This window comes from Conger conger, chromosome 12, assembly GCF_963514075.1.
Source record: "Conger conger chromosome 12, fConCon1.1, whole genome shotgun sequence".
In the NCBI taxonomy this organism is placed as follows: Eukaryota; Metazoa; Chordata; class Actinopteri; order Anguilliformes; family Congridae; genus Conger; species Conger conger.
The window spans coordinates 13,036,489-13,174,537 of NC_083771.1; the positions used below are offsets into that span (position 1 = coordinate 13,036,489).

The following is a 138,049-nucleotide window of genomic DNA, read 5'->3' on the forward strand; positions in this document are numbered from 1 at the left end:
GCTGAAGTCCAGGAGGTGGCCAGACAGTTTTATGAGGGCCTCTACAGTATTAAACCTACTAATGGGACCCTCATGGACACCTTCCTGGGCTGCCTGGACCAACATAAACCCCCAGGCCCTGATGGGATCCCGGCTGAATTCTATCAGGCTGATGTCTTTAGAGTGACATACATGGAGGGGCGGTTAGGTGGCTCACTGAGACAGAGCTCAGTAGCTCTTGTCCTAAAGAAGGGGGACCTTCAGGACCTCCGGAACTGGCGACTGATCAACCTCCTCTCAGTTGATTATAAGATAATGGCGAAGGAACTGATGAGGAGGTTCCAAGACCTGATACCATCTGTGATCGGACCGGACCAGACCTGTAGCATAAATGACAACTTGTTCCTTGTGCGAGATTTAATAGTCCACCCAGGGGAGTGCAGGCCTTCCCAGTTTAGACCAAGAGAGGGCTTTTGACAAGGTTAGCCATGTGTGCTTGAGGACTCTGCTTGAGAGGTTTAACTTCCTGGCCCCCTCCTACACTGGGTCCAAATCTGACCAACACTACGGGCAGAGTGGTTGTCAATCAGATCCGGCGTCAGGCTGAGGCTCCTTGCATCCCTCCTGTATGTCATCTACCTTGAGCAATTCCTAAAGGCCATCAGGACCTACCTGGGCATTACTGGCATGAAACTGCCAGAGGCCCGGGAAGGGCGGCTCGGGGTGATGGTGCATATGGACAACATTAGCATCGTCGCCACAGATAGTTGTTCCTTATCGTGTGCCACCAAGTTACTGAACGGCTTCTGTGCAGCCACTGGCGCCCTTGTCAACCGGGGCAAGAATGTTTCTGTCTCAATTTTGGAGTCAGCCACTAACCATTCCCATCCCTGTATGTAGCAACACCATCAAGCTCTTGGGGGTAACCTTCCAGGCTGATGGAGAGGGCACGCTAAGCTGGAAGGGAGCCCTAGGCCATGCCGAGTGTAAACTGCAGAGCTGGAGCGCATGGCCCCTCACAATGATGGGTAAAATCCTGGTCCGGGAAGTTAGTAGGGGAAGTTAGTAGGGTGTGTGTGTGTGTGTGTGCTGCCCTTAAAGCTGAATCATTGGCAGCCAGCTAAACCCTTCCCTCCATCAAGACTCTGAAGACAGGCGATCTTTAGTCCACAGGTTTATTGATGAAAAAAACAGGATGAAGCTGTGAATAAACCAGCATAATAATGCCTATGACTACATGCACATTACTGTAAATAAATCCTAGACTAATGTTACATTCTCTTTTTACTTATTTACCATTGTGTCTTATAATCACATGCTTGTATTTTAACAATAAATCATAAACCATAGCAATGTATCATGTATTCGTTACTTTACAGTTTTTAACTATCTTAATTACTATTTATACTCTCATGAAATCACTTATTTATTCATTACCGTAGAAGTCATGAATTCAGAGCCCAATAAAACACTAGCTAGTATAGAATGAGCTAGCACAAACTTGTGGCTAAACTAGCAAGATAGCTACTGTAGCTAACATCACATAAAAATTAACACAAAACGACTCAATTGTCACAAATAATGCATTCTGAATGTAGAAGACATATCACGCTACAGTTACCTACCAACAATGCAACAAAGGGGGCAAAATATTTGCAGGATGTTCGCTGGATACTGAACAGATCCAATGTTGATATTCTCCATGCCACAAAACTTACTTCCTCACTAAATGGCTATGGGAAGTCACATGACTTCACTGTTACTGCTCTCAGTGCTAACCACTAGCCAAACACATGTAATTAAAGCAGAAAGCAATACAAGTAAATGAGTGATAATGAACGTAATTGACAAAATACATTTACTAATCAGCACAGTGTGTGTGTGTGTGTGTGTGTGTGCGCGAGCGCACAAACGTGCGTGTCCCTTGGACAAAGGAAAGGTAAATTGGGCGTGTCAGTGATTGAGTTCGCTGTGAGAACAGACTACTTGTGTAGTTTTACTCTAATTACATATGCGAAAGACGGCGAATCAATTCAGGTATATATATGGCTAACAAAAATACATTAAAACGGTAAGACGGCAAAATAGAACACAATATCAGTCAAGACTAAACTAAACACTGGCTATGCCTGAATGTTTGTTCTCTTACTGAGTCCATACGCATTGGATCCAAAAGACGTGTTGTCCTTATAGGAGCCGCGATGGTGCTGTGAATGCATGTCCTGGAGAGGTGCGCAAAGCTGGGGCGTTCCCGTCTTAGCCGCGCGTTGCTGTCTGGTCCGCTCGGTTGCTGGAAGGATATTCACTGGTCCTTTTTCCGGGTGGAGAAGTTTGTTGATGTTGTTCCTTGGTGAGCTTTGCAGGGGTAAACTGATGTAGCGTTCCGCGTACACCAGTTTCCACTCGCTATAGGCCACAAAGTTACTGCGAGGTAACTAGGTGTGTCCGTAGGCCTGGTAGTGCGCTGTGCAGCATTCAGCCTCTGTCCGAGTTTCGGAGCAGATGAGCTGAAGCGAATGGCCAAAAGGGGTGTGTCGAGGAAGGGTGGAAGAAGAAAAAGAAGAAAGGATCTCGAGAACATGTCTTGCTCTCATACGGGAAAGTTTATTGCTCCCGCCATTACGGGATTGGCTGAACCAAGCTAGACGTCATGCGGGGTGGACGTCGCGAAATTGTCCTGTGGGAGTGTGGAAGTTGTAGTTCCTACACCTGTATAGCTGGGACCCCCCATATGCAAACAGAGCGCTGTGAAGGACTTTGCCTTCTGGACCGGATTGTCCAGGGCTGGACTACCCATGTGGAGCTACAAAGTATTCATGGCCTATTTAAGATCTGGCCAAACGGTAACACTCCCGCAGGGAAACCCAGCCTTGGACCCGTAAAAAAAATCTGGTCAAACGTTTGTCACTCAACACAATAAACAAAACGACTTAGCATGGATGTCCGCTCACAGGTGTCTCCCCACCAGGTCATTTATGTATAGGCGACACCTGACTGCGCACTGCCCCCACGGATGCACTGACAGAGAAGATTTAAAGCATCTGTTCTGGGAGTGCTCTGTGGCCAGGTGGGTCTGGGGCCTTGTTGTTTCTGTCTTCCAGAACAGGTTGCTGCCGAGATCCTCCCTGACTGCTGAGAGCGTCCTCAGCGGGCCATCCGAAGAAACTAACACAGCCGAGCTCTAGCATCAGTGGAGGATCGTTAACACCGTGATACAGGTCCAGTGGGACACAAGAAATATCAAGGTCTACCAACAGACATCTGTGGACCTGATCACTCAGAAGAGGACAATCCAAAGTCTACTCCAAGACAGCGCTGCAGTGGACTTTAATAAAAACAGGACACTGGCGAGAGAGAAATGGGGGTGGACCATTGGAAAGAACTCATTATATAGTCCAGCCCCATAGGAGGCGTTCATTAATGCTTAACCACTTACTTAATTGCTTTATTATTGAATTACTGTGTTTAAGGGCCTTATGTACTCAATTTGATAGGATTTGGTTAAAGGTTTTAATCGCTTATATACTTTGTTTACATAATTTGCCCCAAGTTGAATTTGACTTTGCTTTGCTGTTAGCTTTTTAATGAATTACATGTTTTAAATATAAAGAATTGCGATGTCCAATAAAAGACCATTTACAACATCAGGGTTTCTACCTTGTTTGCTTTGTTCCTGTGGCACTGAAAGCAGATGAGGGTAATACTCTGGCAAAGTCTGGCGTATCATTTTCTCTCCTTTCTGAGAACCTCGATTTAATGTCTTATCTAATGTCTTCTGTCTTGTAAATTAGAAGTAGTAAGCCCACGTTCTATAAAGAATGTAATATTTTTTAAATAATTTTTCTAACTGACTACTTATTTTCAAGATCTATAGACCTATGGCCTATCGAGTGTGTTTTGACTTGTTGGTTGATTCCACCAGCTTACTGTAGACTGACCGAATTCAGTGATTTCATTGATAATTGTCATTTCCAAAAATAATTATTTGCCTAAATCAAGTAACATATATTTTCTATTCAGGTTAAGTGAGGGGTTCTCGCAAACAATACCATTTCTGTTCAGTATTCAGAGTGCTGCACATCTCAACAATTGATTCTTGCATTGATTGTTGACACCGCTGGATTCATAGAATAAACATATTTTACTTAAAGGTACAATATGTAATTTCGGACTTCTAACGGTAAAGACAAAGAAGCGCAGCAAAAAACTCTCAAACCACAACACTGTTTATCCCACCCCTTCTCTGTGAATGTGCTGAATGCTGAAAACGGCATTGGCTGTGGCAATTAGAACCAATTTTGAACCAACAAGCTTGAATTATTGTACAGCTATGTTTTGGTACAGAGTGCCGGCTTGTCAACTCCATATTTTGAAACCTGAATTTAAGGACTACAAACACAGGCAAAGGGTGAGTCAACATGTCAGTGAGCCTTTTTATCAATGATAGGAAGGAGTTTACAATGGTCTTGTAACAATGTTTTAACACAAAAATCTTACCTATTGTACCTTTAATCCTCGCTTCCCCGACAGGACATACATCTGTTCCTGCTCCACCAGACATCCTGAACAAGGCAAAGCAAACTTGTCCTTCTACATTAAGACTGTAAAACAGGGATGGGCATGTGATTTCAATGGCTAATCATTAGTTGTCTGTATCCTGAATGTGAAGCCTACTGTTATACTGTGCTACAAATTATTATAGTGGCTGATCAAGTTTGACATTGCCTATTTCCTAAGTCTATATCTATTCCCAAATTGCTGATATGAACAAAGTACTTAAAATGGTTAAAACAACTAATGTTAGCTACATATTCTATCTGTAGGCTATATTATTTGTAGCATCTAGTTGGCAAAGCCTGGTTCAATATCTCTTCACCAAAAAAAAATCTTCACTAAAATCCTGTGGAAAACACTGACACTGACTTTTCTGAATTGAACCTCCAAAAGAATATCCATGCCTAATTCTCATGTGATATATCAATATATGTCACTGGCTTTAGAGTGGTGTGCCTGTGTCTTGAGGTTCTGTAAACTTGGAAAGTGTGACGCGGAATGAAACATTTTGGGAAACGCTGCTCTCAGCTGCAGATTTAAACTGGAAATACACTCACCAAGCATATTATTAGGTATTTATTAGATTATTTTTTAGACTTCTACTGCTGTAGCCTATCCACTTATAGTTATGATGCGTTGTGTGTTCAGAGATGCTTTTCTGCATACCACTGTCACCTTCCTGTCAGCTTTGGCCAGTCTCACCATTCTCCTCTTGTGTCTCTCATTAACAAGGCATTTCTGTTTGCAGAACTGCTGCTCACTGGATTTTTATTATTTTTTTGCACCATTCTGCAAACTGTAGAGACTAATGTGTGTGAAAATCCCAGGAGATCAGCAATTTCTGAGATACTCAAACCACCCTGTCGGCCACCAACAATCATTCCACTGTAAAAGTCACTTAGATCTCATTTTTCCCCATTCTGACGGTTGATGTGAAAATTACCTGAAGCTCCTGACCCGTATCTACATGATTGTATGCATTCCACTGCTGCCACACAATTGGCTGATTAGATAATCGCATGAATAAGTAGTTGCAATAAAGTACAAATGTTCCTAATAAAGTGCTCGGTGAGTGTACAGTACAGCCGACTCGTGTAACCGGGTCAGAAGACTGCAGTACACCGTCCTGACCCCGAGGAGGCGTCCCCGTAGTAGTGCTGCTGCTCTGGTCGATGCGCCCTTTAGATCTGGAAGGCTGGTTGATTTAGCTCCCTAATTTTGCTTCACCAGCATTGAAATGAATAAGTTACCATAGCCTTGTGAAAAGACAGGGCAAAGTCGTTCTGTCTCCTGACCACAAACTGGGCCAAAGGCTGACTACTGTCGCAGAACATCACGGTTATTCTCTGCCTCATGTAGGCTAGATGCTGTAGACAATCGCTGGGTTGTTGGACACTCATTCAAATGCTTTTGTTTTTGATAAATTTTGAAAGCTAGCTCAGTTAGCTAGGTGTGATGAGGGACCGTTTGGCTGATCTGACAGCGGTGAGTACCCTACACTTTTCTTCCGCTTTTAAATGTGTAACTACAGCTACAGCGGCTTACATTATGTTGTTAAAGCCACAATGACCACCTTTAGAATACTTTCATCATAAAGACTAGACTATTATCTTTGTGCTAGCCGAGGCGAGGTTACATTCTCTTTATGAATTCGTTTCTTTGGTAGCCTGTTATTTGTTGTAGGCTGCACTAGCTAACGAGCTAGCAATCATTGTTCTGTTAACTAGCTAGCTAGGTAATAATTCTTCTTTTTTCTAGATTGCTGTTAGCCTAACAAGTGTGCTTGTCAATTCAGTTTACACTCGTCTCAATACAATGTTTAGGTCACAGGTCGCTTTCAGCGCCTTCGTTTTACTATGGTGCCATGAGCTAGCGACATTATTATCTCAAATGAAAACTTTTGTTATGGATACTGTAGTAGAGTGTAGTCACCTGTTGGTGCGATACCCTGGTAACGTAATTAGTTCATTGTAGCTGGAATATAGCTGACTGTTAGATTTGTGTTGCATTCTTTCTTATAGGTTAACGCCGTTGAACATCGATTGAGTTTAGATTTTGAATAAGCAGCGGATAAGCTAGCAGATAAAGAACCGACTCTATTTCCCCGAACATCATAGTGAGGCTACTTTTTATTATGCACTAGGGATAGTCAGTAGATAATACAGGTTAATTAAATGCATGTTCGCTGCAAAACTATAGGTTATGGATTACCGTTTAATAAGTGACAAGTAGACATGTAGCTAGCTAGATCATTTAATCCCATGCAGGTTGCATAGATCTATGGAATACATGTTACTGCTGCTGGCGCCATAGCTAATTTTATCTTGTCTACCCATTACCAAAGGAAATGTTTTGTTCACTTCTGTTACCCTCTTGGTATGATATGACCGCTTTGTGATTTGCCGTAATTATTATTTGACAAAGTCATTAGCTGCAGAAGTGTTTCGTTACAACTTTTCAAATGATAGTCACATGGTTCATTGTAGTCACTCATGCTTTTTCATAAGGAGCCGTATCTTCCCTGACCTTCCAAGCGACTGGGAATACAGAGAATATCAGTTTGAAACAACCAATACTTAAATTCCAACGATTTCCTCGTTTCGCCTTAATTCATAGTCTACCTCTGATATCTTCCGCTACCCGGTTGCCCAAACCAAGTTGCTGCTTTTACTAATGTATGATTGTATTAGGGACAAGGCGTGTCGAAACAGGCACCAACTTGTAGTGCTGGTGAGGAGATCCATCCAGGGTCAGACCACACAATCTTAACAAATCAACAGTTAAATGGGTTGTGCCTACAGTTGTGCCTACAGATATGCTCGCTAGCTCTAACCAAATTGTTTCAGATATAGTTACTTTCCACTTTGCACGTTGAGATATATTTCCTGCAGATTTCACTTTTTTCCTTGCGTCTTTACTGTAAAACATACAGCTCTGCAAATCCTGTTGCACCCTTTCAGTAAAATAAAAAGAGTGCCAAGTGTAGCCTAACTACCACAACATCCCAAGAGTGCCACATTATACCTTTTCAACCAATCAAAATGACTGCTATACTATTGTTTTGAGCCCCAATTAAAACCCCACTCTAAACTTTCCCAACCAAAGCCACTTCATATTGGGACTGAAATGGTTAACTTTAGCCAGTCAACTCTTCTGTATAATAGTCCCTGTGTCTACACTCTGTCCTTTTCTAGTTTGTGTCAGTTGCTGTTCAGTAGGGGAATGGTGGAGGTATACGCAGGTCTGGAGTTGCAGTCCTTTGGTCATTTGCATTCTTGTTCTGGTGCCTAGTTACTAAAGGGTCTTGTGTTTCGCCTCTTTAAGCGTACCACTTTTATGTTCAATTTCTGCGCATGTAGAGAACACTTCAATGTCAGAGTAATTACAGTGACTCATTAACAGAGATAAAAACCTGTTCTACTTTTGCAGATGAGGATCTGTGCCCTGTATGACTATCACAACAAAATAGTGTTTTGCCCTGAGCGTGGAGAGTGAGGCTCGCTGGGCGTAATGATTCTGCTTCTTCCTTCCTCTCCCAGATCAGCAGAAATGAAGGCAGTGAAGCCACTTCTGTACTGGAGCACGACTTCTTCTTGGAAGGATTTTTCAGAAAGGTGCGGAATGTGTGCACACATGCTGGTATTTATTTGTATATGTACGCACTTGTGTGTTTGTCTCCTGCCATTTTCTTGTTTACTGTATTGTTTCCTCATTTTCTTTGCAGGTGGAGGAGACCCGAGGGCTGATTGGTCGGATCTCCTCTCAGGTAGAGGAGGTAAAAAACAAACACAGCTGCATTTTGTCAGCACCTGACCCTGATGAGAGTGAGTACTACTACACACACTCTCACACACACACACACACACACACGCACGCAGGCACACGCACGCACACACACACACACACGCACATACACACACATGCGCACACACAAACATGGTTGCGTTCTATCAACACCTGACCCTGAGGAGAGTGAGTACACACACAGACTTGGTGAATACAGTGTATATTTACAGGAAAGACCTTTGTTAGAGATGCGGGTTGGGCCAAGTTGATCCGAATCCCATTCTGAGAACTATAAATACACGTTTTCAGACACTGTTTTCTGAGGCAGGAAAAAATTTATATTGAAAAGAATGTGGTTTGGTATAAGGAAGCCATTGTCTTGCCTCCATAAAGCAACTAATGGTAGAACCAGTGGGGGTCTGTTCCAGTTTCCAGAGGCCTGGCTAGTGATACATAATAGTTCTTAATAACCCACTCCCTGTCGCTATGCTATAAGTGAGCACTATGCCGATCAGTGGTAACAAGTCATTCCTTACACTTACAACCTCTGTTGTCCTGGTGATAAGTAGGCCAGAGCTATCCAGGTGGCTGGTGTGGTTGATTTGCCAGCACTTGAGACTTGTGTGGATCACATCAACTTTGAGAGTTACAAGACTTTAATTAACTGAACCGATAAGCGCAGTTTTAGCGAGCAGTCGTTTCAAAAGTCACAAACATTTGAAAATGTACTGACCGCCGTTTCTTTGTTAAATGGAGTGAAGACCGGCACTTATTTCCCGTGGTAACACCTGGGGTCGGAATGCGATTGAGCTGAGAAATGACAAAGCACGCAATGAAACCGGACCCCGGTTTCCTCCAGTGGAGGAAAAGACAGGGGGGTTGGGGATTGGTGGGGCGTATGCCGGAGGCTTGTCCACAGCTTGGCTGTTGAGATGCTCACAGGAAGTGGAAGATCCCTCAGTTAAATAGAGGATGGGGGATCTTGAAATCAGAATTCTTGTTGCGTTTTTTATTTAATTCCTGTTTCTCGCCATGTGATCTTGTCTCATTAGTGAACTTGTCTGCTCCCTGCCACTGGTGCTTTAACTCAAAAGGAAAACTAAGTTTAACTGTATATGGGCGTGTTTCTAGTGCAGTGTGTAGTCTGCCACTCTGATGACACGCACATCTGGTTGCTAATTGGCCAGGATCAATCGGACCAGCTTCTTTTGTGGTGTTTGGCCTGCATTATACAGTGAGGTCTGTTAGTATTTGGACAGTGGTACAATTTCTGTTCTTTTGACCCTGTACTCCAGCGCATTGAATTAGAAATGAAGCAATTAATATGAGGTTAAAGTGCTGACTGTTACCTTTAACCTCTTCAAGTATCACCGCTTGTCCTAACACAAACTTGAAAATGACCAAAATGAAATGGTGACTACAAATGACCCAAGCACACAATGAAATGTGCCAGCCAGGCTAAGACAGGCCAGGACTTGTCTTTGTACATTTTTGGTTGATAGATCAAGCAACTCCAGAGGAGGCTCACTGCAGCAATAGGCTTCACTTCCATCTCCTCTGGAAATGCAAATTAATGAAAGCTAGCCCACTGAATTCTCACTCCCACCATAGACCGTATTCTGTCGGCTGATGTACAACTACATCACAATGTGCTCCATCAAGTGTGGAACACTGATTACCAGTGTGGTACCGTATGTATTATATGAATCTGCCCGCCCTGTGCTCTGCTGATAGAGGGGCGGGGGGGCTGTTCTGTCTGTCGTCTTCCCCAGGAACGAAGGAGAAACTGGCACAGCTCAACGATGAGATCAAGAGGAATGCCAACGCTGTACAGGACCGATTAAAGGGTGAGCTGGGACAGGGGGTACACTCCCATGGTCATCTGTGTGTTTGGTTTTGCTTCAAGGAGTTTGACCTGAAAACTGTCAGAGCGGATAAGCTACAGGAAAAAATGAAAATCTGGGTTGGGTTCCAGATTTGACATTTAAATGACATTGTTTTGATGTGCAATCTTTTCACTGAAATGAAGTTAAAATTAATTGAATTGTGGCATTCCTCAGGGCATGATTTTAGGGACCCAGACTGTCATTTGTGGATTTATTGAATTAAGTTGTTTGACTTTTCCAAATCCTTGTTTTCAAGTTTTTCTTATATTTGGAACGGTGTTCTTATACGAACAGAAAGTGCAGTGAGTGAGGAGGCACATATTTGTACTTACAGCCTCCCTCACCATCTTCCTTATTGTCCGTGGGGATAATATGCACTTGTATCCTCTTCCTGGCAAGTTTGCAAACATTCCATATGTTTTACACCTTTTTTTATTGCCCTTCCTACAGCACTAAGTGGTATGTTTAACCGTTTATGTATTTTTTATTTTTTGTGATGTCCAATTACCATCTGCGGATAGTTCTTTGGCTTTTCCCATGCTGATGGTTGACAAAGGATTTTGCATGCTTGTTACCTCATTTTTAATACTCTAGTGAAACAAGAAGTAATGGAATGACGCAATATAGTTCCTTTCGACTCTAAATCGAAGTAAAATTCTATTGCCAGTTTCAGTTGGGTTGATTTTATCTACAATAATTGTGAGGGCAATAATTTTGGCACCAGTGGTTTTAAGAAAATATACTAAATAAAAAAACATTGAAACATAAGTGTAAATGTATTTCAAAAAATATATATTGTTTTCCCATATGTTTGAACATAAAATATAGATCATTTTCTATATTGTTTATTATATTCATGCTTTTAAAAAATTCCCAATAATTTTGGAGCCAACTGCCTTTACTTCTTGAGAGAGAGTGGAAAAAAAAGATTGTAAGATCTTATCAGAAGACGTTTGTTAAGACAGCCATTTTTCGCAGCATAGCTGTGATGTCAGTTTTGAATGGGCCTCAGTCGTGCTGGGAAGGCAGGCTGATTGTAAACGAGGACTGCAGTAGATGGGGGTGAAATTAACTTTACAGATGAGTGCGCTTCTGTCCCCTTCCCAGGCATGCAACAGGGCCTGTCCCAGGACGAGAACGAGATCGGGGCATCGGTGAATATCCGAATCCAGAAATCCCAGGTCGGAATCCAGGCTGCATTTCATGAACCGGTTTGCCACACAAGCAGAGAAATGCCCGCGTGCAATGTTGGCAAAAGTCCCACACGCGGGTTTGAGAATGAATTAGCCGTGGCCTTGCCAGGAATGATCCTTTAACAATAATTGTCACTTTAACAATAACAACATGAATAATTTTGAACACAATTCTCATACCCCGTGTGCTGAAGTACTTTGTACTTGTTGCCAGTTCACGTTTGAGTTTTCCACTTTATTTTTTATTCCTGCAGCTATCGGCGCTATCCCGCAGTTTTGGGGAGGTCATGACCCTCTACAATGAGGCGCAGGTGTCCTTTAAGGAGAAGAGCAAGGCCCAAATTCAGAGGCAGTTGGAGATAAGTACGTGGGACAGGGGTTGGGGCTCTGTAATTACACAAATGACCACTTTTTGCCCCATATTTTTGTCTGAATTTATTATCAAATTTGGGATATTTTGGGCCAGTGATAATCGAGCGGCCATCCGTCTTGTGCGTTAATCACTTGGCACTGTAGCAGTTGTTGTGAAGAGTTGTAACTATAAGATATATTTCAAACTGTATCTTACATGTTACATTAATGCCATTTGGCATATGCTCTTACCCAGAGTGATGAACAACAAAGTACATACCTATAACCAGGGATAAGTGCGCCGAAAGAACAATTTCAACTGCTACCTGCACAACAAAGATAAGGACCAGGGCCTATTCGATTTTTTATTTTTATTTTTATTTTTTAACGGCAACACTCAAATGTATGAACAAACCCCTTAACTAGCCAAACACTGCTTACCTAGCCAAACTAAAACATCCTGTTGATATGTTGACATGTTGATATGATACTGTCAGCCAGTAGAAACCAATATTTCTGGAAACTTAAATTTGAAAGAATTACGTTCTTGCCATCAGCATCCCGAAAGGCTGATGAGTCTACAAGCCTGAACATGGATAGAATTCTTAATGTCCTAGTTAGCTATTATGATGATGATCTTGGTAAAGTTATAACACATCTAGCATATTCAGTGTTTCCTGCAGTAGTTTATAGTTAAGGCAGGCCGCCTTAACAAAAAACGGTCTCGCCTTAACAAAAAACGGTCTCGGCTTGAAAATCACTTAAAAAGAAAAATATGAAATTAGAAATCCGATTTCAAACAGCAGTATTTGCCGGTGTAAATTGACATTGTGCAGTTTGTCATTGAATCATTATCAAATTGGAAAGTGATTCATCGTAACTCCATAAAATAGCAGCATAACGTGTCTAATATTTAGGTAATTATTAACCTAATTGTTTTGTCATGGTATTGCGAAACCATCTGTTTGTCGTCATTTATCGACAAGTAGACTAGCAGCTATTTAGAGTATTTAAATTCAACGAATAAGCAGACCCCAGCACCCCCAACCCCCTGGTCAGCCACCAGCTCAACAGAACAATTTTAGATTATTCTGAACAATACATTTCAGGCACAGAATTTTCTCTTGCTTTAAGCCCTGTATAACTCCAGTCCAGATAATATGTATTTGTGGAAATTAGCCCTCAAACTGCTGCAAAGCTGTCACACTGAGTGCTGTTTTACAAAAACACTCATGACCAAGATGTTTTGTGGCCTTGACACAGTCATAAAAATGAAACTATTTAACCTGCATTCTGTGGATTACACACCGGCCCTGTCTGAAACGTAACGGCTCTCAGTGTAATATCAGAGCCGTACATGGAGTTCAGAAGGGCGGCTGTGTCCTTGGGCTTTATGGCCTCAGGTGTGTTTACCTGCCTGCGTCGCCGTCATTAATTAACTCCTTCGCCTTTGTCCTCCAGAAGATCCGAGCAGGAAGTATTCCCACCTGTGTCAGGCGACGCATATAGCCGTGGAAACGGGTAGCGTGAGCAGAGGGTGCCGTGGGTACCTGGTCACATGACCATGGAGGCGTGGCCCCTCCGGTCTGGCTGTAGCGCCGGTGTCTGTGTCAGCGGCCTTGGAAACTGTGATGGTGGCTGCTCTGGCCTGCTGTCGTTCCACAGCATGAGTATGACTAATGTGTCACAAGCCCTGTCAGCGTTATTATTCAGAAACCAGAAGGAAGGGGTTTGACACGTAAGGCCGTTCAGTTATCTGGAGCTGTTTATGTTTTCAATCTCCGTGTCCCGTGAATCCGTGCCGGGGATTTCCGGCAGGCTGCACACAGGTGCCTGTGCACACCGTGTTCCCGTTAGGAAATTCCCAGGATAATCCTCGGATGGTTAAATGCCGTGGTCATGTGACGCGGTCTTGCGCAGAATTCCCACTTACCATTGATTGTGCTTCAGTGTGTTTGGCTGCTCGCTCCTAATTAATCCTGTTCTTGGTTAGAGGGTGAATTGTGTGTGTGTGTGTGTGTGTGTGTGTGTGTGTGTGTGTGCGGTTATGAAAACAACATTGAGAGAATTGTCTTGAAGTATCTTTTTTTTTCTAAGTGGAGGAGGAGGTGTACCTTCACCTTGCCCTGTCTTTCTGTGACATGTTCTCTCCCTCTCCCTCTCTCTCCCTCTCTCTCCCTCTCTCTCCCTCTCTCTCTCTCTCACTCTCTCACTCTCTCCCCCTCTCCCCCTCTGTCCCCCATCCCCACCCATACAAGCCCACTTATAGTAACTCACACACAGTCACACACATACATCCACACATAGTCTCACACATGCACATACACACACACACACACACACACAGACACACGCATGCTCACATGTGCACATGCGTATTCAAACGGTCTTCGTACAGTGCTGCATTTCACCATTGTCCTTAAAATAATGGATTTTTGTATTTGTGTTTTTAGCGGAAAGAGTGACCACGAACGAGCAGCTGGAGGAGATGCTGGAGAGCGGGAATCTCGCCATTTTTGTGTCCGGCGTAAGTGAATCGGCAGAATCAATCAGGAACCACGCTCAAAGCCAATCAGGAACCATGCTCAAAGCCAATCAGGAACCACGCTCAAAGCTAATCAGGAACCTTAAAGCCAGTTCTCTTTTCTCTCTGTCAGTGTCAGAACTACTTTCAACACTAAGCCTGTTGCTGGGTGGTTGCTAGGTGGTTGCTAAGGAGTTGCATTGGTGTTGCTTGGGTGTTGCTCGGTTGCTCTCTTCAGTGCCCTCTGGTGGAAGGTTTTAGAATGCATTTCCTCTGAAATCATTCTCTTCATGTGTCAAAAATCTTAAGTTACAAAAAAAAAAAAAACTAAACAAAAATGCAATGCAGTCATATATTTGCCCAACATTAAATCAATAATATTTCCTTGATTAAGAAAAAAAGCAACTGAAATATAGCACTATACAGTCTTAAGCTTAACTGATACTTTGTTGCACGAAATTGATACTTTGTTACACAAACAATAATGAAAGAGTCGCCCAACGCTTTGCATTTATACTGCAACGAGGGTTGTATTGACTCTCTGGTAACGAGACATCAAACTCCTCGACAGCCAAACTCCTGACAGTTTTTTAAAAATGTGTCCCTGAGAATGGCTTTTGGTGTTCCGGCTGTCTGTTAAACGTTGCCCGACAAGTATGGAGTCAAGTATGGAGTGCCTCACAACACTTTTTTACAGTTTTCATTTTTGTCATCCTGGACACAAGGGTGTGCGACAAAGAATATATTAGGCTTCATCACCATTACAGTAACGATACCAAAATCCTAAAAAGGCGTACATACATTAAAGCGTGTCGTAATGGCGTGAGCATTGGGACCTTGTGACGGGCGTGGGCTGAGTGTCTCTTCTCTGTGCCGGGGCAGGGCATGACCCTGGAGGCTCTGCGAGAGATCGAGTCTCGCCACAGGGACATCGTTCAGCTGGAGTCCAGCATCCGGGAGCTGCACAGCATGTTCCTGGACATCGCCCTGCTGGTGGAGACCCAGGTACGGCCTTGACCCTGACCTCCCCATGACCCTCTGACTTCCCAATGACCCTCTGACCCCACTGTGAGACCCTCTCACCCCCCTGTGTGACCCTCTGAACCCCCTGTGTGACCCTCTGACCCCACTGTGTGACCCTTTGACCTCCCCATGACCCTCTGACCCCACTGTGTGACCCTCTGACCCTACTATATGACCTTCTGACCCCCCTGTGTGACCCTCTGACCCTACTATGTGACCCTCTGACCTCCCCATGACTCTCTGACCCCACTGTGTGACTACCTCTGATCTCCCCATGACCCTCTGACCCTACTATGTGACCCTCTGACCTCCCCATGACCCTGTCACCCCCCTGTGACCCTCTGACCCCACTGTGTGACCCTCTGACCGCCGCGTGACCCACTGACCCCACTGTGTGACCCTCTGATCTCCTCACGACCCTCTGACCCCACTGTGTGACCCTCTGACCTCCCCATGACCCCCTGACCCCACTGTGACCATCTGACCTCCCCATGACTCTCTGACCCCACTGTGATCCTCTGACCTCCCCATGACCCTCTGACCCCACTGTGTGACCCTCAGATCTCCCCATGACCCTCTGACCCCCCTGTGTGACCATCTGACCCTACTATGTGACCCTCTGACCTCCCCATGACCCTCGGGGCCCCCCCTGTATGACCCTCGGCCCCCCCTGTATGACCCTCTGACCCCCCTGTGTAACCCTCTGACCCTACTATGTGACCCTCTGACCTCCCCATGACCCTCTGACCCCACTGTGTGACCCTCTTATCTCCCCATGACCCTCTGACCTCCCCATGACCCTCTGACCCCACTGTGTGACCCTCTGACCTCCCCATGACCATCTGACCCCACTGTGTGACCCTCAGATCTCCCCATGACCCTCTGACCCCCCTGTATGACCCTCTGACCCTACTATGTGACCCTCTGACCTCCCCATGACCCTCTCACCCCCCCGTGACCCTCTGACCCCACTGTGTGACCATCTGACCTCTGCATGACCCTCTGAACCCCCTGTGTGACCCTCTTACCCCACTGTGTGACCCTCTGACCCCATTCATGCACCTTTTAGGTGCTTTTTAGCAAAATCTCGCCTTTCTGTCCTTATCAGTGGTTTGCATCTTGTAGTGTACCCTCTGTAGTCCTGCTGGTGTAGTCGTCTATGTATAGTAGACTTTAGACACATCTACACCTGCAACCAGGAGAGTGTTGTTGATCTGTTGGGCCATTGTCAAGGGGGGTTTTCTTCACCATTGAGAGTATTACCTGGTCATCCATTACAGTGGTCTTCCGGGTCTACCGGGTCTTGATATAATTTAGTTCACCAGTTGTTTTTTTTCTTGTTAATGATAAACTAAACTGTTGACTTTGGCATGCCCAGGGTTTTTGCCATGTTCTTGATTGATTGATTTTCATTTCTGAGCGTTATTGAATACTAGTACCTAGACCATGTACAAAATGTGCTGTCATTTCTAAATGGTTCATCCAATATGGATGAAAATACCCTCAAATTACAGCTGACAGACTGCACTTCACGCCATTGTCATTTTATCCTTTCAAACTCAGTGCTGGAGTACAGAACCAAAGTAACAAAAAATGAATTATGGAGCTCACTGTGTCAAAAGATTTTTCCATAAATGTAATAAACAGAATACTTGTAGCTTACAGAATTGCATATTACACCTTTTAAGCACCTGAAAAGGAATGAAATGGCATCAACAAATTGCGCATCGCAAACGGGGAATTAGAAGAATAAATAGAAATGATTGGTTGATGGCTTTCGCGTTCCTTCCCAGGGCGACATGACCAACAACATCGAGAAGAACGTGTGCGGCGCGGCCGAGTACGTGGCTCGCGCAGAGCGGGAGACCAAGAAAGCCGTCCGGTACCAGACCAAAGCCCGGCGGGTAAGGCTCCTCCCCAGTTTCCCCAGTCTGTTCAAGAGCAGCGAGCCCAGCTCCTGACGACCAATCGCATCACGCCGCACGTGCGCCGGCATTCACCCGTACCCTCATGGTCCGCTCACTTCCTGACCCCTGTAAAGGAAATACTCAATAAACACGTTGTGCAACCAGAAACCGGAGGATGTTATGTCTTCCTGACCGTGCGGTCACTGGCTTATTTCTGTGTAGCTACTGTTGTAGACGGATGATGCTTTACTGCTTTTAACGGACGTCTGTGCCCTGTTTTGCCTTGTCAGTAATCTCTGTCTCCCCTTTGCTCTGTTTTTGGCAGAAATACATAATAATTGCCATAGTTGTGGTGGTCCTGCTCGGTCTACTTGCTCTTATTATTGGTCTGTCTGTGGGAATCCCGAAACCATAGTCCCATCACACTCCCTTCTAGGTAACTACCACCATGTAACTTAACACCGATACCTACCACCATAGTACTTAACACTGCTAAACACCACCATAGTCCTTAACTCTGAGAAACACCACCATAGTCCTTAACTCTGCTAAATACCACCATAGTCCTTAACTCTGCTAAATACCACCATGTTAGTTAACACTGCTAAATATGACTGTGTTACTTAATACTGCTAAATTCCATTGTGTTACTTAACACTGATAACTTCCACCATATTACTTAACACTGATAAATACCACCATATCACTTCTCTCTTCTCGCTTATTTGTGTTGTTGGCTGTTTTTTTTTTTTACTGTTTTAGCCATCACCATTTGGTACGACAGTAATTTAGGAGCAAGTATGTCCAGCCAAAAAACAAAGAACAAGAAGGAAAGCAAAGCAGCAGAGAAAAGAAAAGACGGGCATGAGTGGAGTGGTGCCCCGTCGGACCTCCCTTGCGAACATCTGCTCCCATCCCACATTTGGCCCGTCAACGTTTCGTTTCGGAAGCTTCCAGAATCTCGTGGGGTAGGGGCTGAGGAGGCAAAACTCTGCCCTATGACCCTTCTCAGATTGAAGGGTTTTTGAAAAGGGCGTTTGAAAATCAGCACGATCTTACGCGTACACACACTCCCCTAATCTTGCACTACGACGCAAGCCACTGCCTTCTAGCAGCATCACAGATCAGCATCTAAGCTAATCAGCTGCGTTTGTGATATGGCATGCGTATCCTGATTAAACTTGAATCGTTATTAATCAGTAAATGCTGATTAATCTGTAAATCCATTTTAAATTTACAGTAGAACCTCAGAGAATCAATGTCAGGGAATGAATGTCGTTCGGAACACTGAAATTAGCCAAACTGCAACTGTCATATGAAGCGATATCAAATAACCAACAATAGGCTAAACTTGCAAAATAGACAAAGCAGAAACCAATCTGTATAGAGACGTTGGCAAAGCAACAAGTTTTCTCAACGTGATGTGATTTTTGCTGGATTTAAATCTATTCACCTGCTTCTAGCTTCAGCCAACAGCTAATTTTGTGCTGGTCTGATTTTTTTGTCGAAAGCAGTACTTTCCTTTTTAAAAAATGTTTTATTTAATAGCGTCAAACATTCACGTTTCGTGGTTTTTTTAGATCTCTGAGCTTCTACTGTACTTGGATTATTATTTTTATTTATTCCTGTGGCGTGCTGCACAAACACTCCACTGGGGGGGGCGATGCTGAGCTCTACTATAAAATCGAGCTCTGGGATCGAGGCCTGGTTGGAGCCGGCACACCTGCCTCATGTTAGGGCAGATGCTACCACTAAAGGTGCTCACTGACCCAATCCGGCACATGGTGAGGCATCGTATTCCCATGTTGTCCGTTTAGTGGGCGGTACTTTTTCTTATTCCTCCTAAACAGTCCGGTAAAAAGTTTCTGAAAAAGAGTTGCTGAATCTTGATTGATATTTTATCTGCAACACCCAGTTTGAAAGTTTGATCCTAGTTTTGAGAGCCAGGCTCGCTGTGGTGGATGCAATTGATTTACATGGGCAGATTGCTGTATGCAAATATAGAACCGTCCAACATACTAGTCACTTAGCAGACTGCGAACATCACGCACCGCAAGGCTCTCCATAGAAAATGAATGGTGCGTGCCGGATTTGGTCTGTGAGCACCTGTGAGCGTCTGGGCTTGTAGTGTGCAGACAGGACTGGAGGATTGCGTCCACATTGTATTCACATCAGTCGATCAGCACACCCCCCCCTGCCCTTGTTCCACGTCATCCTGTGATGGAAATCTTTATACTGTATACCACTTGACATATGTTCATACTATTCAATGAGATTTTGCAGCTTGTTAGTTAAAAGAGAGGTGTTCCCTGATGCAGAATCCAGCTATGACCAGCATCAAATGATCAGCTACCTGCTGTATCAAAACATAGCTTGAGCTGGTCAAACCATGTTGAGTATGGAGCTGGTCTGACTGATCAACCAGCTACCAGCTGTTTCGAAAACCTAGCTTGTGCTATTTTTTTGTATTTTTTTTAGCAGGGTTGTTGGCTGTTCCAGTTGGACAGGTGGTCATGTCTTGTTGACAGCTGTGATATTATCTCAGAAAGTGTGCGATTGGCTGGTAAACAAAGAGCTTTGTGCCCTTAAAACAGAGCAAAGCACAACGCCTTCACCGGAAATGAATCCGCTGGTTCCTCTTGCACAATGTTATAGTCCTGCAAAGAAACTCGTGTTTAAATCTCACGTCACCAGTGCAGAAGGAATGTGTTTGCTTCAGTTTAATATTAATCTATGTTAGGTGATGAATATTTTGTTTTCTGATTTCATGGATTTAAAAGCAATATTGTTTTAATTTCATAGAAGTCATTCTTGTATACTATTGTTGATGTTTGTATAAACAGTACTGTGTACAGTACTTTTTTAAATAACATACATTTAGTCTTATATTTTTTTAAATGTAAGACTAGTGTCAGTAGAAAAGAGCCATTTTTAATTTCCAAACATTAAAGTATAATAAATAAATAAATAAGTAAGTAATAAATAAATGTTACAGAGAATTATTTGTTATGAATGAAATAAAATCATTTTCACATAAACGCTTGATTGAGGTTGTCTGGGATTATCTGGACAGCCAGAAGCAAGCAAGATGGCCAAAGTCTGCTGAGCTGTGAGAAGTTCTCCAATATGTTAGCAACAGTCGATTTTCTCATAAAACCTGCAGGACAGTGTACCCAGGAGATTTGATGCCATTTTAACTGCAAAAAGTGGTCACAACGCATATAGATATGGATGGTAATTAGTTTTTAACTGATTACTGCTTCTGTAGGATTTAGAAACTTTTCATTCCATTATCTTTGAAAGCATCTCTGCTTTATGGGTTTCTTCTTCTTTTTTTTTTGCCTAAGACTTTTGCAAATTACTGTGATCACATTATTAACTGGACCTGTACACCATCTTGTTAATGAAAATATCTAATCATCCATTCATGTGGCAACATGCTCAAGAGTTTCAGCTGTTGTTTAGACCAAACGGGGTGGTTTGAGCATCTCAGGAACTGCTGACCTCCTGGGATTTTTACATTTTACTCCAGTCTCTGGAGGCATTTCTATTTGTTTTTCACTTTGTGCTGTATGCCTGAAACGCGCTATACAAATAAAGTTATTATATTATAATTACTATCAATAATTAGCCATGGAGAGCCGAGAGTATGCAGGTTTTCTTTCCAATCAGTCCACCAGCTGATTGTACTAATAATGCACTTTCAACCACAGAGGAGGGAACTAATTGGTGAAATCAGCTGGTGTCGTGATTGGTTGGAATGAAAACCTGCATACTCTCCGCCCTCCATGGCACAAAATCTTGCACCTCTCCTCTAAAAAACGTCCAGTGAGCAGCAGTTCTCTGTGTGAAAACACCTCGTTAATGCGAGAGGTCAGAGGAGAAGGGCGAGACTGGTTCAAGCTGACAGGAAGGCTACAGTAATTCAACCACGGGTTACAACAGTGGTATGTAGGAGAGCATCTCTTAATGTACAAAGGACGTGGAACCTTGAAGTGGATGAGCTACAGCAGCTGAAGACCTGTAAAAATTCTGATACTAAATTAAGTGGACCCTGAGTGTATCTTTTTGTGTAAATGTGTGTGTATGAGTCCTAATGTTGCATTGAATCAAATTGCCCTGCATCCATTTTGGGTTTGTGGAACTGATGAGCGCTGGCTGTTATGAATTGTACTTGTCTTGCACGTAATGAAGCTGAGCCCGATTGGATGTGCCTGGATAAGAGGCCTACTGTACCTCTCTCATTGGTTCAGGGAGTTTATAGGGGTTGATATGTCATTACGTACTTTCTTTCTACTCTTTTCTCTGTGATTAAAATGTTTTTTTTGTACATGTGGGGATATTGTTTGTCATTGTTATTTACAAGTGCATTAAAGTGCCTTAAACACCTGTCCCACTACCAACAGGAACCTGCACATTGGCCGTAGCTTATGGAACTATGAATATGTGATATATTGTGCCAGAGTGGTTTTAGACCATTGTGTTTTATATTAAATCTCATTAGGCACAGATCCCCTTTTAAGAATGGTGTTTACACTGTGATACAAATTACCTCACTGATACAAAATTAATAAACTAATTTATGATATTACTTGTCTTTTAAGCTCCTGTTGATTCCTTTCATGCTCCGTAAACACCCTGAAAGTCTGTTTGCACTTTTATGGTGTTCTGCGTATTTGGTTCGAGAGGACCACTTGAATGCAGAACCTGGAGGTGAGTCATCCTTTGCCTGCAGCAGAAACTGTGATGGAGCCCTGCTGTAAAATCAGCTTGGAAATGGAGCTGGTCATACACTGGTCTAGCTGGGTATGAGCTGGTCAACCAGCATGGCCAGACTGGTCATTAAGCTGGTCTAGCTGGGTATGAGCTGGTCATGAAGCTGGTCTAGCTGGGTATGAGCTGGTCAACCAGCATGTCCAAGCTGGTCATAAGCTGGTCTAGCTGGGTATGAGCTGGTCATTAAGCTGGTCTAGCTGGGTATGAGCTGGTCAACGAGCATGGCCAATCTGGTCATAAGCTGGTCTAGCTGGGTATGAGCTGGTCAACCAGCATGGCCAAACTGGTCATAAGCTGGTCTAGCTGGGTATGAGCTGGTCAACCAGCATGGCCAAACTGTTCATAAGCTGGTCTAGCTGGGTATGAGCTGGTCAACCAGCATGGCCAAACTGGCCATAAGCTGGTCTAGCTGGGTATGAGCTGGTCAACCAGCATGGCCAAACTGGTCATAAAGCTGGTCTAGCTGAGTATGAGCTGGTCATAAGCTGGTCTAGCTGAGTATGAGCTGGTCATAAGCTGGTCTAGCTGGATATGGATATATCACACTATGTTGTGGGCAGCTGGTAGCCTAGTGGTTAATGTACATGCCTGGGACCCGGAGGTTAGTGGTTCAATCCTCGGTGTAGCCACAATAAGATCCGCACTGCTGTTGGGCCCTTGAGCAAGGCCCTTAAGGGGGGGTTTGTCCCCTGCGTAGTCGAATCAACTGTAAGTCAATTTGGATAAAATAAAATCGTCAGCTAAATAACACGTAATGTAATATCGAGCTGGCAACTGGTCATCCAGCTAAACCATATTGAGCAGGGAGCTAGTCTGTGGCAAACCACACATGCCCATGTATAGCAGTTTAATTGGATGTGTTCTCTAGGATAGGTAAGTATTTTGTGACCTTGGAATTATTAGGTTCTATCTGGATTCTGCATGGTTTTGAGATATTGAGCTTCAAAGATAAGTGAAAGGGTTCCAAGCAGATACAACCTTTTTAAACCATATTTTTGTTTAATATGTCACATATACGCTCAGTAAGCACCTTATTAGGTATTTATTAAGACGTTTTTTTAGACTTATTGGTCTTCTGCTGCAGTAGCCTATCCACTTAGTTTGACACATTGTGTACTCAGAGATGCTCTTCTGCATAAAACTTGTAATGTGTGGTTATTTGCATTACTGTCAGCTTTGACCAGTCTTTGACCAGTCTGGCCCTTCTCCTCTGACCTATCTCATTAACAACACATTTTTTGCCCACAGAACTGCTGCTCACTGGATATTTATAATTCTCTGCAAACTCCATAGACTGTTGTGCTTGAAAATCACAGGAGATAAGCAGTTTCTGAGATATTCAAACCACCCTGTCTGGCACCAACAATCATTCCATGGTCAAAGTCACTTAGATCACATTTATTCCCAGTTCTGACATTTGGTCTGAACAACAACTGAACCTCTTGACCACGTCTGTATGCTTTTATGCTTATAGTTGCTGCGACATGATTGGCTGATGAAATTTGCATGAACAAGCTGGTGTACATATGTAATAAATTGCTCACTGAGTGTATATTTAGTGCCATATAAACAACATATTTATGACACTAATTTTTGTCAAACATGTCAGTTAGAACCTTATAATTCAATGGTCTTGATTTGCTACTTGTTTTAAATCTCATTTTAAGGGGGAGAGGCCTTTCCAACCTCTTGACCAATCGGGTACCCCACAGTAACGCAGTGCTGCGCGGTTTTGTTTTGCCGCTCGGCGGGTGTGGAGGTGATGTCATTTCTGTGTGCAGTGCCTCAGACCCTGGACCGTAGAGCGGGAACACTGGAGGAGCAGCAGCAGTTGCTAGGCAACAGAGCGGAGGAAATTATCACACGAGTACTGTGTTTCTTTTTTTTTTTTTCTTCTTCCTTCGTCCCCTGGCCCCCCACCGAGTGCCCTGCCCAAGCAAGCTCCTTTTAATGCCCCTCTGCACTCCAGGTCTCAATCTCTGATTGGACGCAGACGGGGGGGTATGTGTAGTCGATTGGTTCGATTTGGCAACATCCAACTGGATGGTGGATTTGGTCTTGAGTCTGTACGTGTGTGCGTGTATGTGCGTGTATGTGCGTGTGCGTGCATATATATGTGTGTGTGTGTGCCCATGTGTGTATGCGTGCATGTACGTGTGTGCGTGTGTACGCATGCGTGTGTGTGTGTGTGTGTGTGTGTGAGAGAATGAGAATGTTAAATATGTGGGAGGTGTAGGAGTAGATTAAAAATGTGTGCTTGTATATCTGCATGTGAGGATGAGAAACGGCTTGCAAATGTGCTGATGTGTGAGATTCTCCAACAGCTGTCAAAAGGCATAAAAACATAAATAAATAAGACAACTGAAACACATTTCTAGATAAAGCAGGTGTGTGTATGTGAGTGTGCATTCTTGCATGTGTGGGAAAGAGAAAATTTGTAGCTGTGCGTTTGGAGATGTAAACGTATACCACTGCATGCAGGACAGTGTAAACAAAATGTGTGTGTGAGTGTGAGAGAGAAGACGTGGGTGTGAGGGTATGTGTGTCTGTGTGACAGAGAGTGAGGAGTGTGGGTGTGTGAGTGTGAGAGAGGGAGACAGGAGTGTGAGTGTGAGAGAAGGAGAGAGGAGTGTGAGTGTGAAAGGGAGAGGAGTGTGGGTGTGAGAAAGGAGTGGGTGTGTGTGAGAGAGAAAGGAGTGGGTGTGTGTGTGAGAGAGAGAGGAGTGTGGGTGTGAGAGAGAGAGCGGGAGAGAGAGGAGTGTGGGTGTGTGAGAGGTAGAGGAGTGGGTGTGTGAGAGAAAGGGAGAGAGAGAGGAGTGTGGGTGTGTGAGAGAGAGGGAGAGAGAGGAGTGTGGGTGTGTGAGAGAGAGGGAGAGAGGAGTGTGGGTGTGAGAGAGGGAGAGAGAGGAGTGTGGGTGTGTGTGAGAGAGGGAGAGAGGAGTGTGGGTGTGTGAGAGGGAGAGGAGTGGGTGTGTGAGAGGGAGAGAGAAGAGTGTGGGTGTGAGAGAGAGAGAGGGAGAGAGCAGTGTGGGTATGTGAGAGAGGGAGAGAGAGGAGTGTGGGTGTGTGAGAGAGAGGGAGAGAGAGAAGTGTGGTTGTGAGAGAGGGAGAGAGAGAGGGAGAGAGAGGAGTGGGTGTGAGAGGGAGAGAGAGAGAGAAGAGTGTGGGTGTGAGAGAGAGAGAGGGAGAGAGAGAGAGAGGAGTGTGGGTGCGTGAGAGAGAGAGGGAGAGAGAGAGAGGAGTGTGGGTGTGTACACGCTGGAGCTTGGGTCCTCCCCTGAGCTCTGAGTGATGCGCTCTCTCTGTCTCTCAGACGCCCGGCCGAGCTGCCTCTCACTGCAGCCGCTAATCTCCTAAACGGACACTTACGCACACACACACACACACACACACACACACACACACATGCACACACACACACGCGCACACACACACACACACACATACAGCAGTAGACAGACGTGATGCTACTCCAGCCTAGCCTGCCGGCATCCTGAATCTCTGCAGCAGGAGGCTACACGCTGTGCCGGGGAACAGGAAGAGCTACACAAGGTACAGTGCAGCCTACGCTACAGGCGGTGTGTGCGTGCATGTGTGTGTGTGCACGTGTGTGTGTGTGCGCATATGCGCCGCGCGTGTGGAAGACGCTGACGGAATGCTTCCCTCCACCCCACCCCCGCTTCCCCCGAGGCTGTCCCCCGGCAGAGGAGAGCTCAGCCTGGGCTGGGGAGAGAGAGAGACGGGGGCTGGGATCGGCTCGTGGAGCCTAAGAGAGAGCGAGCGTGTGTGTGTATGTGTGTGTGTGTGTGTCAGGAGGGGAGCGTGTCAGACGCTTGCTTACAACCAGGTCCGGGCTTTGCCCGGGCATCATATTTCGCGATAGTTCTGTCATCTGACGGGAGAAGAGGGGGAGAATGAGAGAGGGAGCGTGGAAGTGAGGGGTAGGGAAGATAAGGCGAAAGAAGGGAGCCGGCAGAAGCGAGAAAAAGGGAGGGAGGGAGAGTGAGACGGAGGCGGAGGGGTACCACGGACGACGATCGTCTGGGCTCAAGGTCGTCCGTGGCGAAACGGGGGGATGCCATCGGTGGCGAGTGTCTCCATGGTGGGTGTTTGTGAGTGAGATCCCAGAAACAGGTGTGTGAGATTTTAAACCCAGGCAAACACCAGTGATACTGCGTTGCCTGTGACCAATAAGACAGCAACATTGTAACATGAGCAACTATCAGATATCCGGTTGATCGTGACATTGATCGTGTGGGCAGTCTGTTTTATTATGTGGGGAAAGTATACTATCACTATGGCAACTTGTACGGAGGGTATAGAAGCACCCCACATTGCTATCTGTGGTTGGAGGAACAGGTCAGGAAATTGGCTGTGGCAAAGGGAAGAAACCATTTCGTCCAGGTCGCGTGCAAACAGATGCGGTAGAATGAGAATTGTAGGGCCTAGAAATCTTTTTAGGTGACTGGCAAGGTGACAGGCTGTTTGACTGGCTGGTTGACCAGCTGATTGGTTGGTTGGAAGGTGAGCTGGCTGATTGGCTGTCTGCCAGGAAATTTGATTGACTGCAATTTTCCGCCACAGTCCTGAGAGCCTATTGTAGGAACACGATCAATACTATGACCAGGATGGTTTGTGCTTCGAGTGCATGAACCGGTATTCTGAGATTCATTTTTTTGTTTCTGCTCAGCATTAAGAAAATGTCTCGATAAGATAAACAATGGAATATGGGAAATATTCAAAAGGTTTTCTAGGCTTTCGACAATGACAGCGATGATGATTATTATTAGTGTGGTTCTCACACATGCTTTCCAACAAAACATAATACAAGTAAAACTACAATCCAAATACAATACGAAAGCAATACAAATATAAAATATTCTTAATAAAGGACAGTGGATTAGGTGATATTTAATGTACATAAAAGTACATTTATAGAGAAATTAAAAGCCGGCTTCCAAAGATTATGCACCCCCTTTATCAGACGTTGTGTCATTACTTCCGATTCTACTCTAGCCTACTAATTTGACGAATGCGTGACATGGACTCCAAATCCCTGAGAGGAGCCATTCTGGTAGCTATGGAAGAAGATACCGGAAGACTTAACTCACTGATCAGCCGCGTGAGTTTCGAGGCTTTGTACAAAATTCCGTATCTTGGTTGGAATTGAAATGATGGAGCAGTCATAAAGTTGAAATAACAATGATAACTTACGAAACATACTTATTTAAATAACTAGAGGCAGGTGTTGTGGCTTGGGACGCTGAGTTGCCGCGTCACCACAGTAACATTTAATGGTTTCCGTGTTTTAATGAGGACTTAAGTAGGACAGGGAGAAGCCAAATGTGTCAACATTGGAGGAATTCCTTGAAAATCGTGCATCCATTAGCTGCGAAGCCGTGGGGATTTTCTCAAACTCGGCGTGTTTGCGCTGTGATGTTTGCGTCCTTTCATGCCTCTCCGGGACACACCGCGTTCGGGAAAGGAAACTGCTGTTTAACACTCAAACCCTGAGACGAGCTCTCAGGAGGCCAATCCGTGGAAAGCCTGACCGCGTGCTCATCCAGGACTTTTTTTTTTTTTTCGAGAGGGACCTTAGCTGCGCTTTTGTCCGCAGCTATTCAATGAACATTGGCGGTCAATAGGTGGTATTTGTAAGTGACACATTGATCAACGACGACTTTTACACATAGGAAGGAGAAAGGCAAAAGCGGAACAAAGTAGAGGATAGTAAATATTCTATCAGTGTGAATTATATATTCATATTCCACCAGTGAATCTGGATGTTACGACCATTTTTACAATCCATGGTCAGAAAAATGGTTAGTCATTTTAGAGCAAGTTAGTCATGAGACATAAAACCAGAATATCTCCACGTCCGCACAGTGACCACACCCACGCTCTTCAGTCGACATGATGTTCTGAACATCTCCAATAGACGCATGTGTGTGCATGTGGGTCACCCCTTCGATCTCGGCCGGTATTGAAGAATGCTGCTCTTTTTTTTACTCAAATACAAAAAATTATCAGTCACACATTCAGTGTAGTACACTGAGAACAAGAACAATGCTGTACAACTAGAATTAATACTACTACTGCTGACAATGACATGTTATTATCCCACTACTACTACTACTACTACTACTACTACTACTACTAATAATAATAATAATAATATGCTATTGTTCATGTGTGGTATTATGTCTACTACTAAATGTAATGATACATATGATGTATTCATATATGTGTAACAGCAGGATGCAGGAACTCTCAAACAGGGTGACTCAGCAGCGATGCTGTCAGTCTGGTCTGTTGTCTCTCCCGGCCTGCCCTTCCTCCCTCCCTCCCTCCCTTGCTGCCGGTTAATTGGACGCGCGCCTTCCGATAGCGTTCTTGGCAGCCATGTCGATTCGTGCAGCCAGCCAGTGCCGTCTGGCTGTCGACTGATCTCACCCTACCTTCCGCGGAGCTCGGGACCGACCCCCCCTCCGCAATTAGCGCAAGGACGCGCGTTCCCTCCGACGCTCGGATCAATGAGTTCACAGCTACTCGCTGCTCCTCTGGAGATCAAACGCCCGTCACAAGTGGCACGGGATCGGCTCTTATTGATTTTTATAACTTTCTCGGTTGGAGGTTAGGAGGATATAGGAGTGGTTTAGGGGTCCTGGTTGGAGGGTAGGAGGATATAGGAGTGGTTTAGGGGTCCTGGTTGGAGGTTAGGCGGATATAGGAGTGGTTTAGGGGTCCTGGTTGGAGGTTAGGAGGATATGGGAGTGGTTTAGGGGTCCTGGTTGGAGGGTAGGAGGATATGGAAGTGGTTTAGGGGTCCTGGTTGGAGGGTAGGAGGATATAGGAGTGGTTTAGGGGTCCTGGTTGGAGGGTAGGAGGATATAGGAGTGGTTTAGGGGTCCTGGTTGGAGGGTAGGAGGATATAGGAGTGGTTTAGGGGTCCTGGTTGGAGGTTAGGAGGATATAGGAGTGGTTTAGGGGTCCTGGTTGGAGGTTAGGAGGATATAGGAGTGGTTTAGGGGTCCTGGTTGGAGGATATGGAAGTGGTTTAGGGGTCCTGGTTGGAGGGTAGGAGGATACAGGAGTGGTTTAGGGGTCCTGGTTGGAGGATATAGGAGTGGTTTAGGGGTCCTGGTTGGAGGGTATGGGAGTGGTTTAGGTGTCCTGGTTGGAGGGTAGGAGGATATAGGAGTGGTTTAGGGGTCCTGGTTGGGGAATAGGATGATATGGGGGTGGTTTAGGGGTCCTGGTTGGAGGATAGGAGGATACAGGAGTGGTTTAGAGGTCCTGGTTGGAGGGTAGGAGGATATAGGAGGAGAGAAAGAGAGAAAGGCCTCCTGAACCCTATAAATGGGCAGAGCCATCGCATGTTTAGGGGTCCTGGTTGGAGGATAGGAGGATGTGGGAGTGGTTTAGGGGTCCTGGTTGGAGGGTAGGAGGATATGGGAGTGGTTTAGGGGTCCTGGTTGGGGAATAGGATGATATTTGGGTGGTTTAGGGGTCCTGGTTGGAGGATAGGAGGATACAGGAGTGGTTTAGAGGTCCTGGTTAGAGGGTTGGAGGATATAGGAGTAGAGAAAGAGAGAAAGGCCTCCTGAAACCTATAAATGGGCAGAGCCATCGCATGCCATCTGTGGATTGCTGCTTTAACAGAATCTGTTCTTTGATGTGGAGTGAAGTCTTCTGATTGGTTCATATGAAGTAGTTGAAACCATTATGGGGTTCAAGGCCCACACGTATCAGTGTTCTCTTCCTGGTTTTAGTATCTAAAATGCTCACAAAATGTTTGCGAAGAGCAGTGACATATAGGGTTTTTGGAATGAACAGAGCCCAATTCCCCCTTCCTGTGGTCAGCTCTCTGTATTACCATTGAGCAGTGCCATCCAATAATTATGCAAAAACATACGTCATGTCACGTGGGAAATCATTTTACAAACAGCTCCAAAAAATAGCAGACCCTAGAATATGCATAGTTCTCCCAAAATGGAAATTATTTTACTTGAATCAGTATGGAACACAAATGGAAAGCTCCAGGATGATATGAAAAGCTAAAGATATGTAAGTTGCTTTGGCCTCACCTAAATAATGTAATGTCATGCGATGATGTTATCATACTGGAGTCGTTCACTGTACATGACTTCACTTGATGGGCGGGGCCTTCAGTGCAGCCTTGAGTAGGGAACTTCAACTCGATTTCCTCAGCAAATAACCCGCTGTATACATGGATGTCTGTACAAGAATGTAACCTGCTCTGGCTAAGAGGGTCTAACAAAACAAAACATAACATAATGAGGGAACAGGCCAGTCAGCCCAGCAATGCTTGCCTTTTCCTACCACAAAACTGCCTACTGCTTCGTTTGCCTAACAGCTCAGTTAGTATCTAGCACCTTATCAAGCCTGGTATTGAAATCCCTGAGTGTTTCTTCCTCCACTACATGTCCTGGTAAGCTGTTTCACACTGCCCACTCTCTGTGTGAAAAAAATACTGGCTAATATCTGTAAAAGGCAAAAGAAAAAGAACAACATTCAGGTCATGAAAGCTACTACACAAATACTATTCATCCTCACTACATGAGCTTAGTCTCATATAGACCTGTAGTGCTGCAGTAGTGGCCTGTTGGCCATTTCCTTCTTTTCATTTTCAATAATCTTTAATCGTTGGTCCCATTTTTGGACTGAGAGGAATTTATAACACCGGCACAAGCCAAAAGATAAAAGGACAGCAGAGAAAAAGGAAGGCAGTTGCAAAAAAGATGGTAAAAGAGGACATGGGCAGATGTGGGCAGACAAGTGGAGACTTATAACCTCACCGCTATGCCAATGTAATTGAGCTGGCCAAGCTGGTCATAAAGCTTGGTATGAGCTGGTCAACCAGCTAGTGCTGGGAGCTTGTCTGAGCTTGTCAACCAGCTACCAGCTGTTTAAAAACCTAGCGTGAGCTAGGTTCTTGCAGATGCTAAAAGTGGCCCGGTTCAACAGGTTAATGTCGATTTCCCTGCTTGTCACGTCTCCAGGAAATAAAACAAAGTGCACTTCAGCTGAAGAGAGGGGGAAAAACTGTTGAAGGACAGAGCAAGGTCAGGTTGTCAAAGCAGATGAGGTTTTTTTGTGACCATTTTTAAAAATTAATGATGCCAAAGGACAGCAAGCTTTTGCGTCCTTATGAGTCATCTCTCAGCCTGCTCACTGACTTTAATGTTGTCCGGTATGCTTTCCTTAAAAGACCCTGTGCGATGCATTGTTTTACTGCAATTGAAGTACAATACATTTTGTGGCCATGATAGCCACGATATATGGGATGTATGCTTACATTTATATATAGAATAATGAAGTTTCCATTTGAAGTAAAATATAGTATTTCCAAACTTAAGTGTTGATGGAGGTTTGTATATCTATATTGATATCTGCTTCCAAATTGTTTCACTAGACACACTGCAGATTGGTTGAAATGAAAGTTCCATCAAAATTTCGAAATTATCTTGCAAGTTTTAAAATGACCAACACTACATCCTTGTGTATGGTGGGTATATTAAATTTGTTGGTTTCAGGATTTCAAACTGTATAAGGCAATTGCAGTATATTTGGCTGGAATTTAAACCTCTGGTTTAAATCCTTCTACCACAGAAATGCATTACAACTGGAACAGCTAATCCTTATTTCACAGATTTTCACAGTCCTGTGGTGTAGAGGTTTAAGCCTGAGGTTTAAATTCCAGCTAAGCAAGCTGCAATTGACCCAGTAAAATTGGCTTAATAACATTTTGTTTGTTTTCATAGATTAGTTATATATATAACATGATTTTGATTGTACGAGGTATTTAGCCCTCTTCTTGCTCTAGTGCTAGCTGAAAGCGCTGGGTAAGACAGGAGTGGTCTCTTCTTGTGCTAGCTGAAAGGGCTGGGTAAGACAGGAGTGGTCTCTTCTTGTGCTAGCTGAAAGCGCTGGGTAAGACAGGAGTGGTCTCTTCTTGTGCCAGCTGAAAGCCCTGGGTAAGACAGGAGTGGTCTCTTCTTGTGCTAGCTGAAAGCCCTGGGTAAGGGAGTGAGTGGTCTCTTCTTGTGCCAGCTGAAAGCCCTGGGTAAGAGAGGAGTGGTCTCTTCTTGTGCTAGCTGAAAGCCCTGGGTAAGGGAGTGAGTGGTCTCTTCTTGTGCTAGCTGAAAGCGCTGGGTAAGACAGGAGTGGTCTCTTCTTGTGCCAGCTGAAAGCCCTGGGTAAGACAGGAGTGGTCTCTTCTTGTGCTAGCTGAAAGCGCTGGGTAAGACAGGAGTGGTCTCTTCTTGTGCCAGCTGAAAGCCCTGGGTAAGACAGGAGTGGTCTCTTCTTGTGCTAGCTGAAAGCCCTGGGTAAGGGAGTGAGTGGTCTCTTCTTGTGCCAGCTGAAAGCCCTGGGTAAGAGAGGAGTGGTCTCTTCTTGTGCTAGCTGAAAGCCCTGGGTAAGGGAGTGAGTGGTCTCTTCTTGTGCTAGCTGAAAGCCCTGGGTAAGGGAGTGAGTGGTCTCTTCTTGTGCTAGCTGAAAGCCCTGGGTAAGGGAGTGAATGGTCTCTTCTTGTGCCAGCTGAAAGCCCTGGGTAAGACAGGAGTGGTCTCTTCTTGTGCTAGCTGAAAGCCCTGGATATTACAAGTATTCATATCATAACCATAACCACACTTTTCTGAATAAAAGTAAAATGTGTCATTTACATGTTTAGGGGGCAGCCTGTAGCCTAGTGGCTAGTGTACAGCCTGTACAGCCTCCATCCAGAATGTTGGGCCCTTGAGCCAGCCTATTGACCCTAGCTCAAGGGACCTTTTATCCAAATAAGTTAATTGACACCCCTCTTTGTGCACCTTCTCTTTGTAGGGATAACACTCAGAGTCATCTTCTGTAGCATGCTATGGGACTGCTGAACATATTGGGGGCAACATCAACCATCCCTCCATACAGAATCGTTCAAGTGAAAACTGCACTTTTGCACGCGCAGACATATAGTCCAGTTGTGCGTGTGTGTGTGTGTGAATTAGCCTTACATGAGTCAGATAGCTGTTATGTTGCTTTCCAAGGTCCTGTATCTGTTATCTGTTGCTCATCGCCTATTTGCTATTGGCTCCTTTGAGGAGGAACAGAGAGCAGCTGCTGATTGAGCTTGGTACAGAAACGCGTTATCTGCTCCTTCTGCGTGGCCCAGAGAGAGCCATGCGCCGGCTAATCCGGCGGCTGCCGCCGATCGCAGGAGGCTTAGAAAGCCGCAGATAGATTAGCCATTCAAATCTGCAATTAGCCGCACCGGGGCTGTGCCCGGTTAGATTCTCCAATGTCGTTCAATTGTTTTTGCGAAGGGAGGCGCGGCATAGATAACGCCCAGGCTCTGCGTGTCCGCTGCCAGGAACAGGGCCACCTTGCTGAAGCCTGTGCCACCTACCTTCCCGTTTCGGCCAAGCAATGACTCACAGCCTTGATTTCTGCACCCTATGGAGCAGGGAGTGTGCATGCTTATGGAGCAGGGGAGTGTGCATGCTTATGGAGCAGGGGAGTGTGCATGCTTATGGAGCAGGGGAGTGTGCATGCTTATGGAGCAGGGGCGTGTGCATGCTTATGGAGCAGAGAGTGTGCATGTTTATGGAGCATGGCGTGTGCGTGTTTATGGAGCAGGGCGTGTGCATGCTTATGGAGCAGGGCGTGTGCATGCTTATGGTGCAGAGAGTGTGCATGCTTATGGAGCAGGGAGTGTGTGTGTTTATGGAGCAGGGGATTGTGCATGCTTATGGAGCAGGGAGTGTGCATGCTTATGGAGTAGAGAGTGTGCATGCTTATGGAGCAGGGAGTGTGTGTGTTTATGGAGCAGGGGAGTGTGCATGCTTATGGAGCAGGGAGTGTGCATGCTTATGGAGCAGGGCGTGTGCATGCTTTTGGAGCAGGGCGTGTGCATGTTTATGGAGCAAGGAGTGTGCATGCTTATGGAGCAGGGAGTGTGCATGCTTATGGAGCAGAGAGTGTGCATGCTTATGGAGTAGAGAGTATGCATGATTAGGGAGCAGAGAGTGTGCGTGTTTATGGAGCAGGGAGTGTGCCTGCTTATGGATCAGAGAGTGTGCATGCTTATGGAGTAGAGAGTGTCCATGTTTATGGAGCAAGGAGTGTGCATGCTTATGGAGCAGGGAGTGTGCATGCTTATGGAGCAGAGAGTGTGCATGCTTATGGAGTAGAGAGTGTCCATGTTTATGGAGCAGGGAGTTTGCATGTTTATGGAGCAGAGAGTGTGAATGCTTTCACGAGTCCAAGAACTGTTGGTATTTTATGTTTAAAGGATGATTAACGTCCATTGCAAATGCTTTTCTGATATTTCACTTTTGTGAACAAATTTGTTATCAATTTTAAGAGGTGTCATAAAGCACAAACAAACAAGAGAAAAATAACTAAGAGGGCAAAAAACACCAAAAATAGCTAAATGAAGGGTGGCAGTAGTATGATGTCTTGAGAACTGGGCTGGTCACTCAGAGACAGTGGGTTTGTCTGGCTGTCAGTGGGTTTGGGAGACAGTGGGTTTGTCTGGCTGTCAGTGGGTTTGTCTGGCTGTCAGTGGGTTTGGGAGACAGTGGGTTTGTCTGTCTGTCAGTGGGTTTGGGAAACAGTGGGTTTGTCTGGCTGTCAGTGGGTTTGGGAGACAGTGGGTTTGTCTGGCTGTCAGTGGGTTTGGGAGACAGTGGTATGTGGTCTGGCTGTCACAGCTGTTGCACCTTATGGTACGTAACCTGAGCAGCTTCAGTGAACGTGGAGCAGCTTAAACGGGTCGTATGTAAACATGCACGCCATGCACGTGAGTCCAGATGGCCGCGTCTGCCAGATGAAGAAAGGAAAACGAGCGACAGGTTTGATTGGTTGGCTAGGTTGGGTTTGTTCCTTCCGTGCGGTAGTGCTGGCTTCAGCGAAGGCATCGCTCCGGTTCTCCACGGTGAACTTCAGCTGTCCTTTCCAATATTTCCGCCAGGCTCGTGATTCAGCGCCGTCCACCCGAGATGCAGTGACTGTTTGAGGCCTCCATCATCGCTGTGGCAGTTATGTCGGGAGATAAATGTCGCACAAGCAGCATCACGCTCCTGCACAGCAGGTTCTGTAGATGTATGATGTATTGGTCATTTTAAATCCACTGCCCCCCCCACCTCAGCTGAATCTCTAACAAGGCTGTGGAGACTGTGCGCAACATAGAGACTTTTCTCGAAATTAGCTCCCGCAGAGGGACGTGGGTGTACCCTGTTTGCTGGTGCGGGAAGAGCACGTCTTCTACCAGAACAGTGATGGGTAGAAAACCCACTCTGCAGGGGCAGGCAGCAGGCCTATAATCCTCCGTAATCGTCCACCGAGCGCACCTGTGGCACAGGTGGACGCCCCTCGGCGGGGTCTAAAAGCCTCTCCAACATTAGGATCTGAAACGCCAGGAGGAGCCAGAGCTCTGTTGCTAAAGATTAGCCCAGAATCATCACTGGTGACTGCATTGGGATTCGCCTCATTTCCTGTTGCGTCACCTGGTGGTGGTGGTGGTGTGTGATTACTGGTACGATCGGATCAGATTGGAACACATGGGCTGCATCTGAAATCATGTGTGTGACAAAAACCATAGCAGCATAAAATAGTGTGTTAAAACTACCCGGACATCACACTTATATTCCGTGAAATATCATAGAGTGCGGACACTGGACAAGATGCTGGTACGAGTTTCCCACAGTGCATTGCGCTAGGTCACGACCCAAGCAACTAGGAGGGCGGTGTTCCAACCAAAGCTGAATACAAATGCGAGTATTACCTTTATGCTTCGCGGAGGATACTTAAAATCAATGGATCAATTTTCAGTTTTCCTTGCACAAATAGCCTATACACTTAGAGGTTTGACACAGTGTTCAGAGATGCTGTTCTGCATACCACTGTTGTAATGCCTGAGTATTTATTTTACTGTCTTTGACCATTCTGGCCATTCTCCTCTGACCTCTCATTAACAAGGCGTTTCTGGTGGCAGAACTGCTTCTCACTGGATGTATTTTGTTCTATGCTGTGCGTGAAAATCCCAGGAGATCAACAGTTTCTGAGATATACAAACCACCCTGTCTGGCACCAACAATCATTTCACGGTCAAAGTCCCTTTGATCACATTTCTTCCCCATTCTGACATTTAGTTGCAGCCACATGATTGGCTAATGAAATATTTGCATGAACAAGCTGGTGTACAGGTCTACCTAATATAGTGATCACTGACTGTAAATAGTATGTACATTACATTACATTACATTATATTATTGGCATTTGGCAGACGCTCTTATCCAGAGCGACGTACAGTTATTAGACTTAGACAATCCTCCCCTGGAGCAATGCAAGGTTAAGGGCCTTGCTCAAGGGCCCAACAGCTGTGCGGATCTTATTGTGGCTATACCGGGATTAGAACCACCGACCTTGCGTGTCCCAGTCATTTACCTTCACCACTACACTACAGGCCGCCCTGTGGTGTGTAGTGTGTAGTGTTTGATTTGGGACGCCGCCCCAGATACCTGTTCAGCCGCCGGCCCACCTACGTCACAACCCCCGGCCGCCATTCTTCACGCGGTGGCTGCGTTCAAATTGGTTTCTAAGTGAAATTTCCTCAGAGTGCGAAAAGGCTGTCGTTTTCACTCAGGCATGAAAGCACCTTCTAAGACAGAGGTTTTCAAATTGATTTGTCTGAGGAAATTGGAGCGGGGCTGTGAGGCGACTTGTCTGGTTAAGACGCCGCTCCGGTGTGCGGGGGAAGCCCGCGGTATGACGTGGGATCCGGGCCGAGGCGGCCGGACCTGCAGCACGACGCACGATTGCCCACGAGAACGCGGGACGTCCTTGTCCCAGGGCTCACCACCAGCCCTCAGTGACAGGTCTGGAGCATCTAAGGCTAATTTATGCTTCAGCGACAAAGTGTCTTGTGACAAAAGTGTCTTTGCCCAACGCCATTTTGCATTTATAGTTCAGAGACAGTGCGCTTTGCTACTATAGCAACCGGCTTTTCCTCATTTCGCTAGCTAGCTATGAAATGTCTGTATGCAGAACAGAAATGTCTTCATTTTTAAAAGCAAGTAGCCTAGTAGGAAACTAATATCCTTTCCATGGCAACCTTTTGTCTTGGTTTCAGTCAACCAACATTTCTGATGGGTGTCTGCGACCTTACAAAAACCTGCAGCCACAGGACACCTACTACTGATGCTTAAAAGTGTCAGCTTGATGTCAAAAGTGTAAAAACTTTCTTCTTCTTTTTTTACCACAGATATGTTTCAGCACGTTGACACTGAAGCATAAATTAGCCTTAAGGACTCTCCCCTGTCTTGTGTATTTCATAGCCAAAATGGCGGACCATGGTATGAGAAGCGGCGGCTGACACGAACAGTGGGTTTGGAGGCACGTCCGCTCTCAGAGGAGGGTGCACCAACAAGTCCCAACACACACTTTGGGCCTTCCGAAAAATGGTGTTTAAAAAACGTCACTGTTACCTGTGTGGCTGTCAATCAACAGTAACTCCACCCCTCTTAGTTTCACCTTTCCCACCTAGTGAATGATATCCCTTTCATGAGTTTATCAAAGTCATAACTTCAGTCTTCAGACAGAGGGTAAATGAACCCCTCTGTGGAGCCCATGTTACAGCATTCCCATACTTGGGGGGACATTTCACTTATGGGGACATTTTGTTAGATCTCATCATGGCGGAAGACAGTGGATACGTTGACCTTGTCTCGCGCTCGCCAGAACGCCGCTCTGAAATTTGATTTAGGCAGCTGCTTGAGCTGTTGCCAGCCAGCCAATTGTGGAATCGAACTTTTGGTAATTTATGTGCTTTTACGTGTCTTGTTGCTTTCAGACTCCAAGGTGACTCTTGTTTTTATGAGGACAGTTCAGTGACAGCATCCCAGTAAAGAGGGGCGGGGGCGGTTGGGGGGGGGGGGGGCGGTGTTCAGGGCTGCTGCTGTGAGGTCTTCCAGTGCCTGTAATTTGGTTGTTTACTGAACTTTGAGCCTGTGGCCCTATTCACCCAAGTGCAGCGCTAATCAAATAATACGATTATGACTAATTAAAGCCACAGAAGGGCGGCGTTAGAGCTGTTGTTGTTGTGCGAGGAGCTGGGCCGGAGCCGGTCAGAAGTGAATGTAAGGAGGAGTGATTCCCGTCCTGCGGCTGTGAGAACCAGGCCGGTTTCACACTCCAGTGGGGCCAGGGAGTTGTGGGAGGCGGTGGGGTGGTTGGGGGCCGACCTTCGGATAGACGGTTTTGGATTCAAATGCTTTTCCTCTGAAATACTCTCAGAAGTGCAAACCCTGCCTTGCGGCCCTCTTGGTTGGCTCAATTGCTCTAGGGAAGATCATTTGAGCACACAAAAGCATTTGGATCCAAAATAATGAAGTAATTGAGCCAGGTCTAGTTGAGGGCTATGGTACACGGGGTATCACCTTCCGATAAGTGCCTGTGTGTATGTGTGTGTGTGTGTGTGTGTTTGTATATGTAGGTGTACACTTCCATATATTGCTGCACTACCAGCGAGAGGAAAGCCCATCTCTCTCTCTGAAGGGCCGGTGTGTTTCATTGAGGTGACCGTGGCCAGGGGCTCTGAGGCACTCAACCTGCCCAGTTTTACGGAGCACTTGACCTGCCGCTCGCTGCAGCTGAGCGGGCTCCTCCAAAGGGATCAGGGGCCCTTGCAGCCACCTCAGTCACCGTGAGCGGGATCAGTGTTGACGGATTACGGTCAGGAGGCCGATTTCTCCGCGCTACCCGCCCCGTCGCCGTTCGTTCCGCTCGGATCTCATTCCGCCGACGGGAGGCTTTTCCCCCACGGAACACCGAGCACCCCCCGCCCGCCCCCCCCCTTCCGTGTTCGTACCTGCTGGTTGCTAGGAGACCGCACTGTTGCGAAACCGGCTCGGTCCCCCCGTCAGCGAGCGAGCGAGCGAGCTTCTGCGGAAGCTCCTTTTTCAGGGATGGGGGCTGGGGCCCCCGTGGGTGTCGCTTCCCGTGGGAACGGAGACGGACACGGCCAGCGACGATTGGCACGGTTCCGTCGATCACGCCACCGGCGCTGGAGCCGTCGCCCTGGTAACCAGCCCACGCACAAAAAAAACCAGACCGGTGGTGAATGGGAGAAGGGACAGGCTGAGGAGGCAGCCCTGCTGCACACACGTGTACCTCCTGGCCATATGTAGCGCCTCTGTGGAGACACGAGCCACAGGTGTCTTCATTTAAACAGCCGAGGCTAATGGGAAATAATATAACGGCGAATATTAATAACATATTGCGCCAAATTACAGTTACCTGACCTCCCCCCACAGTGTGTGGGTAGCAACAGAGAAGCTGAGAAACAGTTATGCAGAAATAAAATGGTGTTACAGTAGCTGTAAAGTGCTCCTTCTTATCTGAGACCTACTCGCAATGTTCTGCCTCGCAGTGCTTTGACTGGATATGTGAAGTGAGCAAATTTTCTAGTATCTGATGTTACATTACAGATATTTTTTACATCACAGTTATTTGGCTGACACTTTTATCCAAAACGACTTACAGTTGAACTAGACTAAGCAGGGGACAATCCCGCCTGGAGCAATGCAGGGTTAAAGGCCTTGCTCAAGGGCCCAACGGCTGTAAAGAGCTTATCGTGGCTACACTGGGGCTTGAACCACCAACCGTCCAGCTCTCAGGCATGTACCTTAGCCACTAGGCTACGGGCTGCCCAATGTACATTAAAAATATGTGTTTGGTGTGGAATTAGACTCTGATGAACCCCTTTTCCCCTCCCTTTGCTCTCAGTTTGGTTTGGGATGCCAGTTTCTTCTCACGCTTCCTAAATCTGCACAGCATATTTCCCATCTCTCCCCTCTCCCACAGAGAGCAGCGGGGCGGCAGCATTGAGACATGCAAATGTTTTCATCAATAATTCATCCTGCGGATGAGCGTATTAGAACGTTGGCGATGAACTGTGCAGAGACCCCCCTTTCCCAGGCATGTGAAAGGGTGAAGCTTGAGAGTGGCTTATTCCACCATGTTTGTATTAGCCATCCCACTGTGTTTGTATTGGCTATTCCACCCTGATTGTGTTGGTCATTCCACAGTGTTTGTATTGGCCGTCCCACTGTGTTTGTATTGGCCATCCCACTGTGTTTGTATTGGCTATTCCACCCTGATTGTGTTGGTCATTCCACAGTGTTTGTATTGGCCGTCCCACTGTGTTTGTATTGGCATCCCACTGTGTTTGTATTGGCTATTCCACCCTGATTGTGTTGGTCATTCCACAGTGTTTGTATTGGCCATCCCACTGTGTTTGTATTGGCCATCCCACTGTGTTTGTGTTGGCCATCCCACCGTGTTTGTGTTGGCCATCCCACCGTGTTTGAGTTGGCCAGCGGCATGAGTTCTGAGAGTAGGCTCCCTGGTGTAAACTCCAGCTATGACCACCTAGAAATGACCAGGTACCAGCTGTTTCAAAACGTAGTTCGAGCAGTATTTTTTCAGCAGGGCTGGGAACTCGGATGAAATGTCCAAAGAGACATGCACACCAGTACAACAGCGCAAGCTGCAGAATCAAAAAGAGTACCCCTAGAAACGATGCGACTTGCGCCCTTGATGTGATGCTCCAAAACCAACGTTTTTAATCTATCAGTAGTTGCGGTTGACGTTTGGGCCGAACTGAGCCTTCATCAGAACGAGCGGGGCTGCCACTCGGGCCCGTTAGCGGGCGTGGCCATGGCGTTTAATCCGCATGTCCAGCTTTTGGAAGGAAGCAGTGAGATGGGCAGTCTGATGCAGCGGCCCAGGAGGCTCTCTGAGATAGGAACCAGCCTTAATGACTGCAAGAGAGGAAATTACCGCTAAATTACTGCTAGCCCTGCAGATTCAGCGTAACGTCGCTCCTTTTCAAAGCACTCCTCTCTCCATTGGCCCTGGGATTAATTATTTATTCAGAAACATTTAGCTATCAATATAGCAATGAGGAGGTTATTGTTTTATTATATGAAATTCACCGACAGAATTAACGCTTGTCTCGATGCTTGCAGTGGACACAGCAATGCTACTGATGTCCTTGCCCCCCACCCACCCGTGTGTGCATCTCACATGCTTAAATTAGACAAGGCAGTCACCCGCTTACAGCTGTACCAGTGAAACTGTATACCCCCTCGTTTACATTGCTGCCAACGGCGTTAGACTCTCAACATACGCATGTTTACATGCCGTCCAATGAACTTCGATGCAGTTGTCCTTTCCAATGGCACTGGTTACACTCGTGTTCATATCTTGTTTGCAACCCTCCTACTGTGGATATTGAAAATGGACGCTAATTGTGCTGTTTGTACATAACCAGTGCTCACGGTGACGCTGTATTTTTAACTGCATGTTAATATGCACAGTATTGTCATACATGTTTCCGTAGCAACCCTTCCACTGTGACAAGAGAAATTCCAACAGGTCTCTCACACTGGCTATGAATAGATTGAAGAGTAGGTTTTTTAAAATATTTTTTTTCAATGTTCTAGAACTCCCTTGATTCAGTTGCTAGTAGTGATAGCTACATCAGCATTACCATATTCTGTTGACTCGAAAGGTGTAACGTGAATGGAAGCAGACTACATTGTATGGGTTTATTATGGTATGTATTAAGCATCAGCAGAATTAGAGAAATCAAATACATTGCAATATTGATTTCTTGAATATTGGTCCAGACCACACCCATATCATACTGCCATGGTTTTCAATACAGATTTTATCTCTGATTTTACTTGTGTGTTATTATAGTTATTTACATTACTTCAAATAGATATTTTGTGGATCTGTAGCGGATACATCATTCTGTGGTAATTTATGGTTATTTACAAATTTTCCAGCAGCTTTACAATCACTTAAAGAACATTCTAATCACGTTTGTGATCGTACACCGTAAAGGGTAAAATATGACAGGGATTGTAAAAAAGGCAATATGATTTCTAAAAGACACAATAATAGAGGCATGAATAAGCCACGATAATCATAGTGAATACTCCAGGCTAGGCCGGGCGGGGCAGACACACTCAGAACACACATCGGGGCAGGCCCGTGGTTCTGATGCCGGGGTGTCCATTTGTACGAGCTCGACTGCTGGGAAAGCTGTTTGTCTACAGCCCTGCTGCGGATATTTCCTTGGGGATTACCCCCAGCTGCGCTTCCAGTCGGAGCGCTGACAAATGGGATCAACGAGAACGATCCTTTCCGCTTTCGCTCAAACTCGACCTGCTGCACGGCAAACATCGTACCTTCGGCGGGATTCACATCAGAGCTTACATCTGTCGCTGAGTATTTATACAAGTGTGACAAAACACACTTTGGTTAAGACAGAATTGCAGGAGTAAAGAAGGAATGAACTTGTGAAGTGTGATATTTCCCAGGCTGACAGTGCTGTTCTGCAGAGCTTTCTGTCTGCTGCCTCCATTCTGGCTCTGAACCGTTTGTTTTCCTGCCAATCATCAATACTGACTCTTTAAGTCTCTTCTCATTACATCATTTACTTGCGTCGCTGAAGCCATCCTTCAGGTCCTGTTTTTACATACCCTGGACTCAAACCTGCAGTCTCCCCTTTAGCATACAGTCTGACTACTCACAGATACATACACATACACATACATATATGCACACACACGCACACCCAAGCATGTACTCCTCCCGCACACACACACACACATACACACAGACATGCACATGTGCTCCTCATGCACAACCACACACACACACACACACACACACACACACACATACATACATACAAACATGCACGTGTGCTCCTCACGCACACATACATGCACCTACACACAGACACATGTACACACACATGTGCTCCCTCACACACACACACACACACACACACATGCATACTGACATGCACATGTACTCCTCACTCACACACACAGACACACACAGGCACACACACACACTCCCTCTCACACACACACACACACACACACAGACACACATACACACACACAGACACACGTGCTCCCTCACACACAAACACACAAGCACACCCCTGGGGTGTAGAGTCCTTGGCCAGCCTGTGGCACCAGCTGACGCTGGCTCCAGGACCTTGGCACACCCCGGACCCTCCAGGACCCCTGGTCCAAACTGCCGCCCAGCGCCCCGTCTGGCCCCGGACCCGATTAAGCCGTCTGCTCCAGGGAGTGTTCTCTCTAGCGCATTAAACAGGATGCGCTTTAAATCATGATGCATTCTGGTCTATCTATATGCTAGTGTACTGGAACAAGTAACAACTTTAATTTCCTGTTTTCCTGTTTCACTGCCTTGTTTTGCTGTTTTCCAAGATAGATGGATAGATGGATGACCTCACCATAGTTGTGATAAAAACAGGCAGTCAAACAAAACAGGCAACAAACAACACACAACTGGCAATATACATTCAGTGAGCACTTTATTAGGTATTTATTAGACTTATTTTTTAGACTTATTGGTCTTCTGCTGCTGCGGCATATGAGCTTAGATATGCGTTGTGTGTTCAGAGTTGCTCTTCTGCATACCAGACATGGTCAAGAGGTTCAGTTGTTGTTCATATGATCTAAATGACTTTGACCATGGAATGATTGTTGGTGCCAGACAGGGTGGTTTGAGTTTCTTAGAAACGACTGATCTCCTGGATTTTTGCGCACAAAAGTTTGCAGAGAATGGTGCGAAAAACAAAAAACATCCAGTGAGCGTTGGTTCTGTGGGCAGAAACATTGTATTAATGAGAGAGGTCAGAGAAGAAGGGGCAAACTGGTCAAAGCTTACGGGAAGGTAACATTAATGCAAATAACCATGCATTACAACCGTGGTATGCAGAAGAGCATCTCTGAACACAACGCGTCATAACTCTAAGTGGATAGTCTAAAAAATAAGTAATAAATACCTAATCAAATGCTCAGTGAGTGTAGATCTAGGACAGTCTATTCCCTGTAATATGACTGGCCATGCTTACAATCCTTGCCAGTTTACTCCTGTTCATTGCGCCAAGGTTGCTATAGCAAGTTGAAATGTCACAGTTCAGAATACTTTCAATGAGACTTATGTATACCACCAAAACGACACTGCGACTTTTCCATGACAATAGGAATGTCCTAGTGTAGCAAAATGAGCCTAATGACATTTTTACTGCTTGTCTCTTCATTCGGAAGGACACTGACATCCCGCAATAGCTGATGCTTGAGCATGGGCACGGAGTCGAACGTCAGCGAAGTGCTCGCAGTAACGCCGCAGACCGCCATCTGTTCACTCGGCTCCGACGCTGCCTAAAGTTAGCGGTAGCGGCCTGGCCCTCCGCGGTCCTGGCCACCTGTCACCGGGGCGAGGGCGCGCGTACAAGTGTTTTCCCGAGCGGAGACGGAGAGAGTGCCGCTGAGAGCAACATCTCTGCCCGGCGTTCTGCGGCGTTCCGGTCGAGGTCGGGGTGCGGTTGCCATGTCTGCCGGCGAGCGCCTTTGGCCTACCTTTGCGGCGAAGAGACCGGAGACCGGAGACCGTAAAACAAGTCCAAAAAGGCGATGTTTATGTTTTGCCTTCAGCATTGTGGTTGCGGGGGTTTAGTGTTTAAGGTTCCTTCAGTTTCTCATGTTAAATAATGCCATATTTGATACCTTTTTCATGATGGGCCTTTTGTTGCAATATTGATTCAGTGTGTTTGCTTCTGGTAATTGTTGCCTTTTTTTGCTCATTTCCACAGGGGGTGTCAGGTATGACGATCCCACCAAATATTCAAATGTGATAGCGCACTCACAGAAACTTGTATGCCGAATGTAATAGTGCCAAAAAACGTGTCTGGAAGTCATTTTTCTCCAAAATACACAACTGCTAGATTATCGTCTAAGACCAAAGCACTGGCTGAGCTCCTAATAATAGTAAGAGCTTTGTTTTGAATGGGTTTTGGAGTTATTTGGAGTGTGAAAACAGACTTTAAGACCACCAGTCACCACAGATGTCAACAAAAATCTACCAAAACTGAAAAATTGAGGATGGAGACATGCGGATTCAGTGCGATGGTATCCTCATAAGCAAAAAAAAACAAAAAACAGCTCGAGCTAGGTTTTCAAACAGCTGGCAGCTGGTTGACCAGTTCAGACCAGCCCCCAGCTTGCCATTGTTTGACCACTTCAAACTACATTACATTACATTAATGGCATTTTACTGTGTTTACTATGTTTTGAAACAGAAAAGCTACCAGCACTAGCTGGTTGACCAGCTCATACCCAGTTAGACCAGCTTCATGACCAGCTTGGCCATGCTGGCTGATCAGCTCACACTCAGCTAGACCGGCTTATGACCTGCTCAATTTTCAAGCTGGCATAGCTCAATTTTACAGAAGGGCTCCTGGATTTGTGCCAATGGAGAAAACCTGTAACAATGGATTCCCATTCTCTAGTTCTCAGCCACTCTCCCTTTCCACCTCTCTCTGCACCGGTTATTAAAATTTAAACTGCCTCGCAATTCTCCGTTTCGTCTTTTCTGAATGAGTGCGGCCCGTTAATAATGCAGCTTGTTTTAACAAGGGCCTAAAACGTTCATCTAAATTTTATGATCTTGTTAGCCGTGGAACACGAGACAAATATTTCTAGTTTTTTTTTTCTTTCTGTTTTTAGGTGTCGGTTTTCAGGCTCATTGTGAATGAGGATAAAAAAGAAAAAAGGATTTGACATGATTTTGCCTTCATCACCATTAATTTCCTCTAGCAGTAAGCCCGGGACTGTGTGTGAAATATAAGCCCATCTTGGGGTGAGGTCGTTTTCAGGGATAACTTATCCCTGCTCTGGCACCACCTCTCCCTCTTCTCGCAGTTCACGCCCCAATAAATAATGCAGATCGAGTCCGTGTTTCACGATGCCAAAGATCTCAGCCAAAATTCCTGGGGCCATGACTCAGGAACCAACAAGCTTGTTTCTTTTTAGTCTTCCATTTACTGTTATCAGGGTGTGTGTAGAATGCTTCAAACATCATCTGTCTGGATCTCTTCTCTGAATTTTGGTTGTAGAATATGCAGACCATCTCTCTGTTTAGCTCTGAATTGTGGTTGTAGACTATAGCAAACCATCTCTCTGTTTAGCTCTGAATTGTGGTTGTAGACTATAGCAGACATCTCTCTGTTTAGCTCTGAATTGTGGTTGTAGACTATAGCAGACATCTCTCTGTTTAGCTCTGAATTGTGGTTGTAGAATATGCCAGGCCATCTCTGTTTAGCTAGAGAACCCATTGTTCTCTATGACCATGAAAACAGCCCAGGAGAGATGGAGAATTTAAAAAATGCAATGAGCATTTATTGATCACTTCAGACCAGTTACATTGGTTTATGACATAGCAAGAGCATAAATATTGATTCTCACCTTCGATAAATGAGGGAAATATGCAGCAGTGTTTCACACTGTGTTTGTGTCTGCACAAGCAGGTTTGCATTTGTGTGTGCCTTTGTTTAGGTCCCTACACATTTAGACCTGTAGAATAGTGTGTTCGGATCTGTGTGTGTGTGTGTGTGTGTGTGCATGCATGAACATTAGATATGCGCACACATGTAGTTCTCTGCACTATGAGTGCAGGGACACACTGGTGACACGCGTACATGCCTACACACCTTACATGCCTACACAGACAGAAGGACCGCACAGAGAGAGATCAAACAGCCCAGCTTCAAACTGAACCGCACAGAGAGAGATCAAACAGCCCAGCTTCAAACTGAACCGCACAGGGAGAGATCAAACAGCCCAGCTTCAAACTGAACCGCACAGAGAGGGATCAAACAGCCCAGCTTCAAACTGAACCGCACAGAGAGAGATCAAACAGCCCAGCTTCAAACTGAACCGCACAGAGAGAGATCAAACAGCCCAGCTTCAAACTGAACCGCACAGAGAGAGATCAAACAACACAGCTTCAAACTGAACCGCACAGAGAGAGATCAAACAGCCCAGCTTCAAACTGAACCGCACAGAGAGAGATCAAACAACACAGCTTCAAACTGAACCGCACAGGGAGAGATCAAACTGCACAGCATGACCACCGTGCCCGTTGGGTTTGAAGACGTTAATAATCCCCACTGTGATGTCATCATATTCAGCAGTCTCTTCCTCCTCCTAAGCGGCAGAGAAGATTTCTACATGACTCATTTCCACGACTCTCTTCTTATTCTTTTTTTGGGCTCTTTCCGTATTTCAGATACGGGTTTAAGAGCTTAACACGTCACAGAACCGTCTTTAGAGTTTCGACAGCTTGCACTTACTTAAAAGCAGTATTTAAACTGTCTATCCAGCAGTGCTGTGTATGGGCGTGCGTTAGATCCGGTCTGGCTGGCAGTCCCAGGGGCCCTGAAGCCTTCAGTGGACAGCATGGACCACTTTAAAGCTCAGGACCTCGAGTGAACCCCACAGAGGAAAGGGTACAGTCCGTGTAATTGGACCTTCCCAAAATATCCTTTGGAACAGCTCCGTTTCCAGTGGGACTGAACGTATCAGCTGGAGGAGTTCCGGGGGTCCTGTCTGGTGGTTGTTTGGGAATTGGGTTGCATCCTTCTTTCGGATGAGACGATAAACCAAGGTCCTGACTCGCTGTGGTCACTAATGATCTGCAAACCTGGCTCTCTCAACCTACCGCCTAGTCATCCCCTGATTTAACTGGCTAAAATATAGCTCTCTCCCTCTCCACCTCAGCTGATGTGTCGTGAGGGTTCTGGCACAAAATGGCTGCTGTTGCATCACCCAGGTGGGTGCTATACATCGGTGGTGGTTGAGGCAAGTTACCTCTTCATCACTGTAAAGCCCTTTGAGTAGCAGGCAGGTGAGAAAAACTTGGTATAAATTAAAGGAATTAAAGGAGTGGTGGCAACTGTGTCTGGATAAACTTTAAGGAACCCAGGGGGACTGGGGGGGTATGTGTCACTTTGACCTCTCCAGTCATATTTAGCCCAAGTTGGAGAGAAAATATCAATGTTACTCATCTGTTGTGCGGTGTTCATAAATTCGTCTTACCCAGTATTTATTCAGGAAATGCTGTGAAAACAGGAAGTACAGAGAGGGCAAGGGCACATGATTATCTCTCTTTCTGCAGAGAGATGGAGTGACACTGAGAAAGAGGAGTTGTGACTCACAGTTTGGAACAACTTCAGCTGAAGCTTCTTCTGGAGGTAAAAATAAGTCTTGGGTAGAAGGAAAGAAAGGAAAAAGAAAAGGCAGTAAAAAGTACAGAACAGGTATAGAAAGATGGAGGGAGTGAGACTGGGAAAGTGAGGGAGTTAAAGGGGAAGGTAGGGGATGTGGAGCGAGCCAATTGGTGGTTGGGGGTGGGTTGTGGCCGTGGATTTGTGGTTGGGGGTGGGTCGTAGCCGTGGATTTGTGGTTGGGGGTGGGTCGTAGCAGTGGATTGGTGGTTGGGGGTGGGTCATAGCCGTGGATTGGTGGTTGGGGGTGGGTCGTAGCAGTGGATTGGTGGTTGGGGGTGGGTCGTAGCAGTGGATTGGTGGTTGGGTGTGAGTTGTAGCAGTGAGGTCGCAGCTTCACTGAGGGGGTTTGGCATTAGCCTCACAGGCTGTGTTAGCCTCACAGGCTGGGTTAGCCTCACTGACTGCATTAGCCTCACTGACTGCGTTAGTCTCACAGGCTGCATTAGCCTCACTGACTGCATTAACTTCACTGGCTGCGTTAGCCTCACTGACTGCATTAGCCTCACTGACTACGTTAGCCTCACAGGCTGCGTTAGCCTCACAGGCTGCTTTAGCCTCCCAGGTGCCGTTAGCCTCATTGACTGCATTAGCCTCACTGGCTGCATTAGCCTCACTGGCTGCGTTAGCCTCACAGGCTGCATTAGCCTCACTGACTGCATTAGCCTCACAGGCTGTGTTAGCCTCACAGGCTGGGTTAGCCTCACTGACTGCATTAGCCTCACTGACTGCGTTAGCCTCACAGGCTGCATTAGCCTCACTGACTGCATTAACTTCACTGGCTGCGTTAGCCTCACTGACTGCATTAGCCTCACTGACTGCGTTAGCCTCACAGGCTGCGTTAGCCTCACAGACTGCGTTAGCCTGACAGGCTGCGTTAGCCTCCCAGGCTGCATTAGCCGCACTGACTGCATTAGCCTGACAGGCTGCGTTAGCCTCACAGACTGCGTTAGCCTCCCAAGCTGCATTAGCCTCACTGACTGCATTAGCCTGACAGGCTGTGTTAGCCTCACAGACTGCGTTAGCCTCACAGGCTGCGTTAGCCTCCCAGGTGCCGTTAGCCTCACTGACTGCATTAGCCTCACTGGCTGCATTAGCCTCACTGGCTGCGTTAGCCTCACAGGCTGCATTAGCCTCACTGACTGCATTAGCCTCACAGGCTGTGTTAGCCTCACAGGCTGGGTTAGCCTCACTGACTGCATTAGCCTCACTGACTGCGTTAGCCTCACAGGCTGCATTAGCCTCACTGACTGCATTAACTTCACTGGCTGCGTTAGCCTCACTGACTACATTAGCCTCACTGACTGCGTTAGCCTCACAGGCTGCGTTAGCCTCACAGACTGCGTTAGCCTGACAGGCTGCGTTAGCCTCCCAGGCTGCATTAGCCGCACTGACTGCATTAGCCTGACAGGCTGCGTTAGCCTCACAGACTGCGTTAGCCTCCCAAGCTGCATTAGCCTCACTGACTGCATTAGCCTGACAGGCTGTGTTAGCCTCACAGACTGCGTTAGCCTCACAGGCTGCGTTAGCCTCCCAGGTGCCGTTAGCCTCACTGACTGCATTAGCCTCACTGGCTGCATTAGCCTCACTGGCTGCGTTAGACTCACAGGCTGCGTTAGCCTCACTGACTGCGTTAGCCTCACTGGCTGCGTTAGCCTCACTGACTGTGTTAGCTTCACAGGCTGCGTTAGCCTCACTGACTGCGTTAGCCTCCCAGGTGCCGTTAGCCACTGTTTGTGCCCCCTTCCTTCCATCTTCGGCTTGTCCGCCAGGTGATATATCTGGGTCGGCCAAACAGAAGGCAGGCGCGGGACATTAATGTGATCAGAGCGATTATGCGCTGTGTCTGAGGCCTGGGATTGAGTTACAGACTTCCTGACTCCGCTGGTTAAGTGCTCCCGTTATCTGTGCCTCGGGCTCACAGCTCCTCTCTCCTCTTCAGGCCGGGCGAGGAAAACAAGAGGCGTGCGGAGGGGAGCATGTTCCAGCCTGCATTTTCATGTTTGTCTGGGTACACTGGGGTTGTCACTGGGGCAAACGTGGTTTGCCCCGTGTTATCTCACGGGTGTTCCTTAGGCATCGAACGTACATCACATAGCTGTCCCAGGGGTGCCATAACGGTATCATATCGACGCCACATGAGTGTCACACATCTGTCACATGGGCATCACGTAGGCATCACGTGGCTTTCTCTTGGGTGTCACATGCACATCACATCCCCAGCAGATGGGGGTCGAGGGTAGGTCATATTGGTGCCATGGGACAGAGGAGGCCCTTAAACTTTTACTGCTAAGTGCATGACAGCGCTGGGCTTTAGTGAACCCCCCCACCCCACACCGTCTGTTGTGTTTCTCACCAGGGAGTAATGTCACCGGGGGTGTTTGCATGTGTGTGTGGGGAGCGGGGGGGGGTAATGAGCCGTGACCCGGAATAAACGCAATAGTCCCCCAGGGACCCATGTTTGACCCTCTGCCTGATTCATGACGGACTGCCAAATAAATGTTTCCCCTGCCACATCCTGTCTTCCAGCAGACAGTGCGGAGGGTGCCGAGGACGATGTACGTGATACTGAACTGGGGCTGCCGGTTTACCTCAGTCACGTGACTCGCAGGGGTTTAAACTTGTATTTCAGTGGTATCTGTTTTCAATTTTTCGTTTCCTTCATATAAAAAATAATATATACAGAAAGGCTTGAGATACAGGCACAAAGGTTTTACATATTGCTGGGGCATTTACACCAAATCTGTTATGAAAAAGATGGCAAAGTAGGCTTTAAACCAAATTGCCCAAACCTAGGGTTCATTCTAATAGCTTAATTTATCTTTTATCTTTCCCAACCTGGAAAATCTAATTGAAGGAGCAAGCCTGACAGGTGGCATTGCATTTGCCGAATTCACGTTCACGATTTCCCGCCTTCATTATTTTCCTAGCCTCCTCCGATTGGTGGAGCTATGAGTAGAAAATAGAGAAAGAAAAAGAAAAAAGATGTAAAAAAAATAAGCGATTGGAATGAGCCGCTAGTTGCAGGAAGAAGGGAATATTACAATCAATGTATTACCTGCAAGATACACCAGGCACAGTAACCTAATAGTTCATGAAAACAGTGAATAAAGCTTATCATATAGACATTTAGTAAATTAAATTAACATATATATGTATATATAAATGAAAAAAAACGCAGATATTTTTATTTAATTTTCAGATGGAAAAAACGCTACTGCTCGCTAAGCTGAACAAAATGGTGGTCCTGAATGTGCATGACAAGAGATGGGGTTGGAATAATCATTCCTATTAGCATTGATTGCAGGAACCACGTTACATTGAACTCACAGGCCATACTATTATCAGGGTCGATAGCAACATTGAGTGCTAATTGAATTATGGGACAGTAACCAGCTAAATTAATCATGCCTATTAATTTGGCTGGATCCATTTTCTGTTCATTTATTTTTTTGCTCCATGCTCACTGCTGTGTAAGCTGTCCTGATCCATGGAGTCAAACAAGAGAAGAAAGAGAAAGACCTGCTGGAACAGTGAAGTACTACTAGCCTCAAGGGCCAGGTATGAATATGTATCAGAACAAAACAGGAGGCTGGGTCAACATTTTTCAGACAGTGGTCCAATCCCTATTTCTCAAAACCTTTCCCTTAGACCATTGCTACCCAACCCTGTTCCTGGAGATCTACCATCCTGTAGGTTTTCACTCCAAACCCAATGAAGCAAAACCTCATTCAACAGCTAGAGCAGGGCTGCCCAACCCTGCTCCTGGAGATTAACCATCCTGTTGGTTTTCACTCCAAACCCAGCAAAGCACACCTCATTCAACAGCTAGAGCAGGGCTGACCTACCATCCTGTAGGTTTTCACACATCACACATTCAACAGCAGAGCAATAGCATCAGGGGAACCGCACATACACTGGATTGACTTCATCATGAAACGCCTCGTGCTTCCAAACATTTGAAGAGGTGACTATGATACCAGGGTAATTGTTTGCCAAAAAAAACTTTAAATGCCAAAAAAACGAAAATGGCTCAAGATGTATAGAAAACGAATGATTTCAGTTCATTTTTACTCCTGGCTGCATTACTATATCATTTGGCCTGGATCATCACACAGGCTGGAGAACATTGAACTTTGACCTTTGTGGAGCATGCTGGGAGATTTGGGTCTATTTGGGAGGGGGCGGGTGAGTGAACAGAAGGTGGAAGGATGCCAGGGGCATTTACCTGCTAGGGTGACGGCTGGCGGGGGTGGGGTATGGGGCAGCAGGTGGAAGGTTGCTTGGGGCAATTATTTGCGAGTGTGCCGGCTGTTGGGGGTGGGGGGTTGGGGGGTTTAGAATGCTAGGGGCATTTACCTGTGTGACGGCTGTTTAGGGGGGAGGGGGGGGGGGGGGGGGGTCTGTTTGCGTTGGGCTCATAGCGTGCAGCTGTCCATGCTCGATGTTCTCCGCGGGAAGCTCGCCTCATGTCTGTTCACTTAGCTTTCATTCCTGGCTGTTCCTGTCTCGCCCATTTCTCAGCAACATCGCACTGGGCTGAGTATGTGAGGGAAAGGCTTGGTGGACAGTAGTTAGTCAGGGGCGACTGTTTTTACGCAGATTACGAGGAGATTAAAGGGTACCTGTGGATCTGTGTGTGCCTGTGCCTGTGCCTGCCACTGTGTGAATTTGTGTGCGTGTGCATCTGTGTGTAGCTGTATGTGTGAGCATGTGTGCATCTGCGTGTGTATGCGTATGTCTGTATCTGTGTGTATCTGTCTGTGTGTGTATGCGTATGTCTGTATCTGTGTGTGTGTGAGGGCATGTGTGTATGCGTATGGCTGTGTGTGTGTGTGAACATGTGTGTGTGTGTGTGTGTGTGTATGTCTGTGTGCATCTGTGTGTATCTGTGTGTGTGTTTGTGAGCATGTGTGTATCTGTGAGTGTGTTTGTTAGCATGTTTGTATCTGTGTGTGTGTTTGTGAGCATGTGTGTATCTGTGTGTACCTGTGTGTGTTTGTGAGCATGTGTGTATCTGTGTGTATCTGTGTGTGTTTGTGAGCATGTGTGTATCTGTGTGTATCTGTGTGTGTGTTTGTGAGCATGTGTGTATCTGTGTGTATCTGTGTGTGTTTGTGAGCATGTGTGTATCTGTGTGTATCTGTGTGTGTTTGTGAGCATGTGTGTATCTGTGTGTATCTGTGTGTGTTTGTGAGCATGTGTGTATCTGTGTGTATCTGTGTGTGTTTGTGAGCATGTGTGTATCTGTGTGTATCTGTGTGTATGACTCTGTAGATGCTCCATCAGTCAGCAGCGCATCAGGGCTCAGATGAGAACAGTGTGACTCTTCAGCTGCAGACATCCAGGGAGAGACAGAGATTAATGCTGCAGAACACGACAGCCCAGCCAGCGCAAGACCCGGTCTGAAAGCGGCAGAGAGGGCAGTGCTTTCCGCCCCCGTTGTCCCTGTTTGCACTGGGCAGAGCACTCTGTCGTAGTGCGTGTTTGTTTGGGCTGTCAGACCGAAGGACGCCCTGCTGGCTCACAGCAACGGAGCACCAGCTGACTCTGCCTGCTCGCCATCATTAGGGCTTACCGTGATGTTATTAAATCATCTCGAACAGTCCCGCGTGTCTGATTGCTTTTAATTTGTCTCCTCTGCCTTTCTCGTGGCAGTGTGTGGGTCCTACTGCATTCACTCCCTTGTGGGAATCTAGCAGGTCTTTTGAGACCTGAGAGAAAGCCAGAACTCCTCTTTTAACCCTTTTGGAATGTTTCTTCAAAAGTGTTCTCCACTGCTTTAAATTATCAGTAATGATTGTTACATCATAATTAGAATGTAGAATAGAACTTAAAGAACATTTTCATTGCATAGTTGTCTAAATGGCTAAAGGGTGGCTTCTAACATGGCTGCCAGACCAGACCTCTCTTGGGCAGGAGTGTTGCCATGGTGCCCCTGGGGAAGCGCTTCCTGTGTGACGGAGCTTCATGTCTCTGGGGATAACGAGGCGCCTGCACAGGTGCGCTCCCGGGTTCGGGGTAACTAATTCAGCAGCTTGGGTCCACCGCTTCCCATTTATATACTGGTAATTTATTTAAGGGAAACTTTAGGGAACAATTTCCTTTGGGTGAACATGGACACACAGACAGCATGGGGAAGCTTCTCCCTCTGGTGTTACATGAGTATGTGGTCCCGCTGTGCGGCAGTAACAGATCTTGTTCTCATTTAGCCTTTTTATTTTGGAATGCCCAAACATATTTACAGGCTGTGTTGTCGCCCCGTTGCCACCTCCCGCTCCTCCTTGGATGGGGAAAGGCAGACAAGTATACACCTTGTCCAAGAAGGTCGTTTTAGGCGTGAGTTTAGCTACCACTACCCAAGAGTCCCCTAAACATAATTTTTCTGAGAAAAGTACAACAGATTTACATTACATTCCATTACATTATTGGCATTTGGCAGACGCTCTTATCCAGAGCGACGTACAGTTGATTACACTAAGCAGGAGACAATCCTCCCCTGGAGTAATGCAGGGTTAAGGGCCTTGCTCAAGGGCCCAATGGCTGTGTGGATCTTATTGTGGCTACACCGAGGATCGTACCTCCAACCTTGCGTGTGCCAGTCATTTACCTTAACCACTACGCTACAGGCCGCCCTGTTTTATGTTCTGAGGAGTCAATGCTGGGAGGGTGTGAAGACACAACTGGGCTGATTTCTAAATGTTGGCGTCTGTTTGAAGAGTTTGAACGTTAGAAGCACACACACCGGCAGCATCCTGCTGACTCCGATGTTACTCAGGAAATGATGTGTTTAAAGGGAGGAAGTGCCACCTGCCCGCTCGCTCAGATTTGCTTACGCCAACGCTCCGACCGGCATCTGCGATAATTCCACTCAAAGGGCCTGATTATTTAATGAGTCGGGCTGAAGGAAGACTAAACCGCGCACACTACATATCGAATGAAACGCAATCAGCGGGCTCTGCATAGGGTGCCGTCTGGAGCTCCGCTTCAGAAAACACGCTGCGGGTTTTTCCTCGCCTGTGGAGTCTGCTCCCGCCCTGCCGGTCTTTGTGTCCGCGTACGGCAGTTATTCTCCACTGCAGTCTCTGTGCTTCAAGCCCAGGATGCAAGAACGAATGGGCGCATTTTCTATCGGACAAAGACAGCAGTGCAGTTTACCCAGCCGTGTGTTAGCGCTTGGTTAACACGCCTTGAGCAGCCTAGCCAAGTCTTCTCTCCACCACTTCTTTCTTTCCCCTGGTGTCAGGGAGCAACTTAATAAATGACCGCAGTAAATTTCTGAAAAAAGAACTTGTTTGACTAGTTTGACCAAAGAGCAAAAACATTATGACCACCTGCCTAATATGCTCTTTGGTCCTCCACATGCCGCCAAAACAGCTCTGACTCGCCGAGGCATGGACTCAATGATACCTCTGGAAGTGCCCTGAGGTATCTGGCACCATGACGTTAGCAGCAGATCCTTCAAGTCCTGTTAGTTGCGAGGTGGAACTGCTGTGGATTTTTGTTCCAGCACATCCCACAGATGCCCAATTGGATTGAGATCTGGGGAATTTTGAGGCCAGGGTAACACCTTGAACTCTTCATCATGTTCCTCAAACCATTTCAGCAGTGTGGCAGGGCATTATCCTGCTGAAGAGGCCACGGCCATTGGGGTATACCGTTGCCATGAAGGGGTGTACCTGGTCTGCAATGTTGTTTAGGTAGGTGGCACGTGTCAAATTGACATCCAAATGAATGCCCGAACCCAGGGTTTTCCAGCAGAACATTGCCCAGAGTATATCTCCCTCCACCGGCTTGTCTTCTTTACATAGTGCATCCTGGTGCCATCTCTTCCCTCAGGCCGTCCACATGATGTAAAAGAAAAAACCAGGACCCAGGTAACCTTGGTCCACGCTCGCGTGGTCATTGTAGGCGCTTATCAATGATGGATAGGGGTGGCATCAATCAACCTTGGGAGCCTAACATCCTGTGGCTGGTTTGTGGTTTCTCCCTCCTTGGACCACTGTCGGTAGGTACTCACCACTGCTGCCTGGGAGAATCACTCTTTACACTTTGCATGTCTTTATCCAGTTTCTCCCGCATCCAACACATCAACTACGAGAGCCAACTGTTCGCTTATATCTAATATATCCCAGACTTTAACGTGTGCGCTTGTTATGAGATAATCAATGTTATCTGTGTGGGCATAATGGCTTGGCTCATCGGTGTATATATTTATTTAGATATGAACTCAAATAACCACTTCAGGGAGATTCAGTTTCATTGAGACAGTGTAACTTTTTTTTACTGTCTCACATTTACAAGGCCACTGAATACATTTTTTTACAGTGTGCTGTTCGGTAACGCATGACAGTTACGTGCTGTTCAAGAAGACGGAGCGCTTATGTGCTCTTCTAGAAGACAGGACAGTCATACTGTTCAAGAACACAGGACAGTTATGCCGAGACCTTAGAATTATTAGGTTCTGACATTTTTCAGAAAAAGGAGTTAGTCTCATAAATATTACTCAGGCTTCTCCTTGTTACATTACATTACAGTCATTTGCCAGATGCTCTTATCCAGACTGACATGCAGTAAACAACTGTATGCATTCCATTTTGCCCCCAAATATGTTCATGGTGTGTATGGCCAAAATGTACATGTTCAATTGTTAAATTTTGGTCTCATCTGGCTATAGCCCTCTCTTCCAGTCATAAATCCAATGAGGTTTGATAAACCCCAACTGCTTGGTTTTGTTTATTGTGCTTAATAGGGGTTGTCTTCGAGACTTGGTGGCCACAAGACACAACCAATCTCTGCAATTCTGTGATCCTTGCGATCCGGGTTGCTTATGGCCTCCGTCACCATCTTCCTTTCCGTTCGTGGGGATAATATGCACTTGCATCCTCATCCTGGCAAGTTTGCAACTATTCCATATGTATTTTTCTGTATCAGGCTTGTCATTGTCAATTACAATTTGTTTATTGGCTTTGGCTTTCCCATGCCATGAAACAGGAAGTGATGGAATTATTTTTGACCAACTAAATTAAGTAAATTTTACAGAAATATACTGAAAATATATACAAGGGCGACCTGTAGTGTAATGGTTAAGGTATATGACTGGGACACACAAGGTCGGTGGTTCGATACCCGGTGTAGCCACAATAAGATCCGCACAGCCTTTGGGACCTTGAGCAAGGCCCTTAACCCTGCATTGCTGCAGGGGAGGATTGTCTCCTGCTTAGTCTAATCAACTGTACGTTGCCAGAGCATCAGCCAAATGCCATTAATGTAATAATTAATGAAAAGGATGAAAACATATACAACCTTTTAAATGTTGCGTCTGCTTAGAGCCCGTTGACTTTGGTATTAGAAGGTACCAAAACTCAAAACTACCGAGAATCCAGAACGCAGATAGAACCTTATAATTCCACAGTTACCATATTTAGTTATAGATCGCTGGGGCGTTATGCGCTCTTCTAGAACACGGGACAGCTGTATGCTGTTCTAGAACACAGAACCGTTATGTGTACTGATATGAGCAGCTACTCAGGCTTCCGATCCCCTGACCCCTGGATCTGTGGCCTGATTACCGTGCGTCCCTGTGCGCCCATCTTTCTCTTGCATATCTTTTACCTAGCGACCATCATACGGCTCGCTGCCGTTTAAGTTACTCAAGTGGAGGGGCTGTGATTACATCACTCTGTAGATGAGTGCTGGCACGCGATCCCAGGTTTACAGCCCTGGGTCACAGAGAGTACTCGGATGAAAAAGATGCTTTGTGGCATCAGTAAAAATATCCGTGGGTGCGTCTGAGCTCTTTCCTGTGTGGATGCTGAGGTGGTGGAGTGACAGCCGCAATATTCCTCTCTCTCCTTTTCTCCCTCTCTTTCTCTGATCTCTCTCTCCATTTCAGAATAGACTTTTCCCTTGTAGAAAGGTGACTGTAACACGGAGATCTGCTGTGCGTTTTGCTCATGCAGAAAGGTGTTTAGCAAGTGGCAGAAGAAATTAAAACAAATGGTTTTCGTCTGCTGAAGTTAGTAAAATAGCTCACAGTAGGAGTGTGTGTGGGCGCGTGCATACTTTTGCATGCATGTCGTGGCGGTACTGACTCCCAAAATTCAGCCGATCAAGGAAGAAGCTTGAAAACTAGTTCTCGACCACATAAAACACAGGGAAGCACGAAGGACTTGACGTATAATGAGCACATGTATGCTATTCGACAGCGACAGCGATAAACCATATCGTTGGAATGGCTTCCCACCGAATTTACAGGGCGTCACGTGCAAAATGGCCGACGACGTAGCCGAGAGGCGAGTTACAGAGCGTTATTGTTCAGCGGTGTGGATGCCCGCGTCGTTATGGTTACGGCTATAGTTATAGTCCTCGGTACGGATGGTCCTTTAGGCGTGCGGTTCCAGCCCATGGAAGAAGCCCGTCGCTGTACGAGGGCCTTGGGCTCGTTAGCGGGATGAGGAAGGCGTACGGTTGAGTGGCGTTAGGAGGAAGGACGCGGGCCTGATTACGGATGCGCGAGGCGTGGCAGCCTGTAGCCCAGTGTGGAATGGCTCCAGTGCAGCTCCTGGGTTCTGGCTATAGGGCCAGAAGCATTAATCAAGACACGCTTTTAATTAGGCCTCTCTATCACCGGCGCTGCATATATCGACAGGCTGGTGTAACTCCACAATCCCCCCACCGCTGCTCACCAACACACGCTGTTCTCCCAAATACACACTCACACACACACACACACACACACACACACCGTTCTCCCAAATACACACTCATACACACACACACATCATCCTCCCAAATACATTTATTCACACACACACGCACACACACACACACACCGTTCTCCCAAATACACACTCACACGCACACACACACACACACCGTTCTCCCAAATACACACTCACACACACAATCATCCTCCCAAATACACTTATTCACACTCATGCGAACACACATACACTAACACAACATCTAATTCTCTTCCAAACATATGCATACCCAAACACACACCCCGAAACACAAACATTCACACAGACAAACACATGTACCAACACACACCATCCAGTACTCTCCCAAACATACGCATAGACACACACACACACACACACACACCACCCCGACACACACACATGCACAGAGACACACACATGCAAACATGCATACACACACCACACCCACACCCTGACACACACGCATACACACACACATACACACACCACCCCGACACATACACACACGCGCGCACACACACACACATACACACACCACCCCAACACACACACACATATACACACACATACACACAGACACACACACATACACACACCACCCTGACACACACACACACATGCACACAGACACACACACCACCCCGACACACACACACACACACACACACAGGCACACATCACCCCAACACACACACACATGCACACAGACACACACACATGCACACATGCACACAGACACAGACACAGAGACACACACAGAGACACACACACACACACACCCACACACCCACAGGCACACAGCAGTAGTTGTGAGGACCCTTGGCAGACAGAGGACAGTGGCTCTGGGCTCAGCCCCAGTGCGGTTAGATTAGCGGGAAATTACTTCTGCACAACGGCCGCCGCGTATGACAGCACATCGGCCTCGGGAGGAGGGCAGCTGCTTCAGAGAGAGGAGGAAGAGCAGGAGGAGGAGGAGGCTGCCTTCGCCTGATGTTTAACGTCACTCGCTGAGAGAGGGAGAGGGAGAGTGACAGAAAGGGAGAGAGACACAGTCGTCTTCAGAGCGCACATGATGCAGAGCTCGGCAGCATAGACGGTAAATCCTGCATTTCTGCCTTTTCTCTCTCTCTCTCTCGTCGCCTTTCTCTCCGCGTCCTCTCCCTCCGCTGCATCCCTCTCCGTCTCCGGCTGCACCTGTCTTGTGTTTTCCCCTTCTCTCTCTCTCTCTCTCACACGCTCTCTCTCTCTGTTTCTGTCCGTCTCCCTCTGTGGGTGTGCGCGGTCGTTGGTCTGTGAGCGTGTCAGCGTGTTTGCGAGGCGAGAGGTGCGTAGGAGGCGGTGTTTCAGTGTGGAAGCGTGGGCAGCCTGGGAGAAGGGTGTTTCCCCGCCGCGTCTCCATGCCAACGCCGTTGGCGATAACGCTCTCGCACCCCCCCCCCCCCCCCGGGCGCCGTTTTAAATCTGGAGTCCGGTTTTGGAGCGGTTTACTGTGGTTACCGCGGCAACAGAGGTTGGGAGGGGACTGCTGATATCTGGAGAGCCTGGATTCCACCCTTGCGTTCCCCGGCTCTGGTCCGGGAGAGTCCGCTGGTCGAGCCTCGCTCCGCAGTGTGGCTTTGCAGAGCTACGGGTTTCAATCATAGCAGGGACAAAGCTTCTGTACTTTCCATGTTACATTACAGTTACAGTTGTTTAGCTGATTCTTTTATCCAAAGCGACTTACAGTTGATGAGACTAAGCAGGGGACTGTCCCCCTTGGGGCAATGTGGGGTTAAGGGCCTTGCTCAAGGGCCGAACAGCTGCACAGATCTTATGGTGGCTACAACGGCACTTGAACTACCAACCTTCCGAGTCTTAGTCACTACCCACTAGCCTACAGGCTGCCCTCCCTCAAAGGAACTGTTGACTCAAAGGGATTTTGCTGGTTTTTTTTTGCTGCTTTCTAAAACTGCTTCAATGGCATTGCATTATAGTTGCAATAGCAGTTCGATTTTTTTTAACTGCATGAACCTGGGTAGTAACAGATAGCTGCCAGTGGTCATACAAAACATTGATTTGTCTGTTAGCCAGTAATACTGGATATCCTCCCTGCCTGAAAAATGTGGAAGCACTTCATATTTTTGCAAAGAAAGCCTGGCGAGGCTTTGAGACTGTTTTCACTGTGGGCGGGTGAAAGGTCTTGTTCCCAAAACCTACCTATGGATACTGCTTGGAGCTCCAGGTCACAATCACAGCCATAGCTATGGATACTGATTGGAGCTCCAGGTCACAATCACAGCCATAGCTATGGATACTGCTTGGAGCTCCAGGTCACAGTCACAACTGTAGCTATGGATACCCCTCTGGGCTCCTGGGGCCGGTCGCACCAGCTGGACATATGCCAGGTCTTAACGTTACATCCGATTTAGAATGTGCACAAAATCAGACTTAAAAATATACCTACTACGGGGCAGGTATTAAATGCAACTGCAACAACCTCTGAATATGGCACATCTCCTTTATAGATCGCACATCCAGTATGCTTTCAGACATGAGAGAATGTCGAAAGACCCACTAATCCTCACCGCATGAAGGAAAACGTTAGTGAGCTTTTTGAACGCTTTCATTCTTGCTGAGCTCTTTCAATTAATCGACAGGTCTGACTGGGGAGTGCATCACAAAGCAGGAAAACCCAGTTAGCTGGACAATTTCACAGAGTAAAATCTGGACCAGCGGTTTCAGTTCATCTTGCCGTTTTGGAAGGGTTATGGGTTTTACTTGGTGAACTTATCGAGCTGCTCAGTTTGTCCTGCTTTGTGATATACCCCGGATGGTTGCACAGTTTTTGGCACATAGCAGCACTAAAATTGTATCTAATTGTGCTTTTTAGAATTCTTTAGAGGACACAGTTCATGTCAACAAATGAAGCAGTAGAACTATTGTAGCCAGCAACTCACACTGCTTAGCAACATTCACACAACATAATGTATCAAGTGAATGCGCATTGTCGTGGCTTGATGTAGCTGTGCCTAGTCAGATTTTTAGATGGTGCAACAGCCGTAAATATTTAACACAACGCCAGACGTAGCTATGACCAACTTTTTAATGTCCAACTGGTGCAACCGGCCCCTGGTCACAGCTACAACTATATCTGTGGATATTGCTCTGGTCTTCAGGTTCTTCACAGTTACAGCCATAGCTATAGATACCGCTCTGGGCTCCAGGTCACAGTTACAGCCGTAGGTATGGATATCGCTCTGGGCTCCAGGTCACAGTTACAGCCGTAGGTATGGATATCGCTCTGGGCTCCAGGTCACAGTTACAGCCGTAGGTATGGATACTGCTCTGGGCTCCAGGTCACAGTTACAGCCGTAGGTATGGATACTGCTCTGGGCTCCAGGTCACAGTTACAGCCGTAGGTATGGATACTGTTCTGGGCTCCAGGTCACAGTTGCAGCCGTAGCTCTGGACCGGATTCATTTAATCACAGGGCTGCTGTGCTCTCGGTGCAGCTCATAATCAAACGCTCCCGGAGGGATAAGGCCTGAGATTCCCGTCGGAATGAGTCAGAGCACTTATCCCAATCTTTTCTTTTATGGGTAAATGGAACACAGCGTGAATAGTGTCATAATCTCTGACCGTCTCCCCTGATGTCCCTCCCACCTTCCCTTATTCTCGCCCACAAATTATTATTTTATATAGTTATTGTGATGGAAATAGGAATATATTCCATAAAGGTCATTAATGTCATTAATGTCCTTTTACCAAAGGTAAAGTGTGTGAAACACATCGGAGATGGGGGTCACTAGAGCACGGAAGAGACCAACTATTTTGGCAGTGTGAATATCAGCCAGTGCAGATGAGCACGCAGTTAGTAACTGTGTTTCACTGCTGTATTAAAAATGCTGAGTTAACAGGGGACTGCACTGTAATGTTTACTCGGTTAATGGGGTGGGGGGTCGTTTTGGGCCAGTGCCCCTTGGAGAAAGAATGAGGTGAAGCAGAACAGGTTCTGTGTGTGTGTTTGCATGTGTGCGTGTGCATGTATGTTTGTGTTTGTGAGTGGGACGTGTGTGTGTGTGGGTGTGCGCACGCATGTGTGTCTGATTTGCCTGTGTTCCTCATTCAGTCAGAGCAGAAATCAATCACTACGGCAACACCTTGGCAGTGCATTATGGGAACACTCCTTACACGTTTATCCTTGAGTGAGACAGTTATCATCTGCATTTTATTAAAAAGGGTCAGTATAAAAACAGTATACAGTCACTAAGTTATTAGATATTTATTAACTAATTCTTAGACTTATTAAGTTTTCTGTTGATGTCCCTATCCACTTAGAGGTTGACGCATTGTGTGTTCAGAGAGGCTCTTCTGCATACCCCTGTAATGTGTGGTTATTTGAATTACTGTCAGCTTTGACCAGTCTTCTTCTCTGACCTGTCTCATTAGCAACACACTTCTGCCCACAGAACCGCTGCTCACTGAATTTTTTTCGCACTATTCTCAGTCAACTCTTGAGACTGTGGTATGTGAAAATCCCAGGAGATACTTAAACCACCCTGTCTGGCACCAACAATAATTTCATGGTCGAAGTCACTGAGATCACATTTTTTCCCCATTCTGATGGTTGATGTGCACATTAACTGAAGTTCCTGACCCGTATCTGCATGAATGTATGCATTGCACTGCAGCCACAAGATTGGCTGCTTAGATAATCGCATGAATAAGTAGGTGTACAGGTGTTACTAATAAAGTGCTCTTTGAGTGTATAGTCCACATACGAACACACAGGATATTAGCAGTGAGTGAGAGGTAGGCAGAAAAAGACAGGAAAATAGAAAGGGGAAGTGAGAGAGAGAGCAAGAGGAAAGAGAAAGAGTGAGAGGGAGAGAAAAGGAAATCAAAGTCTGGTGATGCATATCCAGGTAGATTCGGCACTGAAATTCAAGATGGATACAAGACCTTATAAGCAATTCACTACGGTATCTTTGAAGCTCAATATCTCAAAACCTTTCAGAACACAGATAGACCCTTATAATTCCATGGTCACAAAATGGAGGCAGACAGACATATTGGCTGAGACACAGATAGCAGTCAGGTGGCTGTTTGAGGGCAGGCGGGCATCAGGAGACTCATATTGAGCTTTATTTATTTCCTCTGCCCAGGAGGGAGGTCACTGAGAGGCAAGATCTGCGAGAAGGCAAAGGAGTATGGGAAGAATATCATATGCGTGATTCTGGTGAGTAGCTTCGCCTCATTTCCCTGTGTCACCCGAGAAGAACTTTATCCAAAATGGAGGAATAATGAAAAAGTAAGGAAAAGAGTTCTGTGAAGGACCATTAACCACAGAGACCCCATGCATATTTTTTGCTTTTAAAGAAGTAACATAAAGCATAAAGGCCCAGCTCAGATGTTCTTATAGGAGTAACATGGTGGTTGAATGTTACTCTTTCCAGTTGTCTTTAGGCAACAATAAATTATTTTTATTTATTTATTATTCAGTCATTTAAATGCATTTTAAAACATATTTTTCTAAGCCTGAATTTCCCACTATTACAATCCACCCAAACTGTCTGGGCGTGGTAATGAGAACTGTCAATTAGCTATGATCTGCCCCCACTTTCCTGTAGGCCAGCGGTGCAAACTGTGGGTCACGAGTTACTGGGGAGGGGTAAGGGGAGTGGTTATCCTTGTGTGACGCACTAATAGGAGAACATTCTCAACCGGTTGAAAATAGGACATTCATTCATCCATTATCCTAACCCGCTTATCCTGAACAGGATCGCTGGAGCCTATCCCAGCATACATTGGGTGAAAGGCAGGAATACACCCTGGACAGGTCACCAGTCCATCGCAGGGCACACACACCATTCACTCACACCTACGGGCAATTTAGACTCTCAAATCAGCCTAACCTGCATGTCTTTGGACTGTGGGAGGAAACCAGAGTACCAGGAGGAAACCCATACAAACACAGGGAGAACATGCAAACTCCGCACAGAGAGGCCCCAGGCCGATGGGGATTCGAACCCAGGACCTTCTTGCTGTGAGGCAGCAGTGCTACCCACTGCACCATCCGTGCCGCTTTAAAAATAGGACAATACATTTTAAAGGCTTACTTCTCCAAAACTAAAGAACAGACATATTTAGCACTTTCATCGTGTTTCTTCAATGCCTTCTGGTGCAAATTGCATATAAAAATCTAGAAAGTGTGACCAACCACCATGTTACTCCTTTAAAGCAGTAGATCTGTGATAACAGTGACCGGGCTAACCGGCTTGACTCCTCAGACTCCTCCGTCTCGTATTTCCCAGCTTTAAATGTAAACATAAGGTGAAGAAGCCAGTGCTGTGTTTGTCACAACCCCCGGCCCAGGGTATCCAAGGGCTCTCTGGACGAAAATGTGCATCATTCCAGGCATCCTCAGAAGATGCACCAGGCTATATCTCTTCATAAACTTTCTGATGTTTCAGAGAGGAAATGTTCTCACGCACGCATGTACACATACGTATACTAAAAACATATACACACGCGCATACATACGCACATGCACTCACAGACAGACAAACACACACATACACCCATGCACACACAAATGCACATACACACACACACAAACACACTCACATACACTCACATAAACACACACACATGCACACACTCACAGACACACACACACAAACACACAGACACACACACACAAACACACATACACACACACACATACATACGCACAGCAATACTCACACTCACACACTCATAGACACACACATACACACGCATACGCACGCATGTGTACCCACACACATGCATACTCACTCACACATACTCACACACACACACACGCATACTCACACTCACACACACTCACACACACACACTGTAACCCATCTTCCCCTAGAGGTTAAGAGCTCACATTCAGCATGCTGACAGGGGCGTCCTCCTTTCAACCCGGCGCTCTCTGGTTTAATTATTTCTTTCTTTTCTTTTCGTGCTGTTCATTCAGCAGATTGATCTTCCTGTGCTGAGCTGTGAGGTTGTGCCTGTTTACTCACCTATGCAGATGGTAGCAGAGTGTGATGGTTTTAGATCCAAACTTAAATGTAGGCTTGACTCCTGTGTCCCATCTCACAGTCACACAGCTCGAGCAAGACGCTTCCGTCAGGTGTCACAGAGAGAGCTCTGTAATTGGCCAGGAGACTCGTGGTTCGCTAGACCTCCAACCTGAGGAATCTTGGGCTCATTCCAATCGCTTATTTTTCTCCCCTTGCTCCTTTTCCTGCTCCTGGCTCCGCACATCGGGAGAGGCTAGAAAAAGAGGTGAGAAAAAGCAGTGAAGATGTGGAAATCGAGAAAACGTGAATTAGGCTAATTCTTATTCGGAATGCCATCGCTCCTTCAAACGCCAGTTCTAAGCCAGGTCATTTGCGGACGTGGCCTATGCGTGGCAGATGGGGAGAGGTGGATCCCCAGGTCTATCTTTTATATGTGTTTCCTTGCTCAAAGGCAAGATTGGGAGTTCCTAATTTATACATCTAGCTCCTAGAAGGAATATTTAACGGGTTGGAATGTCCTTAAAGATGGCGGACCTCAATCGATGTCTGGGTCAAGAGCAAGGAAAAGAGAATGAGTGATTAGAAAGAGCCCCTAAAATACAGCAGTGGAGGAGGATGGAGGTGGAAGCTTAAGGCACGGCCTTTTCAAACTCTACACCTTTTCAAACACCTTTTCATACCTTAGTCCTCCCTCCTGATTTCCCCCTGATTTCCCCCGCCCCCCTTTCTGATATCCCTATCCCCCTTGTCTAAAAAAAAAAAAAATTACACTTATGATGACTATATGTTTAGAACAGCATTTCATGTGTATTTTCCTAGTTATGGATGTGATGCTTTGACTTGTGGAAGAACTTATGCACTTGTAGGTCGCTTTGGATTAAAAGTGTCTGCCAAATGACTAAAATGGAGGTCACTCAGTCATTTTATACGGGTGTTGACCAGTAAAATGGTGGAGGTGGCATGGGGGTCGTTCCTATCCGTATTGACCTTGTTCAATTTTATTTTTATGTAGTAAGCGGCCAATCAATTGAAGGTGCCCTTTAAAGAGCCTCAGCCAAGAGAAACAGGAAGTTTATAAACAGGACGTAATTGCGCCAATTTCCCAGAAGTTATTCGTAAAGTCGGGCTTTTTTACGGCCGTCATCCCTCCGTGACATTTCAGCCCACAGTCTTAATTAGTCAGCAGTACGGCAGCCTGGCGGGAGGGTGTTAGCGACGGCGCCCACCGCTCTCTGTTTTATGTGTCATTTATGAAGCCCGTCGAACGGGCGTCTCATGTAGCGGAGCTGCCCTGTATTAGAGTGGACCTCCGCCGGGGTTATCATTAGTCTGATCTCCCGTGGGGGTGGGGAGGGGGTTTGACGTGTGGGAGGTCACACCTGGGAGAAGCGGGCTCCCGCTGGCTCACAGACGGCGGCTCGTTAGCCTTAGCGTGACCGCGGCTTTTTACGACCGGCGGGTCTGCTGCGGCGAGCCTCCCGGCCCGGGGGGGGGGTAACGGCGTGTGGGTGCGTCTGCAAGGGGGGATGTGGGGGTGCAGTAGGCCGCAGGTGACATCAGGACAATTCTGGAACATCACACAGCAGCTGCCTGTTTCTCTGTAGGGAACAGGACATAAGTTATAGATTGTCCTTATCTGCACCCCCTCCCACCCCACATACACACAGTTCCTCTCTGTGACGCAGACAGGCATTCATTCTCTTACAGAGCGATGCTACAGGGACTGACACAGAGTCCTGCTATGGACTGCTATCTATATCTCTCAGTCGTACATTCTTACCTTTGAAAGAAGCTGGCCAGTGATGCAAGCCAAATGGTGGATGTGTTTTGGTATAGCAATTAATGATGAAAGTGTCTTGGCTTTTACAGGTCAGATTTACGATCAGGTCAGGAGAACGTTAAACAAAAACTGAATTTCGTATTTGTAGTGCTGGACCTCCAGTACACCTGGTCACCTGCATTCATTAAGCCCATTAATTAATTATAAGGAGCTGAGAACTATAACATCTGTAGCACTCCAGGACCTGTGTTGCACTAGAGCCTATTGAAGACTATGTCTCTGAGCCTGAAAAAGGTATGATGTCATCGCCTGCCCTTATGACATCACCTGCCCTTTTTCCTGAGTCAGAGACAGAAAGAGTGTGACTAGAGTTCTGTGACTCCTGAGTCAGACACAGAGAGAAAGGAACATTACAGTGCAGTGACTCCTGAGTCAGATACAGAGAGAAAGGAACATTACAGTGCAGTGACTCTTTCCTGAGTCAGAGACAGAGAGAAAGGGACATTACAGTTCTGTGACTCCTGAGTCAGAGACAGGGAGAAGGTGACCGTACAGTGACTCTCTCCAGAGTCAGACAGATATAAAGTGGCAGTTCAGTTCTGCACCTGCTGCTGACGGCAGGGCTCTCCTGATTGGTTGACAGTTACTGCCTTTGATCATCTCTCCATTACACTGCTAGCCTTCAGCTGGTATCATAGCAACCCCTCAGTACAGGGAATGGGGTTTGTCAGTGAAGACAGCGAAAAATGATTCTTTGGTTAGAATAAATAGGGGTCCAAGCAGGAAGTGCTGGAACCCTGTTGTTTTTCTTCTGTTTACTAGATACGTTCACTATCCCTGTAGCTATGGCCCAATCATTTTCTTTAACCCTATCAACTTTGCCCCCTTGTGGTTGAGTCATCGACTCATAAATACGTTGTGTTCATGTTTATATACGTAATACAAAAAACTGCAACGCAATAATACCTCAAAACGGTGATGCCAAGTAGTCTGAGTTGGTCTTTGACTTAGAAATTGAGATAATCAATGCTAAACTATAAAAACACTGTTTGTAAATGCTCTGACATAAATTAGTTCAGTCTCAAATTTATGAATGCTACAAGCCTCTTCTTTAATATATAACCAGGAATGGGTAATAGCTCACACAAAAATGTGTGTAACAAAATACCTACCGATGAAATACCTATTAACTACAATTAAACTACAATGAAAACTGTGGATGCATAGATTACTTTGCATATACCTTACTATACAACAAAGATGCGAGCAACCCTTATTAAATATGAAATCCAAGCAAAGTGTGTTTCAAATATTGCCCTTTCCTGCTTATGAGCTTGAACTGGCTCATTTACTGGCAATTAGATCGTTAAACTGCAACGAGCTGATTATGTAGACTATGCCATTCTGCACATGCATCTAACATTAAACTATTCACTGGAGATAAGTTTTAAAGCGATTTTATCCAACTGCTAAATCAATGTTATGTCCTAATTCAGCATTTCAGTTGTGCAATAGAATGAAATAAACATTTAAATAGATAAATGGAAGATACTTCAAGACAGTTTCATCACGTTTCGATCAAATCAAGTGTTTTTTAATCAAATAATTCTGTCTTCATTAAAATGTGTTAAAAGTTAAGATATGTTCCTTTCCCCACTCACAATTACACCTGATGGCCAGATGGTGGCGTTGTAAAGCAGACATTTACATTTTTGCCCATTACTCCTGAATCTCGCCTCACAGCAAGGAGGTCCTGGGTTCGAATCCCCGTCGGCCGGGGCCTCTCTGTGCGGAGTTTGCATGTTCTCCCCGTGTCTGCGTGGGTTTCCTCCGGGTACTCCGGTTTCCTCCCACAGTCCAAAGACATGCACGTTAGGCTGATTGGAGAGTCTAAATTGCCCGTGGGTGTGAGTGTGTGGGTGAGTGGTGTGTGTGCCCTGCGATAGACTGGCGACCTGTCCAGGGTGTATTCGTGCCTTTCGCCCAATGTATGCTGGGATAGGCTCCAGCCCCCTGCGACCCTGATCAGGATAAGCGGGTTCGGATAATGGATGGATGGATGGACTCCTGAATCTTGTGGTCTAGAATCCTTGGCCTATTCCTTGATCTATTCCGGATTTAATTTTCACCTGCCATATCTTTCCGGCATTTATATTTTTTAAAAAACACATTATTTGCTTCGTCTTCTTCAAATTTCATTTAATCTTAATCTTAATCACTTTAAAAAAATTCGGCCAAACTGATCTTTGACAGGACTGGGAATCGAACCCCGGCCCTCAGTGTGCAACTGTAATGAATTGATACCTGCATCAAAGTCCGTTACTTTAACTGGGCGCTACCGCGGCTCAACTTACAGTTTGGATCACTTTTTGGATGCTCCAAACCATGTGTCCATTTTTTCTAAAACAGCTGTAACTTGTGACTCTGATGTCTGATCCTCACCTCGGCACACATATGTAGTCTATGATTCTGTGGAGACATGCCAACTCTCGGCCAATAGGTAGCAAATAAGCCTCTTATACCTCTTTAAATGCCCATGACTCTTCAATAATTTGACAAAGGTTGAAAATTGGTATTCCATCTCTATGCAAGGTTCCAATAGGATGTTCAAATATCACAAAATAACACAAAATCGGGCTTGAAAAAATCTGCGGAGTCTGAACCTCAATAATTGCGGTTATATTTCTCTTTGTGTTTGCTACCTCCTGGGCTTCTCATAAATTGATTTTAGTGAGTTTGATGGATTTTTATATGCTCCTGCTTTAATAAACCAGGTGGCATACAGCAGGGATTATCAAATTTGGTCCTCAAATCCAAATCCAGCGCTGGTTTTATTTTATCCCCAGTAATTAACTGAACAATTTGTGCTACCAATTGGTCAGACTGTCTTCACACCTGACTCCCAGGGCAAAGGGAGTGTGGAAAACCTGCAGTTCTCAGCCTTCTAGGACATAGAGTATATCAGGCATCCTTTGTTTCCCTTGAAGGACATCGGTTCTGGAGAATTAATTGAGCTAAAGGTAAGCCACTTCCCATTTAAAGGCAGCAGAGATGTCTGTGAACTGTAATCCAGAGCTCTGCCGCCCGTCTGATCTTCCAAAGTGCCCTCCCATTTCCTCCGCCCTCCGGTGGCCTCCTGTAACCGCTCACATCGGGCTAAAATCCCTGGGGCTAGCCTAGCGGGTGGCTAATGGGACTGCCCCTTCATAACCTCATGAGACATCAGAGGCATCAGCCAGACTGTCCTAGACACCCCTCCTAGCTCACCCCCGCATTCCCCGGTCCCTTCTGCTATCTGTTCTGGCCCTCAGGCGTGGAAATGAGCTTTGAGAGGTGGGCACGGCAGCAGAGGCCTGTCAGTACTGTACCGAGCCCTGGCTTTTAGCAGTCCTTTACATGTTGTTGTTGGTTGCTGAGCCTGTAGTAATCTCTGCTGAAAAAACAAAAAAACAGCTCAATCTAAGTTTCAGAACAGGTGGTAGCGGGATGACCAGTTCAGACCAGCTTCCAGCTTAACATGGTTTGACCAGTTCATGCTGTTTTGAAAACAGCTGGTACTGTAGTTGGCTGAGAAGCTACCAGCTCATGCCCAGCTAGACCAGCTTTATGATCAGCTTGAAAAGCTGGATTTTACAGCAAGGCTTGGTTTTTGCTTTCAGAAATGGATGAGCTATTACTCAGAGAAATCAGCCTTGTGCTCGGTGCACTTGGCTGTCTCTCTTAGGATGATGTACTTCATGTGATCGCTGACCTTTGACCCTTTGTCGCTCAGGGTCAGAGCATCCTGCCAAATCCCAGGGTTGTTATGCAATGTATACTATTCCCGATGCAATACTGAACACCTCATGCACAAAATATGTCAAAATACAGTAAAAAAAACTTTAAACTTTAAAGCCAATATTTAAAGGCACTCCTCTAATTTGCTCCTGCTATTTATTATTACCTTCGTGTCACTCAGCAGATTATACTAAGTAATAATAATAACAACAATAATTGCGAGGTAATCAGTCAAAGCAGTTGAAGACAGTAATCTCACTAATCTCACTGTCTTAGTTAGCTGATAGTTTTAAATAAAACATTCATTTTAAAAGCAGACCATGACAGATGAGGACCAGGGTTGTGTACCAAGGGTTTTAGGGGAAAATAAAGAATATTTTCCTCAGATTAAAATTATAATTATATAGTTTTTTTTCACACAGAGAGTGGTCACTGTGTGGAATAGTTTGCCAGGACATGTAGTGGAGGCAGACACTCAGGGGGTTTTCAAGACCAGGCTTGACAAGGTGTTAGATGCTTTAGCTTTTAACTAAGCAGAAAGTTCACTTTAGTGGCATAGAAAGGCGAGCACTGCTGGGCTAAATGGCCTGTTGTCGTCATTATGTTATGCTATTTGCTCAGTTTGAATTTGAAGCAGAGGGAAGGGGTGTTTAACAGAGGGAATGGGGTGTTTAGAAGAGGGAAGGGGTGTTTAACAGAGGGAAGGGGTGTTTAACAGAGGGAATGGGGTGTTTAACAGAGGGAAGGGGTGCTTATTAGAGGGAAGGGGGTGTTTTAGCAGAGGGAAGGGGTGTTTAACAGAGGGAAGAGGTGTTTAACAGAGGGAAGGGGTGCTTAGCAGAGGGAAGGGGGTGTTTTAGCAGAGGAAAGGGGGTGTTTTAGCAGATGGAAGGGGTGTTTAACAGAGGGAAGGGGTGCTTAGCAGAGGGAAGGGGGTGTTTTAGCAGAGGAAAGGGGGTATTTTAGCAGAGGGAAGGGGTGTTTAACAGAGGGAAGGGGTGTTTAACAGAGGGAAGGGGTGCTTAGCAGAGGGAAGGGGGTGTTTTAGCAGAGGGAAGGGGGTGTTTTAGCAGAGGGAAGGGGTGTTTAACAGAGGGAAGGGGTGTTTAACAGAGGGAAGGGGTGCTTAGCAGCGGGAAGCGGGTGCTTAGCAGAGGGAAGCGGGTGTTTTAGCAGAGGGAAGCGGGTGTTTTAGCAGAGGGAAGGGGTGGTTAGCAGAGGTCCGTCCTGGAATGACTCCTGTGTCTGTGCAGGGGAGGGGTGAAGGCACCCACACTCGGTTCTGTCATCGGGGGGCGGCGTGTGGTCATACAGCAGCATCAGCTCTGATCACTCTCCCAGGGTCCCGCTGCTTTCTTCCTCCTACGTCAGGATATGGTGTGCTCCAGCCCTCAACATGAATAAGCCCCATTAACGGGCCGTAATCACAATGTTCTCCTTGGTCTAAATACGGTGATTCCAAGTCGCCCATGCTGTGTTTTTATGACATGGTTTGACCAGCTCAAGCTATGTTTTGAAACAGACAAGCAACCTGGTTGACCAGCTAGACCAGCTTATGATCAACTTGACCAGCTCAATTTTCGAGCTGGTCAAGATGGCATTAGCTGGTTTTTATAACAGGGATCAGCAAAATACCGTGATTCCAGGGCATCACCCATGCTGTGTTTTAATATTTGTACGCTAACGACCCTAACGACTGTCTCCCATATTAACAGAGCAGCAATCTACATTTAAAATGCTTCTGTTTAAACTTTCTCAGATCTTTTATTGAATAGTGTTCATCCTGTGTATACTGTCATACAGACCATTATCCACACCATACTGGAACAGCCCCTGCTTTCTTTATCTTTACAGGGCAATAATGGACGTATCCTGCCGCGATATCTCCCTGCAGTTTATCTCCGTTTGTGCTATAATAAAACCTCCGTTGGGGTGTTACTCATGTTTATTTCCATCCGCTGGGCTGTTATTTGCTTTGTTACTAGGCTGTTATCCTTGCCTGCAAACACACGGTCATCTGGTTTCAACAAGGCAGCTTGAAACAGGGGAAATATGAATCTATTATTGATACACCGTAATATCAATATTTGTATCTATGGTTTTTGGAGGCCTATGTTTGAGTCATGCGGGTGAGAGACTTTGTCGCAAAAGTATAAAGAATGGAGATATAAAAATGTAATTTCACTGAAGAAAAAAGTGTGTTTTATCGCATTGGATTGTATGTGAATCACTTGGCTTGAAAAACCTCTGAATCATGTCCAATCCGCAGCATGAATAACGGAGAAATAAAACATATGGAATTTTAATGAGCCGCATGAGTGTTTGGACTATCTTTGTGAGATGTGTTGAGAGGATTTGTCAGCATTTGTTGGTTTAGCGTGCTGTAAGAGGATGAGTTTGTGCCAAGCACTCAGGTCTTCAGAGGATCTGATGCCTTTCATGTTATTAAAAATAGGAGCTGCCAGATTTTTAGCTGTTTACTGTATTTATGGCTGTGAATAGGACAGATTGTTTATTGGGTTATCAGATTTGGGCTCTGAAAAGGGGCTGTGGCATTCTGTGTCATGGGGGATCACATTTTGGGTGCATTGCATTTTGCAATCTGAATGTGGTGGTGGAGTGGGGTGGGACACTTACAGTTGATTAGACTAAGAGGGATAGACTAAGCAGGAGTAATGTGGGGTAAAGGGCCTTGCTCAAAGGCCCAACAGCTATGCATATCTTACTGTGGCTACACTGGGTATTGAACCGCCAACCTTCCAGGTGCTAGCTCAGCCACTAGGCTACATGCTGCACCCATTGGTACATTTTATGCCAGTGCCATTTGTACATTGCCCTGCAGGGCTGCCTGCCACAGTCAGTCCATTGATGCTCTAGAAGAGACTATTCATGCTCTAGAATAGCATATCCATGCTCTAGAACAGCATATCCATGCTCTAGAACAGCCTGGTTCAGCACTGTTCTGTGGTGTTTAGTGTGGTATCATGGTCCACACCACGTCTGGACTGAAGCCTTCCCAGCAGCCTTCGATCCTCCCCCTGCTTCTCTGCATTATTAAGTGCGGAGCTGCTCATGGACTACAGCACACACTCACACACACACACACACACACACACACACACACACACACACATACACACACAGCACACACTCACACATAATGCAGTGTAATCCTATTGCCAACCAATAAGTCACATCTCTACCATGACTGAAAAATCCTCAGCTTTCTATTATGAGCAAGACCTCCCACGTCTGGCACCTTTTCTCCTCCACCCCGCGCTCCCTCTTCAGAGTCGTTCCACACTCCATCCCTCTCTTCTGCGGAGCTACCCCGCCTGTGCGTCTGGTCAGCCGCTCTTTGCTTAAAGCGGGAATTCACGCCGTCCGGTGCTCCACTGAGATTTGCACAACGCCTCTCCCGCTAGCGTATTGTCTATTCTCTGGGTGTCTTTTGCCTGTGAATTATGCATGGCCGGTGCTGCGTCTCTGCCTGGGCGTGCAGAGGCCCGCGCTGGTTTAATCTGGTGTTTTATGTGCCGTTCCTCTCATCCGTCCTCACGGGGGACTGAACAGCGGGATACTCTGCGGCAGGAGAGCACTGAGCGCTGAGCACTTCAGCCACAGCAGCAGGGGGCAGTGCAGGGTGGCCAGGTGAAGTGGCATGAGTGACATCACACTAATTCTGGACTGTGACATCACTAATTCTGGAACAGAACCATCAAACGTGACGCAATGGCTACAGTGGAGCTGCTGTCATTAATTGCAATGGATTCGTTACCTCAGCGTCTGATGGCGATCACTGGCATTGATGGCTGCAGTGGAGCCGTGCCGTAAGAGAGGGCAGGGGTAAATGCCAGATATGAGTGACATCACACATTCTGGAACAGAACCAAGTATCTGTCAGCATAGCTCAGGGGTACTGGTGACATCACACATTCTGGAATAGAACCAAGACTTTGTTAGCATAGCTCAGGGGTACTGGTGACATCACACATTCTGGAATAGAACCAAGACTCTGCTAGCAAAGCTCAGGGGCACTGGTGACATCACAAATTCTGGAACAGAACCAATACTCTGTTTGCATAGCTCAGGGGTTCTGATGACATCACACATTCTGGAATAGAACCTTTGATTCATAAGGGAGGTCATCGAGTCATAGAGTTTGGATGCGTGTGTTCAGAGATGCTCTTCTGCATACCACTGTTGTAATGTGTGGTTATTTGCGTTACTGTCACCTTTACCGTTTGCAGTAACAAGCTGGTTTATAGGTCTGCCTAATGAAGTGCTCCCTGAGTGTACATACCAGTGCTTTGTCCCAAACATTATGGTGCCCTGAAATGGGGGTAATATGTATAAACACTGCTGTAATTTCTACATGGTGAAACCAAAATGTATAACAATGCCCTTTATTAAAATCTGACAATGCGCACTTTAACCACATGTGATTGTTTTATTACAAATCTCAAATTGTGGAGTGCAGAGGCAAATAAATAAATGATGGGTCTTTGTCCCAAACGTTATCGAGGGCACTGTACGTGCACCGGGCTAATAGTCGCGTAACGTACGGGTGTCAGCGACGTCATTACCTGAGCGGAACCCTGAGCTGATTTAAAGCTGTGTCCCCCCGTCGCGCCGGCCCCGTCCGGTCGGAAGCTGTGCCTTCCCGCGGGAAATGTTGCGGAAGGAACCGGGCATCTGTTGCCACGGTGAGAGTGGACAGAGACGAAAGCGCATTACTGGCGCGCGGCTGGCCCCTTTCATTCAGGTGTTGGCCCCGTGGCACGTGGAGAAGCGTTTAAACTGTCTCCGGATCCGTCCGGATGCTAACGAGTTTGCCGAGCAGCCCTTAATCTCCTGGGGTTGAAGGCTCCTCCTTTTGTTCTCCTGGTAGAGGAGCTCCTTCTCATTCACGTGGAAATCGATACCTGGAATGAATAGGAGCTGGCCTCTAGGGAAAAGAAATAACAACAACAACAACAACTTCTCAATGAACGGGCTTTGGAGCTAAAGACGTATTGTGGCACGTGCAGGTGTGATTCGATCTACTGTACAGGCTTAATCATTTATTTTATTGAATTATTCGGGAAAGACTTTTCTCATACTGCTGTCATAGTAACAAAATGGCTACCAGGAGCATTTTGCAGGAGTATCATTATCATTATTAAAACTGAAGCAGCCTGCACAAAGATTTTAATGAAAACTAAGCTCTCCTCTCATTTGGAGAAGAGTGAATAACGGTGGATAGTGAATGGTGGAGAATCCTGGGTCGGCGTCCTGCTGTAAAATCCAGCTGTGCCAGCTTGACCAGCCTATCATCCAGCGTGGTCAAGCTGGTCATAAACTGTTCTGAGTATGAGCTCATCAACCAGCTAGTGCTGGTAGCTTGTCTTGCTACCAGCTGTTTCAAACCATGGTTTGAACTGGGAACTGGGAACTGGGAACTGGGAATAAAACATATAGAGCTAGGAGCTAGTCTGAACTGGTCACCAGCTAAACCATGTTGAGCTGGGAGCTGGTCTGAACTTTAAATTGCTCTGAAATGCAAGGCTGACCTTTTGTCTTCACAGCAGTTTGATCAGTTGATCAAAATTGAATCTCTAAACTGAATTGGCTAAACCAGTGTTCATAGTATAGGGCAAAAGTTTGTGGAATCCAGGCCATAGTATCGAAAGATATCACTTCGAAACAGTGGCAATGAAAAAAAAAAAAAAACAGTTAGGAAAGATGTAAACAATGGGCCAATTAGATACCTAATCTGGCCAGTAAGGGTGGGGCCTCTGAGCCATTGTCATTCCTGGGATAATACGGCAAACCCCTGTCACCCTCTACCGGAGGAGGCCAGATCGTTCTTTGGGAGAGTAAGGAGTAATGCTCTTGTTAAGCAATGCATGTAACAAATACACTACAATACAATGCAATGCCCATGCTCTCACATTCTCTCTCTCACTCTCTTCTCACATGCACATACTCAGTCACGCACACACACACACTCCATCTGTTTCTTTATTTTACCCTCCCTCACTCCCTAAATTAAACGGAATGCAACATGTTTTATTGGCAACAACCCATTGTGTAAATATTGGCAAAGCTGTTTAAATATAGCATGTATTTTCACAGAAACCAGCAGGCCAATATGTAATTCTAATGACTATCATTGTGTTTTTTATTGAGTTGGAAACAACACTCGTGTAAGTACATATTCATAGTATGAAATATTAGCGGCAGTGTTTATTCACAGGCTCTCAAACCTCACTCACCTCCTCCCTCTTTCTGCAGTTTGCTGCGAGAGCCTGTCTGAGCATGTCTGGCTCAGAGATATCCATGCTGCAGTGAGCCAGGAGAGAGAACCCAGCTCCCAGACACCCTGGAGAACCTGCAACAGGTGCTGAAGGTGAGCATGACCTCACAGGTGGCACCGGGCAGGCCGCGCCCAGTGAAACGTCGGAGATGAAACGATGGTGCCAAGGCAGCGTTGGCAGGGGAAACCGTATCTCTTTGTCCTTTTCTGTTTTCTGAGCTGATATCTCCTGCCTGCCAGTGTGAGGGATATTTCTGTCAGACCATTACGTATGTGTTGCTGTCACCACTTAACTGTGCGTGGATATCCAGCATATGCGGGTGTATTTCTCAACTTCAACCTCTGTGCTGTCTGCATATGCAGGTGTGCTTCTGAACTTTGACCTCTCTGCTGTCTGCATATGTGGGTGTGCTTCTGAACTTCGACCTCTGAGCTGTCTGCATATGCGGATGTGCCTCTGAACTTTGACCTCTGTACATTACATTACATTATTGGCATTTGGCAGACGCTCTTATCCAGAGCGACGTACAACAAAGTGCATACCCATAACCAAGGATAAGTTCGCTGAAAGACCCTAGAGGGAAGTACAATTTCAACTGCACTGTACTGTCTGCATATGTGAGTGTGCCTCTGAACTTTGACCTCTGAGCTGTCTGCATATGCGGGTGTGCCTCTGAACTTTGACCTCTGTGCTGTCTGCATGTGTGAGTGTGCCTCTGAACTCTGACCTCTGCCCCTCAGCATATGCAGGAGGCAGCAGAGTGTAGGCCGCAGCTGGAGCATGACCAGGCCCTGGCTGTCCTTGGCACCAAGCAGCAGGACCTCCACCTACTGCAGAAGGTAAGAGGCACCCTTACCCTCTGCCCAGAGAAAAGGGTGACTGAGAGAGAAATACCCTGAGGTGGGTATACTTCAAACTGGTGTGGGGGGGGAACTATCCCAGTTCAGTCCATATTTTTTTAAACGGCTTAATTTATTAAGCTATGTGAATGCGACATTAATCCCTAGAGCACTTTTTGGTGTTTCCTTTTAAATTATGCCTTGTAGGTTGGACAGTGTTGGCACCTTATTCTATGATTCAGTGATGATGCATACAGGGTAGAAAGTGATTTTCAGTTGAAAGAATTCGTGAAATTATTGTTTTGTTTTTTTAAACCTGGGTTTAGCTGACTTGGGGCCATAGCTTTGGAGTGTTAGAAACACCATTCAAAGACAGCAATAGTAACCATCAATGGAAGACTCGGGCGCCGGATAACAAAGCGATAACTTTCAGCAGTGTGAGATATTCGCAGATACGTATAGCTGGCCCACTGGGACAGTCAGGCACACTTTGTCATTTGATTGGTTTGGTCTTTTCTGTAGCGTCTGAAGGATTCTCCAGACTGGGCAGTCGCAGTCGGCTGCAGTTGGGGTGAACGCTGAAACCATCTGGCCGACTAAAAACAGCTTTTCTGTTTACACGGAAAGGCTGTACCATGTTGTCTATTCCTAGATCTACCATGGCAGTGGATTGACAAATCGAAGAGAACTGAGACAACCTCCTCCAGAAGTAGAAGTGGAAGCAGGAATAAAAGGCTGTTTTTGTTCTTGTCTACACTCAAAACTGCTGTTGCGCTGAAAAGTGATGACTGTGTGTTCTCCCGCCTCAGGCTGAAGCTGAAAAGGAGCATGAGGGTGTGGTCCACCTGTTAGAGGTGAGCGGATTGGGTGCGGCTGGGGCCAATGCAGGGTGAGGGTGGGGAGATGGACAGTATGCCTGTATGCAGGTGGAAGCAAGCTTGAGGTTAGGTGGGATTTGTGAAGATGAGAGGCATAGCCCATGCCAGAATGCATGGTCAGTATCCCTTGCTCATTCTGCCCCCCCTTCTCTCTCTTTTTATTTCCCTCTATCTCTGACTCATCCCCCTCAGTGTCTCTCCCTCTCTCTCTCTCTGCTCTCCCTCTCTCTATTTCCCTATCTCTGACTCTCCCATCAGTGTCTCTCCCTCTCTCTTTCTCTCTCTGCTCTCCCTCTCTCTATTTCCCTCTCTCTCTGACTCCCCCCTCAGTGTCTCTCCCTCTCTTTCTCTCTCTGCCCCCCCCTCTAAATTCTTCAATGCAATATGCTTCACCGAAAAACATACAGTAAATATTGCCAAAGTATCCCAGAAAAAGTACACACAGAAATACAGCTCTTTCTCTGTCTCTGTCTCTCTCATCCTCCCTGTGGCAAGACTAAGGTTCGAGAGCTGGCACTGAAATGCTGGTCGCAGAGTGAGCCGCTCAATCTTCTGACGAAGGAACCGGAGAGACTGTGCCCGTGCGTCGCAGCGTCGGACGGTCTCTGTGCCAATCCCCTCACCGTGTACAACAGCCCCCCGGCCCTCAGAAAAGGGCCCTCACAGCCCCGAAATGGACTCACCGCCAAAACTGGGACAGGTCAGCCTGCTCTCCCCCACTGCCGTAAGGCACTCCCTAAAAAAACACAAAAATGCTCTTCCTTGGTGAAGGGGATATGCAAAGTATTCAAAATTATTGTAAATAGATAAGTATTAGTAGTACTAAATAGTGCTAAATAGTACTGATGAATTATGAAGTTTAAATCTGGAATATGCAGATGGTTCCCTCCTGGCTAGTTCGAATTCCCCCCTTGAATTTGTAATTTAACACCATGGGTAAGAGTTTTTTTCATGCATAATTGATAACCTCTGCCCAAATTGTATGGGTTTCTTTGGCACTGATTGTGTTAAGGTCCTCGTTCCCCCTGATTTTAGATGGAAGGAGAGGTCAGTCCAACGCAGAGGTCAAAGGCCAAGTACACAGGAAAAGTCCGTCTCTGCACAGCTCGATACAGGTGAGAGAGACCACGCTCTGTGCGACTGCGTGCAAATTAATAGGATCTTGACCCACTTCCTGTTTTAGAACCAATGGGATTCTGGGTAATCGAGTTTGGACCAGTGCATCATTAATTCCAGTTCATAGACAATCTTTTCTGTCGGTTCACTTGTTTACAGATGAGAGGTCTATTTAAGAGACAGTGTTGCTGGTTATTTTGGGCAATTGAGTTTGAGAGATTAGTGCAATATCACTTTTCCCACCTCAGTGAACTCTGCAAGCTTCATACGCTCCACTGCTGCCTGGCTCTAAGTCCCTTGGGACTCAAATCTCTCAAATGAGCACATAAAAATAATCCCAGTGATAAAGCTGCTGTGCCTACAGCTGCCAGTGTAGTGTGATGCTAATGGCTTACAGACCGCTGTAGCAGAACTGCATGTGCTCCAGTCCTACCGTTTACACTCTGCAACCTACTGTAAAATCTTGAAAATTGAGCTGGTCTAGCTGGGTATGAGCTGGTCAACCAGCATGGTCAAGCTGGTCTAACAGGGCATGACCTGGCCAACCAGCGTGGCCAAGCTGGTCATAAAGTTATGTTCGACGTAGCCAGACTTAAAAAATGTACCTGTTGCCTGTTGCAAACTATTCTCCTAGGTAACACTAAATGAAAAGCAACAGCAACAACTTGACAAATCCTCTAGGCATATATGGGGACAGTGAGTCAATTGGATGTTTTCCTTTCAGCTGGGCTAAGGTATTTGAATAAATCCATGAGCTTTCATCTGAATTTGAGCAGGTCTCTGGTCGGTGGGCGTAGCACAATGCAGGAAAACCTGCAGTTAGCTGTAGAAGTAAAATCCAGAACAGCCGTTTCAGTTCATCTTCCACTTTTGGGTTATGCGTTTTACTCTGTGAACTTATCCAGCAAACTCAGTTAATCCTCCTTTGTGATATATCCCAGTAACGGTGGACTGTCTTGGGCATATAGCAGCACTAAAATTTTATACTAATTGTGCTTTTCAGAATCCTTTAGGGGACATGATTAATGTAAACCAATCAAGCAGTAGAAGTATTCTAGTCAAGCAAACACACACTGCTTAGCAACATTCGCACGATATAATGGATCAGCATGAATGCGCATTGTCTGGGGTGGACGTAGCTGCCCCTAGCCGTATTTTATGATGATGCAACAGGCGTGAATATAAGCACAACGTCAGAAGTAGTTACGACCGACTTAACAGCTCAGACCAAAGTATTTACGTCCAGCTGGTGCAACCGGCCCCAGGGCCTTAGTTGGTCAAACCTTGCCTTGCCAGAATTCAGTAGCTTTGCTATGACACAGCATTTTTTTACAGTATAGTGCTTTTAATACATTGTTCCTGTCCAGTTATAACCCTTATGATGGACCAAACGAACACCCTGAAGCAGAGCTCCCCCTTGTGGCTGGAAAGTATCTATATGTCTACGGGACGATGGACGACGATGGCTTCTACGAAGGTTTGTTCACGTCACCATTTTAATCGCATCTCTAATAACCTGCCTGGTTACATTTCATCTTAAATGGGGTGACTTTGGCTCAGGAGGTAAGATCAGTCGTCTGGCAGTTGGAGGGTTGCCGGTTCGATCCCACCCTGGGGTCTGTTGAGCAAGACACCTAACCCCCAAATGGCTTCTGATGAGCCGATTGGTGCCTTGCGTGGCAGCCGATCGCTGTTGGTGTGTGAGTGTGTGCTATATGAATGCCAACCTTTTATCATTTTACCATTTACAAATGTGGTATAGATCATTTTTATTGCCAAGTATTTGAATCCCTGGTTAATACGTGTTTAAAGATGGTTAGGAGCTGAAAGCTTGGGCGGGAACATGATGGCAGGCTCAGGGGGCGATACAGAGGAAATGGCGTTCACAAACGCAGCCTGATTTAGGTCAAGCTGTTGTTCATATGTAGCCTCTGCTCTCTCTTTGTACATGACATGTACAGTCTGACGATGAATAAGTGTGATATTTCTGCAGATGCATGCTTTCACGAGCTCAGCCCTGTCTCGGGGACGTTTATTTGACCCCCGCGTGCAAATCTCATACGCAGCGTGGGCATGCAAGAAGTCACTTGAGCCTAATTAATTTTTTATCTTCGCTAATTGAGGTTGCTATTTTTGGAGGCTGACATTACATGCAGGCATTATTTAGACACGGGAGCCTTTCTGTGCCGATGGCTGATTATTAGCATTGTGCTAAAACTCTGCCTATCAGGTTGAACATCGGTTCGTTTTACGTCGTTTGAAGGTTTTTTGGAAGTAATGTTCATTTATTTTTTAACCTCTCCACCACCATGCAAGGAGTGAAGCACCACATACTACACACAAACCCCTTCTTATATTCATCTATCTCTATGCCTGGCTTGATATACTGTATGTGCTGCTTGAAAAACCTGTTGAGTAGGAATCCTGAAGTCTGAGGACAGCAGTACTCCTGGTTTGTCTTTCCGATCGATTAGTTACCTGATTAATACCACTGATTGGCCAACGATTTAACTCACCTGGTTTCCCAGTTTTAAAGGTACCATATTGTGGAAAATGACATTTCCCTGTGTGGATTATAAAGGAGTTGAAGGTGTTATAAAAACACTGTGAAAGTATCAAAATGGATTAGAAATCTATGCAATCTGTATGAAGAAAATGGGCGTTTTAAAGAGCCGTGAAGTTATGACGTCACTACTCTTATTAGCTTCAGCACGGCCCTTGCTTCAGCACCTTGTAGCCTAACCAGCAAATCAGAACAGAGGTTCACTGATATCAATGAGCCTTAAAGACACAGTCACTAAAACAGCCTGTTCTTGGAAAAGCTCATGAGAGGTGCTGGAGAATGGACATGTAAAACTGGACACAGATTGTTTTGAGACTTAAAACCACACAAACATCTTCTTATGGATATCAGGGCCTAAAATATAAAACTGGCGTACAATATGGGATGTTTAAATCCATCCTGGTCAGAGGGGGATAATGAATTAGCAATACTACTGGCCCCTAGAGCCAGATTTGAGTATGCCATAGAGTTCAACTTAAATATGATTGACAGGCTTCCTATCCAATGGGGTGCAAGAGCTTTAATTTGAACTAATGTGCTCCTAACCACAATAAATGGACACAATATGGCCATATTTGTGGCTAGTATCTATTATTTACAAACACAAGAAGGGCCCAACACATTTTTTTTCCAATGAGAACCACGTATAACCAGCATTCTCATGTATACACTGCTTTGCTTTGTTGACATGAGTCAGGTGATGGTATGCACAAATTGTTACCTATTTAGTAATATAATACTAAAGTACACATGATAAATGCTAAGAAAGAATGCTAAATACTACCATAAAATAGTTACATACATTAATCAGCCAATCATGTGGCAGCAACTAAATTCATAAAAGCATGCAGATGTGGTCAAGAGGTTCAACTGTTGTTCAAACCAAATTTAAGTGACGTTGTCTGTGGAATGATTGTTGGTGCCAGACAGGGTGGTTTGAGTATCTCAGAAACTGATCTCCTGGAATTTTCACACACAACAGTCTCTACAGTTTCCAGAGAATGGTGCGAAAAACAAAAAACATCCAGTGAGCAGCATTTCTGCAGCCATTGTCCTCTATGGACTCCAAGTCGGGAACTTGGGTATCATAGAAAAATCCCCCACTGGGAATAACGACCTTCATGTGTGCACAGCTCATAAATCTGATATTTCTGACAGCCCATGAATATAGCATATATGGCTTTCATACCTGATATTTGGCTGTTATGCATATAACAAGCAGCCACTGTCAGATGTTTGAGGTCAAAGAGCTTCAAGTCTCCCTCTGACATGATCTCATACACCCGCCACACGTATAGCATATAAATATCATAGTAATATTTTTTGAAAAGTTGTGAAATCCAATTTGTTGATTTTAATCCAGCTCACGTGCTGTACGTTTTTCCTCTTTGTTAAGTAAAGCAACAGTCAATTTCATCCGGAGTGTTCTGGAAAACAAATTCACTGTGGTGAAAAATGAGAGAACAAAGGACCGACTGCTGTTTGAAAGAAAAACTGCATAACCCCGCACCGGCTGAAAACATGCCAGGCTTCGACTGGATTGGGCTGCTTCTCTGTTATCTCAGAAGGGAGCTCTTTGGTGTGGGATCAGAAGAAAGGCTAGGGAAAAGTTACAAGCTGTGGTGTTAAGGAGATGAAAACGGACCAAGAACTGGAAGACGCAATTTGAAAAGAGCTAGTTGATTTTAACAGCCGAAGTACTACAAATGCTGAGATAGTTTAGCTAGGGGCCTCTGTGGAAAAAGTGGGTTCATTCAGATCAGATACAATTGGGAGTGCTTCATGCTTTAAATACAATTTTAATGCTGAAGGATTTTGCGCACGTACACACACAAACACAATTTTAATGTTGAGGGTTTTTTACACATGCACGAACACATATAAACTGTGTGTATGCTTGTGTGTGTGTGTGTGTGTATATATGTGTGTGAAATATGCTTTGATGGTCAGCTCTCCACACTATCACACAAAAGTCATCCGATAATTATGCAAAAACATGTCAAGTCATGCGGGAAATTGTTTTACAAACAGCTGGGGAAAATTGCAGTTGGACCCTAAAATATGTATACATATTTTGACCTGAATTGCCAATGTTTTACTTGAATGGTAAATGGTTGGCATTTATATAGTTCCTTGATCCAAAGTGCTGTAAAATTTATGCTTCTCATTCACCCATTCATACACACACAGACCAACAGCAATTGGCTGCCATGCAAGGCACCAACCAGCTCGTCAGGAGCAGGAGCGTCTTATTAAGAGACACTTCGACACACCCAGGGCGGGATTGAACCGGCAACCCTCTGACTGCCTGACGAAAGCTCTTACTGCCTGAGCCAAAGTCACCAGTATGGAACACAAATCAAAAGCTCCAGGATGATAGTAAAAGCTCAAGAACACATTTGTGTGGGCTTTAAGAAACCTGCTCTGTGTCTCTCAGGGGAGCTGCTGGATGGACAGAGAGGCCTGGTTCCCTCCAACTTCGTGGACTTCATCCAGGACAAAGAGGCGGCCTCCGCCGCCGACGGGGACAAGGACGGGGGCTACGCCAACCACGCCGACGGGGGGGGCCCGCAGGGGGACGGAGCCCTGCAGCAGGACGGCCTGGGCGAGGACCCCCTGGACCCCTGCGGCGGAGGCCCCGGGGCGGCCTCGGACGGAGCCGGGGTGGAGGAGGACGCGACGGGGGGCGAGGACGTGGTGCCGTACCCCCGGAAGATCACCCTGATCAAGCAGCTGGCCAAGAGCGTCATCGTGGCCTGGGACCCCCCGCTCGTCCCCCCGGGCTGGGGCCCGGTCACGGGCTACAACGTCCTGGTGGACACGGAGGTGCGGGCCAACGTGGCGTTCGGCGGCCGCACCAAGCTGCTGATCGAGAAGCTGAACCTGGCCGAGTGCACGTACCGCGTCTCGGTGCAGAGTGTGACGGGGCGCGGCGTCTCGGATGAGCTGCGCTGCTCCCTGCTGGTGGGCCGGAGCGTGGTGGTGGCGCCCTACTGCCTCCGCGTGGATGACATCACGCAGGTCTCCGCCCTGGTCTCCTGGATGCCCAGCAACAGTAACTACAGCCACACGGTGTTCCTGAACGGGGCCGAGCACCAGGCGGTGCGGCAAGCCTGCTACCGCTGTCGCCTGGCTGACCTCAGGCCCATGACCGTGTACAAGGTGACGGCCCAGGCCAAGCCCCACCAGATGCCCTGGCAGCTGCCGCTGGAGCAGAGGGAGAAGAAGGAGATGTCCCTGGAGTTCTGCACCCAGGCAGCAGGTCAGAGTCACCGCCCCCAGTCCCCAAGTCAGAGTCCCCAAGTGCCCCAGTCCCCCTGTCAGAGACCCGAGTCCCCCAGCTAGAGTCGCTGCGTCAAATCAGGTGGCGGTTTTGCATTGTGGCTCCCCTGAGCCTCTTTAGATGTCAGGTTTCCATTTGGATACCGGTACTGGTGCAGCTGTGTAATGGTAGCCTACCTGTCTAATCACACCTTCTTTTGGAGAAAACAACTTGTTAGTTTGGTTAATATTACACTGATTATAAAAGGGCCTCTGAACCTTCTTGGTGATGGCACATTTTTAGTAGCACTTGACACTGTGGATAGGAGCTCCTGCCAGGCGATTATGAAGTGATGTATGTGATTGATGATTGACAGCGTGTGGCTTGGTGAACCGCTTTCTCCCGGCGCAATGAAAGGCCGGTAGCGAAGCGGTCGCTACGGTCGACACATGTACATGCCGGCAACCGCCGCTCCTGAATATGAAATGAAAAGCTCCCAGCGGGCGTACTGCGCGGGCGCGGCCGGAACAGCGATCGTTATTGGACCGCCTTGAGCGCGCGCGGCGCAGACGACCGTCCTCCGACCGCGACCGGAGCGGGACCGCGGAGGCTAAGAGCAACTTCCCCGTGCCAACGCGAGGAGTTGGTGAATAAAGACTTTAAAAAGCGCTCGCTCAATCTAAATCCCGTTGGGCGAGTAGCGCTCGCTGCAGGCATTATGGAGGGAAAGGGAAGGATCCCTCCTTGCAGTCTAATTGCAGGACGCAGACTGAGGTCTATGAGGTCTTAGTGCAGACTTAGTGTTGGGGGCCAAATGGCATTGAGGCTGTGTGTTGTGTGTGCCTATATTTATCCTTCTATCATTATCTGTCTATATATCTATCTGTCTCTCTGCCTCTCTGTCTCTGTCAATCAGTCAATCTAACTGTCTGTCTGTCTCTATCTTTCAATCTGTCTATCTGTCTTTCTCTGTCTATTAATCTATCTATCTATCCATGTATCCATCTGTCTGTCTCTATCCGTGTATCCATCTGTCTGTCTATCTAGCTAGCTGAATTTCTGCCTTGCCTTGTAGTGACCTGACAACTAACCCCCCCCCCCCCACGCACACAGGACCGCCCCTCCCTCCGCAGGATGTGCAGGTGCAGTGTGGCCACACCCCGGGGGTGCTGCAGGTGTGCTGGTGCCCCCCCGCCCTCTCCGAAACGGGAACCTCGAACGGGGCCAGCGTGATCGGCTACGCCGTGTGCACTAAGGGACAGAGGGTAGGTGTGGCAGGACGCAGGGGGGGCCAAGTAACCCGCCCAAATGGTTCCTTTTTACCGCTGGGACACCTTTTAAACTCGTGTCCTATGTTGTGGAAAATGACATGTCATTTGCGATGTGGATTATTAAGGTACAATAAAAAACATTGTGAAAGTGCATTTAAACAAACCGTTTGGACTTCCGTGAAGTTCCGTGAAGGAACAAACAAAGTGCTCGGTACAAACGGCATTCAGCTTGTTGGAGCTAACCAACCAATCAGAACAGTGATATCAGGTCGAACGATATCAATCAGCCTTAAAGACACAGTCACTAAAACAACCTGGTCTTGGAGACGATCATGGAGAATGGGCGTGTGAAACTGGATAGTTTTCGGAACTTAAAAACACACAAATGTCTTCTTATAGATATCAGGACCTTAAAATTAAATAGTGAAAGGTGCAGGATATGGGACTTTTAAACACAAAGGTCCTGTGTCATACTGTACTCCCAGAAATAATGGTTTGAAAAGTAAAAATGAAAAGGGCAGGCTTATGCAGATTACATAGTTTAAAATGATTGTCTGTTTTCACAGGAGCTCAGTAGTGATGTAATAACTGGGGCCAATTGTGACTGGAAAAAGTGTGAAGTAGAACTGAGTTAATATTGTACCAGGCTTTAGGTATCACGCCATATTCAATCAATGCCAAACAAAATAAAATGAGATTAATAAATCACAGCACCTGTCTACGACTGGCAGGTTTGACTTCCTTGGAGAAATGCACTTTGCAGTTTTGAGTCAGCTCTTTAATTGAAATAATTTTGGTAAACCTATTGCTTTCATGCGCCATCCTGGTTTTGCTTGCTTAGAGACAGCTGTGCTTGGTACTGCTGTCTGTTTTGCTATAATATACTGTATGTGCATCCATATAACGCTCCTATCATTTATTGTCCTGAAACAATAGAATTGGATTGCTTGTGCAAGCATTGGGCCTCTTTCTAAAGCATCCGTCAGAAAAAAATAATGTGCAAATACTAGTGTGTAAATCCTGCTTCAGGAAAAATGATTTACTTCTGCCACTCCAGTAAGAGAACTAGATTTCAACAGAAGCCTGCGACCTGGGACACACCCGTTTGTGTCAGTAACGCACCTTCACACACGCACATATAATGGACATTGACTAAACCATCACGTTTTTATGAGCCTGCACTGGCCTATATAAGACACTCTTCTGTCCTCTGCTGGAGTATAAGCAACACTGCACTCAAAGGCCTCTCTTTAGAGGGTTTTTTGGGTGTCCGACGCTTAGCCTTGTTTGTAGGTGGCAGCCCGTCTCTTTATCTTGCATTATTCACATGAGCAGACTTCTGACCTCTCAGAACCTGTGACTTCATAGCACTGTTCCAGTGCAGTTCTCAAATGCAGTGTCCCAATACAGTGTTCTGTTAAAGGCAAGCTGAAACGGATGCAAGAGCAGCACTAGCTTCTGGGATATGACAGACGCGAGTGAAACAGATCTTTCAGGGGGGTTGGAGGACGGGGTGTTGATTTGAGCTTGAAAGGATATTGATTGGAGGGGAATGGAAAATTAACAGATATTTGTCCAAGTCCAAGCCCACTGGTACATGATGATGTCATATCTCTTAAAATTTTGTTTTCCAGAAAGTGGAAGGAAAAGAACTTCAAAACTGTGTTTACAATTATTACAATTAGTATTACAATTTTATTAAAATTTTATGAATGGTATTACACTTTCATAAATGTTTTGGAATATGTACTTTAAGACAACAAGAATTCAGTTTGTCTTTAAATAGGATTTAATGTTTTTAGCAGGGCCCAGCCTATACACTGTTATTAGAATTTTTTTTTTTGATTGATTACTTTAGTGAATGATTTGCTGATTGATTAGGATGCAGTGGCCTATTATGGGTTATAGATGATGCTAATGCGAATGGTGATGCTAATGCTAATTGATTATGCTAATGCTAATGGCGATGCTAATGTTAGTGGATGATGCTATTGCTAATTGACGATGCTAATGCCATTGGACAATACGGCTGTTTGGCTTTTCCCAGATCGCGGAGGTCCTGTTTCCCATGGCGGAGTTCGTCTCCATCGAGCTGGGCAGGATTCAGGGCCTGGAGGCCAGGGAGGTGGTGGTCAGGACGCTCTCCATACAGGGGGAGTCCCAGGACTCTCCGGTCGCCGTCATTCCAAACAGCCTGCTCGTGCCTCCCCACCCTCAGCCTCTGCCCCACCCTCACGCGATGCAGCACCCCCACACGCTGCCCCACCCTCAGCCGCACACACAGCCGCACCCTCAGCCGCACCCTCAGCCCTACCCCCACACGCTGCCCCACATGCAGCCCCACCCGCTGCCCCACCCGCCGCACGGCCTCCCCAAGCCCCAGCCCCGCCTCCCCCCAGCAAGTGCCGGAGAGCCCCAGACCAAAGAGGAGGAGCCCGGCCTGCGGTCGGGCCAGTCCTGGGACCCCCCGCCCCCCGGCCTCCACACCCTGGAGACGCCCCGCTTCCCCGGACGACGGTCGCCCTCCCCGCAGAGGATCCTGCCGCAGCCGCGGGGGGCCCCCATTCCCGACACCGTGGCCAAGGCCATCGCCCGCGAGGCAGCCCAGAGGGTGGCGGCGGAGAGCGGCCGGGTCAGTGCCACGGCAACCCCCAACACAACGCTTTACTGCTGCCGAAAATAACAGTACATCTCAGTACAGTTACTTAGCTGACGCTTTTATTCGAAGCGACTTACGGTCGATTCGACTAAGCAAGGGCCGACCCCCCCCCCCCGGGGGTTAAGCCCAACTGCTACACTGATCTTATTGCGGTTACACTGGGGCTTGACCCACAAACCTTCCAGGTCCCTGTCAAGCACGTTAGTCACTAGGCTATAGGCTACCCCCTTGATACTGGAAAGTTGAATCATTATTTTAATAATTGTCATCATAATGCTACACATAGACAGGGACAGACAAAAAAGACTATTGAATAGGAAGTATTGTATATACTATGCAATGATATTGCCCTCGGGAGTAAAGTTTATTGATTGAGTTAATTCTGCATACAAAATGTAATTTCCTTCAAATCCAGATAGACATGGACAAAATTACAGCAGTACACTATGTACATAGTATGTGGGTAGATTCCAATATTAAGACTTTTTTATATTTGTACTTATTTGTAACTCTTGCGCTTTCATTTCTGTAACTTCTTCTGCGGTAAAGTGTCTTTGGGTGTTTAGAAAATTTTTTAATAAAAGGTATTATTACTATTTACACATAAAATAAATGAACAAAAGTTTCCGCTCTAACGCTAACCCTCACCCCTGATAGATATGGTCAAGATTTGTACTTATCTACTAATAGGGTAACAGTGCCGGTCACACCCTGCACTCGGACGAGGAAGAGGAGGAGGAGGAAGGTTATGAGTCCGCGCACGTCAGGAGGCGAGGGGCGTCCGTGGACGAGTTCCTCCGGGGGTCCGAGCTGGGCCGGCAGGTATGGCCAAATCCCTGCCCCTCTGTGCTCTGTGGGGAGGTCCGGGGGGGTTTGGGGGGGCTGGGGGTCCAGGGGGGTTTGGTGGGGGTCCGGGGGGGGGTTGGGGAATGCTGACGTTCCGGGGCTGGATATATTCCCACAGCTCCAGTACAGCCACAGCGAGGAGTACCACACGGAGAGCAGCCGCGGCTCTGACCTCTCTGACATCATGGAGGAGGATGAGGAGGAGCTGTACTCCGAGATGCAGCTGGAGGAAGGCCGGCGGAGGAGTATGGGCCCTCACGGCGCCCTAAAGGTACCCCCCCGTGATCAGAATAACCCCTCGCAAATACATACCTGTGTTGGATTCAAATACTATTCTGTGCTCCACTGATCTTGCCTGATGCAAGAACCAGAAGGAGGGGTTTGCACTGTTTGTGCTGTAAGTGTATTTCATAGGGTCCAATACATCAGTAAAGGGTACAAAAGTATTTGAATCCAAAAAATGTGCCCAGGAAGGACTTTCCCTTGATTTTGATTTTTCCTTTGCTTTAAGGTTTTGGGGAACGCCTCCTCTTCGGGACGCCAGATCCGCCATGTTCGGGATTCCGGTCGAGGGCCTCCCCAGCGCAGGCCTATAACAGTCCCTTCCATTGGTCAGTACGGTCCTTTCCCCCAGACTTTTTCACATGTCTGTGTGTCCCACGTGTGGCTCTCTTCACCTGAGCATCCCCATGGAAATGTCATTTCACACCTGCGTACCGAAGACATTACTGCCCAGTCCACAGCTCCTGTCTGTGCTACTGATCCACACTCACATCTGTGTATCTGTTACCAACAGGATCACCGTTTCAATCGGTTCAGTTTGTCCTTTTCACTAATAGTCTGGAAAAGTAATAATTTTTGTCTGTTTTAAGATAAGTTTTCATAATTCTAATAATTCTGTTTTTTGTTTTTTTTGTTTTCCCCCATTTATTTATTCTCCGATTCAGAATCACCAGTTAATTTGTGATAAACATAGATGAACATGCAATAGGAGAGTCCAGTCCTTTGTTATTTGGGAGTCAAGCTCAATATCTGCGGACAGAGACTAGTCTCAGTATTTTTGACACGTGTGTATCATTATGCATACATAAGAGACACATATACAAATATGTTTTACTCTTCACAAAAAAATATCTCTCTACTTGTATCTTGTTAATTGCCATTTAAATTAGGTATGAAACTATAGTCGATCCTATCATGAATCAACAATTGATCTATTGTCAATCCATATGTATTTGGTGATTGCCTTGGTGATTTTTTTGTCTTTTTATTGCCAGAAGCACAGCACTGTGAATGTTTAGGTACATTCAATACACCAATTCTTCTACTAAAAAGCCTGTGTTTTCTTTTAACGTAACGTTACTGGGATTTTCATGTCTAGTCTCTAGAATTAGCAGAAACACGTCAAAGGAGAATGGCCAGACTGGTAAAAGCTGACAGGAAGGTGGATAGGCTACAGCAGTAGAAGTCTAATTAATACCCAATGAAGTGCTCACTGAGTGTATATATAGAATATGTCTACACAGTATGTATGCACAAGGTATTTGTGCCAAAAAATGTATATATTTGTACAAATCAGTGCAGATTAATTTAACTGACGATTTACAAGAAACAAACAGTATTTGTTTGTGGAAAGTAAAACGCATTTGTGTCTTATTATGGATAATGATACACACATTCGTCAGTAACAATGGCACTAATCGCTATCTATGAATATCCCATGGAGTCAAAGAACAATAAGTTGATGTTTCCCTGCTGGCAAATTTTAAATTGGTTTGCAACACACAATTCAACACACTTTGAATTCTACAGCAAACCGTGAGCTGAGAACTATAAGGTTCAGAAATTTTTGTCAGAATGAGATGGTGTCTCAAATATATTGTTATAGGGCAGTAAATAGGGCATGTAAGTTTTATGCAAAAATTCTAAAAGTATAATAAAAGTATTAAAAAATGCTAAATTAAAAAGGTCATATCTGCTTGGAGCCCATTCACTTTGGAATCTTTGGAGCTCAATATCTCAAACCCCCTCAGAACGCATATAGAAACTTCTAATTCTCAGCTCATGAAACATTAAAGTAGAAAGTAACACAGCAAACAGCACCTCTCACAGCCACGGCCCCTATTGATGAGGCCATGCAGAACAGCCAATAGGAGTAAATGTGACGCTTTGATTGGTGTTTTCTGTAGAGATAACCCCTGAGAGTAACAGTGAGGGCAAGCCCTCGCCTCCGGAGGAGGATGGTTACTATGGCGATTTAGCGCCATGCAGGATTGGCCCTTCGCAGCGGACGGGGGCCCCTGAGGGCCGCTATGGTAGGTGTTGCGGCTCCCTTCTGGGCCGGTGAATGCCATGGAGTTTGATGGAAGCTGGCTCAAGCGTGTGAGCCAGCAAGGGGCCGACAAAATGGCTGCTCACCCAGGCTAATGAATGACTGTATGCTCCCCCCTTTTGGCCTGGACCCCAGGGAATGCCTCTGCACCCTCACCCTTCTAACCTACTTTTCCCACCCTAGCTTACTTTTCTGCTGCATGACTTGTTGCTAAAAGTTCAGGGTGGGCATTTTGAATGAATGACTGTTGACTACCTTTCAGTCCTGTTAAGGCAATATGCCAAAAATTGTATTCAGTGAATATGCAAACAGAAATTCTGTGCTTCCACTTTTTTGTATAAAACGGCGCTACTCAACTCAGGGTCTGCAGGCACTTGCTTCAACTGGGTGCTACACCGCCTGATTTCATGAATTAGCTTATCTGAACCGCGGACGTAAGATAATTAGTGAAATCTGGTGGTGTAGCGCACGGTCAGAGCGAATACCTGCAGAGACTGCGGCCTACAGGACAATTGAGTAGCGCTGGTATAAAACACAACTTCTAAATTCAATAATATTTCACAGTGGACATAGCTTATTAGCTTCTCAGTAACTTTAATGTAATGGACCAATTCCAGAATGATTATTGCATGAAAACTGAAAGAGAAGGTTCCAGGGTTTGTGCTTACTGTGAGAAATGCGACCTCCCTTGACATATTAAAGGTACTAAATGCGCATTTGGTTACCCTCTTTCCAGTGTTAGTAGTGCTGCATTGCTGCGTTTCCTGCCTAAGGACTGTGAGGGATTGTGTAACCGCCACAATCCCTTCACTATGTGTCTCTAATAAATTACGTTACTACGGCAAAGATACACCTACATGAATCCTCCATTTTGAAAGCGTATTAGTTTCAGTGTGCAGCCAAACAGCGATTCCAGCAGTCAGGAAGCTCTGTCCTCAGGTGACACAAAGAGAACAGATGAGACGCTTTCTAACGCCTATGATAGATGATGTCTCGCCATAGTTCTCAGTATGTTTTTCTGATAAGAAACTAATTTTGTTTTTTTTAACCCTTATGCTTGCCTGCATCTTGTTACAAAATATTGTGGATTTTCATTTATTATAGCATGACATTAACGTCTTGGAATCATGTTTGTGTGTGTACATATATGATTTACTGTATATGTCTCTCATGGTAAAATGTTTTGAATGGACTGAATATGCATGGTGGATGGTTGTCTGTCCTGTTTTTGCTCCCATGTTCACTGTGTGTTTCTCTTTTTACTCAAAATGGCAGATTTTTCTTCCATAATATACTGTACAAATGTATCTGCAGCCAATATACAGTATGCACATCAATTACATTATAACACCAAACCTTTTCCTATTTATGGATTTCATTTTTGCACACATCAGCTTAGCCTGCTGTACCCTGAAAGACCACGGATAATAAACTAGAGAAGGGACTGCCTACTAGACTACCAGCTCCACCGATCACAAGTCGTAACAATACATTGAGCAACGCAGATTGTGATTGGTGGATACTTGCGTCTAGCAAAGAAAGGCATTGCATCCACCAATCACAAGTGACATTGGTAACAACACATTAAGCAAAACAGATGGTGATTGGCAGATATTTACTTCCTGCTAAGAAAGGCATTGCATCCACCAATCACAAGTGACATTGGTAACAACACATTGAGCAACACAGATGGTGATTGGTGGATACTTACTTCCTGCAAAGAAAGGCATCGCATCCACCAATCACAAGTGACATTGGTAACTGTTTTACCCCTACTTTGTTATTCCTGTGACAGACAGGGATGTGTCCAGTAACAAGAAGAGACTGAGGATCCTTATACTGCGAAATGGGTGGTGCTATAAAGTGTAATTTTCGATATACTTTCGATATGGTTCAAGCCCTGGTGTAGCCATGTTAAGATCTGCACAGCTATTGGGCTCTTGAGCAAGGCCCTTAACCCCCTTACTCCAGGGGGGATTGTCCCCTGCTTACTCTAATCAACTGTAAGTCACTTTGGATAAAAGTGTCAGCAATTGTTTTTGAGAGGGGTTCATTCAAGCCAGTGATTGAGTGTCGTGGCCGCAGCGATCACGCGTTTGCCAAGCCTCCCACTCCTGTGGCAGACCCTACAGAAGAACCAGATGCAGAGCTGCGTGTTTTTAACACAGAAATCTGTCTCTCCCACCCGGCAAAGCCAAAACACTCCAATTTTGCGCCTTTCATGAACATCAGTGTTCAATGCTGACGACGTGTTCAATGCTGTGGCAATGGTTTTTGTATCCTTGGACACCCCCTTTCACAAAGATGTATAATCCGGAACAGTAATAATGTAATAAGCCTCATGTAGTTATGGAGTTGAGAAGAGAAGGAATTCAGAGGCTGACCATCTGGCTTATTTGTAGAGCCCATTTGCTAAAGCTTTGTAAAAAACATACAAGAAACACATATGGAGTATACAGAAAATATTAAATACATACGTGTTATAGAACTGGCATATGTACTGTAGTTTTTGTACCACTCCCATACATTTTTAACAGTATAAGGCAATTCACCCTCACAATAACGTCACTATATATAAAATGAACCATAATCATTATATAAAGAGAAATATGTTTTTGAATATGTTTCAGTAAGACATAGTAATCAGCATATATGGCGTTTACAAACCTTTTTAGTATGGGAGTCTATGGCAGGACCAACAGCACTGTCTCAGGAAGGTGTGTGTTCTCTCCTCGTGTCTCTAGATGGCGGGCGAGAACACCCCGCCAACCGCTACTTGGACGAGTCGGAGCCGGAGGACCTGTGCCGGATATTCGTGGCGCTCTTTGACTACGACCCCCTCTCTATGTCGCCCAACCCAGACGCCGCGGACGAAGAGCTGCCCTTCAAAGAGGGGCAGATCATACGGGTCAGCACATACGCACACTGTGCTCTGTGATATAGGATTTTCTGTCTGACAAAAGGATACATTATGAGTCAGCATATACACTGTGTGCTCTGTGATATAGGATTCTCTGTATGACAAAGAATACATTATGGGTCAGCATATACACTGTGTGCTCTGTGATAGAGGATTCTCTGTATGACAAAGAATACATTACGGGTCAGCATATACACTGTAGTCTCCGTATGACGAAACATAAATAATAAAGAAGACCGTTCTAGATCCATAATTTAGCAACCAAACAAACCAATTCCTCCTTGTACCAGAGAATTAAACAGAGGATTACTCTTTCATGGCTTCATGTGTGATACAGTAGCAGATAGGGAGCTCATCCTGACTGGTGCTGCACCATCTCTACCAAGAGGAATTGCAGTTTAGCGGGCAAATTCTGGTTAAGAAAAACCAAGAGTAAATAATATATCGAGACAGCGATGCCAATAGAAACCTATGGGGAGACATTTCTCCACACATGCCTAGTCACATGCACAACCAAGAAAACGCAGGGTAATTATGTGGCAGTGAAACGTGCTTGAGCAGTTGCCAAATGAGGGCGCAAAGACTTGATATCAGGGCATTTTTTGGTAAATAAAAACAACTATATCTTTGTGTGCTTGGGAGAAAACATTCAGACATTGGAAGAAATAATACAAAACATAAAGACAATATGTTGCATAGATTGAACACAAATATATCAGTGGAAATATGTTGAATTTGCTGTCAAACATGAAGAGGAAAATATAGGTATCATTAGGGGGTGACTTCATATTAATTGGCAAAACTGATAGCTCGAAAGCTGGCCCCTTGAGAAAAAAGGGAAAGGACCCCGCTGATAAAAACAGCTTAAGCTAGGTTTTGAAACTGCTGGTAGCTGGTCATAGAGGGCTCATTCCCAGTTCCTCATTGGCTGCAGCTTACCCTTGCCGATTGGCTGGCTGCCTCTCCTAGGTGTACGGCGATAAGGACACGGATGGGTTTTATCGCGGAGAGATCGGCAGCAGGGCGGGGCTCATCCCCTGCAACATGGTGTCCGAGATCCAGGCGGAGGACGAGGAGACCATGGACCAGCTGCTGAAACAGGGCTTCCTCTCCCTCAACACCCCCGTGGATAAGATAGGTCAGTGACCTGTGTGTCAGGTCCTGCCAGTGGTTGAGAGTCATGGGGTAATCTTTGAAGACTTTCGGTGCGTTCACTGCGTTCGCACTCTGTTGGAAGGTTGGAACTTGGATAAAAGGGTGACGTAATTAACGTCACTCTGACCACACCACGTTAACACATGCTCAGAACAATGGGTGTCACCAAAAAATAAACACAACGTTCGGCTTTGATGCTTTGTTCAGGTGACCCATTTGTCATCATCTTAGAAACTCTGTCTACTCTGATAGTGCCCGAATTGGAATGATAGCCATTATAGCGAAATGACTTATCTTAATTGGAAGTCGAAACTGCCATGAACGCACCATTTACCCCACCATTTGCTCTTGACAACGGACAGTCACACCAAACACTGCACCTGTTTGCATGCATTTTGGTAGTTAAAGTGTCGGACCAGTGGTTTTAAAATATGTGGAAAAATATTTGTTTCCTAGTCTGAAAATATGATAGGCTAAATGTTAAGTGATAGGTCACACTGTATTGGCTCAATAAGTGGGTTGTAGACTCATAAGGAATCTGAGAAATAAGTAAATTCATCCCTGCCGTTTTTCTTGCAGATCGCAACCGGCGGGGTACTCGGCAGCCTCCGATAGCCACGAGGCGAATGGTCGCACTCTATGACTATGACCCCCGAGAGAGCTCCCCCAATGTTGATGTGGAGGTACCCCTTCCTATTATCCCACTCCTAAAAATGCTTATATACTGCAGCTCCATCCACAACGAACTGCCTGCAGCCTGTTGAACCAGTATAATGTAAGTTCAAATGTAGGTAAGTATGAACGTAAATGTATTGGAGAGCAAAAATATCAGAGAAAAAATACATCCCCGAAAAGCCCATAACGAGTTACCAAGTAGAATTGGTGGTAATTTTAGCCTACAGGCTGTAGGCAGCAGTTGAGATAGAATTATTTAGCCATCGTATTACTTGACAAAACGTTAGAAGGGCACAAGACGTGAATAGAATATAGAAGCGTCACTGTATGCGACAATGTTTTGGCTTACGGTCAACTTAGCTAAGATGTAGCACTGTAGCAACAAGTATGAATTGTGCAACTGAACAAAGACACAACTTTAGTTTTAAACTAAATAGTTATAATGTGACATTTAGTGTGGACTTTACACCCTAACTTGCAATCAAACTTACGTTATACTGGTTCAACAGCCTGCTGTACTGTAACCTCAGCCATGTACTCTAGCTGCACCCACAATTAATTCAGTCCACTCACTATCATTTCATGTATTGTAGCTTCACCTACAGTCCGGTGGTGTTACCAGAATGTCCTTGCACTTTGGTTGCACTTCTTAGTTACTTAATTTGCGCTTCTCTGTAATTCGCGGCAGGATAATGCACCTGTGGTGCATAAGCAGATTTTTGGGAGACTTCTGCCCACTGGCTGGTCTCTGCAGGGTGGGCAGACAGCCCTTTTTGGTGGGCACTACCACAGTTACAATTTGCTATTCTATTCATGAACTGACTCCTCCTTGTAGTTACTGTTGAATTCATGAATTGAATTTCAGTTCATTTTAAACTGAAACTGAATTAAAAATTGGATTGGTTGATAATTATGAGCCTATTGACAGATCTGTTCCCTCACGTCTGATGCCTTGTGCTTCTCTCTCAGGCTGAGCTGACCTTCTGCGCCGGTGACATCATTGCTGTTTTTGGGGAAATCGACGAAGATGGCTTCTATTATGTACGTATGGTCATCGGGTGCTTAAAGGGGCTTGATCGCTGACCTCATCCTCATCCTTATCTTCCAAACCAGAAGTCAATGCCAAGTTTTGTCGTCTCCGCAAACACGTCGTATTATGTCATCGAGTTTGTAGGAACTAGCTGAAGTTTGTTTACAAATATACATCCCCCTCTTGTCTTCCTGTGTAGGGTGAGATTAACGGCCACAGAGGTCTCATACCCTCAAACTTCCTGGAAGAGGTTCCTGCCGACGTGGAGGTCTATCTCACGGACACGCCCCGCCAGACCCAGGACACGCCGCCGGGGTCCGAGACCAAGCGGGTATGCGCTCTCCCGTGGCAAGGCCGCAGCTTCATGTCCTTGTTTTCTTGCAGGGGAGGCGTGTGTGAGTGGCAGTGCTAAAACCCCCCCGCTTCCGCATTTCCCAGCAGGTCCCAATGGAAATGTTGGGCCCCCCCAGAAGAGCCGCCTCCCCCACCGCGTGCCCTCCGCCACCCGAGACCGGGCCGGGCGCCCCGGGGCCCGAACTGGCCCAGGGGCCAAAGGTGTCCCTGGAGCCCTCGCTCCCCCTGGGCACCTGCAGTCCCATCAGGGCCCCTGACAGCCCCATCAGGGCCTCCCGTGACATGTCTGCTAAAAAGAAAAAGGGCTTGCTCTCCAAGGGGAAGAACCTGCTGAAGAAGCTGGCCGTGGTGAAGTGAGAACCCTCTTACCCAGCTCAGTGTTCGACAAAAAAAAACCACTATATGGCAAGAGGACTCGCATTCATCCATTACAGTCATTTTAAATGAAAGTGGAGAGCAAAAAATCTTGATGTAAAAAAACCAGTGTGGTTAAAACTAGGCCGCTGCCATACGGTACACATTTCAAGTTTGCGAGTTTTGGTAAAAATGCAGGGGCTGTTAGTACCAACTGGCTGGGTCGAAGTTTCGACCATATTCAGCTGTCCCCTTCCGTGGAGTCAGGAATGGGAGTGGGGTAAGATCGGAGTATAAAGAGCCCTGGTTTTAAAGGGCACCAAAGGGTGCTACAGCCAGCTAGGTGGGATCCAACATTGATGGCCATGGTAGCTCTCCACACCATGTAACTCACCAGAACAGCTCAGAACAATATATATACACTCACAGCACTTTACTGGGTATTTATTAGACTTATTTTTTTTAAACTTATTGGTGCTTTTGCTGATGTAGCCTATCCACTTAGAGGTTTGGACATGTTGTGTGTTCAGAGATGCTCTTCTGCATACCACTGTTGTAATGTGTGGTTATTTGCGTTGCTCTCACCTTCCTGTCAGATTTGACCAGTCTGGTCATTCTCCTCTGACCTCTCTCATTAACAACGCATTTCTGCCTGCAGAACTGCTGCTCATAGGATGTTTTTTTTTCACCATTCTCTCCAAACTTTAGAGACTGTTGTGCGTGAAAGTCCTAGGAGATCAGCAGTTTCAAACCACCGTCTGGCACCAACAATCATTCCACAGTCAAAATCACTTAGCTCACATTTCTTCCCCATTCTGACAATTGGTCTGAAAAACAGCTGAACCTCTTGACCATGTCTGCATGCTTTTATGCATTTGCTGCCACATGATTGTGGCTGATTAAATATTTGCATTAACAGGCTGGTGCATGGGTCTACCCAATAAAGTGCTCACTGAGTGTATATTTGAGTTGTTCTTCCGCTCCATAATGACCTTAACCTCAAGACTCACAAGTCAATACTGGTGTTTGATGTTATGATTATTCAAACCATTATCAAAATTGGCCTTATTAAAAAAATAATAATAAAAAACACAAAACATTCCTACTCATAGCTTCTTATCTTCAGTCTCAGCCAAGAACTTTCAAGGTGCACATTTTGCCTTCAAACATCTCAGCCTCTGGGCCAAACCATAACAACAATAAATTATCCAGACTCATGTATGTACAATAGTTAAAAAAGATATATATATATATATATATAAACTACTTCAGTATTGGTTTTGAAATGCCTAGTTGAACCCAACCTCCATGTCTTTTGCCTTAAATGCAAAACGGTTTGTATTTTTTGTCTGGTAAATGGAGCAAAACTAGATTGTATGTACTGTGTGCATTCATGTCGTGCATTCCTTCAAAAAAAAGAAGAAAAAGTAACAAGTCATGTGATTAAGTGACGTTCTGCTACTGTAGCTATGATTTCAAACAATTTTAGTTTCTGGGTTTTGGGGGAGATGTGACGTGCACTGCTGGTCCACTTTCTCAGTCCTGATCGTGGTTAATGCCGGTGGTCTCACAGTAGAACTGTAGAACTTCAGCAGCTGGGCGGGAACCCCAAAGTGTAGGTCAGGACCCAGGCAGGAATATGATGGCACTGAGATTTATCGGGATGACTGCAACTAAATATGTTCAAATGTACGAAGGGAGACCCATACTGCCCTGTTAAATGAACAACTATGAAAGCCAGCTCCAGAATCTCACCTCTTACAGATAAAGCATATCTGCATAGTTCACATCGGCATCGAAAAAGAGGTGTCTTCACAGACTGACAGGAATGAAGATGGGGGTGGAAGTGGGGGTCACCAGTCTGTAAGTCACCATTGTGAATCAATCAAAGCCATTGTTTGGTCTGAATTGTGAGCTGGTATGCAAAGGGAAATGTTTTACACTTCTCAAAGAACAAATGGCCAGTCAGGTCCTAATTCTTCATACTTCTTCAAAAAAATTAACTTAAGTGTTCAGATTGGAACTGACTGCCAAAACTGCCAAGCATGAAATGTTTTTGTCAGCCAAACAGACATTTCATTCATATAATTATATTGTGCATTTTCGTAAACACAGATTTCATTTGGCATTACTTTTAGATTAAGTTGCCATACTCCCCTTTTGTACTTTGTCCATCTGAAAATTGTTTTTAAGTGTTTATACTTGATTTTCAGACTGCCTTTATTTGTAAATTAAGATTTATATATAAAGTGTATGTTTTCCTCATTCTGACTTTAAAAAAACCCAAGTCTGCAATGGTGTGCTAGAGGGGAAAAACAAAAGTAATAACTGGCCTACATTTACAGGCATCAAGTACTGTGTGCATGTGTATAAACTTTTCTAATCAATAAATTTGATATTTTGCACAATTTCTGATGTTCTGGTGGTTTCGTGGAAAAATGATACACGCTTATTCCGCTGTCATTTTGCTTCCATTAATTTCAAAGAAGGATTTATTCATTGTATGTTGAATTTCATTTTACAGGAACCACCAAAGGAATTTCATATACACAACGTAACAGTTCATTTTGTGCATCACTTCACAATGCTGCAAGGGAAAGCCAGAGACCATGTTCATTGTCAGCTCATTTAGGTTTTAGCAGTTGTTTGGATGATTATCCGGGAGCAGAATTGAATTACTGGCTCCATCTTTCTTTGGTATACAATTCAGGAAGAGACTGGCTTTCAATGCCCTGAAACAGCATGAAACATAAAAAATAAAACAAACACAGGAGTTTCCTGGAAATATTAACTTTAACAAAACAGTTATAAAATAATATTTGTGGGAATAAAGTTAGAAGATAGACCAAAAAAAAAAAAAAAAAAAGGAAATGTATTCCCCAAAACATTATTCTTCTCAATTCACAACTTCATAATTAAGGTTCCCCCATAAACCCAGATGCACAAATTCCAAAAAACAAACCTTAACTTTACACAAAAATACATACATTTTTCCTGCAAAATGAAACCGTGATACATGAATCTGACTGTTGGCATGCCTGACCATGCAGGTTTACTGGCTATGCCATGAGGCTCCTTTCATCACAGGTAATAGAGCAGGTCGTCCAGAGATGGGTCGGGCTCCTTGTGGATGCTCTGGCCAACCAGGAAGGCCAGCTTGTGTGCGTACTGGCAGGGGGCTGGCACTCGAATGATCCCCTGCAACAGAGCATAAATCGGTCATGATCCTGGAAAGATGCTCTCAGTTTGTTTGTTGATGTAATATTTGAAAAAAAAAATAAATTTAAAAAATACAAAAACTGTTTCTTACATTTACATGCTTGTTAATTAGTTCAATATTAATGCAAGATACTTGGCTAGTTATTTCTCATATCGCCATGTGCCTCCAAGTGCCTTGCTAAGCGACCTAGCAAGCCAACTGCTCCAAAAAGCCACCCAACATATTGCCTAGCTATTTAACTAGCCAAGAGTCTGATTTTAGCTGGCTAGATAACCAGCTCCAATTTGGGGACAGCTAGACGTGCCAAATAGTCCCATAGCCGTAGTAAAAAGCGAGCTAGGCATGTGCCTAAAAGGCAGCTAGTTCGCTAGCTAAAACAAAAATGGAAACTAGCTACACTGCAAAAGGGTAGCTAGCTTACTAGATTACATAAGTCTTGCTTACTACCACAGTGTTTAACAAGTAGATATTTTGTTGTATGTCACTCGGGATAAGAGCATCTGCTAAATGCTTTGTAATTTTAGATAATATTTTGACTTCCACTTTTTAATTGAATTCGTTAGTGAAAACGTGTGCTAGCTAGCTAGCTTGCTAATTATCTAGTGTCAGATTTTTCCTTTGCAATGCAATGTGAGCCTGCGGTTCATCATCGTTTGAATGTGGGTATGTGCGTTTGAACGGGGGCACGTTTACCTGCCAGTTGTAATACATGTGACAGAGTTTGTAGGTGAGTCTCTGCATGTGGTCAGGCTTCAGCCCGCTGCTGTCATACACCACATTGTAGTGCGTGGGCGTGACGCTCCCCATTCGCACCGCTTGGCTCACAATGAAGAAATCGTACCTGGAATAATATCAGTGATAAGACCAGCCTTGTCCTGGCGAGCTACAGAGTCTGCTGGTTTTCAGTGCCGGCAATTGGCTTTAGGGACAGTAACACAGTAAGGGAATCTGTACTCCTTTTTCTCAAGGCCTTAACTGGCTGCTGAAAATAAATTATGAATACCTGCAGACAGGACTGGAGTTTCAGACCCCTGACATAAGCTGTACTGGTACCTCCCCACCCCCATCCCAATCCCCCAGGGTGCATTTTGGGACATTTCCTGCAGGCTAAGGCACTGACCATTCAGGACGCGTGACGTCTGTGTCGATGACCGTTCCTGGTGGCGGGTTGGTCAGGTTCCTGTCCATCTGGGCGAAGAACCTGGAGCTGATTCTCTTCTTCACCACAATGACAGCCAGTTTGGGCCTGGGGTGGGCAAGGGAGAGTGGAGGAGGTCAGAAATCAGATACACAGCGAAGGGTAGGAACGCCAGCCTTCCCCCCAAGTCAATCATAGATAGGGTTGCCTGTTCCATATAATATGTCATCGTCCCGTAATCGGCAATAACGTATTGCGTTCCGTTCTTAAACAATGTGGAACGCCATTTGTTCCATATTTTCAGACAAAACCACATTTACAAATCAAAACTAGACCACTTTACATCATCATAACATTATCTAAATATTGGAAGAATAGGCTAGATTACAGATGAATATTGACCAATTAAAAAGCACATAAATTTCCAAAGGAAACTGCTGGTCGAAACCTATTTCTCTGCCAGAGGTAGGCAGTTTTACAAATGTGTAATATCATTATAGATCCATTTTTGGGTTGTAATCAGCTTCAAGGATCAAAATTGGCATTTAACCCTCCTGTTATGTTGCGGGTGAAATTGACCCGTTTAAAAGTTTAAAAATCCAGGAAAAATAGAAAAATAATTTTTGGAGCATGAAACCTTTTCTGCTGGGCTTAATTACTGTAATGAACATGAAAAATTACTAATTTAACGCGTTTGCAACCCCCCCCCCCCCCCCCGCATGTTTATATTACACACATACTGTTCGGGTCAATTTGCCCCGGCAGTGATAATGGAGGACACAAAGGCTAAAATTATCAAAATCTTTTCACACAGACACAGACACAGACACAGACACAGACACAGACACAGACACAGACACAGACACAGACACAGACACAGACACAGACACAGACACAGACACAGACACAGACACAGACACAGACACAGACACAGACAATTTGTTCCTGGACCCCAACTACATCCCTTCCCTCACTTTCTGCAGGGAAAATGCAAAATGTATCAAATATCATTCTACCTAAGATGAGAACGGGAAAACTCCGCCCACACTCAGGGAGGATGGGCAACATATAAAAAGGCCCCCGCATGTAGTTCTACCAACATTATGCCTCTGTACGGTCTCAGAGGTTGAAAAGATGAGCAATATGAGCAGAAGAGAGGCTCAATATGATAGGCCAAGAGGCTCTGGAACACATCTTTGGTCAGGATAGTGAAGTAGAGGAGGAAGTTTCTGAAGATTATCTTGAGATCAATTCTGATCATGATGATGCATTTTCAGATGTGGGTAATGTCTCACACCCATCAACTCCAGGAAAGTCATTCATATCAAAAATATTTCTCATCCCCGAACAGGCTTCAGGGCTCACCAGGGCCCACTAGGATGGCAGTGACTTGTGTCACGGATATAAAATCTGCTTTTGAGTTGGTCATTCCTGATTCAATCCGGAAAATTGTTCCAGAAATGACAAATTTAGAAGCGAGGCGTGTTTTTGGGCAGGAGTGGAGAGAACTGGACAATAAGCACTTACATGCTTATTTGGGGCTTCTCATCCTGGTGGGGGTTTATAAGTCCAAAGGTGAATCGACAGCCAGCTTGTGGGTTGCAGAGACAGGCAGGGCCATACTCTGAGCCACCATGTCTTTGGAGATCTTACATATTTTCTCATCAGGTTTGATAATCGGGAGAAAAGAGCTGGCAGACGGGAGAGAGATAAGCTGGCAGCTATTAGGACAGTGTGGGAGAAGTGGGTAGAGCGGCTGCCACTACTCAGGTCCTAATGTCACCGTGGATGAAAGCCTGGTCGCTGCCCCTTTAGGCAACATATGCCTTCAAAGCCAGCAAAATATGGCATACAGATCTGGGCAGGTTGTTCAAGCTATGCATTGAACATGCAGGTTTACACTGGTAAGCCAGTTGGAGGAGCACCATGCTTCAAGTGCAAAAAATTAATTTGCACAGAACATGTGGTCACACACACACACACACACACACACACACACACACACACACACACACCTTTCTTATTCAGGTTTCCTGTTGTAAACAGTCAAAAATGTAATGTAGTTTCAACATGCATATTTGAATTTAAAGGGACAGTTTGACACCTAACAGAAGAGATGTGTCGTTTGAATTAATCAACATGCCCCCATAACAGAAACTATTTCAAAAATGTTGGGGAAAAAAAACAAAATAATGTGTTGAAGCAAATGTGGTGGATGATTCATTTTTGAAAAAAAATTTTTTAAATGGAAAACGAATTGATTCTCATCAGCAAACCATGATCTGTAAGAGGTGAAAAACTTGATTACACTAAATATTAATTAAATTGATATTAATTGAGCTAAAGATAATGTTTATCAGGGTCATCAGACCCTACACCCCTGCCAGACCTCCACAGGCCGCTTGGCACCTCCCCCTCTCCGAACCTCCACCTCACGCTCACGACTACGGTCTGTTCTGGCTCCACGGTGGTGGAACGAACTCCCCGTTGAGGTCAGAACTGTAGAATCTCTCCCCACCTTCAAGAGCAAACTGAAGACGCACCTCTTCAAGCAGCACCTCTCCCCATCCCTCCCTACCTCCCCCTCCCTGTGAACCTTAATTGTTGTCTTTGTGATTTACGTAGTGTTTTGGCATTTTTAGTTGGCTAGGTAACCAGTATTTGGATAGTTATGTTTGGTCACTTTTGCTTTGTTGTTTGTTTATTTGTTGATTTAAAAAAAAGTAAAAAATAAAGAAATAAAAATAAAAGCGCACTTAGCCCTGGTTATGGGTATGCACTTCGTTATACGTCGCTCTGGATAAGAGCGTCTGCCAAATGCCAATAATGTAATGTAATGTAATGTAATGTAATGTAATGTAATGTTTATGGAGAAAAATATATTTTGAAACTATTTTCAGATGGTGAAACATGCACCGGGTCAATTTGACCCAGGAACATTATTGCTGTTCCCTAAAGTTGAACATAACAGGAGCGTTAAAAGCCAGCTTTTTCAAAATATCTTCCCAGGTGAGCATGCCCCGGAGCCCCGGACCCCCCCCCCCCCCCCCCAAAAAATTAATGTGTCCCTTATTTCTCTTTGTGAGAAGTGCCAGCCCGACTCACAGGTAGTCCCCCAGGGTGGACTTGATGCAGTCGCGGATCTGTTTCACCTCGTAGCTCACCACGCTCTCCAGCATGCCGTCGCCCACCCCGTCCCGGTACACGATGATGCGCGTGGGCGGCTTCTGGTTCCGCCTCATCCAGGACAGCAGGGCGCCTGAGGGGCGTACAGCATTAAATACAACCCCCATTCCTGCTCAGGGGCCAGCCAGCGTTAAATACAACCCCCATTCCTGCTCAGGGGCCAGCCAGCGTTAAATACAACCCCCAATCCTGCTCAGGGGCCAGCCAGCGTTAAATACAACCCCCATCCCTGCTCAGGGGCCATCCAGCGTTAGATACAAACCCCATGCCTGCTCAGGGGCCATCCAGCGTTAAAAACAAACCCCATCCCTGCTCAGGGGCCATCCAGCGTTAGATACAAACCCCATGCCTGCTCAGGGGCCATCCAGCGTTAAATACAAACCCCATCCCTGCTCAGGGGCCATCCAGCGTTAGATACAAACCCCATCCCTGCTCAGGGGCCATCCAGCGTTAGATACAAACCCCATCCCTGCTCAGGGGCCATCCAGCGTTAGATACAAACCCCATCCCTGCCAGGGGCCATCCAGCGTTAGATACAAACCCCATTCCTGCCAAGGGGCCATCCAGCGTTAAATACAAACCCCATTCCTGCTCAGGGACCATCCGAAACGTTCATCTAAACTCATTTCCATCAGGGAAAGACAGAACTTAACTTGGGTTAAGTTTAAGGCCAAAAAAGTTACTATTGAACAATTTTAAATGAGCATTCCATTTAGTTTGCCACCAACGCCTTAATACAAATGGACGTGACTTCAGTCTAACAATGCCAGCTAGCGGATTTGTCGTTTCCCCAGGATTTATTTTCGAAGGCAGAAACAAATATTAAATTGATTAAAGTCCATTACAACAGCCAAGTAATTGTACATTTCTGTTCTCTCGCCGTTTCCCCCATCAGCAGCTACTCTGAAACGGCAGTTTACGGGATGAGACCTGCCTTGCAGCGCCCCCTTCAGGCCGTCCATGATCTCCTGCCCGCGACTCTGGAGCACGCATTTGGAGTACCACCTGGGAGAGAGGAGGAGGGTAAACGCATGGCTCACACACATACCTCTTCCCTCTGGCGTTGACCAGTTAACTGGTCCCCATGGCAAATGGTAAATGGAATGCATTCATTAATGCAGAACATAATTAGTGCCTCATTAATTCATTCAAACACACATACTCGCTCTCACACCATGCTGGAACCGACCAGCTCATTTGGAGCAATTGGAGGGTTAGGACACATCGACACACCAAGGGCCGAGGGATCGAACCGGCAAGCCAGATACACACACACACACACACACACACACACACACACACACACACACACACACACACACACACACACACACACACACACACACACACACACACACACACACACACACACACACACACACACACACACACACACACACACACACACACGAAACTGGCCACTACAGAAAGCCACTGCGGCCAGCGACATGTGGTGAACATGAGGAGAGGGACGTGGGACTGACTGGGTCATATCCTTGTTGAGACTGGCCACCAGAGCCCCGATGGAACGCTTCCCAGCAGCAGTGTCGTGGTAACAGTCGATTCCCACCACCATCAAAAAATCCAGCTGTGGGTCAGAGGTCAAAGGTCAGTGATGGACAACAATTTTTATGACTTATTGCCATGATCAGTTAATTAGATGAAGATTTTATCCAAAGTGACTTACAGATTAGACATTAGGAGGGGCCAATTATCCCTGGAGCAATATGAGGTTAAGGGCCTTGCTCAAGGGCCCAACAGCAGCACTGATCTTACTGGGGCTACACTGGGGCTAGTACCACCAACCTTTCAGGTCAAGCACCTTAGTTACTAGGCTATAGGATACGTTCTCCAATTAAAAAGATTACATCAATCCCATATGAAACATGTGGAGTTAACAGCAGTGCCATTGACAGACAACATATACGTGCATGTTATACAGCCTGCCTTCCTGGATCTCAGCCATTGGACTGATAAGGGAATGTTCCTCTGACGCAGTGGTGAGCCGCAGGGGGTGTTGGCTTTTGTTATTACTCAGCACTAAATTTATCTAGGATTACACACTTAACTCACCTCACCTGGTTTCTTGTATCTGAATTGGTGGCTGATATTAGGGCGACAACAAAAGCCAGCACACCCTGCAGCTCTCCAGGACCAGGAGTGAGGACCCCAGCACACCCCGCAGCTCTCCAGGACCAGGACTGAGGACCACTGCTCGAAAGCCCCGGGATCGGAGATGAGCTTACCGGTATTTCCACGTACCACAGCTCGCCTCCCATCTTGCAGTTGATCTGGAGGGCGATCTTGGTGGCGATGGTCATGAGGGCCTGGGGCCGGCTGAGGGTTCGAGCCACCACACACTGGCTGGGCGTGGCGCACTGAACGCACAGGTATTTCTTCACGCAGTCGTACTTGTCCTTGCGGTTGGTGGGAAGGATGACCACGACCTGGGAAAGCAACGTGGAGGCAATCAGGAAGCAATGCTGCCGAATCAGCGTATGGCATTACGCAGGCTCTACACAATGACAACCTGGATACAGTGCCACTCTCTCTCAATGAGGTTCTTTAGTTACCATCTGGGTCCCAGGACCCACGTTCTGCTGCAGGGCCCTCATGAGGGACTCCTGTCTGTCCTCGTATTCAATCCTGTTCCAGGGGGAAGAAGAGGGAAAACAAATCTAAACTGAAGGCTGGATTCAACCCACACCTTTCCTTAATTTTCACGGCCATCAAAACAGTATTTAAAACTTAACTGAAGGTTTGGAGAGGTGTCATTTTAATTTTGTGAGTCCATTCTCAGTAAAGGGGTAAAGGGAAGGAGATAAACCCAGGTAAAATTGTTGGGGCTTGGGTTCAGTGCATTTTTTCGGGGCTAAAGTAGAGACATTTGAAATGACAATCTGCTCTTAAGGTATACTATGCAGGATTTTAACTTTGAAAATGAAACAAACATGCTCAGTCATTACTACGATAAACTTTCCACTGTATCCAACTAAATACGAACACAAGTAAAGTCACTTAAAAAGCTAGCTAAATGGCCTGTGTGGAAAGCGACTACTAAAGCTGATGTTTTATGAATCATATTAGACTGCAGTTTCTCAGCTTATTGCTATCAAGGCACGCTGTCACTTGCAACAGAGAGGCGGGTTGAGAATGGAACACAGGAATAAAGCAATGAAAGAAATTATAGTCTGACTATAAATACTAGAGTCAGACTATAAGAATAGTCCGCCTTTAAGGAAAGAAAATTAAATAATTTCTTGGAGTTACCCTTTTAGAATGTAGACGTACACTTTCACACTTTGAAGATTATACAGCTTGAAGGAGGTTGCAACAATTTAAACCCCAAAATGGGTGGAACCATTTAGTGATGGTCTTTGAAAATATATATATTTATATATTTTGCACTGGATAAAAATCACTTTTTTCTCAATTTAGTAAAAACCATAGGAACACACCTTGAAGGATATATTCCACAAAAATTCCACATTAAATCGTTATACTTCTGTATTTTCACACCAAAGTTTCCCCCATCCTCTTCCTGAAACACGATTTTACGTCATTGTGTACCAGCGGGCATGTATGTTGGTCAAATGTCTGAATTTTCTGTTCCCCTCCAATCAAAATCCTTTTCACACAGCAGCACTCCTCAATTCATGCCCCTCAGTGTCAGTTATGAGTTATAATCAACTACCCGCCCTTCAAATACTCCACCGAAACATTTGTTTCACTCGTGTATACGTCACATCACGGAAGCCAGTGCCGCTCCATGTTCCATGTTAGCTTATCTTTAAAAGGTTCATTACATTACACAATAACTGCCACTATAGAGATGGGCCAATAAGGCGCCCTCACATGCCCGGTCTCATCATCCTCATTTCCATGGGCGGGCACACCCGATTGAGGGTCTGCAGGAGGGACTGGGCGAGGCCCCCGTTGCGGGGGGTGAAGAACAGCAGCCAGCGCTCCAGGGGCGGGGAGCTGGTCAGGGGCAACCCCCGCATCTCCCTCGTCCAATCGGCCATCATTGGTTTGTACTGGAACTGAAAGGGGCAGATGGGGGTTATTGCAACAGGAACTGAGGCTGATAGAGGGGGCAAAGAAGGGTGGGTCAGCACTGCTTAAGCGTGCTGGGTTGTCGCTTGTTGCGTACCAGTAAGGGTGGAGCAAACTGCTTAAAACAGGGGTGTCCAACCTTATCCAGAAAGGGCCAGTGTGTGTGCAGGTTGTTGTTTTAGCACAGGACTAAGACGGCTGATTCTACTCATCAAGGTCTTGATTAAAGACCACAATTATTTCATTAGTATAATCAGGTGTGTTACTGCTGGGTTAAAACAAAAACCTGCACCCATGCCGGCCCTTTTAGGATAAGATTGGGCACCACTGGCTTAATAGGAACCGTTTGATGTGCTGGATTTAAATGGAGTGGAAACCACTGTTTTTGTGTCGAGTGCCCTCATTTTCAGCTGGGCTAAATCAAGTTAATGGATGACTGACTAGTGTCCATTTCTCAGCGGTTTTGTTTTGCATGACACACAAAAGAGCAGTGAGTGTCTAGTCTTGGTTTTAGCCTTTGTGTTTATCTGTGGAGATTGTATTTGGAGTCAGAGGGTGGTTGCCTCCACGGGGTGCATTAAAACTGTAACGACCACCTCGGAGTGAATTATTCCGCTTATGCCATGGTCTTTTACCAAAGATAAAACTAAATCAACAAATCTTTTTTTATCTTGGTTAAATTTAAGGTTTTAAACGAGGCCTAAACTGGTTTCTTATTCGTAATTACACAAGTATATCACACTATTTATCTATGTAGCCAGCTTCTCAGTTTTGTGCTGGTGATAGCTACGCACTAGCTAAAGAAAAAGATTAGATAATTGAGAGTTGTGCATTTACAAACAACCATTTCAGAACATCACATACACATCAACATTCGCTAGCAAGCAAACTAGCAAAACATTAGAGGCTTAAGGTACTTCACAAAACCATTTCACAATTTTTAAATGGAAATCGCTTTATTGGCATGGCAAAGTAGTGGTCAATTACAAAAAAAAACAACCTTTTAACGTGCATCACACTGATGGCTTTGGATCTCTCCTTAAGTTTCAGAAAATAGCAGGCAACGTATGAATTTAGAATGGTGATTAGGCTTGACTGGGACATCTAGCAAACATTGAAAGATCATATGGAAATAACCTAGCATCCAATCAGAATAGAGTATTCACCTATACACCTATACCACTCTACAGTTACCATACATCTTGAGGGTACTGTTTAATTATGGATACGGTGATCTACTACTAGGCCTTAACACAATTTTCATGGCCATATTGTTCATTGTAAAATATATATTATTAGTTTCTAGCCATACTTGCCATCTTCTCCAAAATACTCATATTTCCACCACAGGGGGTAATAAAGTTCAGCAGTATGTCAGGGCTCACGTACCGTGGTGCGACCCTGGAGCAGTTTTTCATCTGGGAGGATCCGAGCCTGGATTCTCACAGACTGCTTGTCAAAGGTGAGACCCCAATTGTTGAGCTCTGCCTGAGCTTCAGGGTTTCTGCAAGGGGAGAGGGCGTCTCAGTCAGTACCCCTCCCCTTTCTACTGTCCGAGGGGCACAGCATTAAGTACCCCTCCCATTTCAGAGAGTTGTACAGAACGCGCTCAGTACTCCTCCCCTTTCAGCTGTCTCCAAGGGCAATCACATGCAGTATCAGTCATCAAGTACTCTTCAGGGTCTTGTGCTCACAATTATTTCTTATTTTATTAACCTGTATTTATACAGGGTAGGCTGACTGTGCACACATGCTCTTGTGCTGCAACGCCCTCCCGTAGCCTAATCTGAGTACCCGGACAGGAAACCCTCACAGGCACGGCTGGGATTCAAACCCTGGACCTTCTTGCGGCTATCCACTGCACCGCCGTGCCACCCAAATGACTCCACTTCGGCGATGCGTTCCTACTTTATACTCTTTGAGTGACAGCGTTGAAAAAGTCGAGCGATAATGGAAAGTTGGAGACAATGTTGTGATGCCCATCATCTGATCACACATCACCCAACTGTAAACCGGCCTGAAGGCCTGTGGCTTGAGAGGACGCGTACCTGTTGATGGTCCCGATGAAGCGGTTCAGGCGTTGGTCCCGGTCCTGCGGGTTCAGGCGGGTGTGGTGGGACAGGTCCCTCATAATGCCGAAGTCCTGCCGCATCCTGTCCGTCAGACCTGCGTCAAGGTGACAAGCGTCACGTGGTCTGCGGGAGCAGCCAATGACAACGGTGATCAAGTGACTGAAGCGAGGGAGGCCAGGAGGGAAAGAAAAAGAACAAAGGATACAAAGAAGAGAAAAAAAGGGCAGTGAGAGAGAAAGGGGTGGCAGAAAAAGAGAGTGAAGGGCAAGAAGAGATTGAGCAAATGAGTGCAAGAGATGGATGCATTGGCAACATGATGTACCTTAGCAGCAAGGGATAACCAGTCACTCCAATAAAACCCAGAATCCAGAAGAGGGAATGAGAGAGCGGGGGCAGAGGGAGGGAGCAGGGGACAGTGGATCATGATTCGTCACACCTGTGAGGTAGCAGAACTCTGGCACCAGCAGGGCTGGCCCAGGAGGCGGAGCTCCGGCAGGGCCCAGCCTCTTCACCTGGCTGACCAGCAGCACCTGGTTGTCATCCCTGATGTCCAGGTTGTATTGCTGCAGTATTTACAAAATCTCTGCCTTAAAAATTATAGGGTTTCCATTTTAATTCATTACAGCCAGCAATGACCCACACCCACACACCCCACACTCATACACCCCACACCAGAGGCATAACGCACCGCCCTGTAGTACTCTTTAAACGAGACGTCCTGGCCCCCCTTCTTGAATGTGTTTCTCGGAGTGTGGTCCCAGGCGATTTCATCGATCCTGTATGTTTTGTTGTTGTACCTTGGTTGAAATGCATAATGAAAACTTCTGATACACACTCCCAACATTGAGCATATACTTAGAGAAAGTTTACAGAAATAAATACATTTCAAATGACTCCAAGAAGAAGCTAGTATTGTAATGTGGTTCTGAGCATACAAAAAGATTGATATATACTGCAATACATGCATCAACAAAAGCTTTTGTGCAGCACCTCTGAAAATCAAGGATATATAACAGTTTTTATACAGTTCCAATATGTTCTTTCAGGTCTCAAGTGGCAAAAGCCTTTCACATCCAAGAGGTTATGAAACAACCTTGAAATAAGCTGCACCCACTTTCTTTAGCCACCAACAGTGGACTCCGGTTACACACACCATAGAAGAGAGACTAAACATTCTAATTCAATAACTGGGTAATACATCCTCTTACAGCATGTCATTGTATCAGTGGCTTTTGTCGAACAACTTGAAGTGCACCATTTTGCTTCAGAGCAGAAACACCAGAGCCCCATACTTGCCATTGTAGAGGTTGAGAGAAACTTGGAATCATCTAATATTCTTCAAACAAAAACGGTCTGCTCCGGAACATACACAAAGACCAAAACTATACCAAAACTAGGCCCCAGAAAGTTAGTCAAATGCATAATTGCTTTGGATTCAAACACTTTTCTGTGCTCGATTGATCTCGTCTGGTGCAATAGAGCCAACCAAGAGGACCAGAAGGCACGGTTTGCAGTGAGAGCGTTTCATAGGTTCCAATACATCAGGCAAGCTCAGTAAAGTGTTGAACGGTATTCGAATCCAAAACAATTACGAATTCGAGCCGGGTCCGATCACCGCGACGCGTCCGCACAGACTCCCAACACCGGGGGGCGCCTGGCTTACAGCAGTGCCTTACTTTGTGAGGACGATGAGGCCCACCAGCTCTTTGGTGCAGGCCTCCATGAAGTAGCGGTCGCCGTGCTGCTGCCGGAGGCCGTACATGAAGGCCAGAACCGTCTCACTGCGTAGCACCTTGTGGCTCACATCCATGCAGAGCATCACCCCCGACTCGTACTGCAGGATGGCCGTGCAGAAGCCGGACCAGATCGTCAGCCTGCGGACGGAAAACCGGCATCACTTATTATCATCGCTATTATTCATCTGTTATTTAGCAGATGCTATTATCCAAAGCGATAAAAGGGGTCAGCTAAATAAGGAACCCACAACCTACCCAAAAACAACATCTCTTGCTTTTACTATTTGAAATACACACTATACCTTGTGTAAATGAGACTGCTTCGGAGTTGCTGTTTCTTCATTTTGGAGGAGGTAGGCGACCGACTCCGATAGGCTTTAAGTCTTTATGCTAAGCTAACACGTTATGCTAACATGGAAATTGAACCAGTGAATCCACAAAAATTAACATCTTGACTAAGTCTGCGTAAGTTGAAAAAAAAGGTATATTTCCCAGGCGTTTTCCGTTAAGAGGCCTCAAATACCATCACCTTATTAGAACAGCAAGATAAAGCTTTTCATTTGGGGAATCAAGGTATTCACTGAATGCACATCAGCCTCTTTTCTGTGGTCCACCACCTGCACTGCGCAAGTCAGAGTACTTTTTGCGCAGCTGGGGCAGGCAAACTGCAATACACTTCAAGCCTTGTGCACAGGGTAATATCACAAGGTGCAAGATACAAATGACCAGTCCAGCAGTAACTGGTGCGGTTCATATTTAACATATTTCACATTCATTCATTTCCATTTAGTCTGGATTTAGGTTTGTATGCATTTCCAGATAGTGAGCACCATAATTAATTGGATAGTGTCACATTTTCTATTATTTTGGTTCTGTAGTCCTGCACTTCAACCGCATTGTCATTGTATCCTTTCAAACTCAAAACTGCTAGAGGACAGAACAAAAATAACAACAAAACATGTCACTGTCCAATGAATTATTGTGCTCTGTAGCTATTCTTTATATTAGATTACATTATTGGCATTTCGCAGACGCTCTCATCCAGAGCAACGTACAGTTGATTAGACTAAGCAGATCTTATTGTGACTACACCGGGATTAGAACCACCGACCTTGCGTGTCCCAGTCATTTACCTTAACCACTATGCTACAGGCCGCCCCATTGCACAAACATTGCACAAAGCCATCCCCTCTCCAGTGTTGCAGGAGGTCACCTGTGTTGGGGGATGTCCAGTGGCTCATTGGGGTTGTAGTAATGGCGGCCGATCTGCTGCATGTTCAGTATCCTCAGCACTCTGACACAAAGGAAAACCACACCACAATTTAAATACATACACCCCAATTCACCATAATCTCCATGCTGGAAATTCTACACGGACCAGATTCTATGTGGTTTAGAAATCTCCCAAAGAGTTGTGTAAAATACCTTTGTTCATTTTTATCTCCACTTTGTTTTTATACCTTTATTCACTTTTTTTAATAAAAAGTATTTTTTATAAGAGACTCTCGGAGGAAATGATATCTGTAGCCATTTGCCCAAAACAGAGTGGAGGTGCCGGGTGGAGAAAGGCTGACCTTCTGAAGATGATGTTGTAGAACTGCAGACAAACTGGGGAAGTCGGCAAAAGTTCAGAGGTCAGAGTCACTGTGATACGGACCTTCTCGCCTTGCCTGGTTTCGCTCAAGAGAACAGTCTCCTGTGTGTCAAATACAGTTTAATATGCATTTCAGACTAATGTCACAATGGTTAAAAATTCAGAATACATGAAATGTATTTCTGAAACAGATTTCCGAGTATTCCAAATGGATTTCAAAATGGGGACAGCCTGTAACCTAGTGACTAAGACCTACGTGACTGGGACCCGGAAGGTTGGCAGTTCAAGCCCCGGTGTAGCCACGATAAGATCCGCACCGCTGTTGGAACCTTGAGCAAGGCCCTTAACCCTGCATTTCTCCAGGGGGGATTGAGCAATAAATAAAATAAGTTGCTTTGGATAAAAGCATCAGCTACATAACAAATTATAAAGGTAATACAAATAAATGTAATACATTTGTAACATTTCTGAATATGAAAAGGCCAATTTTTCCACAGTTTGACATGCATTTAAAATACATATTAAAAATTCCTTTGAAAAATGCATTTATTTTCCATATGGGAGTCTTTCCTACAAACCCAACAGTGTGAATCACAGCATCTGAGATTTTCGCTCCAAATTATTTAATTGGCCAAATCATTTAGCAATTCATATTCTAGCTACATTTAAGTTAATAACTGACAGCAGAACCTGTTCCTGTGTCCCAGCATGAAACATCTTATCGTAGTCAAATCTATGGTTAAACCAGTGCATTCACACAGCCGGCTAATTTGGCCAGTGTAACGGGTGACAACTGAAACCTGCCTGCACATCAACAACACTCAACACGCCCGTGACTATTAATCGCAAGCTTGGCCACGCTAGTCATTTCATGGCTCTACTACAGTATTCTACAAATTGTAAGGTGTCTAGGGGTGTCTGCCCAATACTATGAATAAATATATCCTTCACACCTGTTCCTGTGTTGAACTGTTTGTTGTACGTCGCCTTGGATAAGAGCGTTTGCTAAAGGCTTTGTAATGTAATGTAATATAATATCCTCCTAACAACTATAGTTATGGTTCTTCATGTGGATTGGCCTTCATGGTTATAGTTATTGCTAGTTATTTATGGCTATATTTACAGCTATAGTACTTGGCATGGATTGGTTTTTACAGCTTTAGTTACGGCTGTCGTTGGCTATCGTTACGGCTATCGTTCTCGGTGTGGACGGGCGTGACGCGAGTAGGGCCCTGGGCAGTGTGGCTCGGGCATCCCTACCGGGTTATGGAGCCGATTGGGCAGGAAGAGGATGGCCCCGTCGAAGGTGTGCGTGGAGCCCAGCGTCTCGCCGTGCTGGAAGAGGAGAGCAGACCGGAGGCGGCGGGACTCCATGGGGGGGTTGAAGTCCACGTGGTACTGGAACAGGACCCACTGGGGTCGGGACAGAATGCGGAAGTAGTTGGCCCTCAGCTCGATGGGAGACCCGGCGGTGCCTGAGGGAGGAGGCCCACTCGACATTAGCCCATTTCTTTACAAGCACTTCCAGAATGTACTCTCCACAGCCAGCCCAGAGCAGCAACTGATTTATGAGAGGTTAACTGCAGTTCAAAAAGCATATGAACAGTTTTTCCATCTTAGATCTAATGCTTTGGCCGTGGTACCCAGGGACAGCTCTAGAAATAATTTCAGTGGGGGGAAAAAACACACGCACACGCACGCGCACGCGCGCATGTATTGTATGCATGTCCTTTTATTTTGGTCCTGTCTGTGCTAACCAAGGTTTGCACAACAAGGACCACAATGGAAATAAGTCATCATGACTGTGTTTTGTTTCCTTGATCATTTTACCAAGTAGTGTGTATAGCTGTTGCCGAAGGGTTACTGACACCACATATTTGAAAATATGTCAAATAAAATCGATTAATCAAAGCTTTCCTTTCCTTTCCCTTACACCCACTTAGCTTCTGATTGTACCTGACTTCGATTCCTTCACATGTTCCATAGCCTGTCTTGTGTTGATTCCTTCATCATGCAAATCCCGCCGTCGGCGACCTCGCTCTCCAATAGTCACTTTCTGGAAGCCAGCAGAGATCTCACAGAGGCCTGAAATAGATATTCATATTCGCATTCGTTCAGTTGTTAGGGACAAACTTTGGAGAATACAGCCGAATTATCCAATAAAGTATGAATTATCCAATAATCCTAAACACGTAGCCCTACCAAAAAAAAACAAAAAAAAAAAAACAACTCCACAATGCGGTTCGAAGTCTCAGGCCTTTACCTTCCGATGTAGCGGCTGACGGCGCCGTTTTCTGTCTTCCCCGCCCCAACATCTCTCCCTCAACAGGTAGGTGAGCTGGCCGCGCAGTCTCCTGAGCTGGAGGCTTGAAAATCAAACAATAAATCAATAGTATAGTTGTAACACATTTGTACCCCATATTTCACCGGGACAACTGTGACCCATCTTTCTAAATACTACTAATGTATAATCGCAGGAAGTAATTCGTACTCAAAACACATTACAAATTAAAACTACTGTCACGAGAGTTCAGTAACGAGTTTCCACCAGGAGATGCAAAAAGGAAACCAGTGTGCTCACCACGCCGGGAGCTGTCCGCGGCCCCCGAGCTCTCCCCCTCGATCGTGATCTTGCTCTCCCTCTGTCGCTCATTTTGAAGTCGAGAAGTTACCCAGAGGAAAGCCAAGTAGTAGCCGACAAAAATTATGACGGGAAAAATTGTCGGTAGTTTCCCTCAATTAAGTCTTAACGTATTCTGTACTCGTTGACTCTTTATCAAAAATCTTGCTCACGAAAGTCCTGTGCAGGGCTACCCATGTTCAGCACTAAAGTCCATTTAAACTGCAACAGGAGATAAATAATGCCCACTAACACCCCAGTTGCTCCCAAAAGTAACAGGTGGAGGCTACGTCGGACATTTGATGATGCGTATTTTGCGTCACATTGTTTGAGTTAATTGATTGCGCTAACTAGTGCTTTCAATTGAATGACTGATGGACGCGGCCTGTATTCAGCCTAAAACACTGGGTCTGATCTGGATTGATAGTACGTACCTTGACATTCTGTCCATGAACTTATTCTACAGTAAATGCAAATTTAGCGGATTTGTACATTTCCCAAAGCCATATATTTGCTGTTTTCGCGTGAGACTTATTAAAGCCTTAAGTCTTAAAATACATAGGACAATGGGTAAAACAGTGGCGCAATATTGCAACGATTCAGCAAATGGGTGTGTAAAAATGAGACTAGTAGATTTCAATACCAGTCAGGGGCCTGCACTGAAGTCCTAAAGAAGGTGTTTCATTAAGTATCCATCAACCGGCATGTCCGAGAGAACAGGTTTCAGTCGATTTTAATAAGTGCTTTGGGAAATAAATAATTTAGGTTCTTTCTTTTTCTGGAAAGATGTGTATTACAATATTTATCCGCAAGATGGCAACAGTTCATTCAAAACACAAAAAAACCCACGCTTTTACTGTAGATTTGTAGCTCATTGACTTTTGGGTACATTTACCCATGAGATTTCCGCTGGAATACAACATGGTTTCTTACAGGTTATTTTGTATTTTCTGATTCATTTTGAATTAAATTAATGGAATCCATTTAATAATTATGTTACGTAATCCTGCGACACGATTACGAAGCCATCGCGGGAATTGCCAACCTTACTATGACCTAATTATCAAGTTGTTTGGAGCGGTTCTTGCTTGTAATAAAAAGGAGGAATGCTAGGGATGTGAATCATACCGGCTTGCACCTTCAACCTCCTGAGACCCTGCGGCCCCAAACAAGAACATTCAATTTCGGCTTTCCTGAGCTCTGTGCAGTATTTCTCTTAACATAAGTGACATTCAATTAAAATGAAATAAAGTATATCCTAAATATTTTACAGTGCTGAAGTACAGGAGTGAACCAGTTTAGCTCATAGAGCTGTCAGAAAACAATGGGAAGCGGTTGGAATAATAACTAGCGGTGTGTGTCACTGACATAGATTACAACATCTAGAAATGGGCATTCATGGTTACTCTGTCCAAGTGCAGACATGTAAAGAATGGTGCGAATAAGAAAAGAAAAAGTCCAGTGAGCAGCAGTTCTGCAGACAGAAACGCCTTGTTAATGAGAGACGTCAGAAGAAAATGGCCAGACTGGTCAAAGCTCACAGGAAAGTGACAGTAATGCAAATAACCACACATTACAACAGCGGTATGCAGAAGAGCATCTCTGAACACACAATACATCATAACTCTAAGTGGATAGGCTACAGCAGCAGAAGTCTAAAAAATAAGTCTAAGAAATACCTAATAAAATGCTTGGTGAGTATACATCAATTTATTGATTCCATAGGCATTGGGTAACAAGTGGAAGCACCTTTGATGTGAAACTCTGTGAAGGCCTGGAATCGGCTGCGAGTTTCACAGCATCATCTGTGATGTGAGCTCCCTGTGAGGGTTCTTATCTGCGTGCTGCCTTTTCACCTTCTCACTGAGGTACTTCAGCAGACTCAAGCACACCGAGTGACTCTCAAATGTTATTTTTATATGATCTGCAATTTTCCATCAATTTTTCTTTTTGCTATTCTCTTTTGTCTCAGTGAATTTAAAACTGGGGCTTGAGATACGACATCAAACTGAGGAAACATACAAAGACAACGCGGGTCCTTTACAGCAGACGTGCACAACAAGGGCTCATCCGTTTCAGGATTGCGCTTTGGATTAAAAGCGTCTGCCAAATGACTAAAATGTAAAATGTGAATCTCAATTTTGTGCCAGCTTCTGCTCTTAATGACTTAAATAGCTCAATCATGTCTTGCTCTGACATTTGTATGAGCACCAGCTATAGACACAGACTGCAAGTGTATCCTAAAGATTGCAATGCGATCAAGTACAAGAGTGACCCGGCATAGTTAATAGAATTGTCAGAAAACTAAAATTGTAAATGGTTGCCATTTATATAGCGCCTTTATCCAAAGCGCTGTACAATTGATGCTTCTCATTCACTCATTCATACACACTCTCACATACCAACGGCGATTGGCTGCCGTGCAAGGCACCAACCAGCTCATCAGGAGCATTTAGGGGTTAGATGTCTCATCTCAGGAACACTTCGACACACCTAGGGCGAGAAACTAAGGCAATTGGTTGGAACGAAAACATGCACGCCGATCGACCCTCCAGGACCAGAGTTGTGCACCCCTGCTTTACAGTCAAGTTGACGAGACTGCATACAAAGACCTAAATGTCATTTCAGACCGTATGTGAACCAATCTAGGACTCTTGTAGCACAAAGGTGAATACTATACAACTGGGAATCCTATTTTCTACAGGAATCTGAGTCATTTTTACATCTTCTCTATAACCCTAACCAGGTTAGTGCAGTCATGTTCTAAATATACAGCCCCTCTTGGAAATGTTGTGATGGCAAGCCCAGACAGAAGAAGGGGTGGACACCTGGTTTCTTTGCTGGTTTTGTAACTGCACAGATTAGCCTAAACCGTATCGCATGAAGTGGCTCATACTTATTTCCCATTGTGCGCATTCAGTGTTGCCATGCCAGCAAGGAAAGGATTTAATAAAGAATAAAATCAAGGACAACATTCTGCTTGTCACATCTTCAAATGTTATTTATTTACTTATTTATGTATTTATTATTCATTAACTTTTATATAGCAACTATTAGGCTATATGAGGTTTATTAATCACGCATCCAATCAGGACCAATGATCTTATGGGACTTCCGCTAAAATGTTTCCTGTATTTTTTTAATGTGTCATGAAAAAAGCTGCTTTATTGATTTTTTTTTAGAGGCACAAAAGATATGAATGCTTGAAAAGAGCTGAAATATCTCAGTGAATAAAGAGCTGGCAGCCGTGTTTTAATCGATCTGTGTAACTCTCCCACTGTACAAACTGTTAAGAAGAACACTGCCATGTGAAGTGCTCTAGATAAGGACGTTTCAGGGTTCCTGTCTATGTTATCATATAAACATATCTGTTATGCAATGTACACTTTATTAGGAACATCTGTTCACCTACTTATTAATGCGATTATCTAATCAGCCAATCCTGTGGCAGCAGTGCAATGCATAAAATCACGCAGATACGGGTCAGGAGCTTCAGTTAATGTTCACATCAACCATCAGAATGGGAAAAATGTTTTACCTTAGTGATTTCAACCGTGGCATGATTATTGGTGCCAGACGGGCTGGTTTGAGTGTTTCTATATCTGCTAACCTGCAGAGAATGGTGCAAAAAAATGAAGAAAAACATCCAGTGAGCAGCAGTTCTGCGGGCAGAAAAGCATTTTTAATGAGATAGCTCAGAGGAGAAAGGGCCTAGTATAAAACTGAGAGGTATTTAAGTTATGTTCATTTATTTCTAGGTTTGCACTCTTAATTGCATTGCTATGGTGTTATATGAGAAAATAAGCTGCTGCAGTTGACACAGTGGGACAGAAGGGGTTGTTGTGAATGTTCTAATGAGCTTAGACACTAGTATTAGCAATGACATAATTAATAGACAAGAGAAGGTTTATCAGAAGAAACCGTATTGCGTTTGATCTCAGTCTGCATCAGACGAGTGTGCAAATACCAACTAATGTTCTCAGACTCGATAGAGGACGTTCCAGTTATTAGACAATGCTTATGAATGCACGACGGTGTTTGGGTCTTTGCATAAGTTACAGTCCGCAGGACTTTTGTGTCTGTTAGCCTTTGGGGAGAAGCTATATTTTATTCCAGAAGAATTGAAGAATTATATTTTACATTGATAACATTGCGTAGAGGAAAAAGACATGCTCTGTGAAACTAGGTGTCAAAATTATTGGCACCTCTGTTTTTAGCATTATTTTATGTGCCTCCAATTGCAAGGAAATGTGTGCATAAGAAGACATTATTTTAATGATTTTTTATCTGCAGGTATAAACAGAAATATCAGATTGTATGGATCATTTGAATATCATACTTCTGGAAACACTACAAGTTACTAGGCTATGGGCAACCTGTGGCCTAGTGACTAAGGCTCATGACTGAGACTCAGAAGGTTTGTGGTTCAAGCCCTGGTGTATCCCGATAAGATCCGCAAAGTTGTTGTGCCTTTGAGCAGGGCCCTGAACTCCACATTGCCTCAGGGGGGACTGTCCCCTGCTTAGTCTAATCAACTGTAAGTCAGTTTGTATAAAATTGTCAGCTAAATACCAAATTATTATTTTTACTTTTGAGTTACTTGAAGTGCATTTTCTTGCTTTTGACCACGAACACTGAATGTCCTGTATCAGCCATTGTAAACAGATCATCGAAAACATGGCATTTTTTTAAATCACCGTGAATGCAAACTGTGTCTGGTCCAATGAAAAACATGCACAATATTTTTTTTAACCAAGAGAATATACTGATTTAACTCCCGCTGATTTCATTCAAATCATTAAATCAGTAAAGTTTGTAATGCGTTTCCTTTAGGAATGGATATAAAAATATAAACTGTCACAGAAATGTTTTCATCAGTCACGAGACTAATGCAAAATCCATCCATTTTATCAACTTTTTCAAGGGCAGTAGGCTATAATGTGAATTTAATGTGAATATGTGTCAAGCAGGATGGGGGAAATAGATTAAGAGAGTAGATTAAACAATCTCTGAATTTAAATTCCTGAGCAGGATTAAGCATTAAAATAAGGTCAATGCGCCAGCCAGTCTTCAAAATCCAACTCCGCGAAGAGAATACAGATGGATGCAATCGAGGTCTCAGTCGTCTCATCTTGGAAACGTCTTCGTGAAACGGAATGCGCAGCTGGTGACGCCGTGCTCAGAATGCACGCCGTTTTCTCTCTCAAACAAACAAACAAACAAACAAACAAACAAAAAACGCTGCTTAAAGCGTTCTGGTTTAGCGCGAGTGGATGGGTCTACAAGGATCTGTTCAGGCGGATATGTTGGAAATTACGGTGATATGAAGACAACACAGAAAATGCAGACAACACAGACCAATTTCTTTAATGTTGCAGATGACTAGTAAGCGATATCTCAGTCCACGGGAGCACACATGCAGACATAAGGCATTCTAAAGACAAAGGCGTGTGGTTGGCATAGTTGAATTAAATTTGGGAACGATGTTGTATTTATGTCATAATATGGAAGGGGAGGAGCCGTTTTTATGACAGTCCGATCATGGTTTTGCAAACGTGCTCGCCAGGGGGCGCTGGCACATCACCGTGTTTCAATTCCTTAGAGGTAGGTACAGTTTGACATAGACTTTTTAAAAACCCACTTCGCAACGACAGGTAAATTTCTATAGGAATCCGACCACCACAGCCAAATAGCAAAGCATACTTTAAATGTATGTTAACCTTACTAAGCTTCCACTTCTAAAAGCAAAGTAGGTGGATGAAGGATGCTCTGGCACACTTATGTTTAACTGTACGGCAGTTAACCCCCCCCCCCCCCCCATCTACTGAGTGACACGGCATTTACATGTTTTTCAGAGTGAGTCGTTGATGGCTGGAATAACTCCAAGTAGATCAAACCAAATATTAAACGACGGATTAATTTCCAAATTGCACATAGGTAGGCTATGCAATGTCCTGATGAGCTATTATTGGCTTTATCCAATACTACTACTACTACTACTACTACTACTACTACTACTACTATCAATAATAATAATAATAATAATAATAATAATAATAATAATGACAATACGCATTATTATGAATAGGCTACTACTACTATTAATAATAATAATAATAATAATAATAATAATAATAATAATTATAATAATTATAATTATAATCGTAATAGTAAGAATTAGGGCAATAATTATTATTTACAGTGGTTCTCGTATACGCGGTCAAGGAGCCTTTCACATATAGTCTAGTGAGACATGGAACTGAAACAGATAGATCTGTTTTATTTTCGTAATATGCTGCTGGGAGCTCGGAGCAGTCTCAGTTGGACAGCGTTTCTTCACGTTTAAGCCACATTAGAGAAGATTCGTGTAGTCTCATATTTAAAATGACAACGAGGTTGTGTTTTCACATGTAATTCTTTAGCATAATTCCACTCCCCATCACGCACACACGCAATTGCGCGTGCGCCCGCGGATGTTGAGAAATCAGCCCACTGCTATCATTAGCCTCTCATGGGTTTAATTTGCTGAAAGCGCTTTGCCCCGGGCGAGCGCAACTACAGGGCCTATAATCGGATGGAGGCAGCTGATTCCTGTGCTTTGAGGGGAGGACCGTTACTCGCTCAGCACGACAGTCTCCGAGTGCAGCCAATGTAATTGTAAAAAGTTGAATGAAAGGTCTCTTCATTTTGTCACCTTGTGAACCTTGGCATTTCAAGACGTGTATTAGCATACGTATTTTAGAATTCTATCCGGGACGGATCAATGTGATGACTGAAATGAAACTTTTTTTTCCACATTTATTTTTGTTTTCCCGAGAAAGACTGGATACAAACTTTTTAGTCACGTCGGTGTTGAAGACTCACCAAGATGTTTATTAGGCTGTTGTCGTAACTTTTACGCTATAAATCGCGGAAACGGCCCTGTTAAGCGCTTACATTCACAAGCAGAGAAGTCATACTTGGTGGTACTTTTGGGGACCCACTATCTGAAGCGCAGCACGTGCAATGTGCAGGGCGCGTTCTCTGTGCTCTTCACCTGCCCAGTAAACTGAAAATCTAACGGATTGCGAAGCTATTCCTTCGCTGTCATTCCTCAATGATGTGGGCGATATTGACAGTGACCATTTGCGCAGTTTTCGTCCAAGGTAAGGGTTTTCAGCGTATCTGTGTATTGACGTTGGCCTATGTGACCCTAGTATGGGTGGTAGCATCACAATCCCCATGTTGCCTGTGTAATTGAACATTTATACTCTTATTTTAGGAGCTGAAAACTTGATCGTAAACCATAAATGCCAATGAAATGTAAGCGGTTAATGTAGCTTATTCAATTTTATATTATAACAGTCCATTCGCAAAATTAAGTTCATAAATTGGATCGCGTGTATTGCAATGAGCCGTGGAATGGTACACGTCACTTCGAATTTCCAATTTCATTCCAAAAAGATAGTTTATTCAAGTAAGGTTTAAAAAACAAATAGATTACCCTATTTTTCAATGCCAATTTTATTTCTGGGGTTTCACAATATTTTGTTCAACATGAATCAGACCATAAAGCGAGGTTTATTTTCATAGAAAAATACATTAATTTAATTTAATGTAAATAAATACGGTAAGTGTTTAGCAGAAGGTCAAAATCAGCAGTTGTGGGAGCAGCATTCACCATCAAAGACGAAAAGAGATCATATCGCCTGCTTTGTGAAAACGCAGATAGTTCAACTATTAACTTGAATCAAATAAAATAGCAAGTTACGGTATGTTAATACTTAATGAAACTTGGACAAAGCACTAATTCTCGCGTGTATCTCACTACTTGCCCCGGCATTTTAATGGGAATGGCCTCATTTAATTGAAAAAAAATATATATAAATAAAAAAATAGGCCCTGGTCCTTATCTTTGGTGTACGGGTAGCAATTGAAATTGTACTTCCCTCTAGGGTCTTTCAGCGCACTTAGCCCTGGTTATGGGTATGTACTTTTTTGTACGTCGCTCTGCATAAGAGCTTCTGCCAAATGCCAATAATGTAATGTAATCTTGTGCTTTAACCATTAACCTACTTCACTGCGCATTTCACACGTCATAGATTGCACTTTCGTTTGGATATATTTATTCGACTCCTAGTTTTTGAGTTCTCCTGTCTATAATGAGCCAATTATTTGTGCATTAAGGGCATTAGGCGCCTATTGTGTTTGTGTTAAGTTTGTTTTGAAGGGAAAAAGGGTTGGAAAAGCAACTGGTAATGAGTTGTGTCTTCGAAACAGACAGATGCGACATTTTGTAATCTCTGAAGTCTACCTGCAGGCTAAAATGTTTACTGTGGTTCTCGTATACTGTTATGTAAACCTCACAGTTATCACACGCTGAAGACGGCCATGTTGCATGCAGGCTACGTAAGAGGTTGCATGCAAATATTTGCAGTTCCCTTTAAAGCAGATTTATTTGTATGTAGCATTCACAATACATTTGTCACCATCGGATTAAACCAGCCTAAACCCACCCTCTCCCCTACATAAGCAAAACCTGGGTGACAGTGGGGAAACATCAAAAAAATAATATGAAACCTGCAGAAGTGGGGCTTCCTTGTCCTGCTGGTTGAAAGTGTGAGTTCACGGTCTATTTAAATTATTTTACGCTACCAATCAAGCATCTTTTTAAATGGGACCCCAGGATTTCATTGAAGACTCTGATATCTTATGAAGCTCAATGTGTGGGGCTTTATATGACCGCCTTTTTGTGTCCCACTCTTTTAAAAGCTGTAAATAAGCATATAAATATATTCGTTTATCTTTTGTGTCTGTTGTTGGCCCTCCCTTTGAAATTTATAGAAACAGTATTCTTGTTCTCAGCCCACCATAAATTGACTTTGAACAAACCAGAGGTACCAGCTATCGGATAAGATGTCAGCGCTAACCTTTCATTTTCAGTTTTAGCAATCAGCGCACTTGAGGCGGTGGGATTCTTCACCTTCGCCGCCGTACGGGAAAGGTTAAGCGCCTCTTCCAGGCAACGTACATATCTGACATGCTGCCTGTCTGCGGCCAGCTGGCCGAAGGATTTGTCACTTTTCACTCTTTCAATCAAGAGAAAATCAGCGCTACTGTGTACACTGTGAGCGGTGAAGTAGTTATGTGTGCTTGCGGACGGCTCAGATCTCTTAAGCCTCTACGCTTCCCTACCTGAGACGTGTTCAGATGTTTATCGTCTGCAAAGCATTTCCCCCGGAGAGTGTAGACAAACTGACAGTCGGACAGGTAATGTCAAATAAGGAGTAGTAGTTTTTGCGTCAGGTGTTCACTGTTTAAGCAGCTTTTTACATGTGTTCATTTTTACCACTGTCAAGGAGGTTACGTATTGATGTCCTTCCGTCTGTCCATCTGTCCGCCTGTAACATGCTTTATATATCTTGAAAAAGTACCGGCCTAGATTGCTGTGCTATTAGCTGTGTTCCCGGTAACCGTTTATTTTGGTGACCCCATGACCTGTCCTCTAGCGCCACCATCAGGCCAAACATATCTCAAAAAGTCATGATTCCCAGTGTATTGCTGTGCAAATTAATGCAATGGGAGACCGTTGCGCCTTGGCAGGGGTCTGCACTCTACTGAATGCATTGTTTCTGGTTGTACATTGGGGTCCAAAAGTCTGAGACCACAAGTGAAAATGCTTCTATTTTGCATTCTGTTCTAATTGAATACAAACTTTGTCATTCCTAATTATATGATCAGCGTAACAATTTGAGTGAAAAGTTGGCATTCAAAAAATGGCATTCATTTCAGAATTTTGTAGTATTTGGTATGTCCCCCTTTTGGTTTAATGGCAATGTTCACTCAAGCTGGCATGCACTCCTGATGATTCGTGTTATCCCAGCATTATTTGACAATGTTCCAAAGAACATTTTGTGATGTTACTGAATGCTTGGCTTTTGTCAGTGCCCCCGTAAATGTTCAATGGGGTTGAGTTCAGGTGATTGTGGATTGTGAAGCACTCCTTGCTCTTCTATGGTCTTTGAGTAGTTCTTGCAAAGCCTTGAAGTGACTTTAATTTGTATCATTTTTTTCTAAATCCAAAAATTTGTGAAGAAAGAAGAAAAATTACATCCCAGATTTTCAATGTGGTCTCAGACTTTTCCACCCTACTGTATGTCCTTTATTAGTTTAATGAAGTAGGTTACCAAGTAAAAATGGCTTTAACTTGTTGTTTTCGTTTTGCATGAAAGATCAGATAACAGTGTACAGACACACCCATGACATGGCAGGGGTTTCAGGAAGGCAAATTCAGGTGCTCTTGACTGTAGTGACCAGCCCACCATTACTGGGCACTCACATGTGGCGGTAGGACTTGTGTATTCTGTGTGCATGGGTGCAGGTTAGATGCAGTAGTCTGTGTGCATGGGTGCAGATCAGGTGCAGTAGTCTGTGTGCATGGGTGCAGGTTAAATGCAGTAGTCTGTGTCCATGGGTGCAGGTTAAATGCAGTAGTCTGTGTGCATGGGTGCAGATCAGGGGCAGTAGTCTGTGTGCATGGGTGCAGCTTAGATGCAATAGTCTGTGTGCATGGGTGCAGGTTAGATGCAGTAGTCTGTGTGCATGGGTGCAGGTTAAATGCAGTAGTCTGTGTGCATGGGTGCAGGTTAGATGCAGTAGTCTGTGTGCATGGGTGCAGATCAGGGGCAGTAGTCTGTGTGCATGGGTGCAGGTTAGATGCAGTAGTCTGTGTGCATGGGTGCAGATCAGGGGCAGTAGTCTGTGTGCATGGGTGCAGGTTAGATGCAGTAGTCTGTGTGCATGGGTGCAGATCAGGGGCAGTAGTCTGTGTGCATGGGTGCAGGTTAAATGCAGTAGTCTGTGTGCATGGGTGCAGATCAGGGGCAGTAGTCTGTGTGCATGGGTGCAGGTTAGATGCAGTAGTCTGTGTGCATGGGTGCAGATCAGGGGCAGTAGTCTGTGTGCATGGGTGAAGGTCAGGTGCAGTATCCTGTATCCCCCATAATGTAAGAAGAACGCCTGTTAATTGTTACAAGAAAAATGGCTTTAACTTGTTGTTTTCGTTTTGCATGAAAGATGAGATAACAGTGTACAGACACACCCATGACATGGCAGGGGTTTCAGGAAGGCAAATTCAGGTGCTCTTGACTGTAGTGACCAGCCCACCATTACTGGGCACTCACATGTGGCAGTAGGACTTGTGTATTCTGTGTGCATGGGTGCAGGTTAGATGCAGTAGTCTGTGTGCATGGGTGCAGATCAGGTGCAGTAGTCTGTGTGCATGGGTGCAGGTTAAATGCAGTAGTCTGTGTCCATGGGTGCAGGTTAAATGCAGTAGTCTGTGTGCATGGGTGCAGATCAGGGGCAGTAGTCTGTGTGCATGGGTGCAGGTTAAATGCAGTAGTCTGTGTGCATGGGTGCAGGTTAGATGCAGTAGTCTGTGTGCATGGGTGCAGGTTAGATGCAGTAGTCTGTGTGCATGGGTGCAGATCAGGGGCAGTAGTCTGTGTGCATGGGTGCAGGTTAGATGCAGTAGTCTGTGTGCATGGGTGCAGATCAGGGGCAGTAGTCTGTGTGCATGGGTGAAGGTCAGGTGCAGTATCCTGTATCCCCCATAATGTAAGAAGAACGATTGTTGATTCCAAAACGGATAAAAAATATTTTTTCTTTTTTTTTAATGGCAGCTGCAGTTCCAGCTGCAGTTTGTATTTCTTGGCATTGAATTCTAGAATTTACATATAAATTGGTCTGAAAAAGATTTATTCTTTTAAATTCTTCATGTTCATCCCACCAGAGAACTTTTTTTTTTAGACAACAAAGCCTTTCTCAAGTTGACATTGATTTTCCAGATGGAATTGTTTTTCATCCTTTTCCTTTCACAAACTACAAATCCATTGAGGTAGCAGAGGACTACAGATCCCTTGAGATATCACAGCTCATCACAAAGGCGGTTTATATGACACATGTAGTAAGGCTGCGTAAATGCTAAAGAGCTGAAATATTGCCATGAGAAGGCACTACACAGGCAGTCTACTGCTCGCTCTATTCTGAATTGATTTCACAACAGAGGAAGCAAGGTCATTTTGGGATGTGCTGGTCGCCTAGGGAATTCAGTTCTGACATGCTTGTGGGGCGAAATTGCTGTACTATTTCTTCTGAATTTGTGCGCGCACCTAAACTCAGGTAGCAGGACAGAAGTAAACATGCCAACAGATAATGTTCATGATTTTTGTTTTGTATTGCGCAGTTACCAGTCACGCTTTTTGTATGAATTTATGGCAGTACATTCTGAATAATGGTAGACTGAGCTCAGGACATTTTTCAAAATTGGATAATGTCAAACCTCTTTCTTTTTTGCAGATACAGCAGTGACATGAGAACCACATCAATACAGACGAAAGTAAACATAAATAATTCCAAATCTTACCAAACATACATTCTTACCTGTGCTTTACTTAACCTGTACAGATGGAAAGGTAAAATATATACATATTGGGACATTCAGATTAATATCCAGGCCTTTATCTGATAAAGTCTCAAGTTAGAATATACAGGCAAAAATGCAACAGACCGTAATGAGTTACAGTATATTATATCAGGGTAGGAAAGAAATTAGATTATTTATTTACTGGAAATCCTCTAGTTGCAAAACAGCTTCTGTTGTATGTACATGATGAATTGTTATGGCCTGGAATAAGCCAAACTGCCAGTGAATTTAAAAAAATAAGGCAAAAATGAAAAAAAAAAAAAAAAGAGTTATCCTTGGCAATGCCGCAATGAATGGTCATTATGACCTTGTCCAATCCAAAACCAATTAATATGCTGGATGAGTGAGGAAATGTGCTGTTCTGCTGTTCTCGCTTTAAACTTATTCACTTCAGTGATTTTACTTCACTGAAGCTGGTATTTTATAATAAACGGAGTAAAAATGAGAGAGATTGTTCCATCGCTTTTTATTTTGTGTTCTTTTAGTTAACTAATCTGCTGCTGTTAGATATTTTAAAGAGGAGGGGTAGCTGTGTAGTTTTTGGATTGTGACTATCTTGCTTCCATTTCCCCATACCCTGGAGTGGGTTTTTGGTTGATTCTTTATCTTTTTATTATTAAAAGCATTTGTTTGAGTTTTTTGCAATCACAGAATTTTAACAAACTGTTAACTTTTCTTTATTATGTGATTATTTGCCCTCTTAAGCAGTGTTATGTCGGAAAGTGCTTTGCATGCCATGAGGAATATATTGCGTACATAAACAGGTAAAAAAAAAACAAGATAAAGGTTTGTGAAAGTGTGGACACATGGCCACTAAAACTAACCCATTTTTTAGATAATAAAGAATTGAAGAAAATGATAATGTGCCAAACCTGCATTGTGGTAATTTAACACATTTTTGTTAACTGTTCAAATTAAAGACTGAGGTGAATCAATAGGCTCATAATTGCTTCGCAAACGATAAAGACGAACCAAACCTCTACTGTTAGCACAATACAGGTTTGGCCCATTGCCGCTAACAATGCAATTTAACAATGCAAACATGGGACTTTTATTATTTATGGCATGCATAGCTTTTTCTGACATAATGTGGCTTTAGAGAGTAAATAATCCCTGAAATCATGAAAAGTGTAATTAAAAAATAACAGCTTATTAAAATTCTGGGATTTCAGGTTGTGGTTGGAATGAAAATCAGCATACACAGGGGTCCCCCAGGACCGAGTTTGACTGTCACAGTGTTAGAGCAGTGGACCTCACCACTGGTCCTGGAGAGCCGCAGGGTGTGCTGGCTTCTGTTTTTGCCTTCATATCAGCAACCAATTCCGACCCAAGAAACGGGTGAGGCAAGTTGACTGTGTAATTAACTGCTTTAATTGATCGATTAAGTGCTGAGTAACAGCAAAAGCCAGCACGCCCTGTGGCTCTCCAGGACCAGGAGAGAGGACCACTGGTGTTAGACGAGGGGTGCACAACTCCGGTCCTGGAGGGCTGTTCTGCCTGCTGGTTTTCGTTCCAACCACTTACTTTCATTTTAGTTTTCTGACAGCTCTATAGTTTATTCTGGTTCACTCATGTACTGGATCACGGTGAAATCTTTAAGATACACCTGCAGTCTGTGGCTGTAGCTGGTGCTTCTACAAATGACCGAGACGCAGTACGATTGAGCAAATTAAGTAATTAAATAAATAAATGTACACTAGGTAAGATTTTTGCGTTGTTACATTGTTACAAGACCATTGTAAACCCCTTCCTATCATTGAAAAAGGCTCACTGACATGTTGACTCTGTTATGTTCCTGTGTTCTGTCCTGTGTTAGTTCATCTTAGTTTTGTGGCGCCCCGTGGGGAGAGAGAGGCAGAGAGAGCAAGAGTAGATCAAAAAATAATATTTTAATTATTTCTCACGTGCCTTCAGGGCACTTTCACAAAGTTCCAACAAAACAGTTTTCTCAGAAAACGGGAAAAAAAATAACCGGCCAAAAAATTAGGTACACCGGTCCGTCGGTGACTGTGGGTGGTCCGTTCCGCCTTCGCCTTTCTGTAGGGCCTCCGAAGACCGGCGGTTCCTCCGTGGTGTCGTTGCTTGTTTCTAATGGCTGCTTTCCAACTCACTGGGCTTCGCCTCCGTCTCCCTCCGTACTCAGCCCCGCTCTGTGGTTGCGCCCCATCTTTTGTACGGCCTCTCGCTCTTCCTTGGAGTCAGTCTGGCTGCGCCTGTCCAATTAGAAATGTTAATAATTTCTAGCTCGCATTCCTCACGCGTCTTTTCTCCGTGTCGCTGGCCATGGTGCTGATTCTCCCCGCCGGCTCTCTCTCCTCGGTGCGGCTCTGTTAGATACGAACAGGGGAAATTACGAACGAACACGTGGTTAAAGATCTTTCCCAGTGCTTGGCGCCGGCGCACGGGCCGTTCCACTCCAGTGGTGTACCGATTCCTGATCGGGCCACCACATTTCCTCCCCCTCAGCTCCACGCCCTCGGCGGGAGCGTCACCAAAGAAGCCCTCGTTCATTCGGGACAGGGCGTCTGCGTTCCCTTGGAGTCTCCCAGCTCGGTGTTCCACCGTGAATTTAAAACTTTGGAGTTCTAAAAACCATCGGGTCACCCGGGCGTTAGTGTCCTTACACCGGTACATCCATTGTAGTGGGGCATGGTCGGTTATAAGGATAAACTCCCTCCCCACAAGATAGTACTTAAGTTTCCCGACCGCCCACCTTATGGCCAGGCACTCCTTCTCCACCGTGCTATAGTTCCTCTCGTGTTTCAACAATTTCCTGCTGATGTATGTAATTGGATGCTCTGTTGCGTCCTGGATTTGGGAGAGGACGGCACCGAGTCCGGTCTCGGAGGCGTCGGTCTGTAAAACAAATTTTTGTGAGAAGTTAGGGGTGGTTAATACGGGTTCATTCCCCAAGGTGGCTCTCAGGTCTAGGAAGGCGCGGTCGGCTTCTTCGGTCCATGTTATCGTGTGCCGGTGGTCCTTCCTTGTCAGCTCGTGAAGGGGGGCCGCTCTGGTGGCAAAGTCAGGTATAAACTGCCTATAGTACCCCACTAGGCCCAGGAATGTGCGCACTTGCCTTTTTGTGATGGGTCGGGGCCAGTTTGTTATTCCATTCACCTTTTGGCTCTGGGGTCGGACGCACCCTCGTCCCACAGTGTGGCCCAGGTAGTCGGCCTCCTCCAGGCCCAGGCGACACTTCGCCGGTTTAGCTGTCAGGCCGGCCTCCCGGAGCGCTCCGAGCACTGCCTTCAGCCTCCTGAGGTGGTTCTCCCAATCAGCGCTGTGGATCACAATATCATCAAGGTAGGCGGCAGCATACTCCCTGTGGGGCCTCAGTAGGTTGTCCATTAGCCTCTGGAAGGTGGCGGGGGCTCCATGCACTCCAAAGGGCAAGACCCGATACTGGAACAGGCCATCCGGGGTGGCGAAGGCCGTCTTCTCTCTCGCCTGTGGGGTCAAAGGTACCTGCCAGTACCCCCGGGTGAGGTCCAGGGTGCTGTTGTAGCGAGCGGGTCCCAGCCGCTCGATCAGTTCGTCCACCCGGGGCATGGGGTAGGCGTCGTACCGGGAGATTTCATTTAACCTCCGGAAGTCGTTGAACCGCCAGCTTCCGTCCGGTTTGGGGACCAACACTATCGGGCTGGACCAGGCGCTTTGTGATTCCTCTATGACCCCCAGGTCCAGCATCCTCGCCACCTCCTCCCGGATGGTCTGCCTTCGTGCCTCCGGGATCCGGTAGGGCCGCAGTCGAATCCTCCTCCCTGGCTCCGTGACGATGTTGTGGTGGACCTTTGTAGTCCGGCCCGGGAGGTGGGAGAGCACATCCCGGTGTTGGCTCACCAGCTCGCGGAGGTCTTGTCGTTGTCGGTCCGTCAGCAGGTCTCCAGTGGCCACTTCCGGGGTTCCAGTGACGCCACCTGTGGTTAAGCAGAGGGGAGCAGGGTCGTGCACGGGTTCGTGCCACCTCTTTAGCAGGTTGATGTGGTAATTTTGGAGCTGGTGTCTCCGGCCCACCTGTCTTACCATGTAATTTACGGGGCCGACCTTGGCTACGACCTCGTAGGGGCCATGCCATTTGGCCAGAAACTTGCACTCGTTAGTGGGGATCAGCACCATGACCTTATCCCCCGGTTGGAATTCCCTCACCTGGGCTTTTCTGTTGTACAGTCGAGCCTGCTCCTTTTGAGCCTGTTGCATGTGTTCCCGGACCATGGGCCAGATCCTTGCCATCCGCTGGTCCATAGCCTCCACATGCTCCAGGAGGGTGCGTTGTCGGGATGGCTGCTGCTCCCAGGCCTCCTTGGCGAGGTCCAGTAGCCCTCAGGGACGTCTCCCATACAGCAATTCGAAGGGTGCGTACCCCGTGGACGCCTGCGGAACCTCACGGATGGAGAATAACAGGTAAGGTAATAAACGGTCCCAGTCCTTACCGTCCGTTGTGATCATTTTTCTTAGCATCGACTTGAGGGTTTTGTTAAACCGTTCCACCAGCCCGTCGGTCTGGGGGTGGTAGACGGATGTCTTCACTTGCCGGACCCGGAGCAGGCGGCACATCTCCCTCATCACGCCCGACATGAAGCACGTCCCCTGGTCCGTCAGGACCTCTTCCGCGATCCCCACTCGGCTGAAGAGGAGGAACAACTCCCTCGCGATGCTCTTCCCCGTCGCGGCCCGTAAGGGTACGGCCTCCGGGTACCGGGTGGCGTAGTCGACGATCACCAAGATGTACCGGTGACCCCGGCTGGACTTGGGTAGGGGCCCCACTATGTCCATCGCAATTCGGCGGAAGGGCACATCTATAATGGGGAGAGGGATTAGTGGATTGCGATACGTCACCCGGGGGCTGTGAAGTTGACACTCCGCGCACTGTCGGCAGTAGTCCTCCACAGCCCGTTTGATGCCAGGCCAGTAAAAGCGAGATAGGATTCGCTCATAGGTCTTCTCCCTTCCCAGGTGGGCCCCCAACAAGTGGGTGTGGGCGAGGTAGAGCACCTTGGAGGTGTGGGTCTGAGGTACTAGAAGCTGGTCCAGCTCTCCCGGGTCACTGTTGCAGGTTCGATATAACAAGTTATTTTTTACTTTAAAATACGGGTAGGCCGGTCTACTCACCCCTCCTTGTGGGACGCCCTCAATGTACGCGGCGGCTCTCCAGGCCTGGGCGAGGAGGGGGTCTTGCAGCTGGGCGGAGCCGAAGTCCGTTGGGGCCCTCTCGAGTTCGGGCTGGAACTCCGAAAACCCCCCCGTGCTACCCCCTTCCCCCTCCCGGGGTGGTGGTGGGTCCGGTCGCTCCGGGGCTGTATCCGTGCTCTCCGAAGGGGGTTGCGTTGTCTGTCTCCTCCCTCCTTGGGGTGGGGTCTCCTCCTCCTCACTCTCCCTGGCGGGGGCTACCCAAACCGGGTGTGGTTCCTTGTGGCCCTTCCGGCGGGGTCGGGGGTTGGGGCCGGGCCTCTCAGGGGTCGCCCTCTCATTCCAATAGCTGAGAAAGAGGGGGCAGTCTCTTCCCAGCAGCACCTCCACTGGGAGGCTCTCGACCACTCCCACCTTTCCCGTGAACTTGCCTCTAGGGGTGATGATGGTCACCTCGGCGATGGGGTAGCTCCGTACATCGCCGTGGATACAGGTGACGGCGATGTCTTCTCCCCTTCTCCCCCCTGCTAGGGTTGGCCTCACCAAGGTAATCGCGCTCCCCGAGTCTAGTAAGGCCTCCGCGTCTTGACCCCCGATCCGGACGGGTAGCCTAGGGGCGGCAGTGCCCTTGTGGGCCCAGCAGGTGGTGAGGTAGTGGCAGGGTCAGCCCGTCTCAGGTGCAGTGGCCATGGACTCCTCCCTCCCTGGGCAATCCCGGCTCAGGTGGCCCTCCCGGCCACAGGCGAAGCACCGTCTGGTCTCCCTCCGTCTGAGTCCCTCCTCCCTGTCGTCCGCTCTCCAC

The 138,049-nt window shown here is 45.6% G+C and overlaps 3 protein-coding genes and 1 long non-coding RNA gene across 5 annotated transcripts; 3 read left to right on the forward strand and 1 right to left on the reverse strand.

Annotated features, from left to right (window-relative positions):
- Positions 1–5,650: 5,650 nt before the first annotated feature.
- On the forward strand, positions 5,651–20,512 carry LOC133142414 (syntaxin-2-like). 2 transcript variants are annotated; one of them, XM_061263614.1, is made up of 11 exons: positions 5,651–6,018; positions 8,073–8,147; positions 8,258–8,357; positions 10,092–10,166; positions 11,313–11,386; positions 11,653–11,761; positions 14,203–14,276; positions 15,156–15,278; positions 17,090–17,200; positions 17,529–17,639; positions 17,966–20,512. In XM_061263614.1, the coding sequence occupies exons 1-10, from the start codon at positions 5,989–5,991 to the stop codon at positions 17,616–17,618; spliced, it is 861 nt and encodes a 286-aa protein (XP_061119598.1). In that variant the 5' UTR covers positions 5,651–5,988; the 3' UTR covers positions 17,619–17,639; positions 17,966–20,512. The 2 variants fall into 2 exon arrangements, with proteins under 2 accessions (XP_061119598.1, XP_061119597.1); XM_061263613.1 differs by lacking the exon at positions 17,966–20,512 and having other exon boundaries at positions 17,529–17,913.
- Positions 20,513–25,300: 4,788 nt separating this feature from the next.
- Positions 25,301–79,390, forward strand: LOC133105695 (uncharacterized). The gene is made up of 5 exons (XR_009703889.1): positions 25,301–25,531; positions 64,033–64,106; positions 77,756–77,870; positions 78,519–78,617; positions 79,270–79,390. It is a non-coding gene; the product is annotated as an uncharacterized LOC133105695 (long non-coding RNA).
- Positions 79,391–80,035: 645 nt separating this feature from the next.
- Positions 80,036–102,442, forward strand: LOC133141962 (RIMS-binding protein 2-like). The gene is made up of 15 exons (XM_061262814.1): positions 80,036–80,195; positions 80,531–80,610; positions 81,979–82,088; positions 85,612–86,436; positions 87,550–87,701; positions 89,755–90,339; positions 91,057–91,188; positions 91,331–91,483; positions 91,724–91,823; positions 96,289–96,452; positions 97,434–97,602; positions 98,199–98,302; positions 99,264–99,335; positions 99,524–99,655; positions 99,763–102,442. Exons 1-15 carry the CDS (start codon positions 80,169–80,171, stop codon positions 100,033–100,035), a joined length of 3,078 nt encoding a protein of 1,025 aa, XP_061118798.1. The 5' UTR covers positions 80,036–80,168; the 3' UTR covers positions 100,036–102,442.
- Positions 102,443–102,532: 90 nt separating this feature from the next.
- Positions 102,533–119,918, reverse strand: LOC133141994 (piwi-like protein 1). The gene is made up of 20 exons (XM_061262897.1): positions 119,616–119,918; positions 119,298–119,400; positions 118,991–119,119; positions 118,295–118,509; positions 117,015–117,136; positions 116,654–116,734; positions 115,381–115,578; positions 114,393–114,501; positions 114,141–114,267; positions 113,681–113,798; positions 113,022–113,136; positions 111,432–111,619; positions 110,150–110,222; positions 109,823–110,023; positions 109,061–109,164; positions 108,511–108,581; positions 107,496–107,649; positions 104,373–104,498; positions 103,946–104,093; positions 102,533–103,230 (listed from the first exon to the last, which is right to left on the reverse strand). The coding sequence occupies exons 1-20, from the start codon at positions 119,685–119,687 to the stop codon at positions 103,114–103,116; spliced, it is 2,571 nt and encodes an 856-aa protein (XP_061118881.1). The 5' UTR covers positions 119,688–119,918; the 3' UTR covers positions 102,533–103,113.
- Positions 119,919–138,049: the final 18,131 nt, after the last annotated feature.

Coding starts and splice junctions, on each gene's coding strand:
- LOC133142414 (XM_061263614.1), top strand. CDS start 5,989: ATGAGGGACCGTTTGGCTGATCTGACAGCG. Junction 11,762..14,202: donor TCAGAGGCAGTTGGAGATAA/GTACGTGGGACA, acceptor TTGTGTTTTTAG/CGGAAAGAGTGACCACGAAC. Junction 17,201..17,528: donor ACCAGACCAAAGCCCGGCGG/GTAAGGCTCCTC, acceptor TGTTTTTGGCAG/AAATACATAATAATTGCCAT.
- LOC133141994 (XM_061262897.1), bottom strand. CDS start 119,687: ATGAGCGACAGAGGGAGAGCAAGATCACGATCGAGGGGGAGAGCTCGG. Junction 119,401..119,615: donor CGCGGACAGCTCCCGGCGTG/GTGAGCACACTG, acceptor TTGATTTTCAAG/CCTCCAGCTCAGGAGACTGC. Junction 116,735..117,014: donor TACAACATCATCTTCAGAAG/GTCAGCCTTTCT, acceptor CCTTTGTGTCAG/AGTGCTGAGGATACTGAACA.
- LOC133141962 (XM_061262814.1), top strand. CDS start 80,169: ATGGACTCACCGCCAAAACTGGGACAG. Junction 87,702..89,754: donor TGTGCACTAAGGGACAGAGG/GTAGGTGTGGCA, acceptor GGCTTTTCCCAG/ATCGCGGAGGTCCTGTTTCC. Junction 90,340..91,056: donor TGGCGGCGGAGAGCGGCCGG/GTCAGTGCCACG, acceptor ATCTACTAATAG/GGTAACAGTGCCGGTCACAC.